This window comes from Mugil cephalus, chromosome 20 (assembly GCF_022458985.1).
Source record: "Mugil cephalus isolate CIBA_MC_2020 chromosome 20, CIBA_Mcephalus_1.1, whole genome shotgun sequence".
NCBI lineage: Eukaryota > Metazoa > Chordata > Actinopteri > Mugiliformes > Mugilidae > Mugil > Mugil cephalus.
The window spans coordinates 19,173,439-19,276,848 of NC_061789.1; the positions used below are offsets into that span (position 1 = coordinate 19,173,439).

General features: G+C 42.2%; 1 protein-coding gene across 4 annotated transcripts; it reads right to left on the bottom strand.

Annotated features, from left to right (window-relative positions):
- Positions 1-26,289: 26,289 nt before the first annotated feature.
- On the bottom strand, positions 26,290-99,621 carry LOC124998494 (speckle type BTB/POZ protein). 4 transcript variants are annotated; one of them, XM_047572942.1, is made up of 12 exons: positions 99,552-99,621; positions 84,145-84,274; positions 80,378-80,515; positions 63,327-63,585; positions 62,110-62,231; positions 58,286-58,437; positions 51,200-51,327; positions 38,141-38,318; positions 33,706-33,761; positions 31,002-31,124; positions 29,502-29,644; positions 26,290-27,329 (listed from the first exon to the last, which is right to left on the bottom strand). In XM_047572942.1, the coding sequence occupies exons 3-12, from the start codon at positions 80,398-80,400 to the stop codon at positions 27,185-27,187; spliced, it is 1,329 nt and encodes a 442-aa protein (XP_047428898.1). In that variant the 5' UTR covers positions 80,401-80,515; positions 84,145-84,274; positions 99,552-99,621; the 3' UTR covers positions 26,290-27,184. The 4 variants fall into 4 exon arrangements, with proteins under 4 accessions (XP_047428898.1, XP_047428899.1, XP_047428901.1 ...); XM_047572943.1 differs by lacking the exon at positions 80,378-80,515; XM_047572945.1 differs by lacking the exons at positions 80,378-80,515; positions 84,145-84,274 and having other exon boundaries at positions 99,552-99,570.
- Between the last annotated feature and the right edge of the window lie 3,789 nt (positions 99,622-103,410).

Genomic DNA, 103,410 nt, shown 5'->3' on the forward strand with positions numbered 1-103,410 from the left:
CCAAATCCCGTTCCAAATGAAATACGACACAGAGGTGGCAAAAGAAATTCCTCGTAACATTGCATACGGGCTGATCTTTACCGATTCTTCACCCGCTGGCATTATAATTGACATTTCAACAAAATGCAGTGTGGAAGCCCATGGATATACAGAGCGCACATCCCTGCTTGTCTGTCACAGCGTTTCGTCCTTTTCGTCCTGTTCAGCTCCGTCTGAGTCAAATACAGTGGAGTAAAAGGGCCGGTGAAGGTGAGAGTAAAAGATTCACCAGGCAAGGTGGAGCTGGGACTGAAGGATGGACAGAGCTTAAAGGTGGATTTACACAGAGGCCAACTCATCCGTCAAATACCGAATGAGTGAAATCTAGAAAAGCTTTATCTGCTCTCCCAGGACCATGCAGATCACTATATATTCATTCTGCTGACAGAGATGGAAATGATTCTGCAAATCAACAAAGTACAGAAGAATATAAGTGATGTGACAAACACACAGACTGGTAGAGACATGCCTCATAACTACCTTACTACCAATCTCCACTAATCCAAAATTCAGGAGTAGTACATGTATACAGTTGCAATTGATGATGCAGACATCATCAAAATTCGTCAGGGAGCTGTAAGCTGTCGGGGGGGTTGATGCACATCCAGCCCTCAAAGACGGCAAAATGACAGGACTTTCACTCACCAAGAACATCACCACAGGCCCTCCTTCCACCAATTTCTTTAAAAAATGAGAGGATATCGACGACACTCCTTGAAATGAGCCGCAAGAGATGGCCGGCGCATCGTTTATCATTCTGGGACAATTCTTAAAGTGCGTAACTCTTAGCAGTATCATCTCCATAAAAATAAAAGTAATTTTTCAGCACCCTGATAAGTCACCTGGTTGAGCACACGCACCATAGTCTGAGGCGCTGGTCCTCGCTGTAGTGGTGCGACTTTGATTGCGGCATGTCACACCCTCCCCTTTTTGTGGTGCCAGTGAATACAGCATGGACCCAAACTTCTTTGATTCAATTATATTTATATATAAAAAATGCAGGGGGGAAAAAAAAAACTTAAAAGCTTATCCACTACCAAGTGGCTGCTTCTGAGAAATATTGATCCATTTATATTTCCTTACAGCAGCATCAGTGATTTGTTTAAGCCAAGAACAATGTGGTGTGTTTGTAACATTTGTGCCACTTTAAGGATTAGGATTTTATGAACTAGTTCAAGAATGAGAAAAACTACAACATCTCAATCTCAGGTAGAAAATCAATAAGCTAAGATACATACTAGATTTTGCTTCAAGGCATTTGCAGTCTGATGTATGATGTAAAAGTGAGATTTTGTTTGCATCAGACGATCCAATCTTAAATTGAGGACCTGAAGGTGGAGGTCATTATGAGTGGGAGGCCATCAGTAGAGGCCAATTAAATGAATATAAGGCCCCACTGGATGGAAAATCCATCAAACAGAATTATTTCATGATAATCTTTGGTGCAAATTTAGTATGTTTGTCATTATAATGAAACTGCAGCAATTTAATGTTCAGTTTGCATTTAGCTGGGACATACAGTTGATAACAAGTGAATGAGTAACTTCTCATTTCTTCAACAACCATGTGGAAAGACACTGTGGTTGTGGAAAAGATGTTATTCTGTTTGATAAGGGTCAAATCATTGGCATGCATCAAGCAGAGAAAACATCCAAGGATATTGGAGCAGAAACTACTAAAACTGAGTTAAGAACTGTCCATCACATTATTAAAAATTATAAGGATAGTTTGAAACCATCATTTTCAGGAAGAAATGTGGTGAATAGGAAAAAATTGGCGATCAATTAAATGTTGGAGAAGGGCTTAGAAGGCTAAGAAGAGAGACTAGGTGATGTAACCACCATACCTAGTGTCTACTGTACCAGCCTGTGAGGAGGAGTGCGATGATCTGGGGTTGCTCAGTTGCTCAGGTCTAGGTTCAGCAACATTATGCCCAAACTACCTGAATATAATGAATGACCAGGTTATTCCATCAATGGATTTTTTTTTCCCTGATCGCACATGCATACTCCAAGATGACAATGCCAGCATTCAACGGGGACAAATTGTGAAAGTGGTTCAGGGAGCATGAGACATAATTTTCACACATGGATCGGCCGTCACAGAGTCCAGACCTGAACCCCACTGAGAATGTTTGGGATGTTCTGGAGAAGTGGTTAGACTCTCCCATCATCAACACAAGATCTTGGTGAAAAATGCAACACTGGATGGAAACAAATCGTGACCTTTAGTTTTGGTGGCAAGTTTTGTTCTTGGCCAGGCAGAATAGTATCAGTTTTGAGTTGTACTCTTGGTGACATATTAGATGAACTTCACAAAGGTTCATTCATCCATCCAAGCGTCCACGAGGGGGTTATCCACATTTGTATCAATCATTAAAAAGGTACAAGGACACATAGATGCTGTTAAACTTCCATCAAGAAACTCATCCAAATTTTCCAGACATCTTGACGGTCGACTTTGCTTGAGATGGCAAAGGAACAAACCACAGCTGCAGGCAACATCATCACCGACCAATCTGCCCAGTGTGGAACTAGATGCTATGCAGGAATGATCCCATATCCCCAAAGTCACAGTCAGCCTTTCAGAACCATCACAGGGGCTTTGTGTGTCTGTGTGTGTTCTTGGTGATGGGTAGATGGTATGAATGGGCAAAAGAATCAAAAGAAAATAAGAGCAAAACGTCTCTTGATATCTAGTGGCAAATCACTGCAACACTTTTGCAGCAGTGATTTACTGGATTATGACAACAGTTTCTTTCAGAAGGTACCATTAAAATGCTTTTAAACTCTAATACACAGATATATCCCTTCATACTTATGCAAACATTGTTTTTCAGGCTGTTTTCCCAAACACACAGAAGTTGAGTCAACTTCATGATAGATGGAGCTGACAGATGAGGGGCCACGAGCTTCCCAGCCGGCGGGCATTGGCGTTGCCAGGCATGGGTAGTGATATCCGGTCTTTAGCATTTCTCCCCCACTGTGCCACTGTGCCACAAGTCATTAGCAGTTCTGGGGAATGTGGGACGTTGAGAGGGGTCGGGGAGCACTGAGGTAGGGGACAGACTCCAACAGCATGGCGAGAGCTTACAGCGCTAATCAGGTCCGCGTCTCCATCCCTTAATTCCACGCCCCCGCAGAAAACACGGCCCCATTGATGTGTGTTTGTGTGGTCGCGATTGTGCACAGAGGAGCGTGCAGCAGGCAGCAGCGCCACGAAATATCCAGGGACTTGCACACACTGTCTGTCATGTAAAGACTGAAGCCGATGAGATGGAGTACTTAACACAATCTAGAAATCCCAGAGGATCAATACTTAGCCAGAGTTATTACTCGCTGTATTACATTTGTATTGGTACCGCTGCTCTGAAAAGCCACCCAAGATGAACCACGTGAAATTGATGTCAAAGGTGACTCCGCACTGAAAGAAGCGTAAAAAGTAATGTGGAAGCAAAAGCAAATGGGAGCAAAATGTAGACGGCAAGTTTGAACTGTCAGTACGCCGAAGCAGGCCTCGCTGGCTTTTCTAACTGATGAAGACAACCTCAATGGCCGCCTTCAGCGAAGTGGGACTGTGAAGACGGCAGTGATGCATTGACGGAAGGTGCAGGGGATGAGTGACTTTTCTTTTTGTCCGTGGCAGTAGGACGGCACCGTCTCAGGCTTTCCTGCTGTGATTTGTGCGTCCGATCACAGAGGCAGCCACTTTTACAGCTGCTATATTGCCAGGCCTAAGCAGGATGTGGCATGTGGAGCCACTGCTGTGTGTATTTCTCCGCGTGTGCTTGTGGTTGTGTAGCTATCTGCGGAAGGAAGACATTAATTTGCTGTATCGTTTCATGCTGGGACAGTCACTCCCTTCCCACACGCACACTTTTTTTTTCTGCTCCAAAGCTATAGCTCTATAGCTGGGCCTGTCTGCCATAATAAACAGCTTGTGTTGGAGAACTGAATTTAAACCAGGGCCATATTGCATATTTCTGTACATGAGCGGAGGGGGGGCTGAGAGAGAAACACATCAATAAAGATGACACCGTTTAAGAGGCAGACAACCTTTACAAAAGAGCGGCGGGTTTAATGGGCTGGCCGCCCGGCTCATAAACCACAGCCGCATCCGACTGCAGCCGAGACCAAGAGCCAGCTTTACTCAAGGCCGCAGCAGAGAAATGTTTCTAGTTTAGATGCAACACCAGGAGTCAGTCAGTTAGTCACAACTACAAGAAATCACATAATGCAGACTCGAGTGATGTAGAGGCACCAGTCACGCTGAAGAGCCTCGTAGCAATGGCCATTCTCTGGGCTTCATTTCTCGCTGTGTAATCGAGAGCAATCAGGAGAAAACTGGTAAATAGAAAGAAACTAGCGATCAAACGCTTCACGTAAGTCCTGGGCAATTTTCACTCGGCTACATTTTTACATTTAACATGACACATCACGTAAATCTAACAATAGCATTCTGCACGTTGAGATGTTGACATTCAGAATAAGTTTGAAAAAGGTGACACATTTCTTTCTCATAGTAAATTGGAACTAATTAAAACGGTGCATAGAGTTAAAATGCTGAAATTGCCTGAGGAAATCAGTCTTGTTTGTTAGAAAATTCAATCTGACATATGTGATTACCTTGGGGATTAAGATACATTTTGTGCATTTGAGCACGGCTGCTCAGCATGTGTCTGTTGTGCAGTAGTTATGAATTTTTTATATTTTATAACCCTTGTCAGTAAAACATCTAATGAACTGATCCTACTGGTCCTTCTGTTGGCCGGTCCAAAGAATTTGCTTCTACGTTTAAGACCTCCATTGCTGTTCAAACGAACAGTGTTGCTACTTCATAACTAAAATGATAAGCACTAGTATTTATTTAGACACAGCTTCAACACCTAATAACTATGATTACTTTACCGTCTCAAGGCAGCAGTTCCTTCTGACTCACCATATTAACAGAGCTCATGAATTTGCCTATGGTGTGTAGCCAGTGGCAATAAAAATGGCATTGTATCACGGCATTATTTGACTCTACCTTGTCTGTTTTCTTAGGATCACTTCATGTTTCGGTGACGTCTTTGGAAGTAGCGTGACGATGACGACTTCAACCTCTGTATGCAATTTCAGAAAAAATCACTTTTCACTTATTTTGCTGCTTAACGGAAAATTACAGTCTAAAATGTTCGGGACAACAATATTTGGATGAATCCAATACTGAGCGAGAATGCTCTAATCAGCAACTGCGAAACAGCAGCAGTGGGGCATTCAACCAAATATGTTCGGGTACGTCTGATACCGCGTACACCATCTGCGTAATTTAGAGTCAAAAGGAAAATGGAAAGCTATTTTCCTAATAATCTTGAAGCTGATACTTCGACGTGCTTTTCACAGCAGAAGCATCACACATCATGTCGGTGGCTGAAACTTGCAACTGTAACATCAGCTTCATTAATCATTGACAGTGATCAGTTCAAGGTTAATTTCTCTAACCAAATGGAGATTGTTACCTTGGCCAGGGTCGCTAGACAAGCCAGTTCAATAGCACGCTAGGCTTCTGTCACATTTAAATACAAAGTTTTTTTTTTAAGTGTGTGATCGCTGTCTCAACTGTAATAAACACACATAAAATGTGACCATGAAAGCCACTTGAATATCTACCACTATATCTCACCATTAAAATGTAAATGTATGCAAATGCACGCAAAACCACACTCTGACCTCAGCTCGCCAGACACAAGAGCAGTAAATATCCAAATTTCCAAGTTTTAACCATCTTCTGCATTGCCACCTGCCAAAACCACTCAACGTTTTTTCTCATTAATATGCAAATGTGGGGAATCAGATTTGTGTGTTGGATTGAATTAATCCCTGCCACCCCTTCTGCTTGTGCTGTAATCACAAATTACAGACAGGCGTCTGACGGTAGGCTAAAGCTTTGAATCCTGTCAGAGGGTCTTTTACCTCAGGGGAGGAATCCCAATCAACACAACTGGTCAGACACACAGATACGGCCGCAGCATAGTAATTTGGCACATCGGCTGTCAGTTTCAAAGGGATATTAATTTCCCCCTTTCTTTTTTTTTCCTTATCTCCCTCTCTCTCTGTTCTTGTAGCGTCATTGTGGAGCAGCTACACTGGGAACACACTGTGGCCAGTTTCCTGACATGTTAATCAGCAGGCAATTTGTACACATTTAACAAGGGGGATGTTTGCAGAGATAAAATGCCTCCGTCTTCTTCAGATTTAATAAGGAGGGTGCATGTGAAAATTCATCACATCAGAGGCCTACCGCTGCTATTTATCCTCCTTTAAACTCATCTGGTGTACGGTGAAGCTTATAAATATAAAGAAGGAAAGCTAAATGTTTAGCGGGTCGACGAGTCGCAATGCGCGTAACATTGCAAACCCTAATTAAACTGAACATATGTGCATCGTCTCTTCCCAGCGGCAGCCCACATGTCCGCATGATGAAATCACAAAAAGACATGAACATCCACCTGTAAGAAGAGTGTCAGATAAGCAGTGTGACTGCTGAGTTATTCATACGCAGAGTCACGTTGAGGAGTGAAAGTGTGATGTCCCCCGTGAGCAGCATCAGTAGTTACATCTGGGAAAGAGAGGAGAGGCAACAAGAGGTGAAAATACAGCGTGGCTCATTCAGACGACAAAAGGGGGACAGACCATGGGCGTTATTTCAGCTCTCCTCTGACACTACTCTAATTTAATGAGGCACACTGTGAGTGCTCGGGTGAATCTTGTTCTCGCTTTGTCTGGAGCAAGGTCAATCTGCAAACACAAGGGCGCGCAGAGGAAACAACAACAAAACAAAAGCCGGGCTTCGTAAAGAAAAAAAAAAAAAAGAAGAGAAAAAAAAAGCCAGATTACAAACCACCAACAGTGCAAACAAGAAAAGCTGTGCTGGCAGCCCAGAATATCCCAATAATTAAACTGTAATAGCAGACACACTGTAAACAACGTTTGCTGTGCAGAGAGAGGTAATAGCATTTTACTGAGGAGGCTACTCGGCCAGATTATTAAACAGCGTTGCTAACCTCCCCTGATGTGCTAAAGCGCGACGCTGCAAACACCGCTATCATACTCGAAACGGCCAGGAAACAACAACAACAACAACAACAACAACAACAACAGTCCTCCAAATGAACACACACACAGACTTGGAGAGATTGTAACTCCAGCCTCTTGGCTTCACCCCATCCTTCCTCCCTCCATCTGTCTGTCACCACAGACAAGCACGCCATTCCAGGCAGCAGTCGCCTGGCAACATGGCTCAGCCTGTGAACATATTTCCCAATTCGGGTAAGATATACACTTTCAGTTACAGTTTTATTTCATTAGAACAAAGCATGTGGGTTTGTGTTTCTGCATCTCTGTCTCCAGCCACCTGCTTTTATTGGAGCCTGCCCCCGGAGTGTGTGCAGGGGGAATATTAAAAAGACGACCGCCGTTGAACGGGATATTATAACATAATTAGCAGGGGTTCCGGGCTGGCACACCACACGAAAACAGATGGCTTGCTAATTCTATTAGCGGGGCAAAAATGACCGCATAGCTTTTTAGCACTGCTGGAGCGCTGTGACCTTCAAGCCCCTGGAAGTGGCCTAACGCACAGACCCCACAAACTAATACAACATTCTTTCACTGACCCCACACGTTTCTTTATTAAAGTTGGCATAAATTGGCTGGGGCGCAGGGAATTAGAGTTTTCTTTTTTGTTGTTGCTGAGGGTTACAAAAGGATAACACCTTTGTGTTTATGTGTAACAAAAATTGATGTTAGCAAATACTCAGTGAATCTGCTCGAGGTCAAAGCACTTGCCAGTAGAATAATGAATGTCAAGTGCTGATTTTGACACAAGGTGCTGTCGCTATAGCTTAATTATTTGAACAAATGATAATTATATTAAACAGTGAGTGGAAAAACATTTAGCGTAAAAACAGCTTGGTCTGCTATATCCATGACGATATTGACTGTGCAGTTGTGTTGATAGTGATCCGGTTTGGATGACACTTTCTTCTCTCCGTTCCGTAAAACTTCAGTAATGAAAATATGGTCAACACAAAAAAATTTGTTTGGTGAATCTTCTCCGCATCACCAGGAGAATGCCACCGAGTGGTGGCAGCTCTGTTTTGGCCTGAGAGCTTCCGTCGGCTGGCCATCGTGTCACTCGTAAGTGAATCTAAGTTCTGCGTCATCTAGCACCTTTCGATGATGTGTAGAACATATACTATATGTAATTGGATTTTTTTTTTTTTAAACAGATCATTTTTCCCCCTTATTTATATAAAAGGGCAGATGAGCTGTAACCCCATGGGTCCAGCTATTTAGCATCAAAATGGGAAGTGAAATTAAAACATATTGTCATTCTGGTTCTCATTAGATTTCATCAGCTCTCGGTTCACTTTAATATCACCACAAAAGCACTAAAAACACAGCCTTGTTATCAGAGCATGAACCATTACATTGTCAAATATTAAAAATATTATCCTTTATTTTTTTCATTATAAAACCAGAAGGATCCCATTAATGTTTATGAATTTTTACTAGGACCGTCTGTAAATTGCGATCAGGCTGAGCCTGGTCAAAGCAGCTCTGCCTTTGTGTGGAATCACTACAGTGGATCCGAGACTCTAAAGCAGCTGAATGCCGTTTGACTGTCCACATCCCAACCTCTGCTCTGCCACGAATACTGAGTGGAGCTTCAGCCTCTGACTGTCATTCTCACACCCACTCACTTTTCATCTTTACCTCAGCCTCTACGTTCTCCCTCCCAGGTTTCAATATGCCATCCTTCATCCTTCATTTCTCAGAAGATTCCATTTACCTTCTCTATATATTTCACTGACACGTTTTCCAGCCCTTTCACTTTTTCTTTTGCTAATCCCCCCCTCCGTCCCCATGCTGCCCCTCTTCCTCTAAAGCAATCATCCTTCTTCCTTTCTCTCTTTATTTACATGACACCAAGGTTCTCTTAGAGCCAGATGTGGATGGCAAACGGCAGGCTTTTACAAAATGGTTCAGGTTTAATATCTTCCCCTTGCTTTTCATCACAGCCCAGGAGCTTCATAGCAGAACTAACAGTCCTCTCGTAATCGCATTGTCCTTCTGTAAATATCATGGACCCAGTCTCATCTTTATTTTATTACCACCTCTATCACTAAAGACCCCCAGTGTGGACCAATATCGTTTAGGCTTGAGGGACAGTCAACGCCAGCCTTATATCATCCACCCCTGCCCTGCACAAAATACTGCATGTGAAACACGAAGCACCTCTTAAAGACAAAGCAATGTTAAGGTTTAGCATTGCTGCTTAAATTGCATCTGCAATTCATGAAACTAATGATATTTGATTACTATTTTCAAAAAAGAAAGATGCCTATAAACTCATAAACAGGTTCGAGGTTTGTGTTCCCGCCCACCACACCCCTGACCAAAGAGCACTCCTATCAGCATCAGCTCCAAGGATGGTGCAGATCATCTCTGTTGGGTTCTTCTGAATATCTTCAACTTGAGCCTCGGTCTGGGGAGAGTTCCGCTCCTGTGGAAAACATCTTGTGTGGTTCCGGCTCCCAAGACTGCGTATCCCAGTGAGCCGAATCCCTTCAGGCCAGTAGTCTTAACCTCTCATCTGATGAAGACCATGGAGATGATCATCCTGGGACACCTCCGTCATCTGGTACACCACAACAAGATGGACCCACTGCAGTTTGCCTATCGACCAGGCATAGGTGTGAAAGACGTTGTCATCTACCAGATGTCCTTCTCACACAGAGAGCGCTGATAAAACTGTGAGGCTTTAAGGCTGCGTGTCTGATGTGGTAGTCGGCAGCACAGGAGCGCCGCAGGGTACTGTACTCTACCCCCTTCCTCTTCACCCTGTGCTCATCAGACTTCAGACACTATACAGAAATACAGCCGTGGTCGGGCGTGTATCTCAGGGAAATTATTTGGAATACAGGGAGGTCATCACCAACTTTGTGGACTTCTGTGCACTGAAACACCTCCACATCAATGCCAGCAAGACAAAGGACGTGGTGATCGACTTCAGCGGGAGACCACTTCACACTGCACCGGTGAACATCCACGGCTTGGACATTGAGGTCGTAGAGGAAGGAACACTACCGCAGGTCCTTCATCCCAGCTGGCATCAGGCTGTACAACACCAGCCTGAGTTAACAATAACTCACACCTGAGACTTGGCATCGTTTTGTTTTGTTTTTTTACAGTCAGATTGTTTTTTTTGCAGATTTTTGCAAAACTGCTTTCTTTTGCACTGCCTTATCTCGCACAAACTACTACATCATTGTCTACATTCTATAATCTTAGCAATTCTATTTGATTTACCAATTTCAGGTAACTACCATTCTCACTGTATATGCAGAATGTCTCTACTGTAGATTTCTATTTTCCTCTATATATTCTTTAGTGTTATTTTTTGTGTTTTTTCTAAGTTTTTGTGGAACTCACTTCAGTTCTCCTCATCTGACAAAAAATTAACCCATCTCTATATCAGAGTACACAGGAATAGTCAAATAGCAGCACTAACATTAATGTACACAAACATTTTTTCTCATTGAACTGCCTACATATGCACACACCTATGCACGGCCAACAACACTATCTGCATAAAAAGCAGCGCACACACGCAGCCTTTATTTCACACTTCTGCTGAACTTCCACAGAGGCTGAACAGATGTTTTGCCAACAGAGATCTGAGCCACGTCTTTTCCTCGCCACAGAGGAGGGAAAAAGGAGGAGAGAAAAGCAGGAACAAAGCAGAGAAACCCCATCAGGCTCCGTGTCAGCTGTTCTAAATAGTCCATCAGACTCACACAACTGGGCTAGCTAAGACACAATATGAACAAAACTCTTCACGCTGGAAAGGACCTGGTCCTGAGAAGTGTCTAAAAAGTGTATCCTGAAGGCCTTCGTTACAATCAACCAGCACAATTTCTTCTCCCCACTGCTTCTGGTGTATAGTGGATATCACAGATTCTCTGTCAGCATGTGCAACTCACCGACTGATGCAGCAGCGATTCAAACATATTGTTGTTTATTCCCATGATGTTTTATGGCTCCAAAAAAAAAAAAGAGATACTAAATAATTCTAGCAATAACGCCAAAATTGTTCAACTTGAATTGCAATTATACACACTAATTTAGAAGCAGTGAAGCACCTTTGGATACCATGTGAGGCATCACGCTCACACTCATTAGCTGGAGCGACAGCACAATGATGACTATTATCCCCATCATTGCATGTGTACCTTTGTGCAGCTACTGTAATCTAATCAATTATTTCTTCTCTTTGGATCCCATGTGGTTCATTAACGCAGCAGACATCAAGTTGTGTCACTCACAAAAACTAAAAAACTAATCACGGACCATGCAAGCACAGAGAGGAAAGTTCTAATAAACACACACATTCCCACATTCAGGAATTAAGACTCGTGAATGGAGTCTTAATTCAAATATTGAAGAGCCTGCAGTGTTTTAAAGGAGTGACGGCTTTTCTATTGTTTTCATATTTTGCCGCCTATGTGGTAATGATTCTCCATATTGCCTGGCTTATTGTTAAAATTGCTTTTCATATAAAGTTTATTTATCTGTGTCTTACCCTGAATGTACTTAGATCAGAGAAAGAAAAACATGCATCCATACAGTCACTTCAGTATGTAACAGAAACCACCCACAACATCCCACTCGTGTTGAGGCTGGTTGTTGATTATAATTTAATTTTCATAATCTTCTCTTCATCATAAACCTGAGGTGAAGAAATAATTATAATTATAGAGGCCAGGGGACCTTGATGTAGAGTATTATAAGGAGATTTGCAGGAGGAAGTGAGCGACTGACGCTGTCATGCTTAGATGCATAAAGTAAAGTTCACGGAGGCAGTCGGGGTCAGTAACTGGCAGAGAGCTATATGTATTTATCCCACGGAAAAATAATCCCAGGTCGAGAGAGGGAATGAGTGAAAAACATAGACAGACAAACTTGCAAAGCCTTACAAGTAAAGATAATTCTCAAGTGCAGTGGGGGACGAGGGGGGGCGGATTGGCAGATTGAGGAGAGGCAAAAATCCTTTGCATTTTAATGAAAACTTTGAATTGAACGTAAATAAAGGAAGGAATACAGCCGTACATAAACAAAAAAACAAGCAAAACAGCATCAGCTTTGGGGGTTTTGATGGAATTTTTAACCAGGCTGGTGTATGTGTGTGTGTGTGTGTGTGTGTGTGTGCGCGCGCGCGTGCGCGCGCGCACACACACACACGGGTCACACACACGGGTCTGCTGCGGGTCTGCTTTGCTGTCGTGATGAAGAGGACTAACGAGACTAACACACAAGCTCACCTCACTTCAAAGTGTGAGGAGAATGTGCGATGGCTACAGCTTGGACCCATCAGCCCACCTGAGCGATCAGAGACTTCTGTGGAAGAGGGCAATTGGCTGTTTGAAGAATTCATGAGGTCCTGACAGAAACGTCCCCAAAGCAGCGCCTGTTTCCCAGTGTCAGCTGGACAGAGATATTTTACAACTAATGAAGGGTAATAGCCAAAATGATGGAGCGACATTCCTCACAGTGACCTTTCAAGTATACACAGGTGTGTGTGTGTGTTGAGGGAACAGCATGTTTAGAAAAAATAGGATAGAGCAAAGCTTCTTGACTTGAAGGACGAGTGACCTCATACATCATGCTGGCATTCCTGTGCACGCTGGTGAAATGAGGGATTTTTTTATCCCGCTCCCTTCTCCTCCTCACATCTGAGTGCGCGCACTCTCACACACGCATGCCGCACAGTGGCGAGGACCCTCGCTGTTGTAATGCATCCACGCTGAATGTGATACCAGTGTTTCATTTAAACTTCAAAATATGTGAACCTCACCTCATAAGAAAAAAATAAATAAGTGATTAAGGTGACATAAGGCTAAGTATTGATGTGGCACTAATGAGTCAACAGCCATCTGTAACTGAATCAATGTAACTGACATACAAATACTGAGCTGAGATGACATTAACGAAGAACAACATTTTTTCTCATGTCTTGTCTAGTTCGTGCCCGATTAGGTGAGTGCATTTCTTAAAAGTATAGTTGTCACAGTTCTAAGCACGTGTCACTGTTTTTAGTTTACGTCAAAATATGGTAAAAAGGTTCATCATCAGATAATTTTAAGCATTTAAACTCCTTTTCTCTGTCTGAAAAAATACCAGCTAGCACAGTGAGACACACTGACATATAAGTTATATATAGGTTTAATGTAAGCCATAACAATCGTGTCAACTGACTGTCTGCATTTTTCAAAAGAAAAGAAAAGAAAAATGATCTAAACTCGAACTGAACCTAAAACCAGATGCATCCAGACAGGTATACCGTACTGTACATCCTTAAACCTCAGCAGGTTAAACTACTGCGGGTCTCTGTCTGTTTCCATGACACTGCCAACCTCCTGCACTCACCCTGACTATTAATCAACACACACACACACACACTATAAACAAGATCTACTGTATAGTTCAGTGGACCTGTAGCTAAATATACACAGATGAATCCGCTCCTTCTGTCTCTGCTGAGGCGCTATGTGCAGCGCGGCTATCTGTCAGTAATCTGGAGACGTAGGAGGACGCTCAGCAGGACCTCATCTGAGCAAAAACTTGCTGATTAGCACCGGAATTATCCAATTAACAGAAATGATTTCACAGGCTACAGCATACAAATGAGTCACTTACAAAAAGTTTTATCTGATACAACTGCGAAACTTATTAGACCATTTAATTGTGAGATTAAAACGGCCTAATTTGACAAACCAGCGCTAATCACAAACGACAACAGGACAGCCTTGAGGACCGAGTGCCGACTGCAGCCTTGTGTTTATTTATATATTTTTTTCGAAAGAAGCGCCTGTAGGCGTGCGAGGGAATGACAGCACAGCTGAAACTGCGACGAGGAAGAGAGCGAACGGCACAACATTTAGCGAAGTGTTTTAGGGGAAGGGGAAAAGTAGAGCAGGAAAGTGTGTGTGCGTGCGTGTGTGCGTGTGTGTTCGGTGGGCCAGGTCAGAGCTGAGCGTGAAGGCGATCACAATAAAAGCTCGCTGAAGCAGACACACATGCTCAAAACAACGCAAGACACCAGAGATGATAGCGGTGGAAGAAGCGGACTGTGATTAATCAGTGACAGCTAACCACTAATTACAACCCCCAATCAATTACCTCAACGCTCATTATCTAGTCAACACACCACCTGGAGAGCACTAATGTGCTTTACTTGCTGTGGGCAGAATCAGACTATACACTTGTCTTGGGAAAGCACTGACACTGAACTGGAAGTGTGAGATTTACTCAAGAAGAAAATGTGACTGGTGTGTAGTTGTCGTGCGTTACTGTCTGGGTTTCCAAAGATGCATGCGTGAGCAAAGCAGCACGTGAATAATCCCCTACACGTATTAATGCACTGTGTTTTATACAAGGTGTGAATATGCAAACATGAGTGGGAAGGAGAAAATATCTCAGTGTCTAGAAGCCTCCAGCTTTCGCTTTACGTTGCGAGCGAGACTAAAGATTAAAGCTTCTCTCCCAGCACTTCTCTAAGAGAGCACAACCCAATTACACCTCGCCAGACCTGCACTTTAAACCGTTAAGGAAAGAAAGACAGGAACGGAGGAAAGAGAAAGGGAAAAATACAAAGATGAGGGAGGCTACACGGGGACGGACGGCTCGGTTGCGGGGGGGAAAGGTAGCCGACTGCGGAGGGGGAAAGGACGCTGAAGGAGAGACCGGCTCGAAGGAGGGGTGAGAGCGGGAGGGTGAGAGAACGGCAGCGTTAGAGGGATGAGTGCAATGCAAAGGAAGGTGTTAAGAACAGAAAGCGAGGGGGGAAATTGGATTGAGAATATCAGAGGCGAGAGGGAAGCAATGTCAGACATCTCCTCGGGGGATCTGCTCGGTTGAAAGCTGCAACTCAAAGCGGCAGAAAGAGTTAACGGTTTGAAACTTAACAACCTCAAAAGACATGAATCATGCAACATGACGTCAAGGAGCGGAGACAGTACGATCAAGTTTCACAACCCAACTGGTCTGTGATGCTTTAAATCACAGCACGGCACAGCAAAAAAAAAAAAAAAACACAGACACAAAAGGTCTAATGTCCAATTTGCCCACGCTAGGGGTATGGCTCTACAGATGGCAGTGTCGGTCTGTATCTTTACTGGACGGGTGGCCTTGAAGTTTTGTGCAGATGTCCAGCGCTCAGAGGATGAAAAGCTCCGGTGATCCCCTGACTTTTTCTCTCGTGCCACCAGCAGCTCAAATGTCGATTTGTCAAATGCTAAATGAACATGGGAAACATCTCAAATGCAAGACTAGCGCGGCAGAGCTTTGCATGCTCACATTAGCATATGGCCCAACACGCTGCTGTGAAAGCCTGAAATGGTTGCATCACTCTTTAACCAAAGATTCGTTGACATTTTTATGCGCTAAGCCGTCAAACTCTAAAGTTGTGCGGCGCGGTTTTAGAGGACATACCAAACAGAGTTAGTGATTTTAACAGCTCGTAGCAGCTCCACGTCTATGTGACGCTGAGGGACTAGTTTTATTTATCCATTTAAAATTAGTTACTAGAGGAGGGAGTTTAAATGTTTTACAGTCAATGACAGTCATATCAACTTGTAACTACCATCAGCTCTTGTTTACCAGCATTCTTTGCAGGACCTTTCACATCTTTAGTGTTCGAGAAATTGCAATGACAAAATGTTTATTCACTCCAGACTGTGATTTGTGAAAGACGTTGTCTTGTTAAATTTTTCTTATTAGATTGCTTTTCAGTTTGTAGCAATGCGATCATCCTGTTACTTAATTTTTCCTTTTTTTTTTCTCTTTTATACGGGTAGAAATGTGGTCAAAAGTACACCCCAAATTATTTCTAATAATGCAGTTGGAGGATATAATTTGCATGAGGGAATCCAATTTTTCTTGAATAGGAAAAAAAAATTGCCTGCTATTAAGGCTGTATTAGTCGTCTCTTCAGCTGAAAAAAAAATACAGCTGAATAAAACAAGTTCATTCAGTGCCCCCTGCTTGTCAAAACACAGTCTGGAGTAATGAAAAAAAAAATAAAAATTGCTTAGAGAAGTGGAGGTCAAGGTAGGTAAGGCTGAATGACGATACTTACGAAGTGAATGAGCATTAATCAAAAAAAAAAAGAAAAAAAAAGCAATAATAAAATATTCAGATATGGAGAATAGCTGTTCCCAGCTGCTATGATAGAATTTGTGTTGCCTGAGACCACTGCTGTCACAGTTACCTTGAAAAAGTAATCCCATTACTGATTACGCCTTTAAAAAGTAACTTTTTAAAGATGGTAAATGTTACTTTACTGATGACTTGATTTTAAAAGTAGCTAAGTTAGATTACAAACTACCTTATTAGTTACATGCAGCAGCTGCCAACACCCCACCAAAATAAAATACTTTGATCAAAAATGCAGCTTTTCCTCTGCAACATACTGCCCGACCAACTTTCCCCAACTTACTGGTCTTGCTCTAAAGTCTTGACTTAGAGACCCCCCACCCCCACACAGGGGAGGTGAACCTCTGACCCTTCAGCCTCCAAACTGCACATCTAACCACTACTCCAATAGTGGGATTTCCAGCTCGAAAACGCTCATTTCTCTCCTCCCTCCATTGTTGTTTACGTTTGTGTCTATGCACAGTATTACCATTGACTCTATATACATTGGGCATTACCAAGCAACCTCCAGGTCTGAGCAATGAAGACCATGTGGAAGCGCAAAACACTGCAGTGTTTGGCTGGTTCCAAAAGGAAGCAAATCCCCATAGACCCACATGTTCTATACATCAATATTAAACATGTTACCAGCCTGGTTCAATAAATGTTTTTTTATCTCAATGGTTTATTTCACTGTTCATGACAACTGTATGGTGGTGAATTATTATTATTATTTTTAACTCATTTGTTTATTTTTTATTAAGGTTAAAAATTCTGCATAATTAAGGGTGTTCACGCTTTCAGTGACCGCTCGGCAGTAGCCTGAGCTAAGAGGTAGAGGACATTGATACATATCTATGGGTAGAGGAGGAGTTGAGTGGGTGGGTGTCAACACCGAACACGACCCCCACGTCCATATTTGGAGTATCCACGTGTGGGTGGAGTAAAGCTCATCGAACATGGCGACCGCGAGCTCCACCCACTTTGGGCTTCATTTTCAAAGTTCACAAGTCAGTGGGTGTTACATGTGAAAATGTGACTTATGTGACATCACTCCTCAAGGCACAAGAAAAAAACTAAAATATAAAATAGGAAAAATAGTAATGCACAGTAACTTGGAGAAGTACTTTAATCTGATTGCTGGTTTGGAAATAATATGCGTTAGATTACGTGTTAGTGGAAAAAAGTAGTCAGATTAGCATCTGACTAGCATCACTGCCTGAGACTATAACTAGTGCCAGAGTCTTATGTAGGCGGACCATAATCCTGCAGCATGTTGCAGACTGACTAGACAAGCGAAATCTTACAAAGACACCCAGCCTCAGAGTTAAAGTTCCCCTCTAGAAATGACAGATACCTCCTCTTCACGTTTTTCCTAACAGTCTCCCAAAATGCTGAGAGTAATTATACAGTGGATGTTTGTACCAGTCAAAGAGTTTGATGCAACAAACAGACTGGGAAGTGTGAGGAAGAGAGATGAAACAGGAGAGAGATTAAAAGAGTGTATGTCTGCTCTCTCCCATCTATACCTCTTTTTGGTAGCAGATACTCAGAGCGAGCAGAGTTTATCAGGTCTGCCGTAGAAGACTGATGATGTGGGTTTTTGGAAGCCAGTACCAATTCATCCCAAATGTTGCAAGCTTGCTTCCTTGTGAATCTTGTTCTTGGCAGGAAGTAACATCATCTGGACGAACATCCGGACCCCCGAGGACACAGAGGAGGTTTTTTTAACACCTGGTCAGATAATTTGCTCCGTGGTAAGGTTGATTTTTCACATATTTGCTGTTCAGAAGAGGAAGAAGGAAATGAACACCTGCTCACGACGATGATGATTCAAATGTCAGATTCCTGACTATTGAAACTAAAACAATGAGCTGAAAAACACTTCAACAAGCAAGTAAGATTAAAACAATATTGCTATTTGCCCTTTGGGCCAGTATTTCAGGGCTTTTAGTGTAACTGAAGGTATCTGAGTGTTCCATGCACCATCAACCAGTTTATGTTCAAAATGTTTAAAATAACAACACTTTGTTTAATGCATTTTCTTATCACACAGTAGCTAGTTAGCTTGCTAATTGATGGGGTATGACAAGGCGTTTCCAATCATTTGCTCTTGATGTGGACTGTTTGCCTGTGTGCAAACAAACCTGCTCAAATGTGAAGATTCCAGTTTATGCAAATGTCCGCTTACAGTGCAAGATTATCTACATTTATATAAAGATAAATGAATGTGGAAGAAAACGTCTTCCTCAGCTGCCTCGCCCCCTCCGCCTGTTTTGTTCTCTGCACTCGTGTAGCCAAAGTGCTTTTGGGTTTGATCACAGCTTTCAGGCTGAGAAAGAACTGGCCGCGGGTCTGTTGGCTGAAAACACCACCAAGACTCTCCACAAAGTCCAAGCGTGATGTTCTTTTTGTATGAAACATGTTTTCAAATCAAATGCGATCCACGCAGTATTGATCGCGTGGGAGGGAGATCATATGTTGTAAACCCGTATATGAGCATGGGCATGAATGAAGATCTCCTCTCCTCCCTTCATTCCAGTGGCAGGCGAGGTAAAAGGCTAAATAAATAAGACATGGCTGCGGAGGTCGCCGAGCCGTGACCTTTCGGCCCATTTGCTCCGGGAGCGCAGGAGTGCAGCCTCAGCTAGCCGCTCCCCTGAACTCCGGAGGGCAAATTTTAATCAGCGCTGTGCCAATGGTCGAGGCAGTGCATCATGCTTAACGAGGCTAAAAGAGGGCTCTCATTTACCCATGCGCAGGTAATAAATGGACCACAGTGCTCATAAGGCAACCATGTTTCCCCTTTTCCTGTGATGTCCTTCAGCATCTCTCCTCGCTCAGCCTCTTAGTACAGACGTCATCCTGCCTCACAGATTTTCTCTGTCAGAGCTCACACTGTTATTTTTTTCCCCTCTAATGTTTACTCTTAACTCTCGGGCGCAGTTTTTCTTTTATTTTGTGCACAGCAATTCCAGTGTTACTGCAAACATTTATCTGCACAAAGCCTCTATCAGTTGGTCATATATTTGTTTTACGTGGAGTTTTTTAGGCTATTGGGTACACCTCCTCAATCTATTGCCATCCAAGACCACTGCCCTGCTCCAAATCCTACCTCTAATCCAAACCTTTTTTCGGTGCTCACCAGTTACCTCACAGACCTGCAAGCATGGCAAAGACTTCCTCTTCTTCCTATTTATTGTTTTCCTTGTCTATTATTTTTTACACTTACTGTGTGAAAGGCAAATGGTTCCTCAGAGACATTAAAGCTCGACTCTACTTAGGCCCCCATTTATTTCTCATCCGTCCCTCCTCCCATTATGCCGTATATCCTCTGCCCTATTTTGACAGGATTAATACTCAAGTGGGAAATGGGTAATAAAATATTTCCCCTGCTACTTAGTAACTGAGCTAATAATTCCGGATGGAAGTTGAACCGTTGGTAAAGAGTACACAAGGTAAATTTAGAAAAGGGTATTTAGCAGGAAAAATATACGACCCAATTCACAGCAAGATTTTAGACAATTAGGTTTGGATAATAATTGTGGATGTCAATTACTGAGCTATGAGTTGTGTGTCCTGTGGCCTTAATGCCGTGCAGCCGTACCCGAAACCTGCCTCTTTGTCCTGATGAGTTCAACTCCATCACTCCTTGGCTCCACAGGTCTCATTACAGCCAGGCCAGCGGGGGAACGTTCTAATAAACAGATGAAGATGACACTCACACAGCCTCTGCATATACACACGCAACCTTGAAAAAGATTACACCAGGGGACGAGTACAAAATAAAAACCTTTCACTTGATTATTTCAGGTGAAATAAATAACAAACCCTCAGACACACTCTGGCTGCACCGGAGAAAAATAGCCACACAACACAGCATCCGCCATGCGCGCGCGAGCGAACGCGAGGCTACAGACGATGGCGCCCCTTATCGGGGGGGTTAAAAAAAAAAAGAACACACGGGCACAAATACGAACGGACCCTAGAATAATGAAACATGTACACCCATGCACCTTCCTCTGTTGCACTGTGCACAATAAGTCTTGCTTCATTAAAGCCAAATCTCATCCACTATCAGTTTACAACCACAGAAGTCGTTTGAACCGCCGGGGAAATACAATTCCATTCCGTTTCGGGGTTATCTTAATATATGAGCTTGTCTCCGCCACATTGGTCTGCGGTTATGAGCCAGGCAAACACCCACAACACTGCAATATTGCACAGGCACATTTACAGGACGGATTGGAGCACACAAAGCAATTAGCGGCTCATATATATATATATGTGTATGTGTGTGTGTGTGTGTGTGTGTGTGTAATTGTGTCCATGTGTGACTCAGCTCCCTTATCGACTCCTTCTTTTTTTTTCCTTTCGCTCTTTAATTTCTACATCCAGTGTTATTAGCAAACAGTTAATTGTAGACTGTGGTTTGTTTGTTCATGCCCTTCCTCTAATCCTGAAGACGATCTCTTAGAGTGGCGGATTCCTACTAAAATGGCAGCTAGTAACATTCCCAAGGTGGTGCAGCATCAAGGAGAACGAGCACCACTGCACCGCTGCCGCACTGCCAGAATAAATAGCTTTATGAGATTTAGCCCGCTAAGATATGATGAAGAAGGAGACACAAGACAAATGGTGTGCAAAGAAGACAAATCTCTCAACGCTGTCAATGTCTGAGGTGCTGTGGTCATCCATCCTCCATCGCTCCTTCATTCACTATCTGTCTGGCCCTATCCCACCTGTATGACACCCGATCACTCTTCATCCCTGTATCCATCTATTACCTCTGTCACCTCATCCTTCCATTTCTCTGCCCCAAGGCCTGAGCTCCCCTCGCCTGTCACGGATGATACTATCCGAGTGGATTACTTGGGATATCATGTGGGATATATGGTCAAATATCTCCTCACAAAGGTTATAATATACTTAATAATGAGGCTGTCTGGGGCAGTGTCGTTCTGGTAACTCCACGCGATGGCTGGATCTCACTTTCTTACTAGGTCACAGTCTAAAACAGGTTTATACTTTGTAAATAACAACTTTATTGATGAATATTTAAAGATGAATAAGGGATCCTTCAGATACAGGGGATTTGCACGATTTTCCCAACAAATAAATCCTCACACTGACCACTATACAAATTGAAGACATGGTTGTCAGGCAAAGAGGTGACGGGTATGTAACAGCTACGTAAGCCTCAATGGTGTCTTTATTAATTCTTCATTACTGATCTACAAGGCTACCACTGCTGAAGAAATCCTCATTAAATGTTGAGCAGCTACCTACATAATCACTCAACACTTTAAGCTGCTATAATCTGTATTTCCTTTAAACAGAGCCGTTTTGTGTCTTTAAGCTCCATTTTTTTTTCTCCTTCTCATCCTAAAACTTCACAGTTCTGAAGGACTTTCATCACTCTCATTAACCTTGTTTCTGGGGGAGCAGGTAGCAATTTTTAATGAGGCAAAGAACACATTAAACACTAGAGCCGCACCGAAGACACAAACACGTTCCGTGCTCTTTAATTCTTCACATTCTCCTGTCGTCAACAGGTGAAATAAATTAAAAGCGGTCTCCCTGAGACACTTAAGAGCCAAAATGACAAGAGCAGAAGAGAATTTACACCTACCGAATTAGCTGTAAGGTCGAGACTATAGTTTAGATGTGAATGCTGATGACATGGGTTTACATCGTCTTGTCCCAGTAGATTCCTTCCAGGCGTACCTGTACGGAATCCATTGTGCTACTAGCAGAGACCTATGGTGGACAACCTGCAGGAAAACAGTCGGTAAACAAAATAGTCTTTATGTGGCTTTCTTGACTTGTAGAATCTTTTCCTGTTAAACTGACAGATATCATATGACAAAGGTCATATTTATGACCATAAGACAACTGGAATAAAAACTGTCTCCTGCTATTGACTGCCACACAATTTGTTTTCTCCAATAAGTAATGGTGATTGTCCCTTAGAAGGAGCTGCATTTGAAAATAATAAATTAAATAACGTCGACTATTCAAGTGAAATTACTACCACGTGTAGTCGGTGTTCCTAGAGATTGTTAAGTTGGTGAAGAATGAACAGACTTCACAAAAAAAAAAACAACCCACTACCTCCATCCTCCCTTCCTCCCTCCCGAGCCCCCTTCCTCCCTCCCTCCCTCCTCCCTCCTGTCCTTCCTCCTCTCCTTCCAGGCAGTGCGGACCAGCAGGCATCAGTCTCAGCCTGGCTCTTCTTCCTCTTTAGTGGTGGCAGGCTGACACAGATGCAGAACTTGTCACAGGCATTCACAGCATTGACCTGCCACGCCTCGCTCTCCTTTCCCCCATAAAAGGAGGAGTGAATGATGGGGAGTCGAGACGGAGGGAGGGAGTGACAGACTCGTACAGCATGCATAACAACCGACTACGCCTCTCCACATGCTTCCCTCCATCTATCTCCCCCTGACTGTCTCATCTAAGGCCAATGGAGACGCACACACACACAAACACGCACGCACGCACGCACATCTTTACAAAGACACAGAAGGTTGGCTGCAAGCTGTTACCCAAGCTGACTATCAAAGCAAGGAAAAAAAATCACACCCTGATGCCTCAAAACTCCAGCTCACATGAAGAAGGTCACACTGACAGGCCGGCTCCAGTTAACAAAACCTCCTCCCATGTCAGGGACATTCCCAAAAAAGAGGAGTGCTGACGTGCACGCATGCTCTGGGAGGAACACATGCCTGCCGTGTTTCGATCTGACACACATGCACACACACACACACACACCTTGACCTTTACGGGCAGAATTCCTAACTCGGAAATATTGGTAGGGAGGCTTATTTTGAGGGTTTATGGGAATTATAAAGCGTAAATCCATTTCTCCCTGTTGGCCTTCAGCGTGATTCTATAGTCCGATATACATGCATCTCACTCCTGTATGTATCTGGGGCAGATATCAGAGGGGATGAAGGGGAAGAGGAAATATCGAGGAACACAAAGCGCTGGTAGATACAAAGAAATCCTTCCAGTGGCTAGAAAAGGCCAGTCTGAAGGAAAGCACAGAGGCTCTGCCGTGGCAGACACCTGCCTTGTTCCTCTGTCTGCTGCCACGACCAGACAGGATGAGCAAAGATGCCCCTGAGCTCAAATCGTGGAGTGTGTGATGCAACCGGAGAGGCACAGTGGCTGAGGCCAACGTCTGAATGACTCTTCATGTATTTATCAACAACTACAAATGTGCAGACATTTTGTAATAAATGCGAGTCAATATGATGTGACGATGTTTTAGAATCCAACTGCACTGTCCATCAAAATGGACAGCTGTCTTTGGACCATCTGGCAGCTCATTAAATTACACACGGCACGCAACAACACACTAACAGTCTGAGTAAAAACACACAAAAAAGAAACAAGGAGAAGGACGGAGCAATGCACATGATGATGAAGTTGTCTTTGTGACTTTGTGTTCATTTAGGTGTACAGTAGACTGATGAGTGGCTCATTGAGCATCCACTGATTATCAGTGAGTCACTAAAACTGTACATTAAAAAACCAGGAACACACAATTGCTACTGATATTACCTAAATCAACAATGTTTTGGTGACTATTATCCACGTTCACATCTTACTGCTACTCTTGAAATGTGGGTTAAGGAAGATGATGTACAATACGTTTTGCTTTGACTGGTCTCTATGACAGTATTATTACTTCTTCATTAATGAACTTCAATATCCAGGTTCATGAACAGCTGCACTCAAAAAAAATAACTTGTTTGTGGAATGCAATAAAATTATGGAAATAATTTCCACCTAAATAAAATGCTTTAATTTAGCAATAAACTGTTTTGTTGAGTGACCTAAATATAAATATGTTGGATCAACATGATGTACTTGCATTACTGTAAGATTACTTAATTACTAGGATTATGTCCAACTAGATTTGTTACGGTAAATGTAACATACTAACATAATTTTGTTGGGCCATTTGAACTTATATGATATGAGTTAATTTAATAGCCACTGTGACCTCATTGTTCCTTTCCCTTACTTCTAAAAGCAGGATCCCTCTCATCTTTTCAAGTGTCTCTGCAGGTAGGTAGGTAGGTAGGTAGGTAGGTAGGTGGGGCAGTAATTTACTTTGGCTCTTCTGGGCTTCAGTTCAACCTCTGGACATTCATGAGCCTCCTGTAGGTAGGTAGCAAGTTTGTACTTTTTTTAAAATTATATTATTATTATTTTTATTACTATTTTTAGCCTTAGCCTTTATTATTTAGCCTTTATTTAATTGAAAGGATTGGGGAGAGAGAGAGAGAGGGAAAGAGGGGGACATGGAAGTGCAGGATTTGGACTGGGGCCCACTTCACCTTCAACTGATATAAAGAGGGGCAGTCACCTACTGCTCTGGAGTTGTAAGCGGAAGTGATTTGCAATCTTAACCCATTAGAAATATGTTGTCTTAACAAAAATTTGTTTAGTTAATTTTAAATTGTTGCATTTTATGCTAAAACTACATGATTTAGAACTGTTCAACCACAAACCATGATTTTATATAATATGAGCTACATGTTAGACTTAGGTTGAGGTAACAGACACCCAGTTTGCTTTTGAGCTTTTGAGTGTGTTTGGTTCATGTCTCTCTCTTCAAGTCTGTAATCTCATAATGTATTTAATCTCATAAAAGTATATAATGATCCAAAATAACAAACAGCTCAACTGTTAATTACACTGCTAATATGCATGTAGCTAACAAATACAAAAAATGTAACTGAGCCATCAGTTCTACTAACATGTGCTCTGTTTTGTATCACAAATAATGGCCTTCTTTGTGTTTGATGAACCCCAGGACAATATCCCCAAAGATTTGTAGCCAGGGCTGGCTGTTTGATGAGGACTGATTTGCAGGGCTCAGGGATGAGCTTCCTTAAAGCCCGCTGGGCCTGAGCTTTGGTCAACACAAAGAAATCCTTGTTAAAATACTGTCCAGGAGAAAGGTCCAACTCTCTCTGAAGTGATTACAACCTATCCGTTCCCTAAGCAAGGCTACAGAGACTAAGTCAAACAGGCCTGCCACCATAAGTGAGAGCTGAGTCTACATACTACACAGCTGGGTATGAGCCCCTGTGATCAGACAAGGTCGACAGCATGTGCACAGGGGATTGAACTTTTAGCACAAGAGGATTAAGCTCCAAACTGAATTGTATTACTCAGACACAGTGATCTGGCTCCAAGCTGCAAGAAGCTGTGCATTAATGAGTTGGTAACTAGTGGATGTGGCCAAATTGCATAATGGGCCTGTTGAGATCTTGCACTAAGGACTGATCTGGGCTCTCTGATCGCAAGTGACCAGCTTTAGGTACGCGTGTTCAGACCCGGCGTTAACATGCGTCTCTAGATCCGATCAGTTTCACGGTCTGTGTGCAAATAAACTCCAACTTCATCTGGAACGCAGTACAATATTTTAACAGCAGCTGTCTCTAATGAATCTCTACCGCTGCTCCAGAACCAAGAGCAGTATTATGTGTGTGTGTCGTGACTTTGGCACACACGTCAAGTTATTAGTTATTGATCGCTATCCTGACGTTAGCATAACTCCAACCCTAAAAGTTTCTCTGCACCGTAATCTCTGGTAATAAAGGTACAGTAAACAAAGACACTGGTGATTGAGGAAATACGTAACTTAAACACTTAGTTGACAGCTACAAGGACAGAATATTTTAAAAGGCTACTCATATAATACATAACCTCATAATAATACACGGACATCACTTAGCTGTGACTTTTCCTTTTCAAGCCATCATTTATAATAGCGGCTGTGCTTTTTTGAAGCAGGAGCGCCTCTGTTGAGTATAAGCGGTCTTTAGTACGACCCAGGACGCTACCAAAAGAATGCGGACACACAAGACCCAAACCAGCTCCAAATGTGTCCAAATGCAGTCAGAGATCGGATCTCTGAAACGCAATGTCAATGTCTCCTGGGATCGTTCACACCTGTATGAAAATATCAAGGACAAAAAAGACACATGCCTGAGAAAATTCAAACCAGATGTATTTTACAGATTTAGAGGGCAAGACATCAGTCAGAGAATACGCTAAAGGTGAAGGTGTAAAGTTTTATTTTCTGAAGGAAGGCAGACACTGCTGTTTCATGATTTTTCTATTTTGTGCTAACGCTGTTGATCAATCATTTGATTACACAAATATTGTTACCGTTCATCACACTGCACGTCATACGGATCTGGCAGAAATTCATCCCAACTCTGAAATGAACCAAAGACAAATAGTTTAGGGCTACAACTGGCCCCAATTCATACAGGTTCCTCCTGGCCTGTACATAAAAACTGGTCAGATTCAAACCTTCCATACCACAGAAACGTTTGTGCCCTAGAAAACGATGCCAATACTATTTAAATCATCAACAATGGTTTTCTTCCCGGTTGGCTGATCCTCGTCTCTTGTCCTGTAATAAGCACAGTTTGGGCTTTAACACTGTACAAGACAATATGCCTGAAAATGACATTTTCAGTGACTTAGCATTGACTTTTCACTTTGAAGCCAGAAGATCAGTCCTTTACGTGAGTGACCTGCAGAATAAAGTCCCAGCCTTTCAAAATCATGATCAGAGGACACTGAATGTGCAAGGCTTTGGGCTCGCGATCCATAAATACTCAGGTTCAGATCTCATAAAGGTAAGAGAATCCAAACCTACAGAAATGTCTGGTACCTCCTCTATGGCATGAGTCCTGTCATCCATTGTTTTGCCCAGCTGGGTAGCTCCCCTCACTATGTCTACCCAAGCCCTGAGTGTCAGTGTCGGGCATCTCTGGATGCTACGGGAGCAAAAGGAGGACTGTAAGGGAGGAGCAGTGAGGTTGCTGATACAGACGGACACAGCGGGGTTTGGACAGGAGAGTCCCTCCAGATCACTAGGACTGTTTGAGCCGTTTTCTCGGGGGACCCAGGAAGGGGCACTGCGCTGAGGCCAGGGAGTGGTAGGCCTCAGCCACCAGGTGTGGGTGAGAGTTCACCATGGACTTCCAACCTGACGTCTCCATCACATCAGCTGCATGGCTGAGAGAAAGGAGTGGAAATGGAAGGGGCACAAAACAGAAGACAAGAAAAATAATATTTAGAGAGGAAAACTAGTGGACAAGCAAACACAGTACACAGAGAGAGTTTAGCAATATAAGACTCCATCTGTAGTGAAGTGCAACTCTGAGACTTTAAAGATTTGTCATACCAGATGGCAGAGCTGTTATTTACTTTACATTTTTTAAATATTTAACCCCAAACGTTAATTTAAAGATACATAACATCACATAAACAAAAGAAAACATTAGAATATCATAAAAAGTTGGGCATGTGATGAAAATGTCTGAGTCATAGTACTATTATTTCAGCAACTTATTCAGCTTAATTATATGTTAATTCCCCAGATGCAATAAATGTTACACAAATAAACTCTTTTAGCGAAATGAATTGCAAATAAAGATTTCAACACAGATTTGCTCTTTCCACTTTCCGATGGGTGCTATGATTACATGATGTCATCATCTCTCCCATACGTGAGCTTACACCAGCAGACCCTGCGGCAGTCCTCACCCTCGTGACACCCTCAGGGTGCAGGGCTGCACTATCACGCACACCGCTGTGTGGCCTTTAATGACATTTTTCATGTTTTATTGTGTGTAAATAAACAGCGTGCGTGCATCTTCACACGTGTTTATGTCCTCCTCTGCTCCTGGCACCGCAGTGTGTTTACGAGCGTGTCCGCGTGTGCGTGTGTGGTCATATGCCGCTCACACAGCAGCTCCAGACCCCCAGCCAACCTCTGACCCTATTCCCTGGAGGAAGTCAACCTCTGCTCACAGTAATGGCCAGTATGCTGAGGTTGAGGCAACAGGCCAGCGAAAGGGCACAAGGACAGAAGCCACAGCAGGAGAGGGAGGAGGGGGTATGGGCCGATGGAGAGGAGAATAAGACAGCAGCAGTGGCAAATAAATAAACAGGGAGGTGATGGAGAGCAATCAGAGACCACAGGGAGGGACAGGAGGAGGCTGTGAGAGGACGCAGAGCAGCGATGTTAAGGTAAGTTGAACTATGACCTTCCAAACGCAAAACACCACTTCTATGAACAGAAACACTACTGCCAAATAATCACTTGGTCTTAAATATTTTCACATTACTCACATTGCTTTTACACTTCCTACTTCCATTTGTTTTAAATAAATTTACTCAGGCTAAATTTAAAAAGTGGCAAAGCTCTTTTCTATAAACAACGCAGATAAAAGGGCGTCTGGGCGGCTTTGCTCTGCCACATCCCCGTTGAGGAGGAATAAATGAGACAGATATATAAAAAGGACTCCCATTGTCTCACCTAAAAGACTGTAAGCTGCTTGTAAAGACTGGTCTGGAAAGAGGTTGCGGTGTTACTGGTGGTAGGATTATTGGTTCCTCCGTGTCGCCTGTTTTCGATATTCGTCCTCCAAATTGATTTTTGTTTTGCTGCTCTTGTTGCTGTCGATTGTGTCCGCAGGAGGGTTGATAACGCTTTGCTGGCCAGGAGTCCCCTGTGGCCAATTTTCCCACAACCACAACAACGCTGTTGCAAATTAAACTGTCATAATGCCCATAACCACAATTAATGACTGGGATTAGGGGCAGAACTCTGCATTACTGAACACCTTTAGGCGCACAAGAGCTCTTAAGCACAGAACATGTAGAAGGGGGAGAGAAGAGAACGCATGTAGGAGGGAGGGAAATGGAGCCAAGGCAGGAACAAGGCCAGGAGAGGGAGTACAGAGAAGACAGAGGAATGAACAAAGGGATGGAAAATGTGTCTGGCTGTGAGACAGAGGACTCAGAAAACACAGGGAAGGTAATGAGCAATTTAGGTAGTGACTGAGAGAAAAACCTTTTGTTTCAGCTGGATCAATCACCTCTCCGCGGACATAAATAGCAGTCATTGATGCTAATAGGGCCCATCTTACCTAAACAGGCAGCCTGCAACATGATTAGCATCAGCAGCTGAGGTTTATTGCTCAATGGACCAATATGATACGGCTGCAAAATAGTGTAATGTGGGGATTGAAGTGCATTTCCCTGGGAGACAAAAATTGCACCCAGTGAAAATTAATAGCTTTTCGTTGACTTAAAGCTGAGAGTGTGAGTGGGAAAAAAAAAAAAAGTGCGCATAAGCGTGGAGGAAGATGGATAATCTCGGCGTCTCGGCCTGCGACTCACTAGTTGATGAAGTCCACGGCCTGCGTTTTGAGTTGGTCGGCGCTGTGCAGGTCGGCGAGGATCAGGATCTCCGCGGCGTTCTCCACCGACAGACCCGTGCACAGAGCGTCCTCGCACATCACCTTCAGCCTCTCCAGAGCGTACTGCCAATGACAGAGAGAGAGAGAGAGAGAGCGGAAACAGCAGGTAAACTAAATTACTTAAACAGCGCTGCCACCAACAACTGTTGCCGCACTGTGTAATGATACAGAAACACAGAATTACTCCACCGCAGCGGCAACGAGGCTTAAATTGAATAAGAGGAAAATACGGCGAAGGTGAGGAAAAGTGGCAGTTATGCAGACAGAGAAGGGAGTAGTGATGAGATAGGGATTACGCTGCGAGAGAAATTATTTTCATTGATTCGGATTACAAAATTGCTAGGTACAATAATAACCTTCTCCTGTGTTCACATGCACTTCAGAGTATATGCTAATAATGATCTAGGCATGTCGATTTAAATGAACTTTCACTTTTCATGCAAAAAAGGGAGGGAAGCAATGAAGGCTAATGTCACACCAGCTTTGAGACCGCACTTGGAGAGTTAAAAGCTAAAATTTTCTCAGTAACAATGCTGATACTGTATGTAGCCGGCGTGATACTGAGCAAATTCCCTATCTGAGTTGAGCAGGTTAGCATGTCAAAAACACAAATTCCATCTGAGGCTGATATAGAAAAGCAAGTGACAGTGCCACAGCAGATGAAAAGTCTGGAATTTAATCTAATTCATCCTGTGGGAGACGAGTCTGAACCAAAGTTCAGAGAAACCCATGCAAGCAACAAAAAGGTCAGGGAATTATCAAAGTCGCTGGCTTATATTGTCTATGGACCATGAGTATCTGCACAGGATTGTGTGCAAAACTGCCCCAAAGATATTTTACTGGAAGCATGGAGAATCTGACCCTGCAGTGGCACTGGATGAAAAATCTAAAAGCTCCAAATCTGCTAATGACAACTGAGCAAACAGAACAGATATGTTCTTCACTTAAAAGGTGGAATGATTGACAGATCAACATTCTTACACTTGGGATTTTCAAGCTAAGCACAGAGCAGCTATAGTTACAGTGACTAAGTGTTATTGTCATGCGGTATATACATGAAAGGCGGAATCTGTGCTGTTTTGAAAGAACATTTCCTTTATTCATGTGTAACTGGCTGCTCCAGTGAAAACACAACAGGATGGACCTGCTGTGAGTCGTTCGCTGGATGAAATGCCAGTGAAGCTCTTTAATTAGCAGCAAAACCCGAACAAAGAGAATGACAGGAGCTTTATTTTTCACTATAAAACTGGGTGTGATTGTACAAGTACATGGTGTGCTGAGGGATAGAGGAGCATTTGGTGCTTGTCAGGTGTATTTTTGGGTATATCATCACACGTACTGGCTTTTGCGTAAATGCTCATAGTAACAGGTGGAAATGCACGCGCACACACACACACACACACACACACACTCTCTGTACCTTGTCAGCTGCAGCCAGCAGGTCATCAGCCATCTTGTCCAGGTTGGGGGCCTTGCCTGTGTAGATGAAGCACATCATCTCTTTGAAGACATCTGGCTCCACGTCATTTATCTCCACACGGTTCTGAACGGGTGGAGAGGACACGAGAGGAGAATACACACAGGGTTTAACGGAATAAAAGGCAGGAGAAGAAAAGGACGAAAGCTTTGACAATCGTTCAAAACTATGCGCGGCACGTGAATATCCCCAAACCTACTTGAATTAAACTCACACGTGAGGGCAGGCAGCCGTGCGGTGATACATAACGAGGTCCAAGACCAAAATAATAATAATAATTATGATTAAAAAAAATAAATCTGAACATGTCTAAGCGAAACTATACTCTAGTACACTTATTTTATTCTTTTCGGCTGTTTCTTCAAAATGAATCCTGGGCAGTCAACGGCGCCTGCAGCCAGAAAAAGTGGGTTTTATCGCTCTCTGGCACCATGACAGTAACCTGAATCTTTCCCTCCGCACTGAGAGGAAGAACAAAGCAATAAACCAATTATAACCATGCTTTATCGTCACTACGGTGACCGGCGGCGCTTTAGCAGGGTCAGACCGGGTGTACCAACAGCTTAGTGCGTTTGTGTCAACTCTGACCACTCAACAGCAAGATAATCTCACTGAAAAAAAAAAATAAATAATGGAGGCAGTGTCCGAAAGCAGCTGCTCTGAGCTAACTGCACGTGGTCTGTTATAGCTCCCTTTTGCGAGAACGCGGATAACACCCACGGAGCTTCAACAGGTAAAATATACCACATGAACCCTGTATAAGAAAGCAATTAAGCTCAGAACTGTTACTGTTTAGGTTAAGTAATGGGTTTGACAGGAAAAGTGTTGAAGGAAATTAAAAATCTCCACTCTGTATGACAAAAAAACAAAAAAAAACAGGACTTCCCTTCATTATGCGAAGCAGCTTTTAACAGTGTCTCATAAACAGACAACAGTCCAGTAGTTACAGTGTCTGAGGCTCCCGTCTATTCACAGAGCAATCCTCTATTAGAGTGTCTTTTTATGAGCTCATTTGTCTCTCCTCTATAGAGCGCTGCAGAGGATTGTTAACCCATCTATCTGTTTTCTCTGAATCGTATGGGGATGTGGCCCACCATCTCTCTCTCTCTCTTTCTGATGAAGACGCCCACTTAAACAGCAATTAAGATGCATTTCCTAGCTCTGTGCTTTATAATTTCCCCATTTGAGCTGTGCGGGCATCAATATTCCGCTGACATGACGGCTAAATCACCACAGTTCAATCTCGCCGCTTCCTATCAGATGAATACTACAGACTGTGGCACAGGGACAGGCACAAGTCGTGCACACGCATACGCGTTTTTGTTTCCACCGGAGGACATTAAATTGATTTAGAGTCGTATCCCTGGGGGCTGTTTTAACCCTAACCCTAATCTAAGCTTGAATCTAACATTAAACCAAGTATTCACTTCATAAGGTAATGATATAGATAATGGAGATTTGTTTTTTGTTCAGATAAGGAAGTCAGGTTTCAGACTTTGACTGTAGAAAGAGAATTACGTCTTTATAACACGAGAACACATACACAGATCACATGAAGGAAAGTAATGATGTAAAGTTAATACAACTGATCCATATCAGCAGCTACTGCAGGGCAGATGAAAGGGAACACATACAGGTAGCTTAATTTAAGTTACTGTGAAACCATTTAAATGTTACAGCACTTGACACTGAAGTTCAATAACCTAAAATCAGCATATTTATGAGAAAATAAAGTTACTGTGGGCAAAAAACAAGGTGGCCTAATAAAGTTTTTTCTCCTCACGTTCTGTCTAAACATAATATAATACTAAAGCACACACAGCAGATTAAATGGTTTGCATATTATTGCAACCAGTCTGTTAAATATGAACCACTGCATGGCTAGTTTTTGGTGTACTTCAGTTTAGATGTGTACATTTAAATTATTGAATGGTTACATACTTCCTAAAGTTCCTAAGTGATCCCTGTCTCATAGTTGTCTGTAAGCTGTTCCAAAATGTTGTGGAGCAGCTCATACTCTCCAAGAGGAGTTCAAATTAAAGTGAATGGTGCTGCTAATAATCTAGCTTCCTCCACTTTAGACTTTCTGTCTCTGCCTTTCCTCAAAGGTCAGCACCGTCCCTGCTGTTGATTAATTGCCTAAATGTATTCACCTAAGCTGGAATCTAAATTTAAGCAGATTTACTTCTCCCGCTACGTGGAAATGAAACGATGTTTGTTGCAAAGTCGGGCCATTTTTTTGGGCTTGTGAGACCACACTCTAACAAAATGCCGCAATACACAAATGTAAAGACAGATGTGGAAGCAAGCCAATTCTGATCTCTCACTGAAATTCCATTTATTCAACAGTGAGATGATTGCATTGAAAGCAACAAAAACTGCAGAATTTCTCTCAGCATTTGTCCCATTTTGTCTGCAAGCAACAAGCAACGTGTTCAGAAAAAAATCAAGAATGAGTCAAAATTACATAAAACGCGCATTGTTGATTTAATGACACCAGATAATAGAGCTGCAGTCAACAATACATGAAGGAACATGAGCACACACTTGGATGTCTAAAAAGGGGAGCACTTCCTGATGCAACAGAAAGAAAGACTGGAATTTAGACATTTGACTTGCCACTGAGGAAACAGGTCAGCTGACTCACCTTCTTGCTCTCTTCCATCTCATGCTCAAACATGGCACTGAACACCGGCGACCGGGCTAAGACAGAGAGAGAGAGAGAGAAAAAAAAGGGAAAAAAAGGAGAGAGAGAGAAGGAGGGTTTTGTTATTCTGTGTAATGCTGAAACAGAGTGAGGTCTCTGATATCCGTTAACAGCCTGCCACGGGCCGGAGGAGAGCGAGGAGATGACTGACAGTCGTGACAGCAGCAGAAGCATCATGTGGAAAAAGTTAACTGCAGCTCCATCCTGCTGACAGACTCATGACGACCTCTCCGGTGTGTTTAGCCAGTATTCAGTGATAGACTGACTTGACTGGAGCTTATTTAAGACATTATGCTTTAATAAAGGTCTGTCTTCTTGTTTTGATAGCACGGTCACCTGCAACCACCTAACACAGGCTCTTTGAACATGGAAAGGGCTGCTCATTCTTATTTTACATTCACAGGAGCAAATGAGACAGAATGTGGAGGCAAAATGCAAAGGAGGCGCTGATTTTGTGGCAAACTTGTTTAAAGAAATGAAAATGGTGTTTTTGTAGTGAAGCTTGACCCAGATTTTATATTATGGCATTTGTAAAACAAATTTTCACAAATGTTAATATCCAGAGTTATTAAGATACTTGGCCAGTATGAAGTAAACATGGCTTTATTGTCACTAAATAAATGCAGTGATCAAAACACTGTGACCTAGTACTGAAAGCCCAGCACAGTGAGTTTTCACTCTTATTATTCCAGACATGACCCCAGCTAGTAGGTAGGTCATGTTTAATCTCCATTACAGACAGGCTCTGCTGGCTGTCTGATTCAACCACAGCACTTGAAATTACAAAAATCAGTCCCACTTCTTCTACTCGAAATCACTGCTATTCAATTCCGCCAGCTTACAATAACAACCACGTCTTGTCTTTGTAGTTCTGCTTAAGGCATCAGGACCGTGTATTTTCTTTCTTATCACTCCGGCCGTGACAGCGGTTAGTTTCGGTGCGGGCCAAAGCTGAACCTCGCAGACGGGGCTCATACTGAACTCGATTACAGGCCAGATGTTTACCAGCGGAGGGAGAATGTGTCTCTACAAAGGTTACATCTCGGCCTTTTGCTAAGAATCGCATTTCATCTACTGTTGTGGATACGCTTCGCTTTGACTATGCGCCCATGGGAGGAACACTTCCCATTATCATTTACTGATGAATGCCGTATTAGCCCGTGATTAGAATTGAATAAATGTTTAAACACATTATTAAGTATGTGTCAAAGTCAGTGGTATGCTAATTAATTTCAGTACTTAATAAGGACTTATTAACGCAGAGCTGGCTAACCATTTAATTACTCATTTGGAAACTTAGTGTCATTCATCAACACTGCCAAAGAGTATAACACTGATAATAATAGTCAAATGTGGGCAGCGTCCTTTAAGTGAAAATTTACAATGGGACATAGAGGTTATAAGGTCAGCATGTCGATGTGGTAGTAACTGAAAAATAAAAAAAATATATAAGCACTGCACGGCAGTATGGTAGACATGGTGTGGACAGAAAAGGTTTTCCTGTCAGTATCAAGGTGACAGTCTTATACTCACACTTGAATATATTTGAGTTTTCTGTCATGCTTGTTTACAATATTAGTGAAATCGACATTAAAAAAACAAACAAAAAAACGCCATATACTTCAGCTTTCTCTCAAAAGGCAATTTGTTTTGTTTACATGGGAGGCAAGGGAAGTTTTTAGACAGCTGATTTGTAAAAGACAACCTCACCAATGGTGTTTTCATTAAGCTGAAATCCACCTGACAGATGAAAGAGAAAGAGTTCTGTTTGTTTGTGAGGGTTTATCCGGGTAACATGATATCTTCAAGTACAAAAGCAAGATTTAATGTGCACACTTGACTGACGGCAGTTACCTAGACTTAAACCGTACGCCAAACGACGAAGCGGAGCACGCAGGGAGGATGTCGGTGCAAATCCCTTTGAAGCTCGGGTGCAGTCAGAGGAAGCGTTTAGTTGATACTCTTTAATGACTTGATCCTGAAGCCCGCCAGCTCAGAGAGACAGTGTATCCTAAATGTTAGCACTGACACCTAACTTAGCGCTGAGCGGCCAGGTAGGGCTCTGGGGACAAACCCACACTAAGTCTGTTTGGTGCAGCTGAATACTGGTGAGCTCATACTGCAGCAACAAAGGGACAGGGTGGGTGAGAGAGACAGAGAGGGGAAAGAGTGATGGAGAGGGTCACAGTCACGAAAAACAAAAATAAATAAATAATAATAAAAATGGAGAACAGAGAGAAAGGGGGAGGAAAAGAATTTTACACATACATGGAGAGAAAATGGAACCCAGCAGGGTTTGCGAGAACAGAAAGACATGAAGAGGTGAAGACTGACAGGAAGACAAATAACAGAGGGTACACAGAGAAAAGTCAAGAGAGGGACAGCGAGATGAGAGAGGCGAGAGAGGGGAACAGTCAAAGGAGGAAAACAAAGACGGGGAAAACATAAAAACACGAGACGACGTGAAAGTGGGAGAAAACGGAGGGAAACTAAGAAAAGGTAAGAGAGATACAGAGGAGGAAATGATGACAAAGTAAGAGACGGGAAGAGAGACTGAGTGGTATAAAGATCAGATGGCCAACGAGGAGCCAATTTGAGTTGCACTCCCTCCTCCGTTTGATCCCTCTCTGTCCGTCTCCACAGCGATTAACGGCCGGGAGAGTTGTCACGGGAACGACCAGGAGGGGAGTAACGAGGAAGAGGGACGTCATCTTGACCGAGTAGAGCGGAGAGAGAGGGAGAGAGAGGAGAAGACCCCAAACCACAGCAGCACATAATTAAAATGGCTCCTCACACACACATTTCAACAAATCCAATAATGAACAGCCCCCCCTCGTCTCCACAGAGACACACAGTTCACCAGTTCCCTCAAACTTTTCACTGTCTGGTGCTGGCTGTCATCAACGTGCCAATATCAGAGGCAAGTTTGTGGTTGTTTGCGTAAGTGGGTAAGTAACTACATTTTCAGTCAATATGGATTTCTGAATGGCAGTGAAGACACACAGGTGCTCAATGTGTTGATAGCACTCAACTTGTATGGATATTCAGTGTATTCAAATTTAACCATCCCTGTGGCAAGCAAAATTATTCATTAAAATTAAGAATTTGATGAAGTGTTTCCCCTGGAATTTCTATGAGCCACAAAGGAAAAGCCTCTGAAACAGCATTTAGACTGAAACTAAAACTCTCCAGTGAAAACTGGAATAATGACAAACTCCTCCATGAATAATTTCCACAACTCCACAGTGTGTATTAGAACTAAAGTTATTAGCACGATTATTGTGTGCCACAGACCATAGTATGTGGAAAATACTTGGAATGCACATCTTTAAGACTATAATTTAACCCTAGTTGAACTTAGTGTTACACACTTTATTTTAGCAGCTGAGGGTCAAAATGCATGTATCTTTTTTAGCTTCACTTTCCATTTTACCTGTCTGGCTGTGTCTCCTGTTTTCTCCACACACTGTCTTATGGTCGTGGGACAGAACATTTAGACGGCCTTGCAGCATTGACAGACTCATTGGCAGTGCATGACTGCCCATTTCACCAAATGTTACTAGTAATCTTACACCAGCTACTAGCTACCATGTCTCAGATCATATGCAAGCGGGAGTCTCCATGGTTACGGCCAGTGAGTGGCAAAAAGTGACAGTTGAACATGGAGATTAGCGGCATTAATTTGAATCATAGGCTTTAATACCATCTAAATTGTAAAATTAATTTAAAAAATGCGAAGAGTTGTTGTGCGACTGACTGTACCAACAAATTTGAAAAGCAGTCAGAGATACATTTTTACAGATGTCTCCGACTGCCAAAGAAAAGAGAAGTAAACGGATCGCTGCATTAGAAGAAATAACTAGAATATAGGCCCAGAAACTTGGTGTTGTGGTTCATATTTAGTGTCAGGTTATATTAATTTATGCTGTATTTTTTGGTGAAGTCATACCTTCAGGTACTTCTTAAGTTACTTTCTGGAGGGCTGTCAGTTAAGTTTGTGGGTGTTGTTGTTTTGTCGTTGTTACGGCCGACAGTAACTATTTCAGTTCCAACAATAAAACAATAAAAAGAATATTTGTGATCACTCTTCAACCTTTTAACGGTCAGACTACAGTATTGTATACTAACTTAGCATTAGCATCTTTTATTGAGCTACATTTATCATAACCAAAATGAACTAAAACTAACTCAAACTAACTGAAACTGAGGCTAATCCACTTATCAATATCCATACTAGTATCCAGGCGGCAGTGATGTCAATGCATACCCTCTATAATAATTAATAATTCTATTCTATTCTAATATCTGTTATTCTAAACTCTGTCATGGGATTATATCGATTACATTTTGCAGAACTGATACAGGACAGTCTCACCTGCTAGTATGGCTTTGTGCGCCTGGAACTTCTGGCCAGCGACACACAGTGAGCAGTCTGTGAATCTGGAGTTCTCCCACAGATCTCCCAGCTCCTCAGCCAACCTGCAGTCAGGAACCTTCACCATGTTTGTAGTGTTCTGGCCTGAGATGTTCACAGACTCCTGCACTACACTCACCTGAAAACACACACACACATATACGCCGGTTAGCTGCATACTATAGTTCAATGCCTGTTTGTTGTAACACACTGACTGGTTCACATATAAGTAGCATGCGATGTTCCTAAAAATAAATAAATAAATCAGTCAATCAAACATGCTGTGAATGATTAATGTGGGTTCTCTGGCTCTGTAATCAATACATCAGCCACTCAATATGGGGGCCAATTCAAAGACAACCTATTGTTCATTCTTTATCCAATAAGACCGGCTACACTCAAACAAACCAGCATTGAAGTCTAATTGAGAGTGCCAGAGTGTGTGTGTGTGCATGCGTGCGCATGTGCATGTGTGTGTGCATGCGCGCGTGTGTGTGTGAGTTGTCTGTATGTCTTCCCTGCTGACTCCACCACCTGTTCCAGACAATGTCAACCAGACTCATTTATCTCTCAACGGGACTCATTGCAAACACACACACAGGCTTATGAGCACTATCGCACACCCACATATTCACACATACTAATTACTTAGTAATTTCAGACAGAATGTATTGAGCAACTTACAGTTTTTCACCTGCCTGTAGTATAGTTACTGCAGCCTTGTTTAGATCATACTGTTAAAGGTCAAGACATACTGGAGCTGGTTCATTATAGAACAATTTCCAAAGGAAAAGAAAAAAGTAGTTGCAGTGAGGGGAGAATATAAAGTGGTCCTTGATGGCTACAATCAGTTGAGTTTGGAATTACCAAAGGTTATACTACTGAGCTATCAAGGCCCCTGAAGCGAAGGTCCTGTTCATTTATCCATTTACAATGCGTTATGATGACCTGTTCTTGGATAACCGTGAAAATCTACCAGCTGAAAAAAACTCACTCACTCATTCACGCTGATAAAAGGATTCAACAGCTTTCAGATTTTTAACCATATTTTGAAGATGTGCATATTTGAACATAATGATTTCAGCCGTGGCAACAATGTCACAAAGTTGTGTTCAAAATATCCAGCTGTTGCCCAGCTGAGTTTTAGATCGGTTGGGTTTATTAGCACACTCACTTAAATCCTCCAGTAAGTCTCCTTTAAGTATGTTTATTTATTGTACATGTGTTGCTTCTACCTAAGCGTAATTAAAATAAAGAAAATTCTGATGAAGACATATTGCAAAAACAATAAAGAATTTAACCTTTTGTTGTAAAATGAGATGAAATATGTTGTAGGGTAGCCTTCAGACCTCGTAATATCTTCAATAAATGTTTTTCCATCATGCTGCACACCATTACATAAGATTTTATTACGCTATCAAACTATTTGCCTGGTTGTTTATTGCACTGTGGACCAATTATGACCAGCAAGAGACCTGACACCAATAAAACAATAATTATTGTTCCTCCGTTTTCATTGTTGACACCTTCCTCGAGGCTTTCAGTAAATTGTTGTGAGGGAAAAGGCGCAAAATCCCCACAATTCCCCAACAAAGTGACCTTGCTGTTAAAGCTTCGTCGAGGGAGGCTGACACCCCAAAACCCAAAGTAAAAAAAAAAAAAAAAACTTAACTGCCGTGTTCTCTCCTCATCCATCCCATTCAACAATCTGCCCACCTATTCGTCCAATGCCACATCCATCCACCTATTCAATTCGCACAAAAAGAGTGCTAGAAAAGGAGGAGAAGCACATACAATAGAGAAGTGCGTGGCAAGCAGGAAATTGAATGTCAAGGAGCCTTGTTTGCTCCTGATGGAGGTTTGAGGGTTAGCCTGAAGGGGACAGAAAGACATAGACACAAGGAAAGATAATAAAACAGAAGGAGAAAGTAAGGAAAGGAGGAGAGAGGTGAGAAGATATAGGGATAATAAAAGACAGAGAGAATGCAGATGCAGAGATACCCAGCGACAGACAGGCAGAGAATGGCAAGACGCCATCACACACAGACACACACACAAAGGGACTGGGAGTGTGAGGGAGCTGTTGGTGGGCTCTACATCTGGAGATGGCCTCTCATAGTAGCAGCTCATTTCTGGCACAGAAATGACAGGGACAGTGATTTTTATTTTTTTTTTCCAGAAGAAGAAAGGCGCATTCAAAGTATCCCTGTGTGTGTGAGACAGCCTGCTTTCCACAGCTGGCTCTATTAATCACACTCTCGGCGGATGCAGGTCTGACTGACTGACATCCATCCATCTCCACGCATTCACAGAGGAATGCTCACAAACACATCCGCATTCACACGAGGAGACGGCAGCACGCACACAGGCGCTGGCATTCATAAAACACTGATTAGCAATACAGAGAGCCTGGAAGACAGGGAGCTGCTGCTGTGTAATGGGAGGATGTGGGAAAAAAAAGAAAACAACAGAGAGGAAAACAGAGGAGACAGACGGACGGACAAAGACACAAAGGGCAGGGGACAGAAGTTCAGCGGGCTCAAGTTAGAATGAAAAATGGCTTTGGAGAGGAGGGGGAAGAGAGAGAGAGGCAAGTCTGGTGCTGTGTCCTCAGCACCCACAGAAAAAAAATAAACAAGTGCTGAATTGGGAGGCAAGCCAGTGTGCCTGGTCAATGTGTTTCGGTATAAATAGCCCAATTAGTATGGCGGAGCCGTCGCTGGGCTCTCAGACGCACCGTGGCAGAGCCGGTCTAATTACTGGCTAACTTGACCAATTATTCCACTGTTTAACCAGGCAGAAACTAAATCGCAGCACCTGGTTATTTAGACACACTCGCTGCCCTGACAGTCTTCACGCCATTAGCTGTCATCTTCAGTCACTGTCAACCTCCTCGTCTTCCTCCTTGCATCTTCCCTCTCGAAACTTCTCAAGAAAAACAACAACATTTAGAATAGTACGCAGAAACAAAGGCAAGGGAGCTTGTTTGACTTTCTAAAAGCCGTTTCACCTCTAAGAATCATTGTGTTACTTTATATCCAAGAGGGTCCTCTTCCATAGTTTGCACCGCGTAATACTGACATGTTTCAACAGAAGCCAAAAACAGACTTTCAGCATTGTCAGAGCATAAAACAGATTTCCTCTGACATTAATTTGTAACCATGTCAAACCATGATCATAAACTTTTAGATAGTAATGTCAAGCATGTATTATTGTTGTTACACCATGAGGTTGCATGAAATGTCAACCATTATTTGTTTGGATATCATGTACTATTATGTCAAGGTATTTGACCAGATGGTGATGCTAGGCTAACGTTTTGAGGATCACCAAAGTCATTAACAATTGTCCTTTGGCAGTTATAAAAACTCTTGATACGTTTCATGACAATCCTGCCAGCAGAGATGGGGATATGAGTGCGGAGAACTAACCAACCAACCAAGTGACTTTAATTTATTACCCGGTGGTTTTGACGATGATAATGATGATGATAACAACGACAGAAACACATTCTGTAGACAACCCTAGGTAAAGAATAACAGTAATGAAGAATCATCGCCGCCGTATCACCACAATCATCATTTGTTTTGGTAATTAAGTTCCCAAGATAAGTACTTACTAAAGCACTTGCCTCCCAGTTAGTTCCTCAGACATCAAGATGAATCTGTCGTAAGCTCCCTCTCAACCCTCCAGGCAACGCAGAGTTAATATAGAGTTTCAGTAGCTAGATGATTTATTCATAATGCATCAATCTTTTTCTGCTTGTTTATGCGTTTGTTTATGGATTTACAGTGTTTTTCCATGCGTGAAATAGTCTGAAAAAGAAATAAAAAAATCAAATCACATGAAATTCATTAAGTTTCGTAACACCTGTTGTGTTACCTCCAAAGACTCGTTTCACTTTGTTCACTTTGCAAACATGAAAACACTGGCGGGGTTCATGGACACGAACAGACACAAGGAGAGACCTTCACTCACATACTCACCTCATCAAACCACACGCTCTCATATTCCACTACACAACTTGGTGCACTTGATTATGGTTTTAAAAAAAAAAAAAATCCAAGCACTATTGGAGAAGGGGAGGTGGGTATTATTGACCTGGTTTTTGTTGGGTTTACTTCTAAACTGAGACAGATTGCTACTGACTTCGAGGCTAACTAGATAGCGTGACTGTATATCTCCGCTAGTGCTGTGTCAGACTGTCAAAATACATCCTTCATGCCAGATTGTTCCAACCCTCTTACCACACATTTTCATGCCTACATTTCAAATGAGGCACACTGTGCTAATATTTTGCTATTTTAAAGCCTTGTAACTATATAAGTTGTAGTTCAGAGATGATGAGGGCTGTCATGCTATCACAGAGCAAGCCTTTGCGAAAAGTGTTTGTTATATAAATTATTTATGTATAGTATGGAAATAAGCGCCGGTGTTTTTTGCAACAGAGGCCCAATTATTCAACAGAACGCTGCTTAAATTCATTAACTTTTTGAGAATGGCTCATAAAGTTAATGAACTGTCAATAAACATAATAAGCAATCTAACAGAATGGAGGAAAATAAAATAAACACTGCCCAACTCTGAGCAGAGACAGAGTCTGACGGTAAGTTTAAGAAAAAGGCTGCCAGGTTGGCAAAGAGCCGTCCCCATAATAATTGTATTTATTTGGAGTGATAACACCGGTGTAATTACGCCCCGTTTTTCACTTTCACTTCTTCTGATACCGTGCCTCTGTGTGACACACAAACGTGGGCAGGAATTTTGTGATAGAGCTTTAGTAATTACACTAAGTAAATACTAGTGTTTTCTGAATGTATTTCAAATTACGCACTATTTGCAGAGGCTGAAGGCTGACAACAGTTCCTTGTTAACTGTAATTGAAAACACAGCTTGATTCAGCGCATTCACATTTTAAGCTGCATGTGCCCCTGCTGCAGCCCATTGTCACCACTCTGCTTCAATCCATTCATCAGATCCATTTTCCAGCCATTGTTCGATGAAATAACTGCGTCTTTCAGTATCAAGTCTACCGTTTTGTGGGTTATACTTTGCTGTTGACAGACAATTTCATCCCGAACTTCACTTTCTGTTTTATATCTGACAGCGTAAATCAATGCAACAGCAGCCTTGACAAAGATCCCACACTGCAAGCATTGGATAGATATGAAAAGAGCTTCCTAACAGGGGCAACTGCACCGCACTAAATGGCTGACGGTGATCCAAATCTGGCTGCCTGGAGGCAACTGAAAAGCTTACAATTGAGCTCTGCGGAGGTATCTACTGAAACATTAACAAATTAAAATCCAACCGCTAGCACTGTACAAATGTTTTCCACCAGAATATAAATACAGAATGAAGTGTATTATAGCCTAACTGTGTTTCAAACCAAACACCGTATCTGTCTGTGGATTTCCTGCTAGTTGTGTTGCTGCTGAATGCGTGGAATGAAACAAATGTTCAAAAATATCATTAAAGTTATATTACATGTTAATTAAACAAACAGCAGTAATGTATTATGGCTTCATCATGGACTCTATTATCTGTTATTCACATATCTAATGGAAATTTGATTGCTATTTAATCTGAGCAAATATCTGTGGGAACTAGTGTTTGTTTATTGTATAGTTTATGAGATAATGTACTCGTGCGATATAACGGTGTGTGAGAAATCAGACAAATAATGAAGTGTCCACTAATTCCAGTGCTTTCATTAAAACCACATAAATACAAAATTCAGAAACCCACCTCACCTGCAACAGCTTAATAGGTCTGTGATCTTCAAACTCGTCGCCTGAACCCCCGAGCACAAAACTCATCACCAGCTTTTTATAATGCATGACTCGCCCTCCACTCTCCAGCCAGTCAGAGTAAACAGGCTTGATGTCACAGAGCCCCTCTGCAGCTCTCTTACTCCCTTCTCCCTTTCTTATCCACTCCCTCTATCCTATTTTAGGTCTTATTGCTCACGAAAATCAAAAGCGTTGTGAACAATGACAGAATCTGTGAGTTAGGAGATTATCAGCCCTCTGGCAGCTTCAACAGGTGACTGGACTGATTAAAACAGAGAATAATAGTACAATCTGATTTGCTCCTGACACCATTAAACCATCACAGCCCCCAATCCCAGAGCTATTTAATAAAAGTCAAAAATAAACTCTTCAACTACACAGGATGGCAAGAAGGAAGACCTTCACCTTCTGTAATTAAAGGCTACTCACTTCAACCAAGCTGAAAGTGATTGTTTTTTTAACCTCCTTATTCAACTCAGAAGGAGTCAATGAAAGCCCTTACATTTTCTGTCAACATCGTGTCTGGTCTGTCTTTACTTTAGCGAACAACAAGTAATTAGTTCTGTAATCCTGGTTTGTTTGCGGAAAATCAAAAAAGTAGATAAATAAAAAAAAAACAACACGAGTAAACACTAGGCGGCAAGTTGGAGCAGACAAACAACAGTGTGCCACTTAACAAAGAAATAAAATAAATGTGAATGATCGTTAACACGCACAACTGACAGAACAAACACGCAGAATGGTGGGGATTAAAGCACAGAGGATCCACTAGCCATGTCAAAGCTGTATGAGGTTGCTCCTAATGGACAATGTCTTAAAAAAACACTAAAGCAGACAGTGGATTTTATTGAGTCAAAGGAAGGGAATCAAGGTTAGGGCTAATGGCAGTTGTTCATCAAAAATGTGCAAAGATGAGAAGTCAAAAATGTTTGTGAAATGATAAAAAGAAGACGGAGACTCCTCATTAACATTAACAATTTAAGACTTGAGTCGCAAAAACAAATTCTAACCACTCTACGTGCGCGGTCATGTGTGACGGTGGTCATTGTGGCTGTGAATCAGGGACTCGAAGACAGGGATACCAGCCTCCCATTGACACAGAGGTATTTGGGTGACTCAGCCAGTCAGAGCATTTCATGCATGATTTGAAGTCAAGCTGCTGAACGAGTATTGTGGCCCAGGCCCTGCTTCACAGCCAAGTGTGTTGAGCCCGGCCAAGTTTGTTCTTACACGTACACAAACACACGCTTAGTGCCACCACTGGCAGCGCACATGAGCCTCTGCATGCCGTCTGTGAGCCCCAGCCATTAAGTTTCCTTTTTAAGTGCTTTTGTTTTCTGTGCTGGAAGATTACAGAAACACTAAAGTGAGAGACTCTGACGCCTAATCTAATACTAAAAGTTGCCTGTTTGTTCCAATTCTGTTTTCTTTACAATGAAGCAAAGTGTCTTTGATAAAATATAAAAGAATGCTGATATAGTGATGGTGCACAAGTGTTGCAAAGAGCAATCAATTAAAAGATTCGCTGAGGCATGAAATCAGAGTAAAAACCTGCAAGAGAGAATCAAGCTTTTAGATTCTCTTCCTGTGCCTTCCTGTCCTTTAATCGACATTTTTATTTCTTTTTATCTCTCTGACTACAACTCTAAACTTACTGACCCACCTCATCTGTTTTTCACTTCAGCATCCTCTTCTGTTTAAGCAAAACAGAACGACAGAAATACGTTTCACCTCATTTCCCACAAATGAAAGATTGTTTTGCCTAACTGCCAAACCCAAATAACTATGTATGTGCATCCTCTCACCCTTCCTCTCCGTGCCTCTTCCCACCTCTGCCTCTTTATCCTGCTCCAAGAGCTGCTCCTGTGTGTGTGTGTGTATGTGTGTTGTTCAGTGTGCAGGGAAAGAGCAGCTGGAGCATCTGCAGCTATCTCCTCTGACAGCAGCACAGCATATGGCAGGGCCCGGTGAAGGATGGGTGCTGTCACCCGGCAAAGTGCTTACCCACCGACGGGAGAGGCGAACCGCGCTAACGCCATGAGGAAGAGGGGGGAAACAGCTGAACGTCAGCACCCCACTCATTTATTCTCCCACTGCCACATCACCCTAGGAGCCACACAGTGAAGGAGGCTTGAAGCAAGGACTTCATGAAAGCTAATAGCGGCCAAGTTGCCAAATATTACAATAAGCACATCAAACACACGTCTATGTGCAGGAGAAAAACAAACCAAACAAAACACTGGCGCTTAAGTGGTGCTCTGTCCTACAGCATCTACACGGTTAAAGAGGTGTGTACAGAATGTGCAGAGCTGACAAGATGCTTAAAAGGATGTGAACGTGACAGGTATGTGCATTGATAACAGTGGGAGTGACGTCTAAAAAGATTATGCGTAATAAACAGAAGAAATATGCATGATTGATGTTGATTATATGTAATATACAGAGTGGACACGTGCGATGTGGAGTTCAACAGGGTCACTGCCTCAGGGAAGAAGCTACGTGAGCCTGCCGGTGCGGGAGCAGTGGCTCCTGTGTTGCCTGCCAGATGGCAGAACAGTGAACAGTCATTGGTTAGGAGTGATTTGAGGTCTGATGTGGTGCGATCTCTGTACCACACTGAGATACACACACTTTATGACCATGCTGTTGAAGGTACGGTGGAGAAAGAGAGAATGGACGCAGGGCCTCGTTACCATCATTCCTTACTGACTTATCGCTACTATCGCTAAAGCAAACAAATACAAATCTCTTGTATAGTGCGAAACAAGGAGCGATTTAACTTACCTTAGCTTAATCTGAATTAGTTTGGAAGAGTTTATATAACTAAAACTTAAAGATGTAGAAAATGAACCACGCATTTTCCAACCTTTGTCCCATTTCTCTCCGTTGACTTGTGCAGCTACATCACATTTTAAATAATTACTTTATCTTTTAGTTTTATATTACTGTCAAACATTTGTTTATCCCTAACCCTAACCCTACCTTCACCATAACACAACAGCAGAAAGCAGAGTGCATGCTATCATATAAGAAGTGTGTTTGAAGAATGTGGAATAATCATTTTTCCCTCCTCCTCTTGATCAAACACTGCAGGTGAGGGAGGTATGGGCACAGGCCGTCAGTCTTCCTCAGCTTATCATATCTACCTGCAGGTCTCTATTGCTCAGTGTTGATTAAGCTATCCCCCACAGTCCTCCAGTCAAATCTAAGGACCAAATAAGTTTTCCACTTGTAATTAAACTCCACCCATATCCATTTTCTGCCTGGAATATGTCACATCGGTGCAGATAAAGATTTTCTGAAGAATGGGATTTTTTTCTGATGGCACTTAACTCTTGTTTGAATCAGCAGCCGAATGCGCAGTAGTTCTCAATTACACACGTGTTTACAGCTTGAATGAAAAGATAGTAAAATCAATGCCAGTCTCTTCATACTTACACCGCATATCATCAAATGAACTGAAGGCACAATATTCAGCCCCGGTGTGAATGAAAAAGAAATAAAGCTGTGTTTTTTCTACATCAACATCTTTGTTAATTCTGTTCACTTTGTGGCATCACTGGAAAATGTCTATTCAATCATCTACACAATTACTATACATCTACGACTTGATGTTCAACCTCTTAGTATTCCAACCTTTTTCTAAAAAAAAAACCCTGGGTCTTTAGGACACACATAAAGCATATTAAATATATTGAATGCTGTTCATTAACCTTTTGGAGCTCAAGCATGGTCTTCCATAGACTCTGAGGTTTCTATCAAAAAAGTTAGAATCACTCGAAGTGGTATTGTTCCTGACTAATCAAAGTTGGCACACAGTTAAAAAAATAAGACGTTGTTGGGTTCGCCTAATTTTCCGTTTTGAAAAAATGTGCTGATTGTGTTGGTTGAATCCTACGATGAAATCCGAATAAAATGACATATTACATGCAGCATTTACTCAAACACAACTTGTGTACAGAGCTCTGACTGGTTCAAAAAGCTACTGCCGTCCCATATACGACCCAGAGGAATGTTGAAGGGTTAATAAAAGGCCAACGTCACATCACATACTCGCAAACTGATACAGAATTAGATGGAGACTGATAAAGCATTGCTTGTCAATCACTAAAGCAGAGTTTTGTCCGCATGGTGGATAGAGACAATATCATGGTGCTTCCTGTATATTGCTCCTGAAGCCACAACAGCTCGAGGAGGAAGAGATGGCTTTCTGTGTGAAATACACCAAACATGTCCGGCAGCAGCAGCTCTCTGACTCTACTCCTGGCTGACTAAAGGTGAACTACTGTGTTCTTCTCTGTTTCAGTAGCCAATTTAAGATGACTGACATATAAGCTTCACCATAAATTTCTTCCTTCCCAAACAACCCCATCCTTCCCGAGGAGAAACTCTTAGATTGTCACTCAACACAGCTCTGCCTGCAGGCAAATCACGACAGGCTACAGCTGTCCAGATTGTCTGAGGAGCCACGGGACCTCACGCGTGTCTGGCATTACTCTGAAATATTTTAAGCATTTGCATTATCTATGGCACTGCGGTGGCAGGACCTGAAAGGTGGGGGGTTACCTGCGGTGCTGACCGGGAAAAGAAATGTAAGGGAAAGAAAGAGGCTTTTACCTCCTTCAGCTCCGCGGTTCAGTCGAGAGAAAAGAATTCTCAAACATTCCCTTTCAAACAAAATCCACTCTTGGCCTTTTGTTTTTATCCTATGTATCTTATTTTTCTTCTTTGTCTGTTTCTCCCCCCTACGGTGTGACGCCACCCAGTGTGCCTACTTTTCCAAAGAAGGCCTTTCTTTCAGCCTTCTCTCGCTGCACCCCCTTCCCCTCCTTTTTTATCTCTCTCTGTCCCTCATGCTCTTGTTTGACAGCCAACGCAGCACCTTTAATGGGAGCTATCTCCTCATTAAATACCTGCAGGTGTCTGCGGCGCTTTGGCAGGGACTGAGAGAGAAGGAGAGATGGAGACGGAGAGGGAGAGAGCAGCGGCTGATGTTGTTTAGGCCGTCTTGGACATGACATATAGCCACATTTCTTGTGCTAAATTTGAATTACAAATGTCTCTGGAGGCAAGTGAACTGACCACAGGGACCAAGGGTCACTTGAAGAGGTTGAGCCTGTATCCCCCTCTCCATCAGGGATTCTGGTTTCTCCTCATAGCCCTTTCACCGCTTTGACACTTGGCTACCCAGACTAAAAGAGAAAAAAATAAGGCCAAAGAGAGAGGAAAGAAAAGTAGAGAGCCTGAGAGACAAGGCGTATGCAAGAGAGGGGAAGGTAGAGCGAGGGGAAAAACTGTGATGCTCAAAGTGGGAAGCAGCGAGACATGAAAGGAAAAGGGGAAAAGAGGAGGAGGAGATCGGGTTTGAATGAGAGATAAGATGGAGGGGAAAAAGAGGAAGTGGGAGAGATGAGAGGAGAGAGAAAAGGGAGAGAGCTGGGCTCTGGGGCGATGGGGCTCTCTCAGATGCAGGACGGGACCATCTGGACGAAAGCAGAGCCAGGTCTCTGACAGTAAACACTGGGCATCACTTTCACATGGAAAAGGACCAGGAAAGAGATTCAAACACCCGCTCCGTACTTTCTTACCAGCATCTTCCTGCCATACCCCACCCAGCGCGCAGCTCTGCCAGCCATCCCGCACACGTGTTGGTGGAAAACATTACAAGACCTCAATATTGGCAATTTCATCACCGCTGCACAAAACATCCCACTTCCACACACATTGCCACACACGCCTTAGAATTGATTTTAAAATATTGCTGTCTGTCCATATATGACACGTCTGACTTTCTCTGAGAATATGAACAAGCCTGTGAGGTCATCCAGGGCCGTTCTGCTTAGGGTAGTAGTAATTATGTTACATAAAGAGATGGAGACAATCTCGAATGTATCCGAGAGTAAGAAAATTGCCTTTATTATTTATCTACTTTCAACTATTTTTATACTGAGCACATTGATTTTTCTTTGCGTATAAAATGCTCTTTGTAAATCAGGTTCGCCTCGCCTTGCTTGTTCATCAGCAGAGCGGGCTAATTACCACAGTGCAACCGATATTTATGGGGGAGGAGGAGGCCACAGAGGACTTGAACCAGCAACCCCACCTCTTCCCCTTCAGGAGAGTGGATAAATTCAGTTAGAGAGGGCCCTTCAAGGTAAGTAATCCCTCTCTTCCTGCTCACCCTCTCCAGCAAACAGTCACATCCTCAAAAGTACGTCCCAGTGAGAGACGCCGGCACAAAGACACACAGTATGTGCATAAGATACTACTACACACACACGCACACAAACAAACACACACACACGCACTATACCCCATCCCACGTGGCTCAAGAGAGGCAGTACTGCCCCTCCTACCCCTCTGTCAATAAGCCCAGTTTGGAACCACTTTAAACAGACTTGCACACTGCACTGCTACAAAAAGGGAAAACTTCAAGACATGCTCTCCTCCATACCCGCAGGGTTAATTAGAATTGTTTTAAACAGCCACTGCCATGCTTTTTAAACATTTATGGGTGCATGCATTACAACTAAGGCATTAACATATCCAGAAAGTTTAACCTCTTCTCTGCTCCCTGGCTCCATTACGGGGAGCAGAGGGGAACGAGAGAGAGGACTGTTGACCTCTGCTGCCCCCTGTGTTACAGCCGAAAAACAACAAGGGAATTTTCAATGAGGAGCAGCAGCCAGCTTTGGATCAGAGGAATCGGAGCCAAGCCACCATGCAGGCTGAATGACAATCAGCTAGTATGTTCGTGATGAAAGAGAGAGATCTAAACCCAGAGGCTATGTGGTACCAATAAAAACATACATTATTTACGAAGGGGGACACAGAATGAGAGGTAGTGTTGAATAAAAAAAGGAAGAGTGACACTGGGATTAGAGTTGTGATCACTCCGAGGCAAAACCAACAATAAAAACAAGACAAAATTTGAATATTTCAAATTATATTCATTATTTTTAGATTTTGTTAATATTATCTATTTACATTTTTTTGGGCTAATCCAAACTGTTATACTAATATACATACAACTCAGTGCCGGAATTTGGTTCATCGCACATGTCTGCGTCTGCTATTTTGAAATATCTCACAGAGTGAATAACAGTTTTGATCTGTGTCATCAGAATGATCATTTATGAATGCACAGCATGTGCTGTGAAAAACACTGGGCTTAAGGTGTTGACACAGAGAACACTTTGTCCACAATAACCTGAGTTCAAGTCCTTACCTCGCAAAAAAGGGTGAGTTTGTCATCAGGCAGCAGACCATTGGCCTCGTCCAACAGGAAGTCCCTCCTTATGAACTTTTTGAAACCCCAGTCCTTCCCCTGGACAAAACGATATGCCCTCTGGCTCTCTAGAAAAGACAACACACGGACAAACACGGAGAAACAAGATTATTTGGTGACTTTCACAACGTGATTAAGCTCTGCATGTGTGAATGTGTGTGCGAGAGGGAAAACTTTGTTATGAGTCACGGCTATAAGCAGCAGAGGAACAATGGCAAAAGAGGCTGGGTGCAGGAAGTAATGCCTGCAGGGAGCTTTTAACACTTCAGAAGAAAACAGAATTTCTCTCTCTCTCTCCCCATTTCATTCTCTCTATCCTCTCGCCACCACATAAAGACTAGTGGTAAACATGAGACAGAACTGCTGTGCCTCTTTGGCCAAGAAGTGAGAAATTGCAGGGATCAAAGCAGTCCAATTATCAAGTGTTTATGGAGTGCCAATTATCTCTGACAGTGGCAGGAAGGATTCTGTAACACTCAGTTGCACTACAAAGACACAGGAAAGGTGGTGGAGTTCTTGTGTGTACAACAGTCACACTGTGGGGGCGGTCACAGCTATCTACAGTCACCTAACAGTCACAAATGCTCACATACGAGGTCAGACGTAATGTCTATGGACTACGACTGCTGCAGACATCACAACAAATTAAAGCTAATTGCAGATAGAAAGCCAGCCACTAACACATACATTCTGCAATAACTGGAGCTCTGTTGGAGGGATGTAACACCGTTCTTTGGAGAAATTACATCATTCGCCATTTTGTTAGTGAGAGGGAGATGCTTCCTCGGGCACTGCTCTGAATTTCCTTAATCAGATGAGCAAAGCTTTTGTGAAAGACCATCACTGTGTGTGGAGACGTTGTCGTCCATTCCTATTGGAGTAGACAGAACTACACCAGTTGAGAGCAATAACTTAGAGCGTTATGTTTGTTTTTATGTACCTTGTCCTGTAAAGGGTTACAAAGCAATATAGGAAAAAGCACCCCGAGCTACAAAAGAACCACTAGAAACCAATTCACTTCGCAAGTCTTTTCATTTCATTTCTTTTTCACCTTGATCTTTCCAAGGATGCCCTATATACACAATGCCATCAAAATCCAATCATCCATGCATCTGGATGCTTGGATTGTGTTGGCACTGAGTAGAAACACAATCCAAGAGAAAATGCACGAAAAACATAGAAAATGCAATCACCAAAATCACCAGATGTGAATGTCCATATGGTTATTTCTTCATGCTGACGAAGTGTAAAAGCAAAATGCCCTCAGTCAATACACGGTATATAAGCTTTATATAGAATGAAGAGCTAAATCAAATCAATGAATCTGTTGTTACTAGCCTTTGGATACAATGATATTTGGGAGGTAGGTTGTCCCAGACATTTTCTGTCTCTTCCTGTATTCTCAGAATGACTCCATGATACTAACATTGAACAGTTTGAACATGAGAATTTGAGCGGTTTGAGTGGTTTTGAGAATGAATTTGAGATAATGAGACTCCTTCCTAAGATTGCAAGATGAATTCAAATCTAATCATCTACCAAAACGTTTGCACTGTAATGTACGTATATGCGTGCACGAATGTAATCCAAAAGTCATGAAAATGAAAATGCATGTCATCAAGATGGTAGCAGAACCTCTTCGTTGAAATCTCCAAAACAAAAGTCTGTCCAGAACAATTTGGGCCTTATGAAAGTCAGGCCTTACACCGTCCTTTTTCTCCTATATTCATTGGAGATAAGGAAAACCAAAGTTTGGTTAGCATTTAATTTATACCAAACCTTACCATGTGAGATAATTGTACAATATAATTGGTATTAAGAGGTAATATTCTTAGTAGATAATCTGCAAGACAAACTAGCAACCACAATCTCTATATTACCAGTATTTAATGTAAAAGTAATCACAGTTTGAAAAGCATGAATCAGTGAGAGACTATAAGTTACAGTCAACACATGTTAAATAATCACCATTCATGCACACAAATCTGCAAAGTGTGCACACACTACATATGTTTAACCCTGGTACTTGAAACGAGATTTCTTTTCAGGCTTCTCTTGTGCAGCAATCCCAACAGGAGATCTGCTGCCAAATCACAGTGGGAAGCATGAAGATGAAGTGTCAATGCAGCTGTAAGATCCTGTGTCAAATCCTATGTGTGGATCTGAGGGAGCAGGCAGCCAAAGAGGGGATTGGTGGAGGAGTGTAGTGCATATGCAGTTACTCCCAACACTGCTCAAGCAGGGGGCCTTTCACTGTAATCCCCTGCCTCTAGAGGCTGTGTACGCAAGAGAAGCTGACAGGAATCACCATACAAACACACACACACATGCACACACACACACACACAAGCACAAAGGCAAACCAATTCACAAAATTCACAAATCTATGCATTTCACATTTTAAAACACTACATGTTCTGGTACCGTGCATAACAGCGAGGAAAAGATACAGTTAAATCAAAGTCGTCTCAAGCAAAGCCAAGCAGGTTTGAAAATCAAACTTTTGTGACCTTTCGAGGGTTGGTGAACTTAGTACAAGGATTCCTCTCAGGCATCTCAGGAAACTCTTCTTTCCTTGCTGACTTTCACCCACTCTTTCATGTCCTCTAAACATATTTGATAGATCTGGCATGTGAGACCAAGACGAAGTCCTGAGGCTCAGAAAACGACTTGTGCAGTTGTGTTATTTGGGTAAGAAACAAGACTACCAGTGGTGTGTGAGGACTTCCCCAGCGGCAGTATCTGAAGCTAAACTAGGGGGTGAGGAGAGAGGCTGGCAGGAGATGGGGAGAGGAGGCGGACTTCTGAAAAAGCGGAGCTGGGGAAAGAGAAAGAGAGGTGTGACTCCGTCAGTGCTCACCCATGACAGTGACATGACTGTGTGTGCGTATGTGCGATCGTGTGCCTGCACGCAGGAGGAGACGGCGGGGGTGTATGTGTGCTGAGCTCAGCTAATGCCATGCTGCCATTTCCAGTGGGGCATCAGAAAGCGGCGCTGGCAGAGAATCAACCGCAGGTCAGATCTTGTGCTCACTCTTTCAGTGAGCTGGCCAAGGTGGCAGGAGTGCAGCCACCCTGCCAGAATACCAAAAAGAGCAGGACAGTGGTAAAAGGAGGGGAAAAAGACTGGTGCGAAAGAACATTACCCAACATAGATCAGTTTTGTCACAGCACACCTTTAGCGAAAGTATATAACGCAGGTGTCATTAATGTTTATGGCTTCTGTGTGAAGAATCACACTTAAAATGTAGACACGTAGATAGGTACCACTCAGTAAAGAACAGTGATGATTTTCAAGCTAACGCTTTGATACTTCACTAGCATTGAAGAGTGAAGTTTCTCACTCTGCCAAAAAAAAAAAAGCCTGAAGGTGACGAGGAAGGTGAGAAACATGAAGTCTGAGCTGGAGGCAGAGAGAAGAAGAGGAAAAGGGGAAGAGATGCCAGGGTGTTTAAGTGAGCAGGGAATCCATATTCCGGCAGAGGGCTCAGGGGCACGGTTGGCACACAGAAAGAGAAGGTCGCCAGAAGACGAGCCGGCATGTGGAAACATCTCGCTTCCTGTCTGCCGCTCTTCTAGCTTTGGTTTCACACATTTAGCAAGATGCCTACACTAAAAACAACGTATGAACACCAACAGAGCATGCTTTCACAGCACACTGATGTGAAAGGGCAACCGTAGAATTATAGTGAGTATAATTGTCTCAGTTCTAACAGAGTTAAAAAATCAATTTCAAGTTTTATTCCCATCTACACACATATTCACATTGGCTGACATAAAGCAGACAGATGTACATATAAAAACTTACATCTTTCAGTGGAAAATCTAATCTCTATTGAAGGCTGAGCTCTATACGCTAGTGTCAGCACAAACATGTCTATTGGCATTCTTCCTACTGATGTCAATACCATCTGATTATGTAAAGACTGACCAATAGTTTCTACTCTATTAGCCGTGTTCCACTCACCCACGTGGAATGCTTGATCACCTCAATCAGTTACTGGGGGCAACCAACTCTGACAAGTTCACACCGAGATCTTCAATTAAATGAAACAAAAAGAGCAAAAAAAACATAAAAGCAGACCACACCAAAACCCCGCTGTAACTAGACTCTCTGGCCACCTCATACACACGTAAACTCACTTAGCCTTTGGCTACAACACAACAAAACCACTGTCTGTAGGGGAGACTTAACATGGAGACTATTTGAATACAAAACAGCTTGCGGCAGAGGATGAGAACTTTCCATCTCTCCTCTCCGAGCTGTCAGAACAGGAGTCTGCAGGGGGCAGCTGTTTTCTCTGGCAAAAAGGGGAGGAAAAAAAGGGGGGGGGGGTGTCAAGAGACAACTTACAACCCACCCACCAGCCTCAGAGGAGAGAACCAGCACATTAAGCCAGGGAGAGAAATGATATGGCCAAGTATGGTGTAGGGAAGGGGGGTGGCGGGCTGCCACTGCAGCCTGAATCTATCTCCATTAGTAAGTACAGACCATCAGAGGATCCAGGCTCAGACACACACTCTCTAGTGGGGGGCTCTAGCACTGACTGATGCAGACAGGGTGTTTCATTAAATAACATCGAGCTTTGCAGTCAAAATCTACTGTCAGAGTACAACCCCGAATCTTGGGACTGCAACGATACTGTCTCTGGATAACTCTCAGTAGGCACACACCACTCCACAAATGGTCACACATGGAAATGTATGCCTGCCCAGAGTATAGATAAAACTAAACAATGACTGTATGATTGTTTTTGTTTTGATGACATAAGCTGCAGAAGGCACATGCTCAAATGTACTGTATAAAGACGGACAGTTGAAAAGTGAGGTCAAAGCAAGTACAGCTCCCCCTGGTGGAGGGCAAATTAAAACACAAAAGTACAAGTCAAATATGTTTTTTATTTAAGTTCCAGTCATTTTAGATTTTAGATTTTAGTTAATACAATACTGATACATATTCAAGTGTTATTTTTCAGAGAGGTTTCGTTTTAGTTAGTTATTTGACGCCATAGAAACAGGATGTGACATCATGATTCGCAATTCGCTCTGCGAATCCAATATTCCCTTGTAACAGAAGGAGGTAGAACAGAGCACAGTATTAACTGAACAAAAACACCTCCGGTTCCAAAATTGCAAGACGCCGCTGCCTGTATCCTTGCGAAAATAGTGTCAGTTTGGCCAATGCAAGGACGTGGGGACGCATTGTCCATATTGATATACAGTCTACAGTTCAAATGAAGGCCTCAGATAGAAACATCAGCTCCTCAGTTGTGCATTTGGCACTAAGGAATTTCCATCTGTAATGTGCTTTGTCTCAATACAATGTGCTCGCTACCATTTATTTATTTTCGTCCTTTACTGACTATCCACTCATTCCTACTCTGGTTTAAATAAGTCTGACCTAATATGCAATGTATTAAAAAGTGTCCCTGCAGGGACTGAATGTATAAAAAGGCCAAGCGTTGTCCTGCAACATAAACAGTCCTCAGACACTCTGCTTTCTTAATTAAGCCACTTTGTTTTTATTTGGCCCTTTTTCCTTGAGGCCTGGATTAAATTGGATTCTAAATGATCCAGAACCGATAGAGCAATCTTTACTGCCATAATCCTAGACAGAGTGCTCACTAAACTGTCACAAATATGCTGGCAGTTTGGTAATTTTCTCTAGTGACAAGGCGCACGAAGTGGAGAGCACAGGTCTCCCCAGGGGAATTGTGGAAAGATTGGAGGAGGGCATATGGCAAAAAAGGGAATGGGGTGTGCACCATAGAGCACACCATTTATAGCCAAAAGCCCCTTGAGACACAAAAAAAGAGAAGGAGAGGAAAATGAGATCCTCTTCACTTCGCTTGGTATTCCCCACATTCAGACTTTTCTCGGGTCATTTAGGGGCGCAAAGCTCACAAAATGGTCAAGCAGTGAAGTCAAACAGCTCTAAGGTCAGTTACTCATACAACAGGAAAATCCTCTAACAATACCACATAACCACCAGAATACCAGCAGGATACGTGCAACAGCCAAGACAGAAAGTTTTCATGAATCTACTGCTGGGAATTAAGAGGTGGTATTCCTACATTACAGGGCAGAGGTGGAATTGAAAAAACGGCAAAAGAGAAAGAAAATGAATTTGTGAGCATGGAAAGGAGAAGAGGGAGGTCTAAGTGAGCAAATGAGAGACCCAAAGTTCACATGGGGGAATGTTTCTCAGCAGGAAAAATAATTTGCCTTCAACACAGCCTGCACCGCAGGGGGTTGTACACAGCTTCACGGCATACACCTCTGATTCAAACACACTTCCGCCTCCCACCTCTACCCTCCCTACCTCATCTTCCCTCCTCCTCGCTTTCTGTACAGTATGCTGCAGGGTACTGGGAGTGAGGGAGGCAGCCAGAAAGCCTGATAACCAGGATGCGGTCACATCTGGCCTTCACTAATTCAATTCCACACAAGTTTGCTTTTCCTCCCCATAACATAACCTAATTAAATATAAAAAACAGGGATTGGAGGCGCATTCATTTCCAATTCATCAACAGCGAGTGAAGCGGACGAAGACTCCTAAAAAGGTTGGGTCTTTTTTAATTAAAATCAAAATTTCCCCACGCTACTTTGAATTATATATTTACTAGAAATGAATCCAACTGGCAGTGATTACACAAACCCATATGGCTATCAATACCTCACATTATTAGACACACTTGGAGCATTAGACACACTCCCCACCTCCTACTTTTACACATTCCAGTGCCCCAAAGACACAGGTGTGACAGGAGTTGTTAATTTTGAAACTTTGAAACTTTGAGATATCCTCAATTTTCTGCTGAACGTGTTCTTCAATACAAAGCAGCTAAAGCAGTTATTCAATTATGAAACGCATTTCCCTTGTCAAGAGAAGAAAATGATTTAAATTGTGGACAGTAAATTAGAATGACAACAGGTGGTGTTATTACATATTCTTGGTGGTGGGGAGGTCATGTAGCTCAGGTGTTTACAAGACATCATTTTGGGGCCTGGTGATTCTTGACTTACCCATGGCTTTGGTTTCCTCTCCCTTGGCATTCAGGATAGAAAACTTAAACTTGGCACGCACTTCACTTTTGGGGCAGCTAACCAAGAGTAGGTAAAGTGATAAATAGTCTTTGCTCTCCTCATCCAGACCTTTAGGATTCACACGCAAACACCTAGGGGAGAGAAAAGGAAGAAACATACTAGTGAGACAGGTCCAGCTAAAAGATAATGTAATGACCATTTACCTAATCCCAGTCTATCATGGTTGTTCACTCTGAGCCCGTCATGATTTATAGTCAGCACAAAAACTATTTCTTTTTCCACATTATCAGCAACCTCGGGTACATGTTTGTGAAACCCTCCAGTATCACATGCTCTGAACTGAACTATAACCCGAAAAAAGGAATGAATTACACAAACTGTGACATAGGCTGCTTAAGATCCAAGGTATCAATGTATGAGTTAAGTGAAGAAGGAAATATAACATTTACAAAAGTATTTTTGTAAAGCAAGAATCAAGACTATACTAATTCATAAAGTATACTTTAGACTCACTGGCCACTTCATTAGGTACACCTTGCTAGTAAAAGGTTGGACCCACTTTTGCCTTCAGAACTACCTTAATTCTTTCTGCCATACTTTCAACTTTCAAGGTGTTGGAAACATTCCTCAGATATTTTAGTCCATGTTGACATGATGGCATCACACAGTTGCTGCAGTTTGTCGGCTGCATGATGAGAATCTCCCGTTCCACCACGTCCCAAAGGTGATCTATTGGATTGAGATGTGGTGACTGTGGAGGCCATTGGAGTACAGTGAACTCATTGTCATGTTCCAGAAACCAGTGTGAGATGATATGAGCTTTGTGACATGGTGCATTATCCTGCTGGAAGTAGCCACCAGAAGATGAAGAAAATATCCCCCACACTGTTACACCACCACCACCAGCCTGAACCACTGATACAAGGCAGGATGGATCCATGCTTTCATGTAGTTTATGCCAAATTCTGACCCTGCCATCCGAATGTCGCAGCAGAAATCGAGACTCATCAGGCCAGGCAATGTTTTTCCAATCTTCTATTATCCAATTTTGGTGAGCCTGTGTGAGTTGTAGTCTCAGTTTCCTGTTCTTAGCTGACAGGAGTGGCTTCAAGGTTGGACGTGTGCGTTCAGAGATGGTATTCTGCATTCCCTGGTTGTTATGAGTAGTTATTTGAGTTACTGTTGCCTTTCCATCATCTCCAACCAGTCTGCCAATTCTCCTCTGACCTCTCACATCATCAAGGCATTTTTATCCACACAGCTGCTGCTCACTGGATAATTTCTCTTTTTGTGATCCTAGAGATGGTTGTGGGTTAAAATCCCAGTAGATCAGCAGTTTCTGAAACACTTAGACCAGCCCGTCTGGTAACCAACAACCACACCACATTTAAAGTCACTTAAATCTTCATTCTTCCCCATTCTTATGCTCAGAACTTCAGCACGTTGCCTTGATCACCTCTACATGCCTAAATGTACTGAAATGCAACCATGGTGTGATTGGCTGATTAGCTATTTGTGTTAACAAGCAATTGAACAGGTGTACCTAATAAAGTGGCCAGTGAATGTATATTATCAGATATAACACTGTGGACCAAAGGGTATGTGCCAAACACAGAGCGACATAATGAAATGTTTCAGCTTCAAACAGCAATAAAGTTGCAGATGGTCAATATGCCAAAAGTAGAAAGGGAACGAAGAAACTCGAAAAGAAGTGCTCAAATATCTAAATGGTACATCAAAAGCCACTTCAACTTCTCACAAGTAACAAGCTTCCCAATAAGCCTTACTAAACTTAAAATGAAAGAAGCAAATTCCCCTATAGTACTAAATTTACTGGGTTGAGTGCATCAATGCAACAGCTGAGCAACAGCTTTTATTATTTTAAAGACAATCAGTATCACAAAAGAATCTCGTATTTGCACAATGGGTTTGCAACATATGGGCAGTTTGTTGCACAGCCTGTTATAGTTTTAGTAACATGAAACACTTTACCATGGCCATATGGACTGTTAATTAACATGTGAAGCATCTGTAGATCGTAATTCTGCTAAGCCATTGTACAAACACATTTTTATCTGCTGAATGGAAAAAATAAATCCACATCTTTATATTCTATAATTTACAGTACACTTGGCAGACGGCATTGATGTAATTGCCTGATCAAGTGACCCTTATTAAAACAGAAGGTAAGATAGAAATAGCACTGACATATGACGCAGTGCTCATCTGTACAGCACATCTATACTCGACATCATCAGAAATACAGATTTTTAAATATGTCGTATTTCATAGTTTTTACATACTCTATATTGTAGATGACCCAACCTGGATTCATCCCAGGTTGTTATTAATTCAGGAGTGTTTGTCTTTTTATTGCTATTGTACAATTTGTGGCCTCTTGCAGTAATGTCTGTGAGGAGCTGACCTGCACTGCACTTTGGAAGTCATTTCTCTAAAAAGCTACAGAGAGCACTGGAGGAGCAAGCAATAATGCTGCCACCGTACCAGAGGCTCAGAAAAGAACTGTCAGTATTGTGCATACAAAAGACCATAGCCTCTTACAGGAGGATGTTGACTGATTACATCATTTGTTTCTCAATTAAACAAATCACTTTTCAAACCAGTCTCAGATGTACTGCTTGTTGTTATTTTACCCAAGGCTACAGTCACTACTTTGAACCCCCTCATGACTATGGCCACAAGGTTCTTGCTTGATATTGAATATGCCCCCTTCAGCTCTGTAAGCTCTTCTGTGCAAATGAAATGGTGCCATATCATTTTAATCAAACAATATACAAAATCAAAGTCTTTCAAATGTATCTCAAGTGTAGCCTATTGTATACCTACTAATAATGTTTATGTGGCTCCAATAAGGAGACTCATCAACTCTCCATCTATTGCTTCAGTCTATGAGAGTCTACACTGCACTTGTAGCGCAGTAGTTCTTCACCTAGCCCCTTTGATCAGCTACTCCACAAACATCCTGTTGATTTCACAGACCAGGTGGATGAGTAATCCCAGTACTTCTAGTCTCCGTCCATGCTACTAACTCCTTCCTTCCTAACTCCGACCCACATTGGCACATTCTGCCAGACCTCTAGAGGTGGACACCAGGTATCCCAAGTCACCAGCCAATACCAGAAGCCTGTAGCATTTATTAATCATTTCCCATTGCTAACCATGAAGCAGAAGCCAATTCTAGCCAACTACCGGTGAGCAAGGTCCATATTTCCTCCTAAATAGCCACATCCTCCAGTTCACTCAGGGACATGCCGAGGTATCTCAAAGTCAAATGTCCTCGATGCATTCAAATCCGATGTTAGTAACAACTCAACCAACTACTTTAAATACCAGATGCAGCAGGCTACTCAGAGTAAAGTAGCCTACACCATTTCAGGGGAAGTGTTGACGGGGAGCCTTGACTATCTTTTTGATGACATGCCTCTTCTACAAAGTGCCATTAGCAGTCGATTTACTTGTCATGAAGAATATGTCGAACATAGACTATAAAAGCTATTATCTTAAATTGACATTTATTTAATTCCAGTTTGTCATGGTTGTTCACTCTGAGTATGTCATCTGAGTGTCAGATTCATTGAAATTCAAAAGTTATTTCAAACATTGTCCAGTGAACACTGCAGATATAGATAAGAAACCAAATTTCCCAGGGGATCAATAAAATATTTGTCTATTGATCCACCAGTGAAGGAAAGATCATCTTAAAACTCTTTTTGGGTCATTCATACTGCACATTCGGAGGCATCCATCTGTTGCTGCTTCTGCAATGACCAGGCTTCACTAACCATTTGAGTTTGTCGTTGGCTCCTGATGAGAAAGTGGAGCTTTTGATGACCTCTCCCATCTCTTCACGACAGAAGCTGAAGTTGTTGATGGTCCACATGTAGGAGAACTTCACCACTTTGATCTGCACAGAAAAGACACGGGATGGTCTGAACCAGATCTCTTTATTTATATATTTATCTATTCTATATGGGTAAGTGGTGTTTGGTCAGCCTGGACTTCAAAACCACACATCAAAACTGCCTTTCATCTTAATAAACACTGACAACAAACGAAGGGAAAGAAGAAAGGATATTGTAAAAGTGGCAGTGGGAGGGGGAGAGGGTGTTTTGCAAGGACATAGTCAAGATGAAAAAACTGACATCATCAATGACATACATTATGTACCTTGGCTCTTAACAGCAAAGTGTTGTCTGAGTAAGCAAAGCATATACTGCAATGACTGAAACAAATGCAATTTCACATAACAGATGACCTTTAAACAAAGAAAAATGAAGCCGTTTGTGATGAGAAACAAAATAGATTGTAAAACTAAGGCAATAAGGAAAACACGGTTACTTAGACTTAGTTTCTATGCATTAAGGTCATTAAGGTAAGAAGTTGAATATAATAGAAGCTCTCTGATTCAGTGGGCAGTAATAATCAAACTAGTGTTGCTGTGCGGAACAATGTGACTAAACACACATACACACATACATATGTACTTATATATATATGTATATATGTGTGTACACACACAGCACATACATATATTATTTTATTATCTAAATTTATGCAGCACAAGCCAAAATGTCTTCTATTTATTCCATGCCTCCTTTTTTCCTCCTTGTCAAAAACCTGGAGCTTACTTGACTCGCAAGACGCCTCAACGGCTGACAGTTTGTCTGGAGATCTAGGTGTGTTACACTAGTACCTGCTAATGTAGCCCCGAGCCTCTAGCCTCAAGCAGAAATGAGGAGCAGGCTACAGAGGTCTGGTAAGATCCCTTCTTTCTCTGCTCCACTCCCTGATATTTGCATTGTCAAACTTGTCGTCATTTAAACAAACAATGTCTGAGGACACTTGAGGCAATTTACCTGATTTTGCACAGGGGCATACTTCTGAATATAACTCAGCTTGTATCAAATACTACTTTAAATGAAATATACTACTATATTAGGTCAAGAAGCCAATCACAGAGTTTGTCAAACATAGACATACATTAGAAGTCATCCCTCACCTGAGTGTAACACCAGCTCTCTGCCACAGGGCTGCTGGACATTTCTGCCGGGGGTGGGGGACTTGGGACTCTGGACATTGCCGGTGTTGATTGACAAAGGTCCTGAGTGGGGCAGGAGCACCAGCCAGGTGTGGGGTGTGTGCAGGAGGGATGGACCAATAACCAGTCAAGCTGGCTCCCAGCTGAACACCTGGCGTGCGGAGAGTAGCAGAGGAAAGAATCCAATAGAACGGCAGACTCCAAAATAGCTATGGGCACCCTGCAGGGAAACAGACACACAGTCATTAAAACAGCTCTGACTTTAAACTAGAGAAGCACATTACTATGAAAATCTGCGACCTTGTGCTTATGCGTATGTGTGTGTGTGTGTGTGTCATGTCAATTCTAAATTGAATGGTTAGTCTAATTGAGCTGTGTTTCCCACCAAGCAGGATGTAAGGCCTCTGAATTCATTTGTTTCAAACGAGGCTTCAGCATTCAAAGCACAGCAGCGGCATGCGCTCCGCTTCACTGAGGGAAGCCGTCCTTTATCTGTGCATGGTTTTGTCTTTGTTTTGCTCTGAGAGGAGCAGAGTGCTGTGCTAGCCATCTGATTCCAGCCAGCCTGCACCCATCCGCCACGGCTCTAAGTGAAGGGCGAGATTTAAGACTTTCATCTCAAGCTGCCCGTCTGTCCTCATAACAAACGCACAAGGTCACGGGGTACTTTCAAAAGACAAGGCTGTCCAAGAGAGGTCAAAGTTGTGTTTTATAAGCACCTGTATCCAGGAACATTTCCTTCTGAAATTCTACAACTGAGATTTACACTGTAATGGCCACATAACGTCTCACTTTCTGTTTGTAGGGAAGAGAAACTTCCTCATTATTTTGGCTCATTTCCATGCCTTTGCCATACCAGCAGTCTCATGGGATTGAAAATCTGATTGGGGGAAAAAAAAATAAAAAGGAACAACAGCTTGGTTTTTTAGATACATTTCTCTGCTGTCTAAACCTCTCATTTCCTCAGGGTTCACCTCCTCATGCTCCTCCTCGGTTCCTCTCCACAAACTCCATACCTAAGTCACACCAAGGTCTCAGGATGTAGTTTTTCTTACTCCTTAACCTGCACATCTCCCCGTTCTCCTGCCAACGAAACCACCAGTCCATTGCTTAATTAGTGTTTGATTGAAAGAGAAGTTCAGGACCTGAGAAAACTGGCAGAAACCGAGTATTGGATGAAGAGCGCAGAGGCAGTGCAAGAAATTAGAGAAGGGGAAAAAGTGACAGAGAGCACTGTCTTGGTGAGTGGACTGGAGACAGAAGAGGCGAGACGGGACCTGAGCAAGCTTCAAACGCAGACATGACTTAATTAATGTTTAGCGATAACGCCCATATCCGATCCGTCTCAATTCATGCCCCCTTTTCTTCTTTTGTGCTATTTGTATCTGATGAAAAACACTGATGGCATTTTCACTCAGTAAAACAATAAAATATTAATCACAAAAGTTAGGAGAAAAAAAAAGGCTGCACTGATTTGCAATTTAAATTACCTGAGACTTCCTGGCAATTAATTATAGGCTATATGAGTGAGTGAGGGTGCACACGCCAATTTTTACATGCCAGTGTGTTTCTCTATGTGTGTCATCATTTGGGCATTGTTTCACACGGCATCCAAAGCACAAATTGCCAAGTGCGTTTCTTGTTTCTTGTCCCTTAAAGAGCACCACGAACGCCAAGTAATCACAGGGAATCAATTTAAGAAAACATGACAACACTGGCAGCACTGCTTACAGCCTCACAGCTTTCTAAATAGACCCAGATGACACTTAACCAGAATAAAGCTGCAGATGTTTTTTTCTTTTTTCATCCTCTTCATGATAAACATCAAGAGCAAAGCAGCAGGAGAAAAGCAGCATAACAACTCTGAGATGGAGGAGATGTGTGCTAATCATAGGACTCCCTCAGAAGAAATGTCTTCAGACGGTTCATTTGTCGCAGGATTCTGACGATGACAGCGTGAATGGGAGGAACGACTAATAGGTGATAATGCACTCCTTGTCGGGGAAATAAATATTGTCACATTACAGTGTGTGCCAGGCAGGGATTTACAAAGACAGTGTCCCCCCCAAAGGCAATTAAAAGACAAAGTAAGGAGGTAATGGAGGCGCTGTGCTTCAGATAAGGATTGAAGTATTCGTTGCAGCTACTTGGGATCCATCAGCAGCTTGTAGGTTGGATAGAAAGCAGTGGAAATTAGGGGAGGACAAGAGTGCTCAGAGAGACAGCAAAGAAGTTCAGATTCTGCGGGGTGTACAGCTTGATCTCTTCTCTGGCCAGGAGAAGAACCAGGCAACAGCTCATTATACTGCAACCATGTTTACAAAGTCAGTGCAGGAAAACTGCATTGTGGAGCCAGTCAATGTTGACATTCAAGCCTGGGATTTGTGAAGGCTGCTTAACTTTAGTCTAAACGAGTGAAGACCCCAAGATTGAAGTACTTATTGCACGACTTTATTGTAAATTAATCATTTATATGCTTCGAAAATGTTCACTACACTGAGTTAAAAACAGAGAAAATCACAGCTCCCAATTGAGAAGCAAAGAAGTTTAATATGATACTATTTTAGATGATTAATTAACAGATAAAGGTTAATGAATTGCTCCTGTCATGTGACTTGCACGCATCAAAATAGTCAATAAGCAAAATAAGAAGATGCATTTTTTTTTTTTTTTTATGGTGAAACATTATCCTCAGTGTCCTAACAACACTTAAACACATTCGCTCACAACACAATGATGAAGATTCATAGTTTGTCTTACTAGCAGCTGTTATGGGCTCAGCTGGGACCTTAAAACCAAACCACACAACAGCCCTCAGAAAAAAAGAAAGAAAAAAATGGATGATCGTGTGTAGCCTATACGTACAAGTGTGTGAGCAAGTAGAAAGGGAGCAAAGGAGGATGGGTTACCATCAAGCCACATCCTTATCCCATGCCTGTTTTCAGAAAGGTAAGCCAGATGAGGAGAGACCTGGAGCCCATTTATATTCATTACGGAGAGACAGTCTGCTCTCACTCTGCCAGTCCAGCCACCATCTCTCTCGATCTCTCTGTCACACATCTCAACACGCCAGGGAAGACAGTCTGACAAACCAAAAGACAGATAGATTCAACTTCCTCTGCATAAACAAGAGCTAAGCGAGGTGATGCTGCATCTGCCTCGGCCATCAGGATGAGAGCTGGAGGCAGTCCAGCTGTCCACACACTGGCCAGACCATTACAAGCCCACTGTACACAGGAACCACAGCACAAACACGGACGCCAACACATGATACCCTGCTCACGCTGGAATAATGCTTGTGCTGTGATATTTATTCCATCTGCACATTTTACGCGGTGGTCGCATATATTTCTTCACATATGTTACCTCCATCTGCAAATGTGATTATGTGAAGAACTTACAATGCATATTTACACTCGCAGACACATTTCTGTTCATTTGTTTTTCCATCTGCGCTTGAGACACTCTGAATAGCTGGTGATACACACGCCGCTTGCACAGCCTTTCCAACCTGCAAGGCTGTCGATGTGGACAATGCATATTTAGCCACTTTATTTTCAATATGTTCAGCTGTTAAACTGTTATCACTGGCTCTTCTCATACGTGAAAACAACACACTCGACAGCATTTCAAACTCATCTTCCGTTACTCAGATCTTTTCTCTATACTCTATAGCCTTGGATCACAGGTAATCGTCTGAAAATATACGTGTTCACACGTGGCATTTTATACGCGTCGGCAAATGCGTCTCAAGATCCGATCACAGTTCTGTGCTCTGTATGCCGATAAACGCTGACTTCATTTGGGGCTCAGTAACAGCTGCTGTCTCTAATGGATCGCTACCGCTGCAACAGAACCACTTAAAGCGCTGTTTGTTGTGTGTGGGAATCACAGCACAAACACATGTTACACACAAAGTCAATACATGATACTCTGCTAATGGTGTAGCGACCCCTGCGCTGCGATAATCACTCTGTCTGAAGATTTCACATGGTGGCTGCATCCTATATTTTTGCATCCAGGATGCATTTGGGTGTTCATACTGCTGAAAGTATGAGCGGCCCAGACCGACTCTGGCTGTGGTCTGAGTGATTGCATCTCAAATACGCCCTGGATGTGTTCCCACCTTTTCTTCAAGTTGGTTATTAATGCAACAGGGTCTGTATTGTAAGTGTTCATGCATAGTGACTATACCAAGTTACTTCTGGGGGATACACATGCTTTTAGACCAACTCTGGAGATAGTTGGCTTGACGACAAATCTTTGTTACTTTAATGTAAAAGTGAGAAACCTCTTGGATGAAACAAGACCATAGCTAGCCGACTTGGAACATGTTTCTTCTGCTGTCACCATCTAACAAAGTGTTAGGGTTAACAGCCAAAACAAGTACACAACTTCTGTAATTTCACTTTCTCTAAACATCCTCTCCATCTCCTACAGATAAATGTGGGCGCTGTTTGCTTTCTGAAAACTATTACATTACATTTTCTTTATTCTATTTACAGTTCAAATGGCACACAATAACTTTACATTTTCGCTGAAAATGAAAATAAGCCTTTTATATATAGATATTTTAGTGGGTTTGTATGAAATCTTTCAGTATGACCATATGGTAGAGACTTCAGGCGACCAGGCATGCTGTGAAATAGGGGGTGAAGAGTGACAGAATAGACACAGAATGCCTTCTGGATATTACATCCATCGCTCAGACTCTCAATCAGATGAAAAAAAAAGCCAGCACTTGCACACGAAAACAGAGTTTATCTGTCTGAATTACCTTAACTTGCAAAAACGAAAGGGAAACATCAAATAGACAGAGCCACCCACTACCCTGTCTCTGGGGACACTGCCTCCTGCTGGGTGGAGGAAAACAGGTGACACGGTGTTGAGACACCGCCACCAGGTGGACAGGGGGTGGCGCTGCATGATTTGTGTCCTGCAGAAAAGGCTGCGATCAGAGCAGGGATCCTGGAGTGTTCGGAGGGTCACCTTGAGCAACAACAGACAGCCAGCAAAACGCTGAGATACAAAGACGGGCTGCAGACTTTAGAGGGGCACTGTGAAAGCGTGCCAAAAACTGAGGCGAAGTGTTGTGAACGCATGTGTGACGCATTGCTGAACGTCAATCTGAAGGCTTCACGCAAGCTCGTTTTACACAGCTTAGAATCAAACGCATAAGCTCGTAACAGCCCCATTCCCTCCAGCATCAGTGAGAAATCTGACTGAGGGTTAATGAAGCCTGTTCATTATAAGGTCAGATTCCATTAAATGGTTACAGGGAGCATGTGCACATGTATCTGGGTGATCTGCAAGACTGATCAAGTGAAGTAGATGACCCTCATTTTCTAAAAATCATGAACAGCTGGCTGGAGGCACACTTCCTGTAAAGTGGGCACGTGCACATGGATCATGAAAAGAAAGTAATTCCAACTCTAATATGAGAGATTCAGGCTTTCTGGCATTAGAAGAAGCGCAGAGGTGTCTCTGAAATTAATGGCAAGAAAATCGAAAGCATATGAGCCGCTGCAGGTGAGACTGGCAGGCAAAACAGGCAGAAGGAAAGAGGTCTGCCTCTCAGACTTGAGAGAAAGGCTAGATGTGGAGCATGTATAAAAACTTGTCTGCTCTGAAACAGTGTCTGTCCGTCTTGCCCCAGGCACCGCTGATAGCCCTGACACTCACTCAGAGAGAGAAAAAGAGAATGAAAACAGGGATAAGAGAATGACTGCAACAGTGGGCACACATGCATGACGGAGCCGAGCGCACACTCTGCAGCGGGTTGGGAAGACGCTGGAGTGTGTCGGATCCAGGGCCGCAGGAGGTGTGATGGATTAAGAGACACTGGCGGAGACAGTGGTCCTCCCTGAACCGTGGAGCAAACCCCAGCGTAATAAACATCCCTCTCCATATCATCAGTGGTCTCCTTTCTCTGTTATTCATTTTTGTAGCTAAAATGAGAAAAAAATACCTCAAGAGATCTTTAAGAAAATGATATTGCCCTAATATTTTACCCTAAGTTGATATGGATAAAGTATACTGATCAGTTTTACGAGTGGCATTGTTAATTAATTTCAGCTTTGTGTTAAGCACTGGTTACATCGTTTGTTTTTTAATTGGTTGAGCTACATTTCCAACCCCTTCCACATCTATAGTCCTACAAAACATCATGTCTATGAAGTTGCTAAATTATTAAAACAGGCACGACACAGGACAACAGTGCAAAGGTGCATTGTGTCAAGTGTACCGTGACAGAAATCATTTTCAGCTCCCCCTGATAAATCACTATTCATATTTGGTCAGAATTTAACCTTGTTCCTTTCATCCTTTCTTCACTCACCCCGAATCTCCGCTTTGCTCGCAGAGCTTAAATCCAAACGCCGGCAAAAGAGCTCAGCTCCACATCTAAACCATCTTTACTGGTCAGTTACTTGGACAACTATCAAAATGTTAATCCATAAGTCTCTGGAAAGTTCCCATAATTTGCTGCAAAGCTAAACTGTGTAAATGAATATTACCTGCTGTACTACTTGACACACGCTCTTTACTGCATGACTTTCGGTCTTGGCAAAATGCAAATCGATCTATTTGCATACCTCCCCCACAATATTTTGCACTCACAGAAAGAAACAGCCGATATCAAGTTTCAATTAGCCCAACTGGCAAGAAAGATGAAGGACTACTTTGATGGACGCTGTGGCAGCAGTGCTGGTGGTATGTGTTTAGACCCCGGGAAATAAGGCCCTATAACATAATATCATCAAGCCAAAAATAACTTTATTTAGTTGCATACTTACAGCCTTCCACTTGGTGGATATGTAATTTGTTCTTGCACAAGTAGTTTGTGTGTAATCAATTATTAAAAATAAGAGCGCTTTTCTAAATGACAAAATGATACTGTCCACAGCAGCACAACAGTTTTCTCACAGAAAACCACAGCAGTCTGTCTGACCGTCAAACTAAAAGCATCTTTTGGTATATGTATCTCTTCCTTCCATTAAACTGAGCTGATGGTTGGCTGCAGCCACTGAGGTAAAGCTCCTTTCACCTTCATTCACGCACCTGCTCTGGGTGAGCTCTTACGCATTACCCTCCCTGTTTATTTTCTGCCCTGCAGAGGCTCTCCGCATGAAGTTCCCTTCTCGCGAAGTGAGCAGAGCTCGGGGCAAAAGGGAGGAGCGAAAGGAGGGAGAAGGAGTTGTTTTGTTACCGCACTCGGTGCAATGATGCAATTTATAATTAAAATGCAAATAGAACGTCGGGGAGTCTCTCTTCACCTTGTTTTCACTTTACTCCAAAATTCTCAGGGGAGGCCTATCTCTGCCTGGGATGTATGTATCCCAGTCAGTAAATCAATTTTTATATGAAGTACTAAAATCAATTTGAGATTTAGGCTATACAAAAACTCAAGTACAAGCAACCGCTCGACTGAGAAAGCTTACACAGACACATCGAGCCTGTGGCTATAAAACCTTTTTCTACTTTGCCATGATGATGTGTGAGGGACATTTAAAAGCTCACATCCCTTAACTGAAGGCTAAAAGCAATTATTCAGAAGCAAGAAAACACGGGCCTGTCTGACACATCCACCATTGGCCTGTCTCTGTTTTGACTATAGTTTATCACAAAAGGTGGCTCAAACACCCCGTAAGCTTCAATCTCAACAAACAACAAAGACAAAACGCCGCAGAATGAATCATTTGGGAAAGTTTTGTTTCAAAAGTGTGTCTGACAGAGAAAACGGGGGGAAGCGGAGAGGATGCCTTTTTTAGAGGTTGTCCTTCAGGCTGACTTTGTCATGTAACACATTTCCAGCTCAATTATCTGCATCCAGTGGATTTCAAACACATTTAGCAAGGACCAGAGAGCTTGGTAATTAGCAGGAGCCATGGCTCATAAGGGGACCAAAAACAAAGCCTGTCTTTAGCTCTATCTTTATCCCCTTCGCTTGTCTAATCTCTTCTGATCCTTCTCTTTTCACAGAGAGTGTCGGACATCATGTTTGCACTTAGTCAATATCTTTGTGTGTCAACAGGTTTCAGCTTTTATGCACCAAAGCACGATGCAAAGTGCGATACCTGATAAGTGAATCTGTAAACAGTCTGCTACATAAATAATCGTTTGTCACATCTTTAAGAAAATGCCAGTTTAGAATTATTTCTTAATTCCCAAAAAGTAAAAACACAAAATCACTCACGCATACTCACAAAGCATTGTCATCATATAGAGTAGAATAAAGGGTTACATGACTAAGTTTGGAAGTAACAAGACAAACCGTACCAAAAGGAGTTAAGAATCTTTGATGCGATAAACAACCTTTGCTTTTCATACAAAAGCTGGATAAAATATTAAGAACTGGCGAGCAATATAGATCGATTCAATGTTCAAAGTGCTTCATGACATTATTAGAATTTCAATAAAGGTTAAACCATGTCAGATTTTAGTCGTCCATCTCCTCCTCATTTTCTTTCTCATTTTAATTACGGTCTGAAATCACATCAGCTTGCTTTTGCATAGGACTGGAGCATTACAGGTAAAATTACTTTCTGCGTCTCCCCAGGCACTCACTCAGAAAGGGACTATCTCATCTCGCCGTACTCTCATCATCTTGAGATGATGCTTTGTCCAGAATCGCTCCCTATACTTACATTTAGCTATTTTTGATGGTCTGAATTCTACATTTTATGTTATATAAAGCCATAAAAAGCCCTCACGCAGAAACAAATTACAATTCAAAGGTTTGCTAATGCTCCCAATATGACAATAGTTACACAAAATAATGATGTATCACGGCTGTCCGAAATATCACAATATTTATTTAATATGTTTAGTATGTAGGAAACAGGGGAGCAATTTCACACACATTTTTCACATTTTTTTCCCCTAATCACCATTCCCCCCTTCCTCTTCCAACAATTATAATGATGAAAAGTGCCAGCGGCAGTACAAATTACTGAATTTGTGAGATATCATCTAAAACAGAGAAAGAGAATCGTGTGGGCAACCGAAGAATAAAAAAAGCACACTTGAATTAAGTCAGCCGTTTCTGGAGAGGAAAAATATCTTCAAATACAGAAATAAAATGACGGCAAGATTCGTAATATAAGTGCTGATGACCATTATCGCTTACCTATCCATTCTACTACACTCTACACAATGTGTGTGCGTTCGAGAGGCCGGGAAGAGAGTCTGGAAAAACCGTGAGTGAAGCAAATATCAATGAAAAGCAAACATCTCTTGTAAAGTAGATGGATCCCCTCCCATTAGCATAACGTTAAACCTCAAGTGGATGTGTGCACGCACTCGGACTGAAGAGGAGCCAATTAAGATCAACTGTTCATTTAACGTGTTATACTGTCATATCACTGTGCTGCAATACAGGGATGAAGGGCAAGCTAATGCCACGGGGGGTCAAAACTGGCATTCTTCCACACCGCATCAGTGGGGAACAATATTACCACTTCCTACCAGATGTCATATCTAATCTCCTTCTCCCAGAAGAAATGTTCAGTAGAGACGATGCAGTGGTAAACACAGAGGCAAAGAGCTAATGAACAGGGTCATAACGAGTGATGGTCCAGGGTCATTCTTTGTTGAGGATGTCATCCCAAAAAAGATGGTGCCAAAATGTTACACATATATATATATTTTGTAATGAATTTGATGCACTGAATCATATTTTAGAATGAATCTAATGATTTGCTAACAAACGAACACATTTCAAGGTTAATTCCGTCTCATTCAATACAGACGCAGAATTCACAGAAATATACTGCAGGGAAACCCAAGCCGAGTCTCACCGACCACTGAGAAGATTTGGAGACAGGTGCACACTGTGCTATCTGTCTTATTGCTTTACTGCTGCTCTTTTCAGTGAAAGGAAGGGAGAGGAAAGGTAGCTGCGCTAATAAGTTCAGTTCTATCCATCGGTTGCACTTGGTACGACAAGGGTTACTCCTTTGTGTGCCCCAACGTCACTCTACTACCCAATTACCACATTTATACACACATACACACACACGCATTCATTTATATTCAGCGAGAATTTTAAATGCTCTCCATTAAATTCATAAAAGATGGATCGTCCATTAAAAGCAAAAGTGATCTTCTCACCTTTTATACATTGTTATCTATATATTAAAGAGCACACACATTATACGGCGAGGGCTGGAAATGAGGCAGTTCACTCTGAAGAGTGTCAAACTACATAAAAAGGAAATTTCAATAATATTAAGCAGAGGAAAACACTGTTGGTCGGATGAAGCATTAACAACAGGGATGCAAAAGCTAAAATGGGAAGTGAAATACAGTAGACCTATGAGCAAAGCCTGCCCCAAGCAATGGTGATGGAAATTTGTGCACTACTTCTATCAGAAATCAGATTGAGAGTGTTGGAGGGTTGGAAATGCGTAGGTTTTTAATTACCCCAGTTCAGATGTCTCATCATTCGGGCTCCTCTGATTGTTGGAGGCTCTCAGGAAGCCGATCATCATCACATATTCAGGACGTGTCCATACAGAATGTGAAATCATGTCATTACTTTGAACTGGATGGAACTCTATACTGGATTTCGAAATTCACAAAACAATCACGTAAAAGCAAAACACGTATTTAGTTTACTGAGTGTAGCCGCTAGGAAAACCATTACTAAGAAGTGGCTTAAACCAGACCTGCCTTCACTGGATGATTGGTACAAAATAATACATTTGACATGACATTTTTATAATGGAAAGAATCACTTTCCATTATAAAGCTGCTGGAAACAAAATTTTGAGGAAGTGTGGGACTGAAATATATTTACCCCAGATGCCATGCCTTTGTTTAGCGTGCATTTTTATTATAATTTATATTTGTCATTAAACGTTAAAAAGAATTACAAAAAAATATATAAATCAGTCAGACGGATGAGCATGAGCCTCTTCTATTTCTTCCGTCTCTCAAAGTGTATTCTCACATGGTGAGCTAATTATATAGAAGAAATATATTCCCGTTCTGTGGAGTATGGTGTGTCCAATACATATTCTTCACATTACAGCCTTTTTTTCTTTTTAGTATATATGTAACGTTAAAAATACGCAAATATATATAATTTCCGAGTGACATTTTGCGTATTTACTCCCTGAAGAACCTTAGCAGAGATAGTGGTGGGTGGGTGTAGAGTGCTGCAGGCGCACCTCTCTGTTTGGCTGCTGGCTCCTAAATGCCAACCTCTATCCTTGCGCTACTGAAGTGGAAAAGCCTGCAAAGTTGCAGCCACAAGCTGATATCAGACAACCGTGAATGTGTCGTATCATCTGTATTAATCAGCCAGCATTCTGATGTGAGATCAGCTCATTACCTGCACACAGGGGCACACAGAGAGCCAGCATTGGGAGAAGAAAACCCAAACTCCCAAGGCACTATTAAGATAACACCCATAAAATGACTGCTGGTGTTAGTGAAGGTGCCAAAACCTTGTGTGTCACAATCCGAATCCAAGCCACCCTAAGTCATATTAAGGTTACATGTGTTTCCTTCAATATTCTTTGCGGTGCTGAGCCTTTTGGAGGGTCATCAGATGGTGTCTGGTACGGTAGTCAGTTCTGAAAGCAGGAAATGCCAGGCAGATAAAGCTGCTAGACTAACACAAACACACAATCACACATACACACAGTGACATTTCAGATCTTGCAGTAAATCTGTGACCGTAACGAACAGTACTCCGAATCCAAGTCTTCCTAATTCATCTGCTTCTCGTTCATTATCTCTGAGAGCACTCCTGCCACTATCTAACTTCCAGTCCTAAAATTCATCTTCTTCGCTTGTCCTGTCATTTAAAATTAGTCACGTTAACTGTTCCATATGTTTTGCCTTTTGTCTAGATGGCATTTGGTGGAGGCGAGTTTTGGTGGAGACACTCCTCTGAGATTATAACTGTCTCCTAATGAAGTCATTTGAGTCGGGCAGGCACATTCCAATCTCTGTACAGCCAATCAAAAGCACCACAGAGACTTCCTCTGCTCTGGCAGATGCCAAGATGGTGGCAACAACAGACAGTGATGGACTGAGGGATGGAGGCAGACAAACAGAGAAAGACACAAATAAAAATAACAAGGCCGAGTGCCTTAATATTAAAACAGTTTGATACATGAGCATGTAATAAATACATTATGGGAGACTTTAATAAAGAGAGGAAAATGAAAAGACAAGGAAGCTTAGAAGGAGAAGGTGACAGGATCTGCCATTTTCTTCACAGAGTAATGTGACCAAGTATAAGAAAGGAAGAAAGCAAGGAATGTTCTGACACACGGAATCTAAGAAAGCAACCAAGGACACCAGACATCAAAACGAATTAGATTCGAGGCCCTGTAACTATGGATAAGCAAGATGGACTTGTCCGGATTTTTTTTTTTTATTTTAAATGTTTCTGTATATTTTTGACTGCAGGACTCTATCATCCAAATTTTTATAACACTTAAGTTCTTGTTTTTTTTTGTTTTTTTATTGTACTATTAGAATAATTTTCTTTCGTACCAGAGCGCAATTAAAAAAACACCTGCTGTTCTAGATGTACTGGTCCAGTCACTAAAAAATACTGAAAGGAAGGAACAAGGGACACTATTAAATAAGGCAGGGAGATATTGCTGCTTGTTGATAAACAAGCCTGTCCCCTGCCCAGACATATGGCACATCCACAGTATATAGTACTAGATTGGTCATTGATATCTGTAATATTTGTCCAAAATACCAATATCTCGAAATAATTCCCCTTCTAATACGCCCATATGACACATATCTACTAGTTTTCAGCTTTAACAATGGACATGTTTAGACCTGACACACAACAGATGATTCTATATTGATAAACCATAATATTCTTTGGTGTGTGTATTTCTAAAGACAGAATGTGACCCAATATAGGCAGAGATTTCTCAGTTGCCATATTTACGATGACACGTTTTCACTTTTCACATGAAAGCTCTGAGGGATGCACCTGAAGAAGGAACAAAAAAGATAAACTTAATCCTCTGGATTTGAGTTGGAGAAATTTGTAGTCACCGGCTTTTAGTGAACACAGACGCTGATAGTTAATAAATTCCAACCTGTAGTGGCTAAAATGAACAGTTGAGTGGAAAATTGTAGGTCCATACATTTCCATTTAAAGCTCGCTCCAAAGGCAGGTAGTACCCATAGACCTCCATGTGAAAACTCACAAATCTACAGCAGAAATAAACATGCTGGTACAAAAAAATTTGGTATCTATAACTAATTTTCCCATGATGATTTTTTTTTTATCCTCCATTTTTTCTATCTATCTATCTATCTATCTATCTATCTATCTATCTATCTATCTATCTATCTATCTATCTATCTATCTATCTACTTCTGTAGGCCAGCTCGTTGGTGGTAACTAACATTTGGTCTGCCAAAACTCGGCAGCGATGAAGGAAAAGGAGGAAGTGTGACACCGTCAAAGTTTTGAGAACTGGACCCCTGAGTGCGCTGCCTTTGGTATGCAGCAACATAAAAGCGCATAAACATTATTCTGCGTGCGGACAGAACTGCCAGCATTATGTGGCTAGCTTTTTGAAGTGATAGCTCTCACACACTTTCCAACAACTACAGTCACTTAGGTGACACACATTACACTGGTGCTGCCCTTAAAAGGCTTGTAACACAGAGTTGTTGTTTTTTTTTTTTTTAAATTCTTTGATCAGCCCTGTTGCCAAATCAAAATGATTTGATCAACACACTTCTACTGGAAACTATGGTGGTGTTGGTGAAATATGAGATACTGGAAATAGGAGCCATGGAGACGAAGTGTATAGCAACTGGATACTGTAACATTGTAATATGTAATATTTGTAAGTTTGTAAGTTATCAGTCAGTATCAGTCAGTATTACACCTCTTTATAGTTTGCATCTGACCCAAGAGTTTGGCTGAATTCCATTGAAACTTGTTCCGCATAAAAGCAAACAAACAAACAAGACACACACAGGAAAATAATTTGTAGCCAAACTTTGCATCAGATCAGCAGCGACAGTCTGCCTAGTGTCCTTGAATGACCACAGTTCACTGCACGACTGGCAGACAACAGAGGTAGTCTGCAGAGTTTTTAGAAAAATAAGAACACACAGAAAGGAGCAATAAGAAGCAAGCCAGAAAAAACACAAACAAGCAAGATAGAAAAAAGTAAAACGAATACAATGGAGACAGAATGTCCAACTACGTCAAGAGGCAAGGCATTTATACACTATCAAAAAGAACCATATTGGAAGAAAAAATATAAATAAGACACAATCATTAACCAGCTCTGCCACACTTAACAAGGAGCTCAGAGAGACAAGGGAGGAGGCATGAGTGGAGGGAACCGCGGGGTTGCCGCGGTAACTGAAATTAGAACCTGGGATAACAAGAGAAATGAGAATGTGTGGGACGACCCAGGTGAGACAGACGGAGAGAGGAATAAAGGCACAGAACAAGAGATGGAGAGATGAAAAAGGATTCATAGACCGACTAACAGAGCTGCCTTCGTTCCTGTGAGCACCGCTTACACAACAATGTGACAAATAAAACGCCGGAATTAGTTTCCTTTTAAAATCTTTAAAAAAGGACCTTGGCAGCTCATTCAACAGGACACGTGAGGATATCATCAATGTGCTCTCATGTGGTGTGACATCATCTCAAAAACTAATAATAAAACACACACGTCAGACCGCTGCAGAAGGACAACTGTAACTGCACTGAAACTAAAGCCAAGATTTTGATATTTATGCCCAATTTATACTACCCAACTTCCACTTCCACTTGTTAATTAAGTCAATTTTATTTGTATAGCCCCTAATCACAGTGAGTCTCGGAGGATTTCTTAACTCCCACGCTATAAAAATAAATGAAAACGACGCGTTCCAACCTCAGACCCTCACTGAAAAAGAATAAAAACCTCAAACAAAAATCATTAACAAAACACAATATATAGTAAACAGCGGATATGATTAATAGGTAATGATCTTTAGAAGACTGTGATAAATCTGAAAGCACCCATCGTACTTGCTGCTGACATATAGGATCAAGCACCATTCTTAGTCTGCTTGGAGGTTGCCAAGAGGCAGTTAATGCCAACTGGAGGCTGGCAGTTTATAAGGTCTGAGTGTTAAGACCTTAAATGTCAATATTGGTCCCAAGGGAAGGAATAATTAAGGCGTAAAGATCTAAAAGCCTTGTCACATATGGCTGGCCAGCTGTCACATCTGTCTGTTCATATTCACGCTGGTAACAAGTGGGCCCAAACTAAAGCAGCCACAGCTGAGTGTGCAGTGGCTGAGCATTAAATGTCAGCTGACTGAGCTACAGTATAACACTAAATGAGGAGACACCTGGCATTTACAACAATACACGAGCTCCACTTCTAATTTTAGGGAATTCACTCCCAAGTGGCTTGTCTCAAAAAGATCTGTTCCCACATCCCCAGTGTTCGGTGTTCGGTGTTATGGAACGCAGGACTGCAGAGGGGCGCTCCATTAAAGACTTGTAAGTCAGGATGTAGGTTGTTAGAGTGGCAGCTTTAACCTGTTAGGGCGGCAGAGGACAATCCTTCAACTGGAGGACCTTTACGTCCTTTCTATTTCTAAAACCACCCAAATAAATCTGTTGACCTGTACATTCCGTACATACTTCTACTGTACATACTTCTCCAACTGTGTAGATACTGTAGGATCATAACATCACTTCACTCCAGCAATATCACTTCTGTCCATTCTGCACTTTACGTAAATAATACTTTCTTTGCACTTCTGGTAAGACGCTGATGCTGAACTTTATTCCACAGGCTCTCCACTTGTAGTCAGCACAATGACAATGAAGTTGAATAATCTAATCTAACAATATTCACTGGTCTTACATTCAACCTTTTGTAGTTGTTTTAATAATAACTGCCCTTTCTGAGTGGTACATCTTAACCAAGTGCACTATTTTTCATCATATTTCCAGACCAAGACTAGTCCAACCAAAGAGTTTGCGAACTGGAAAAATTCCCAACATTTCAGTTATTTCTGAACCGCCACATGGGACCCATTGAAAATGTGCTGTCATGCAAGCATCTCTCCTTGCTGATCAAGCATCTATCACATTATTGCCAAAGAAAGAGAACAGAGAATTTCTAATTTTCCAAAGGAAATAATGAAGATGTCATTTCTGCAAACCAGCATGTTTTGGTCCAAAATCGAGAACAACAAATTGCCATTACATAACTTTGCTGCTGTTATGTATTGGCTGCTTCATGATGACCGTAGACATTTTCTTTTCAGTTATACTCCATCAACAAAAGCCATGTGAGAAGAAAATTATTTACAACAAATCCCATTGAGGATCATGTCACTTTAGAGTACAGCTTTGAGGGTTTGCCGTCTTGGCTCTTTGTTTGCACCAAGCTTTAATATATCGATGGGTTAAAAAGGCATTTTACAGCATCTTGAGTGCAAATTTGCTCTTCGAGCATGAGTAATCAGGTTACAACATTTGCTTCCTTATGACTATAAAACTACATTTCAGGGTCACTTCTTATATACGAAGGTCTACCCTCTAACAAACGGCCTTGCAGCTCCCTTGGAGTACATTTTTTATATTTTATCCCTACTGTATGTTTTAATGCCATTACCAGAGTTTAAAGGTCCAGTCCGGTGTCAGTCCAGGGTCATCTCAGTACTGTGCTCTCTGGTGCTTTTTTACTTTTTTAGGTGTTGTTTTCTGCATTCCCTCTGCTACAAAATTTAGCAGAGAGGAACTCTTGCACGTAGGGCTATCCAGTGTCAGACTTTTTTCTCCAGTTTTCACTCACAATCTCACAGGACCTGAAGCTGACCTCCCACACAGACTCTGTTCGGAAGAAGGTCCAACAGAGGTTGTACTTCCTGCGTCAACTCAGGACGTTGAACCTGCCCCAGGAGCCGTCCATCGCAGCCTGGTTTGGATCTGCCACCAGACATGACAGGGACAGAGAACAAGCACGTCTGCAAAGAAGATTATTGGTACTGACCTTTTTACTGACCTTCCCTCCATCCAAGACCTATACCGGTCCAAGGTCAGGAAGGGGGAGAGTAAAATCTCCACGGACCCCTCACACCTCGGACACAGTCTGTTCAGACTCCTCCCCTTAGGCCGGCGTTACGAAGCACTGTACGCCAAAACCACTACAAAAACAGTGAACCGATGAACTCTGAGCAGTCGGAGAGTGTGAGACTATTCACGTGGACAATATCTCTTCATTAATTGTCGTTCAATTCCATTGCATATATCTTATCCTGACCTGGATTTATTCTATTATATTTAATGTGAAAGTCTAATTTATGTTGTACAGTTTTCTATTTTTGTACGCTTTTATTTTTAAGACTATTTCATTTCTTTGTTTTGTACCAATGAGCAAAGAGACTGAAGATTTCCAGTATACAGGTGCTGGCCAGTAAATTAGAATATCATCAAAAAGTTGAATTATTTCAGTAATTCCATTCAAAAGGTGAAACTTGTATACTGTATACTTTCCTTCCACACATAGTGATATATTTCAAGTGTTTATTCATTTTCATTTTTATTATTACAACTGACAGCTAATGAAAACACCAAATTCAGTATCTCAGAAAATTAGAATATTCTGAAAAGGCCAATGAAAAAAATGTTTTTTTTAGAAATGTTGGCCAACTGAAAAGAATGAACATGAAAAGCATGCGCATGTATAGCACTCAATACTTAGTCGGGGCTCCTTTTGCCTCAATCACTGCATTAATGCGGCGTGGCATGGACTCGATCAGTCTGTGGCACTGCTCAGGTGTTATGAGAGCCCAGGTTGCTCTGATAGTCGTCTTCAGCTCCTCTGCATTGTTGGGTCTAGCGCATTGCATCTTCCGCTTCACAATACCCCATAGATTTTCTATGGGGTTAAGGTCAGGCGAGTTTGCTGGCCAATCAAGGACAGGGATACCATGGTCCTTGAACCAGGTACTGGTGGTTTTGGCACTGTGTGCAGGTGCCAAGTCCTGTTGAAAAGTGAAATCTGCATCTCCATAAAGTTGGTCAGCAGCAGGAAGCATGAAGTGCTCTAAAACTTCCTGGTAGACAGCTGCATTGACCTTGGACCTCAGGAAACAGAGTGGGCCAACACCGGCAGATGACATGGCACCCCACACCATCACTGACGGTGGAAACTTTACACTGGACCTCATGCAACGTGGATTCTGTGCTTCTCCGCTCTTCCTCCAGACTCTGGGTCCTTGATTTCCAAAGGAAATGCAAAATTTGCTTTCATCAGAAAACATAACTTTGGACCACTCAGCAGCAGTCCAGTCCTTGGCCCAGGCGAGACGCTTCTTACGCTGTTTCTTGTTCAAGAGTGGCTTGACACACGGAATGCGACAGCTGAATCCCATGTCTTTCATGCGTCCTCTTCGTGGTGGTTCTTGAAGCGCTGACTCCAGCTGCAGTCCACTCTTTGTGGATCTCCCCCACATTTTTGAATGGGTTTGTCGTCACAATTCTCTGCAGGGTGCGGTTATCCCTAGAGCTTGTACACTTTTTTCTACCACATTTTTTCCGTCCCTTCGCCTGTCTGTTAATGTGCTTGGACACAGAGCTCTGCGAACAGCCAGCTTCTTTAGCAATCAACTTTTGTGTCTTGCCCTCCTTGTACAAGGTGTCAATGGTCGTCTTTTGGACAACTGTTAAGTCAGAAGTCTTCCCCATGATTGTGGAGCCTTCAGAACAAGACTGAGGAACCTTTTAAAGGCCTTTGCAGGCGTTTTGAGTTAATCAGCTGATTAGTGTGGCACCAGGTGTCTTCTATATTGAGCCTTTTCAGAATATTCTAATTTTCTGAGATACTGAATTTGGTGTTTTCATTAGCTGTCAGTTGTAATAATAAAAATGAAAATGAATAAACACTTGAAATATATCACTATGTGTGGAAGGAAAGTATACAGTATACAAGTTTCACCTTTTGAATGGAATTACTGAAATAATTCAACTTTTTGATGATATTCTAATTTACTGGCCAGCACCTGTACTTCTACAAAAAACGGCCTGGTGTAAATACATCCTGGCGAAGAAGATGGCAGGTACAGGGAGGTGGTTTTAAGATTACTGGGATCTCTAAGTCCTGAGTTTGTGGTTGCGTGTGGCAGGCGGAGCTGGCAGGAGTAAGTGACAGGTCAGGTGAGTGCTGTGGGCTGCTCAGGCGTGCAGATCCACCTCCTCTGACTGATCTGGAGTGGCTTCAATTAACTGAAGCAGCCAAGTGTAAGGGAGGGGACTGGGGAGCACAGGTCCAGACAAGCCTCCTGACAGATTCTGGGGAAGGGGGGGTGAGATGAGTGGGGCCTTCTGACAGGTCCTCTAATGCCCCACCAACTTCAACCTCTCTCCATCTCCTCTCAGCTAATTACTAAGTATCCATATGCAGACACTTGTCACTGTGATCACAGTAAATTGGCTGTAAACTGCAGGGTCAGCAAAGACTATCATAGTCACATACACGGACACACACACAGGACATACACATGTAGCCATTTTCAATACTGAAACTATTTTGAGTTTCCAGCAAGAACAGAAATTAAGTTGAAACCAGGAAATCCAATATCACAAGCACTGCTTCAGGTGCGAAACCGTATTCATGTTGATTTTTCATGATGATGCATACTGATGATTGCACTGAAGGTGGTGATAAAAATATCCCAGCATTCCTCTACAAATCCTACACATAGATTTAATTTTCATGGATATACAGCCACACCGCTGACAGAAGACCATGCCAAGTGAAACCACGAAACAGCAGACGAACTTGGACACAAGCAAATGCATCACATCAACAAAGCCTCTATCTTTTCCATTTTCTCCTCTCAGCACATGCAAAGCTATGTGCTGTTTTACCCCGTCTTTTCATCCGGCTTTCATTCTTGCCAGTTTTACATTACCTAATTAACATGGGAACGACATCGGGGGGAGGTATGCAACACGCAGGCCCACATTTTCCCCTAAAGGATATATTTGATTGTTCTTTTTTCTGGGTCTACCATGTTAGCATATCCGCTTTGCCTCCACCCCTATTTCCCCTTCTAAAAACCTGATCTCCTTCCTTTCATTTCACTTTTTAGTGTTTTATTAGGACCGGGTGTGATTTCCACTTTTAAATGATGGCGGAATAAAACCTGAAACTTCTCACCCAGCTGCCGTTTATATGATCAAGTGTCTGCAGCATTCTCTCTTCTCTTGTTACTTGGTATTCTTTTCCTTCAGCCTTCAGCCTAGATCCTCTGTCACCTTCATAGTTTTTGAGGGTTTTCAATTCAAACCATCTACCTTATTGCTCATTCTGGCCCATCCATTTCCACTGTTTGGTTCAAAGGGTGGCCGTATGAGAATATTGTAGATGTTGCCTTCTCGAAAAGCTAAATTTACTTTGCTTGGGAACAAAAAACTAAAAATATAACTTATTCTTGTGAACATCATGTAAACAGATAAAACTATTAGACTATCAAAGACTTCCTTTTACAATTAATATGCAGGTATTTAAAAATGTATTTATAAAAATTGTATATATGCACACAATTTAGTTCAAAATACTTCATTTAATTGCCATCAGCTGAAGGCCAAACGAGGCTATGTGTGACTCTAACACACCCTGTCCCAAACCCACAACCCTCCACATCCCCACCACCATCAACATACACCCGCTGTATACTTGCAATCTCCCAATATTGATACAGACCAGTGGCCCCCCCTCCCCTCCCCCAGATCCTCACCCCATTTGGTACTCACCTAGATCAAAGTACCTTGCACATCTGTTCTGCTTTCTGCTGCCATAACTAGCCAGCTGGACTCTGTCTGTCAGGTCTCTCTGTCTGTAGGTGTGTCAGTACTGCGAGTCTGTCCAAAGCCTCCTGGCAAGCTGCAAACACAAACAGTGCAAAGAATCAACAAGCCTGTAGTTGTGAGAGCAGGCGTGGGTGTGAGCCAGTGCCTTATCATATTCTTGCAAGAGACTCCTTGTCAAGTTGACTGTTTGTGTGTGCATCTGTTATGTAGGAGACTTGAATGCAGAATATTTTTGAGACTGTGTGTGTGTGTGTGTGTGCGTGCAGCAAGATATTACACGTTTTATGAAGACTGTCGTGAGGTTTACACAGCAAGGTGGAACAAGTAGGACTGGGGCCCTCCTTACGCAAATTACACTTAGCTTTACAATACTAATCCAAATGAAAACTTTACTTGGATTGTACAGAACTAGCAAACTGAAAAGACGCAGTTGTAAACAGAGAAGAATAAGCAATGCTGTCTCATTCCTCCAAATCAGATGTTGGTTCCTGTAGCAATGAAATGCTTCCTTAATTCTTCTTGGCGCGCAGGAATAAAAAGGATAAAAATCTTTGCGGATATAATTCAGATGCACCCGCTGTATGTTAATGTGATGTATAAAAGGCCCACAGAGACCCCAATAACAGTCCAACCATCTGACAGAACAGGCCCACGGTGGCACTCAGCTCCAGCAGAGAGGTATACCCTGGCAGTCTCATTAAAATCCTCCAAGTCTAAATCTCTTTCAAAAACCACCTCTACCTAAATAAACATGACCGAGGACGCTTACTCATCCTTCACATGCCTGCCAACCACAGACGAACAGCATTTCACGGCGCAGGCTGGTTGTGTGTGGCCAACCGTTACACTGGAAAGGTCTGCGGATTGTAGCAAAATGTCTTAAGCTAAACAGCCACAGCGATGCTCCTTGGGCTCATAATACAGCCAATCCATAAAGATGCCTGACATTTAAGACATTTAAAACTGAAAAAGCCGGGTGATTTAAGTCAATTTTCTTTTACACCCTGCTCATAAAGTACAAGGCTGCATTTTAAAAGGCATGAATGACTTGCAATCGCTACAGCAATGGAAGTCACAAGTTGCCTCAGAAGTGAAATAAATTGTGACTCCAACTAAAACACTAAACACTGACTTATATTTGGTCCAAAAATACAGGCTGCTTTTTATGCTTAGGCTCTTTGTATTCATGAGCAGGATCCAAAGTGCCTGTGGGCTTTTACCTCAGAGAGAGAAAAGATGATCTGCATGAATGAAATATCTTAAGATCCGTATGTTTACACATATATACCAAGGAAATGTCAATCAGATGCAAAACACAAAGGTTGAGCCCTGAAAGAAATGTCAAAAAGGTAGCCCGGCTCTGTGATGTGTGTACATGACCAGCACCGTTTGATCAATAGCTCACCTGAAATGAATACGCAATCGTTCTCACTGACTCGACAAAGCAGATGTGCACTCCAAACTTGACAACACAACAGATACGACCTAGATCAATAGGCCCCCTTTCTAAAATCCATGTTTTATTTATAATCCAATTCTAACCTACTTTGATGAAACATTGTAAAACGGCAAAGTCACCTACCCCTTATTTTTTGGTGAGTTTTTTTGTAGTAATATTTAGAACTTGATTAACCAATTTTGCCCAAGCTCATAATGTACGTTTTCACCATCAGAAAATGAGGTATGTAGCTTATTATACAATGACTGGAGAGAAAAGTGGTCATTGTCAGATCATTTCATTGCTTTGGTGCAGCAAGTCTATTAGTGCTCTACATTAATAGATGACAAGCCACTCATTTCAGCTCAAGTTCTAACTATTTCTTTACTATTTTGGTTGTCCCACAATCATTTTTTAGCAGTAGTTTCCTACGAAAAAAGAGTTAGTGGCTTGCTGGAGGAAACAGTGGAGCATTTTGTAGCTTCAGAGCCAGTTCCCTTGGGAGTTGTTGGAGACCCAACCAGAGGTAAAAAGAGAGTGAATACTGGAGAGACCAGTATTCACTCTTTTTTTCTGGTGTCATGTGTCAGTGTTTCCACTGACCTGAAACAGCCCAAAGACATCAGTTACTGTAGGTTTAATATTCTGTTCTATCTGTTTCTTTTAATGCTATTCTGATATCAGCTCAGCAAAGACATTTGTTTGAATTTTAAGTTTTCTTTCCAACTGCGTTCTTCCACTTTTGGAAATAAAAATAGTTTCCAACATCAATTAGAGGTATGATTCTTGGTTGTGCCAATGAGAAATTAAGTATGACCTGGAGCTTGTTACAGCAGCTCTACCAACCCTTTGGTCAAGCGTTATGGGACTTGGCATTCACGTACTTCCATTCTTCTCCTCCCTGTGTCATTTGCCCTGCTCTGACTAAGACAGGAAGCCACAGCAACACACAATCCAACCAGTCATGTCACCGAGGCCTGACCAGCTGACCTCAGCAACGTCTGGGCTTCTTGAGACAGCGTTGCCTGTCTGAGAGGAAAGACAAAATAGAAAAGGAGGGTGAGGTTGCCAGACGGGGTGGTGGGAAACAAACGTACAAGAGAGGGTAAAATAGAAAGCAGAAAAATTAAGAGCCGACAAGACACAGAGGAGAGAGAGGCAGGATGAAAGATAGGTCGATCTACAATAGACTGATGAAATAGAGCGAGAAAGACAAAAGGAGAAAGGAGTGGAACAGCGGCTGAAACAATAGCTTAGAAACAATGGAACAAAAGGGGAGACACTAAAGGGATAGAAGACAAATTAAGCAGAGGGCAGAGAGGGACACGAAGAGATGGGGGTAGCCCGAAAAATAAAGAAAATGTCAGATTCAATTCTCCTTCTGAAAGAGGAAAAATTAAAGAGGAAGAAGAAAGATTTGCTCCTCTCGGTCTCACTGCTCTAAAACCTGCAAAGACTTAAAAAGACCAATATGTAGAGAGGAGCAAAAACGCCAGGGGGGCTTACATCAAGCGCTTGACTACATTCAAAAAGAGCCACAGAGGGAGAATAACTGACACAATTAAGAGCATAACTGTCATCACAGCCAATCAACCCAGTGCCACCCACACAGGGGCACTGAGCAATAGACCCATCATGGAGAGGGATGAAGGGCTGCTAATTCCCTGTAGCAATGCAGCACTCACTGCTAATACTGAATACCAGGCTCCGTAATGGCTTATACAGCATTCTAATGCAACACAGACATGAGACACATGTACCGTCCTGTCTCATTTGCATCCAGAGAGAAAAGCTGACATTTAAGTTTAATCCTGCCGACACGCAAACTAAGAGCAGCCCATTCCCCAACGTGTATGATGAGAGAAAAAACAAGAATGAATTTGAAACCAATCACAGGTGGATGCATACTCTCACTCAATAAAATACAAAACAAATTTAATGAGCTCTCAAGCTCGTCCACGGTGACATTTCCTCTCGTGTTTCTCCATGTTTTACAACTATCATTCATTTCTCTTTTTCCCTACTATTGCCTGCCCTCCCTACACCAGTTTGTCATTCTAAACCCACTTCTCTGCCTCCATCTTTTTCTCTCTCCATCCAAAACAACAGCCATTCCAGAAAGAGGGCCATCAATCTTCTTCAATGAGACCAGAGTGCGAGAGAGTGCCAAGGCTACAGCAGATTACTATCTCTCCTTACCTCCACTCAACACTGGAGAGCATATAGAAGGATTGGATGGGCAGATGGAGAGGCAGGGAGGGTCGAGAGCGAGTCAAAGAAACAATCTTAGATAGCAGGTGGACACATTAGATCTTAAAAGCCTCAAACAAACTTCAAGACCCGTCAACAGCGGAGGCTTGTCACGAAGTGCAGCAGCTGAATTTAAAAGCTCTAATCCTAACTGGCAACTCCAAACCCGATCCTTGATTCATTTCCACGGAGAGATCCGCTAATAGCAACACACGCAATATACTAAAAAGGCAGGAGATGTTATTTTTTTTGCCGTAATTTTGTCCAAATTCGATAATAGCCTGTCAGCATGTTGTAACTCAGTCATCCTGATGTTAATATGGACAGATTTCAATGCCAGGACAATACTATACTTAATGACCTTTTGGTATTTCATACAACACAGCTCCAACGGATTTGTACTAGAGTAACTCTTTATTTGGAAAAGTGGATTAGCTTTAGTTTCAGGAAGTTTAAGTTAGTTTTAGTTAAGTTCATTCGTGATAAATGTAGCTAAATAAAAGATGCTAACGCTAAGAACTTTATTGAGAAATAATATTAGCCATACGATACCGTAGCATCCGATTGGACGTTAAAGTTTATTGTTGGAAGTGAAATAGTTACTGTCAGCCATAACTACGCCAAAACAACAACATTGACAAACTTATCTACCTTAAGAAGTAACTTAAGGGATGTCTTCATCATAAATGAATGTTACCCGACACAAAATGTGAACCACAACATTAGAGGCCTGTATCACGAAGCAGGATTAAGGACCTAGCGAGGTAACTTCAGGGTTAACCCTGGGTTTCCAGTATCATGAAGCTGGATTCATTCTTATGGAGTTATGTTACCATGGTAACTTACTCTGAACGGCTAACCTGCTTCGGGTCAGGGTAGCTTTCAGGATTTATCTGAATCCAATAAAATGCTCCACCCACCGGCCAATCAGCTGTTCGGGAAAGAATGGCGTGCCCTTTCATTGAAGACACGATTGAGATTGGAGCCTAAATCGTGAGAAGTCTAAAAATCTGTCTCACCATAGAGGAATCTGGGTCGCAAATGACGAGTGGCGAGCCTTGCCTGCCTTTAACATTTAGCTTATTGATTATTATTATCCAGTTTCCATCTATTAATCAAAATAATGTTTTTGTCTACTAGACTGAGCTGCAGACGCTTTATTTACTTGGGAAAAAAAAAACACTACAAGCACCTTAGGCAAACTTAAGCAGTGACATAAATTTGTGTATTGACGACATTTAGAGATTCTTAAAAGTCATGTGTGAATGTATGTGACAAAGCACTGACGCTCTGAAAAGCCAGAGGTGTGACCTTGCAGCCAAGAGGGGTTTTCAACGAGCTGTCTCTCCTTCCTGTGCAGCGCAGTGGCAATCAACCGTAGACACACAGTGCGTCATGGGTAAATTCAAGGCTAAATGTGTACTTCTGAGGAAAGCCAATGAGAGACAGAAAAAAGGTTACATGGGAAAGTGTGGAGCAGAGATTCTGCAAAGAAAATTCTTCTCTTAGTTGTGTAATGCAGCAGAGGCTCTGTGATTTCTCACGACTTATACAACGCGCTCGGCTCAAGCTGTGTGCAACCATGTTCAATCCAAAGACACAACACCACCAGACCAGCTCTGACAGCTACACCCACAATTGAGCATGATGGAGGTAATCGCTGCGCAGCTTTCTCACTGAGGAAGGCCTACATGGGGGAATTTGTCAGGCATAATAAACTCTCCTTACGTTGTCACGGCAGTGTTGAGGAGGAAGGTTAAACTTGGAGCTGTCTGTAAAGCTGTCCCAGTGCAGCAGCAGTGCTCTGACTGGGGATCAGCCTGGTGTGGCTTCAGTCGGGCCTCTGGGCCACATACCAACGAGTGGGAGGAGGCAGCGGTGGGGCTCAGCCAGGCGCTAAAGACTTTGACACTAACATAATCACTGATAATTGATTCGGCTGGTGAGGAAGGTTTAACACTAAAGGATAAAAATGGCAGCGGCGGCGGCAGCGCAGCACTTTGGCTTAATGTGAGTTGATGGGGCTGACACCACCTGTCACACACCGTCTAATCACACGAGAAGACACGATTCTGAAGACATACACATATCGTCACATTACTTTCAGCCCCGGCTGAGCTCGGCACCCTCAAAGGGGCTTTGATCAGCAGCGGCCCAAGGAGAGTGATGGGGCGCAGAGGCCAAGGGCAGCTGAGAGGAAGAGATGGAGGACGTTGGAAAAACAGACAAAGAAGACAGGCGTCCTTCGTTATCGCAGGGTCGACAACCCCGAAGTATTAAATAGTAAACCAGGAATGGACCGTTTCCAAGGGTAAAAAAAATATTAACAGTAATTGAGTGCAGCCCTCACAAAAAGTTTATCTATTTTTTATTATCTGTACATTTGCTTCATATTTGTAATAATCAAAGTGGTGCAGAATTCACTTGACGTTGCAGTTACAATTCAGCTGATGCTGTTCTCATTAGCCTATAATAAAATGACAACTAACAGTCAACATACAAAGCCAACTGCTTGTTATTGTAAAGTGCCAACCTGTGGAAAACACTAATATATCTGAGCTTGTTCTCATTCTTCACAGGCAATAAATACATTTTAACCCGTTTCACCTGTGATTTGAGCAGTCCCCCGTTTCTTACCGTGGCAAAACAATTCTAGTCGCCCTCACAGCTTTGTTATTAACGTATAATGGAGACGCACGAGGTAAGTCTAGTGGCAAGGACCGGGGTGTGCCTGTTTGCTGAGTGAACTGATGAAGACAGAGGGCTCCCTGTAGCCTTACAGTCAAAGTACTGATAAATTGGCCAGCCTCCAGCCTTTCCTCAACTGCAGAAGGGATGTGTGCGCGCATGAGAATCAACATGGACACCAGCTGGACTAGAACTGACAACATTAAGTGGCAGTGCACACGTTTTCACGAACGCAGGGAAGCCACAGGCACAGAGGTGGAGGAAGGCCTCTATTATATCACTGAAGAGTCGTGTCACTACAAAGGTGTCAGTCGGACTATCTATGCTCCACAACAGCGCCGGCAGCCTCATCTTCCCGAATTAGAGGTTGCAGACACACAAACAGACATTTCCAGCTTGTGCTGCAGACATAAGTACACATCATCTCATGCGAAAAAATGGCTGGTGGGAGATCAAAGATTGTACAGATGTTTAAAAGAGCCACCGGTGCTACTTCAAAAGCCTGCATGGTTTAGATATCTTACTTGGAAGTAAGGGAGGACAGGGGGAGACTGGGGAGTGGAAAAGGTGGTAAAGGGATGGGCAGGCGGCCAGTGAAAACCACAGACAGGAGCGGCAGGGAAAATACTAAGACAGGGATGATGAGAAAGTTAGAAAAACGTAAATGAGAAGCTGCTGAGTAAAAGAGAAAGAGAGGGGAGAAAATGTGAGGGATTATTACAATGTGTTAAAAGTGTTGGAAGAGAATCTGAAGGGCTGAACAAAGCTGACAATGAAAAAATGTGTGTGTGTGTGTGTGTGTGTGTGTGTGTGTGTGTGCGCGTACGGAGCACTGGAGGAAACGACAATGCCAGAGACATTAAGAGCATAATTTGTGAGAAAAAGCGCAGAAAATAAAAAAGATGAAGAGAGGTAGGAACAAAAAGGGAGAGGTATAATGAGAGGAGAGAAATGATCCCCAGAGAGGAGACCCATGGCATCTGTCATAAGCCAGCACCACAGGAAAGAAGAGAAAGGGGATTGTGGCAGTTCCTTTTCTCCGTCTTGAATTCCCTGACTATCGTCCGCCGGCAGCTGGAGGCTAAAGTTAAGGCCCAGCGTCGGCCACCAGGGACAGCGGAAAGGCCTTGAGAATAAGTCACCCACAATCACGGACCCAAACAAAACTCAGGGATGCACATCTGCATCATTAGCAGAGGAGCCCACAGTCTCCCGATATCTGTGTGCGCGACAGATCCCTCAGAAATGTGGCCACCACAGTCCCTGTGCACACAATCATCCTCTGCACAATCGCCATACAGCGATGTCAGCCTCTTCTTCATGAATATTCATCTGCCTCATTAACAATCAAGTGGGGAAACACAGCATATTGCAAGAGACTCCCGTTACTTGGAGAGAGAAGGAAAGTTAAAGGAGAGAGAGAAGAGGGAAAGAAGAGGAGGGACACATGGCGACTGTAGAGGAAGTAAAGTGGAAGAGAAAGGGAAGAAGAGGCAAAGTCTCCGTTTATTTGCCAACAAACTTTTATGAATCTCAAGAGGCGAGGAGAAAAAATGTCCTATATTGTTCCGGGAGCCGATACCCTCCTGTCGCTTTTCCTTATGAAGCCAGAAAAAGGCAGTTCGAAAGCAGCGTCAGCAGCAGGGACAGCACAGCGGGAGAACGGGCTGGGAATTACAGACCATTTTCCCTGTAAATCCTCGACCAGTAAGGGCTTTAAAACAGCTGCAATTTCTCCACTAATGTCTGACGGTTCACAGTAACTGCTAAACTGCAGGGGATATGTGTGAATACACCTCAACACGAGCTGTACAGACATCCGTGCAGCCCCCATCCTTATTCAGCAACAAAGCACACTTACAGCGCACACACAGATGTACAGAGCCAGGCTGTCTCCTGCACCGACACTGAGTTTGTTGGTCCACTCAGCCACACGCATTCTCTCTGAGCCGCTCGCCAATAGACACAGATGCAAACACAAACTACCACACACAGAGAGAGGATTATTTTTGCTTTATGTTGTAATGCCAGTGAATCTTTTAACAGGAACTGCCACCAGGGGAAATCTTCAATCCTGCAGCTGTGTCCTCAGAGAGACTCTTGAAACTGTAGAAACAGAAGACTCCATTTCATTTACTTCTTTCTCCGTGGCTTTGGCGACAGGAACAGCTGGCCACTTGAGGAGAAGGAGATGAGGCAAAGTCGGGCAACGCCCAAAACGTTGCCCCGCCAGAGTCATTCTGGTCCTTTAAAGGGCACTGACAGAACCCGCTGTACCATAATTGGACCTGGTCTCTGGAAATCAATACTGCTGCTTACATGAGGGGCCTCCACCAAAGCTATTTCATATTCCACCTTCTATACGCAGCTCCAAGAAAAAAAAAACACAACCCCTCAATTTCAGAACACTATGAACTATTGATTTCACAGCCACCACTCTTAGCCTTCCTCCGCCTCCTTGCGTCTTCTCTTTTCCAGTCTCCACCCCTGACATGTAACTCCTTTCACCCTTTCTGTTAAAGGGAAACAGGAGTGTTTTCTATTTGGGGGGTTGGGGGGGGGGGGGGGGGGTCTTATTGAAATCTCTTACAAAGTCTTTGTAAAAGAAATAGTTCCACCGAAGAGCAACATGAATCACAAGGGCAACACTCAAATATTTTAATATAATTCTTTCTCCCTATACAAAGTAGATACCACAGTGTCAGGCGTATAAGAATCAAGTCAGCCATGCTAATATTTTATAGTATAACTTCAAATTTCTCTGTAAATAGCTCCACTATACTACTAATACTATACAACTATTCTAGCAGAAATGATTTATTAATAGCAAGTCTAGAAGTTATCATTATTTCCCATCATTCAAAATCTAGAAAAAGTATATTGCCTGTATTATTCACTCAACGTTTTTAGATGATATGGACTTCACTTTTGGGTACACATCTCTTGCCTTCAAAAACATCATAAAAATTATATCCTTCTCCAGTTATCCAAAAGCTGGATAATCAGCTTGATAAGCACAGGTGCGGTTAATAGCACCAAACTGGATCTAAGTTCTTAGCGGTGAGATTTTTAACTAACTGTGTTGTCATTAATTCATATTCAGATGACTTCCCTGGGTCACGAGTTGTGCAGAGCAGCTTGGCAGAGACCAGGGACCTGGCCAGTTCAAACCACAGGTCCAAAGTCAGCATGCATGCATGATTTAAATACATCTACATGGCAGATGGCGAAAGAACTGGCTCGTAGCTGGCTCCGAGACAGAAGCGGCAACGTAGGAGAAGCAGAAGCTGAACAAGTATTAGAGTGAGGAATGGCTTGGCTTGTCTTTAAGATTACTTTTCCTCTTAAAACATTCACTTCATCTGTGTCACTCCTGCTCCCTACTTGTTATTGGAAAATAGCTCCATGCAGGAACGGTGGGAAAACCATTCGATGCCGCCTCTGTCTGCATCAGTCACACGCTGACACACACATTCACAGAAAATACATCTCATCCTGCATATCCGAAACAGCCAATAGCACAGGCAGGCATTTGCGACCCCAATCCATATTTCAATTTCCCTCCTCTCATGCAAACTAATTCAATACTTGTTGCCTTCCCTCGCAAGCGATCAGCAATGTGAGAAATGAGCTTCTTCTCGTGCTGCATCTATAAAAGGCCCAATCACACACATTTTTGAGTGGGCTTCTGCCTATATCAATTATGTCTTAGTAGATCTGAACACTGGCAGATTCTTGGAAGTAGCAGTGGAGGATAGAAAATCCATGCCACATTTGCACCACATTGTAATACATAATGCAAGTTTTTTTCAATACATTTTCTGTTTAGAGAACATTCAGACTACATCAGCTACATTTAAAACTCAGCACACTGGCGGTGCTTCAATCGAGAGCAGGTCCTTAACGCAATTAAGCAAACATTAAGCTAAAAAAAAAGTCTAAATGAGGCAGTCGAGGAAGGAGCACAAACATAAATTACACAGGATTTTTTTGGTTTTCTCTTCTGAGAACTTGTAAGCGCCCCTCACTAAGCCAGAAGCAGAAACATCAGCCAATAGTGGACAACTGGCCACAGCAGGAGCCCAGTGTTCAGCCAGTTTCAGTATGTTGTTTTAATCCAGCTCATTAGTGGGGAAAAGCTCCATCCATTTCTGACCAATGAAGGACTTTCAATGACTTTGTCTTTCCTCACTAACTAGCATTTGATGTGCTGACTGCTGAAGCATCTTACAGTGTGACGCCAAAGAACAAACTCTTACAGCCTCATATCTCCCCCAGCAGCACCATCGACAAAGCAATTCCCCTAAAGCACAGAGCCAAATAAGAATATATGAGTGTAAATAGATACAGTCGTCGGCTACTTGGCTCGGCTCAGCTCAGACTGAAAAATGGTGCAGTGCAGAAACATTTTGTTTGTTGAAATTCCCTCAATCACTGTTTACTTGACATCACTGATGTAGACAGTATATTATTGATTTTTACAGTCACTGTCCTTCAATTCACTGTCATCCAGTCTGTGTTTGATCCTAAAGTGCACACGCCAACATACCCACACCTATTTGATGTTGCCGAAATGGGCAAAGATGAGTAACAACACCCACTCAAACCGAGAGGCCTGGCTGCACTCTGTGCCCATGTAAAGGGAGAGGCGAGCAGGTAATAGCGACAAATTTCAGGGCTTAAACAGCGACAGCTTTACGATGCCCGAGCGGCCTCTATGACTCCATTCCTGTCAGATTCTATTAGCTTGGCCTCCACCGTGTGTTTCGATTGGCTCTTGGCCTATTCCCAGCAGTTACAGAAGCACCTCCCGTAAATAAACCAAATGGCTGCATCTTGTAGTATATGAAGGGAGGGGGGGGGGGCTCTCGGCCGCTTGTGTGTAAAGAACATCTGACAGAGCGGCTGAAAGCTGAATATACAGCGCGGAGCAGAGTGGACAAAGTCGGCTAGAGGGAGAGTGTGACACGCATCATTGTAAGAGTTTAAATTTGACTAGTGTTTAAGAGGAATACAAGCAGCCAAGCAACAAAAGCACTTTTAAATCAAGACAAGTGGTCTCACTCTACTACACACACACACACACATACACGCTCCTATCAACAAAAGAAAGAGTGAGTCTACATATCTGCCAGCTGCCAGGTGCAAGTCTATGGAAAGGCCACCTGTCTAATAACCGTTTTTGATGCATACACTCTGGCAATATGAAACAGAGCATCTGGCCATTCCCCTCCAAACTGATGGTGTTAACAGCCCGGTCGGTGTTCCTCTTACCTAGAATTTATTGGGGTGCTTCATCCAAATATGTTTTCCACACTCCCAAAAAAAACATTATTTGGTGTTCATAAATCCAACCGATCAGAGCTTGTGATTGAAGCTTTGCCACCGACTCTCAACTACCAGCTGTCTGCTGGATATTTTTTTTTTAAAGAGCACACAGTGTTTCCTTCAGTGTGAAAATGTATTTGTTGTTATCAACCAAGAAATGAGAATCGGTTGAGCTATTTCATAACCAAGTGACTTGTTCTTTTATAAACAAAAATACCCCAAGAGTAAAATAGGATGGAATAATCAATTCTAATATGAATTATTAAAATGCAATGCTTGACATACTCAGCTAAATTAGTTTTTATGGCTTTGAAATGACTTTTCCTTCAAAAATGTATTAAAAAGAAAGGCTGGCAGGACTATTTGCACAACAAGTTGACAATCAGGTATGCTGTAAAAACATACTGCCAATAATATACAGTGGTATCTTTTAATAGGAGTAATAACATAATTTGCAGCAAACTTAAGCACACTATATTCAAATAAACAGCACACCTATTTATATAGAGAATATTTGAATATATTAGCAGTGACTGTAACAGAGAGTCAGAGAGTCTTGACAGTGGACCAGTATAGGCAGGAACCTGAAACTAGCAAAGCAAAATTGACTACGTGTGTATCTACGGTTAGTCTATTTTTTTTGGCTGTTTTTTTTTTTAATTAAATTTTCTTCTTGCTGATGTTCAATAGTAGTATCAGTTGTTTATGAATCTCTCCGCATGGAGACGAGCCCACAGGTTGCACAACTACCAGAGTTGATACTGAAAGAATTTGGCTGAAAACAAAAGCTACTGAGGCAGAAACATCTGTGTGCACTTCAAGTCCAGTAACACATCCTGGCGAAAAGAGAGCAACACGGTTGATGTAGTTCAGTGAAGTGAGGAAGGTGCAGGCATGTACACTCGAGAAGGAAACAACCCCTTCACAAAAGCATGGCTAAACACAGGAGAGTTAGCTCTTTGGGTCAGGATTCGGGCAGTCCTCTTACACCTGAAGGACAAAGGACATCTTGAGGACAACGACACGCGCATTTCAGACAGAGAAGAGGGGTGCTCTAAAAGAGAAGTAAAGGAAGCCATCTATGAAAGATTAGAAAACACTTATCTGAACTGGGGCGTTGGACTGAAACACATTCACATTTGTTTTACTGCCCATGCAAATTTGCATGCTGTGTGAAAATAAATAACACAAACTGATATTATAAAATTAGACCAACTTACACTTCACGTCAGCTATATAATATTTAAGATTACATTTTTCAATTCAATTTAAGAATTTTTCATCAGTTCAGGTCTGGCATAACATCAGGCATAACATTATGACCACCTTTCCTAATATTGTCTAGGTCCACCTTGTGCCTCCAAAACTGTGGTGACTCATCAGAGAATGGACACGGGTCTTCTGAGGGTGTCCTGTGGTGTCTCTGGTAACAGAATGTTATTAGTGGGGGCCTTTGGGTCCTATGGGTCCCCAAATCTCTGTGGATCATCCCATAGACACTTGATCAGTTTGGGATCTAGTGAATTTGGAGGCCACGTCAACACCTTGCGCTGTCCATGTGTTTTGAGTGTTCCTTAACTGTTTTTATGTGTGTGTCTGCGTCAGGCTGCATCCTGCTGGGAATGGAGTGTCATCGCTATGGGGTGGTTGTGTCTGCTCTAGGTGGATAGTACATGTCTAAGTAATATCTACCTAAATGCCAGGTTCAAAAGATTCCTAGCAGAACACTGTATTGTCACAAGATGGTCAATCTTATTTACTTCTCTTTCCTCTCAGTGGTTCTAATGTTGTGGCCGATTGGAGTACAAGGACACTGACAAACGACTCAGACTATTCTTCTAATTGCTCCGTCTGGCTACAGATATGGAATTTTAAAATGGAGAACTCATTTTGGTAACTGTTTAGCCACAATGGCCCCATAAATATTCTTGGAATAGAAGAGAATAGTTTATATATAAAATAGGATATATAAATATATATGTATATATATTAGTGCCTGTGTGGGAAAGCAGGTATGTGTTTTTGGATTTATTCGTCTTCTTTCTATGCTTCGTCTTTCTGCTTCTGTGTGCTCCTTTTTTTTTTGCTTTGAGATATGAACAAGTATGAACTTCCCATACCAGTGTAATAGTCTCTCATGTGACGGTGACGTCACATCCTTTTTGGTGCTGAGAGCAAGATCATTTTGATGCTGTGACTGGCTCACATAAACTCAGATGTGATTTATCACATATCGGATAGCATACAGTAGACTTCAGAGGCAAATGCAGCATTTTATTTTGTGGCTGGATTTGGAGTTTCATAAAATGGCATTTATTTTTCCAAACTTTTACACCAAAGCAAAACTTGTGTATCAAGAGTCCCTGAGAATCTGCGAGGAATGTTAGAATGAGAAAAATGCCAAAGACTATGAAATTCAGATAGTTTTACAATAGACTGCTTTGAACCTAACAAGACTCTTTTCAGACCATGTCTGAACTCCCACACGCCTCCTTGCTCATGCATATGAGTCCACTACAGCCAAGCAAAAAACTATGGTACAAAGCAAGTGAATTTTTAGAATACACATTACAGGGTTTTCACTGCCAAATACAGCCACATAAGGAACTTCTTGAACTTCTTCCTCGCTACTAATCAACACATAAACACATGACTTTCCTTTTACGGCAGCCAGCTAATTTTTGGGAGAGAACTGTTACATTTTGAAATTTGTTTCATCTATACAGCACACAATACAGAGTGCTGCTTTATATCTCTTTTTATTGTCTCCATCAATTGCTGTTTCACTTGTTTTCGTTCATGTTTGAATACTGATAATTTGTTTTCAGAGAAAAAAAGCACAGTTTGAATTTACTCAAGTGAGTAAGTAACAGTGTCGTCACTGATTTATCTGATCCTTATTCATCGAATCCTATACTGATATCTAACTCTATTTTAAGTGGATATATTGTTTGCAGTAAAATACTGTAGCTGTGGGTAAATCCACCTGCATGTCGCAAAAATGTTGTTTATAAAATTAAGTCTCAGTTCTTCATGTGGATGAATGTGAATGATCAAATTCACCACTGTTTCAAATGTCTTTATGACTTATTTTGTTTCCGGCCATCCTGCAGAGGTAACACTGGGACCTCACCCTGCATTGCAGTAGCCTTCTGGACTCTTTAGCCTCTCCATTCAGAGGCTTTCTGGCAGAGTGAAACCTGCAGCTGTCCTGCACTGCGCATGGAGAAGCAACAGAGGAGGAGAACTGTGGTCACTATTTGGCAGGATACTCAGGCTGAGTCTGAGGACACGGCAGAACATGTTTCTTAGTGCGGTCTCATTATTTTGCAGGTCCCTATGGAAATTTCCCCACTGATAATTTTTGCCGTGACACACACATGTAGCCAGCAGACCTCGGCGCGACACAGAAAATGTCCAAAAGCAGCCGGAAAGTACAGCACAAAGAGGAGCAGCCCATATAACGACCCTGAGTCTCCAGGAACTTGCTAACATTAGCCAGCTAGCGGCTAATATTCCAGCTCAATAAAAGTGCTTCCACCGTTAAATCACGCCCAAACTTCTAACGTACATTATCACGGAATGAATATGAAAAAGTACAAGCGATGCGTACAGGTAGAGCTCGTTCCGAAGCTTTTAAACTCACCTTTGTTTCGCAGTTGGACGAAAGGGATGAAGGATTTTTGACAAGAGCTGTCACTGCACTTCCGGGTTAGCCTGTGACGTGTACAGACGCCCTGTCAGCGCCTGGCCATGCTGGGATTGTTTTGGTCTGGGACGCTGGAAAAACACGCGTTCTTTACAGCATCTCATCATACTCTTTTTTATCACTGATGCCCAAAATGTTGTCTGCACAGCAAGCTAATTGCCATAATTGTAATTAGATTAGAACCCATAATGAACACATTATCCTGTGCAAGGGAAATTTAAATATCCATTGTGCGAAAATTATCTATCAATTCCTTTCTGTTCAGCTACGGGGGCAAAGCAATTCATGTAACATATTGCGTATATATTTCTTTTTGTTTGTTTGTTTGTTCAGTCGTTATTTTCTTAATAGGCTATTTAAGGAACCAAAGGAAGTGCACATATATCACTTTTAACACAGAGATTACGCACAGTGGTCTGGCCATCAAGTCATCTTAATATTTTTCATCAGGACAAAGTAGTGGATTAAACAGAACAATTATGAAGCTCACAGGAAACTCAGGAGTAGCAGAAATGGAAACACAAGCGTCTCAAACAAGATACAAGAAATACACAAAAATCAAACGCTGCAAAGTTGCACTCGGTTTGAATTACCTTAAGTATTTAATTGTAATGTACTGGCCATGTACAGTTAATGCAAATGAGTGCAGTTTCTTAATATTCCAGATCAAAGGACAAATACATTTCTGCGTGTGACTCATGTATTTCTCAAATGTTGAAATAACTGGTTAAAGGTTACTACCTCATCCATGTGCCCTTCCAAACTCTAAACGTATTCTGCTGTACTGGTGCTGATGCCTTTTCACCCATGCAAAAGAAAAATAAAGCATGCCAGACATTCAGCAATCAAAATCATTGAGGCTGAATGACCGGCCAGACCTCAAAATTAAAGCGGTGCACCTTAGCAATTACACCAACCAATGCCGAGCAAAATACTCCCCACATTACTATTTTATGGCTTCAGATGTAGGACTTTAAAATAAATGTAGGTGCTATCTGCCTCTTCCACCAAAGCAGGCCAAATTAATATACCTTGCATAACACCAAACACACTCTTGGCCATAAAGTTGGAAAAATGTCAGACACATTCCACTGTTAATTCCTATTAATATATATAAATTACATTGTCACAAGCAGTTCACAAGATGAGGTGAAAAAAGTATTTTTAATACAACTTTATGGCCTACGGTGTATACTGTATATGTCAGTATTTATATGTGAGTGAGGAAGTCTGTATGTTAGGCTTACTTTGTGATCTGTCAAGTCAGTAATTAAGAGCTACAAAGGAATAATTGATCCTGATGTTGAAACTGTGTATAGATTAAAATGTGTAAAACAAATGTTGCCAAGGTTGAAGCCATATCAGAAATAAAAAAATACCTTACAGATACACCTCAGGCTGTCCACACTAATTGCTCTGTTTTTGGTCAATATAAGCACAAATCTGTTTTTATTTCGGGGCAAGCCATATTAAATGCAGGAATTTTGCTACATGTGTGGTTTTAGTGAATTATTGCCCTCGGGAAAGTAGGTCATAGCAGCAGGAAATAGATACGAGCAAGGCAAGTAGGGATTCAGAAGATAATGCAACAAGCAATTAAAAATGTACCGAGAATAATACAAAACATAAATTAGAATGCAGTGCCTTTGTAAGAATGTGCGGCTTTGCTGGTTCGATGGCGTTACATGAAAAGATGTGATATAACATGATTATGATCTTGATGCAAGCATTTAAATTGACTATGAAAGGAACGACATGCAGGCTTGTTTATGCCGCGGCTGTGAGTAGGCAGTGTTAGAGATATTAAGTCACCACTCGTGGGTAGCTGCCCATGTAGGGTACCCTGGCAATTTCGCAGTCTTATAAGAAAACTGTAATATGATTTTCTCTTCTGTTTAAATCACATTCATCAAACTTCAACAAAAGCACTTGGGATGTTCTGCGAATTTGCTGTGAAGCTCATCCAATATGTTGTCTGGTGGGATATTTCATTTAAGGCAAAGCAAATTACAAAGATAAACAAGAGGAGCTGGCAAATGAATAAAGCAGAGAAAGTTGTTACGACACCTGGATAGTCAGGAATGTTTGATCTCTTGAGGAAGACAGTGCAGTAGCGGTGGTATTCACAGGTGGAATTCGCTCTTCTGCCATGTGTTTCCACAGTTTCGAATCGTGTGCACCTGAGCGGACATTTTTTATCGGTATTGTGGGGTTACGAACAATAAACTTTTTTTCAGCCTCTTGTTGTTGATGTTGTTTAATGTACGGTGCATCCCTGCATCGCGATGTGGAATTTTCCCAGCCGGTGGGATGTTTCAGTACATGAAATTGTATTACTGCTTGACAATCCCAGCTTACTCCACAGGTCTGGCACTGTGTTCAGCCGTGGCTCAGCTCCGGAGTTTAATGCAATTATAAATAAATAAGCATGTGGTCGAGAAGAAGACTGGGCCCTTTGGGGACAAGCTGAGAGAAAATAGAGGAAGTTTAATTAAAGCTGCAAACCTGCTTTCCTGCACACAGACACGCAGGCAAAACTCCTCCACTTATCTGTTTGTGTGCGCTATTATGCATTACGGCACGCATGAGTGTGTCTACAACTACAGCTTCACAAAAGAGGATATTGTGCGTCATGCATTTATTGTGCGCTTATGCACACACTGATGTGTGGGCATCGAATTGTGCATGTGTCTACAGGTAAACCTGTACAAGAGGATTGTAATGCAAGCGTGGAGTAATCCCATGTGGTATTCAGATGAGATTCACTAAATTCCTTCTTCACACAGGTTGCGATGTGTAACCTTCCTGATAACAGAGAGGAAGGTGTTTTGTCTCTCTGTGTTTCACTCCCAGTAACCCAGCTATCACACTCTACACAGGCACTGTAAAATGATTTGGTGTATGCCGCCACGTTTTTTGTTACATTATTTTCTGCAAAGTGATTGAACTGCCAGTCTCCTTGTAATTACCTAAGGGGTGTAGGCAATGGCACAGCCAGTAAAAGGCTGATGAGGGAGTATTGAATTTGCACTTCAATTAGAGTGCTTATAAAGTGTGGATTACACAAGGACTCCAGGGCCACAGCTCTCACTCAATTACCACAGCGTACTTTGGGAGGAGGGACAGCAGACTTGAGGGGTGGACAGTGAAGGCACCGGGGTAAAGGAGCAAGGTGGCAGAAGTCAAACGTACTTTAAACTGGATGGATCCACACAAAGGCAAGTGCAGACAAAAGGATTAAATGGGGAGAAACAACTGGAGGGAGATCCATCCATGTGTGACTCAGGTCTCCCCCTCCAAGTTCTACCCTTGAACACAACAAGGACGTCTGAAAGCACAAAGCCATTTCCGTTATTAAACTTCCCGGCACTGCACGACTTAGCACTACGCTGATTTGAAATTCCTGTGTATATGCCTACATTTCTATCTTCTGTGTTGCTTAAACAAGTCTCCTTCAAGTTGAAGGGGGTATACAGAAAAATGTGTTCAAAAGGAGCCAAAAAAAAAACTCAACAACGTGTTTGAGTCCCTGAGTAAATTCTCAAATGGATTATTGAGTCAATGAGTGAAAATCACCGGCCATTTAGAGTGGATTTGTCTGCAAGGCAGCGATAAACGACAGCTCGCCTTTCTACGGCTTAGCTCCTTGATTCTGAGAAGGAGATGCTTGAAGGACATGCTTTTAGAGTAAACAGGGCAATGGCACAGAAGAAGAAAGGACGGTTTTCAATTAGATTGCTTGGCTGAACTTATAATGCGAGATGATATGACTGTGAATGTTTACACTCTTAAGAAG

What these genes read in the sequence shown, in the direction of transcription:
- LOC124998494 (XM_047572942.1), bottom strand. Translation starts at nt 80,400, where the DNA reads ATGGAGGGAAGGTCAGTAAAAAG. An exon ending in GAGGGAAGGTCAGTAAAAAG is followed by an intron (nt 63,586 to 80,377) that starts GTCAGTACCAAT and finishes GTTTCCCTGCAG; the next exon opens with GGTGCCCATAGCTATTTTGG. An exon ending in GCCAACGACAAACTCAAATG is followed by an intron (nt 58,438 to 62,109) that starts GTTAGTGAAGCC and finishes TCTCTCCCCTAG; the next exon opens with GTGTTTGCGTGTGAATCCTA.